Source organism: Cnephaeus nilssonii, assembly GCF_951640355.1.
Source record: "Cnephaeus nilssonii genome assembly, chromosome: X".
NCBI classification, from domain to species: domain Eukaryota; kingdom Metazoa; phylum Chordata; class Mammalia; order Chiroptera; family Vespertilionidae; genus Cnephaeus; species Cnephaeus nilssonii.
The window spans coordinates 124,684,297-124,796,627 of record NC_137071.1 but is presented as its reverse complement, the minus strand read 5'-3'; the positions used below and the strand labels follow the sequence as shown (position 1 = coordinate 124,796,627).

Here is a 112,331-nt window from a genome sequence, read left to right as displayed (position 1 = left end):
GTGCGCATGCGCGTTATGAAGACAGACCGGAAGAGGAGCAGGGGTTGGTGGGCGGTAGGCTGAAACTAACACCCCCTCCTTCGATGACCTCAGCCCTGGAGGGAGCCCCGCCCCAACATTCTATCCTCCTTGGTCTTTACGTGTGAGCCATAGCGAGCGACCTCTTTTGCTAGCCTGCAGTTTGGGGCGAGATGTAAGGAGCTCCCAGCTCTAGGTACTGATACCTAGAGCTTTGAAGGAAGGCAGGCAGGAGGCTGCTCACTCCCCAGGGGTTATGGATTTTTAGAATCCTGGGACCCAATGAAAGGAAGGAAATATTTATTTCATCCAAGGTTATGCATAGAGTCCTCTCTAAGATGGGGCTTCCATTCTTACCACCCCACCCCACCCGGAGTCATTGTCAGCATTTTAATGAACACTTTCCACTGTTCTGTATGCTCTTTTATTGTGTGCACACTTGTGGTATGTACGTCTACAAAATAAGCCTGTTTATATTTTGACTATTGGATATTTAGCAACAGCATATTTATCCCCTATCAGCCCCTCTCATATGAAACACTGTGCATTTGTGAGCCTACAGTGTACTTATCAAACATCTGCGGACATGGATTGTATTTATGGTGTATAGCCCCTGTCATATGCATTTGAGTACCTAGTGTGTGTACATCTACTCCTATTGTGTACATGTTCATTGAGCATTTTCTGAATAGGTTTATTGTAACTACTTCAAATGAGTGCTTTGCCCATATGTTAGGCATCTACTGATCTACTGCATTTGAGGATCATCTTTGTTATCCAACAGTTGTGGGCCTGCTGCATACAGTTTGAACATCTGCTGTGCACATATCAGAGTACTTGTATACATGCTAATTAAGTGCTTATTTTCCCCCCCAATCAGACGCAATTCCTTAAGGCATGGACAATGTTGCCTTATACCTTCTTAACACTTGCCATGGTAAGCAATAAATTAATGTTGAGTAAACGAAAGAAAAATGAATATATATTTTTGAGCAGTCTTATAAACTCTTTGCAAACATTTTGTGTATACTGTATTAAGCATCTGCTATACGGTTGAGTATGTTTGAAGGGGGTGTCATTCCTTCACTAAGTTAATTGTTCATAATCACATACCACGTCCCAGTTATGCACATCATTCTGCCTGCTTCAGGACTGAGCTCAGGGCAGCCTATCTGCAGGAGTAGGGCACACTGGTAAGAGCTCACACTCTGGGGTCAGACAGGGCCAACTTCTAGTCCCACCAGCTCTGCCATTTTCTAATTATGTGACCTCGGGCAAGTCCTAACTTGTGAAACAAATGAGGATTATAATACCTACCTTTCAAAACTACTGTACAGTACCTGGCACATAGAAGGCCCTTGGTATGTGTTAACTTATTTTTATTTCTGAAAGTCAACAAGCAACATGTCAAATCTCATTAAGAATTTCTTTTGTTCCAGGCATTGTGCCTAGTGATTGCATATATTTATCACCTGAATCCTTATATTACCTTGAGTGTTTGGAATCTTTATCCTCACTTGGCTTGTGAAGAAACTTGTCCCAAGTAATACAAATCGTAAGTGACATATTTCTAGTTTTCTAGGTGTCAAGAGGAACCTCAGCCCCTTTCCTCCAGAAACACAGGTGAATGACCCAATTGGACAACTGTCTGGATGAGAAATAGAAAGCTAGGGGAAATTAGGCTAATAACAGCAAAATCACTAGCCTCTCATATGTGTAAGCATTGAACAGCCCACATAGCTCTTTCATACCAATTACTTCCTTTAATCTTTGCAACAGTCTTGGGGAAGATCTAAGTCAATTGATCCATTTTATAGATAAGGAACCATGTTCCAGAAAGATTGACCCATTTGCCCACTGTTAATAGGAAGTTGTCAACCCCTGGTCAAATGCTCTTCCTGTCATTTGCTCTCACTAGAAATAGAACTGGGCAAGAGAAAGGTGAAGAGAATGAAGAAGGTAGGATAATATGCTAAATCCTAGGCTGAAGGAAGTTCAGCCTTTTCATCTGGAGGCAGCTCAGTGAAGGGCAAAGAGCATCCATCAGGAGTTGGGGGACCAGGTTTGATCCAGTTCATTCATTCATAAATATTTATTAAATTCCTACTATGCACCAGGCATTTTTCTGGGCCCTGGAAATATAATGGTGACCAGGACAGTCATGGTCCCTGCTTTCCTGAAGCTGACAATCACCCACTGAGATCTGCCAAGTACCTCACCTGAGCCTTGATTTTCATATTTATCCAACGATGGGCTATAATTCCCTCATCACAGGGTAGTTATGAAGATTAGAGATAACGATGACTGCCATTCATCAAGGGCCAGGTGCTATGAAATAGGTATTGTTATCCATGTTTTACAGATGAGGAGACTGAAGCTCTGGGAAGTATAAACGTACCCAAGTCACATGGCTAGTAAGCGGCAGAGCCAGAATTCAAACCCAAGTCTGTCTAACTGCCATACAATTCTGCCTGTAAAAGTCTCAGATGGTGCCCCCCCCCCCCACCGCCCCGCATCACTCACAGTAAGGTGTTCATGGAATGGGAACTGCAGGGTTAAGAACTGGGAAGCACCAGGGAGCTCACCTTGCAACAGTCTTGGGAAATACATGTCAATTTACCCATTTTGTAGATGAGGAATCATATTCCAGAAAGATTGAACCCCCTATGAGAGAAGGTCTGTGATTAGAAGGATTGGTGGGCTCTTGACCACACTCACTCTATTCATGTTTTCTGAATGAACTGGATGAGTGTGATGTTGTGCCTCACTTTTTTGAGTTGTAAAATAAGGTTGCTTCCAGTTCTGAAGTAGGTGTCAGCTGTGAGTTCTGACTCTAAAAAGAGTTCTGGAATCCATCCCCTACTGCCATGTCATTTTCTAATCATCTACCCCTGTGAGGGCCATTTACTATCTTTAGCCTATATTAAAAGAGCCTCCTCAAGCTTATCAAGGTATCTGTGTGAACTTATATATATATATATATATATATACTCTCTCTCTCTCTCTCTCTATATATATATATATATATATATATATATATATATACAGAGATGTATATTATGTGCTTAATACATACATATAGCAATAGAATATATATTTAAAATGACAATTCTAATTCTAAATGAATTATATTAGTAGTGGGTTATAACTCATTGAATAAAATAAAAATCCATAACTCCACACTGATATAAATAAATAAAATGAGGGAAAAGGGAAAACTCTTTCTTAAAGGCATGATAGAGCCAAAAAATCATCAATAGATGCTCAAACTTTTTCAAAGAAAAAAAAGCAAACTCTTAAAGCGGCTATAATACCTAGTGCCCAAATATTGGTTCCTAAGTGCCATTCTTAATCCAAAGAACCAGGACTTCTTGGAAAAAATGACTGATGCCAGGGTTGGAGCAGGGAAAGTACAAGACGGGCCTGGAACATCTTGTGGTGCCAGAAAACAGCAAGTGTTCGAGGAAAGATGAGGCTCTGCCAAAAGGACACAGGCGCCAGCTTGGAGCACCGCTGGATGGCCAAACCTGGGACATATGAGCATCAAAATAAAGAATGACATTAATGGGTTATATATAACCCATTGAGTAAAATAGGCAACCACGAGTCCATGAGGATATAAATAAATCAATGTCGGAGAGGGGAGAGTTCTGTTACAGTGGAAAGCCAACTAATACAAGTAAAAAGAATGATGGTATTTGAAAATCACTATGTGGCTACCTGGAGAATCGTCCGTGAATGCTAAAACTGGTGGGTGAAAATTTGAGGAGTAATAGGGTATTTACATTGTTTCAATACATCGCTCCACAAGACACTCATCAATTACAAAGGGGAAAATGGTGACTTGGAGACACTATGTGGCCCAATGTATCACCTGGTCTTACTTTAGCTCCTACTGAGGGTCCAGGTGAGAAAACCTGTGGCAACAGAGGAATGAGGATACATGGACTGCCCACCTCTGTGCCTTCACCCCCGAGCTGCCCTCTCCTGTTCCTTTCTCATTATTCCACTGATACATTGCAGATTCCCACACCTCCATGCCTTTTCATATGCTGCTCCCTCTGACAAATGCCCTTCTTTCCCAGGCCAGTTCCTACTCATCCTTCAAAATTCAGTGAAAGGGGCAGTTCCAGAAACACTTCCCTGACCCACCCTACCCCACCCCAAGTTGGGTTTTCCCCTTGTGTGCCCCTGTGCACGCTGTGCTTACGTCTGGGCCCGTATTTATTATATTGTATTGACATAGCCCCACCGGGGTGTCCACTCCTCAAGGTCTTGGCCTGCACTGTCCCCGTATGGTAGACACTACTCACATGTGACTATTTAAATTTAAATGTAAAAATTTGATTCCTCAGTGGTACTAGCCACATTTTAAGTAGCCACATGTGGCTAGGGATTGCTGTATTGGACAGTTAAAGGGCATTTCCACCATCACAGAAAGACCTATTGGACAGCACTGGTCTAGGACAAAGGTAAGAACTCTGTGAGATTCTAGGACCTTTGTCCTTTGTGATGTGTTGTCCCTCCCCATTCACATCCCTAAAGAGACTGGCAGTAGAACCCTTCAGAGGAGGAGCTGAACTACCCCTCCACGCTCTGATTGGTAAGCCTCCATGGGAGAGTGGGAAGGTGGGGCAGGGACAGCCCAATGGTGGGACTGCAATGAGGAGGGGAGGAGGAGAACATCAGAAAGAGCTGAAGGAAACAGGAGGATGTTCCAAAGGGGCCCCAAAGCTTGGGGCACAGGAACATCCATCAATAACTCAACCAAAGACAACTTACTCTAAGATTTAGCATAGAAAGAACTGTTCATTCCAATTAGCCATATTTTAGTGTCATCTGTGCTGTACCAAGCATTTGCTGGGCAATGCTCTGGACAGAGATCATTCAAATCAGTGTCACTCTTGAGCCACTTATAGCTTGGGGGGGTGGGGGTAGATAATGATCTGAGGAATCTCAGATGTGACCAAGGGCACATTCTGTGAGGGATGGGTCCTTTAAGCCCATCTACAGGAGTGAGAAAAACTTCATCAGAGATGTTGGGGAGAGCATGCCTGGCAGGGGGGAAAGGGACAGGTAAAACACAGTTGACCCTTGAACAATGTGAAGGAGAGGGGTAAGGGTGCTGACCCATTGTAGATCAGAAGTCCACATAGAAATGGACCCATGCAGTTCAAACCTGTGTTGTTCAATGGCCAACTGTACTGAGTTTGGAAATCACAGACCTTTTCAGGGAGCAGTGAGTGGATATCCATCCACAATGTGGGCAAGGAATGAGAGTTAGGACTCCAGAGATCGGCTGGGGCCACATGATGGAGAACCTCCAACATCAAGACAAGTTTACACTTCTTTCTGTAGGTGGTCGAAAACAGCTTACTTTGTGTCTGGCAGGAGGTGGGCACTTCACATGCATCTATTAACAATTGCTCTGAAAAATTATTGTCCCTATTTTACAGGGGAAACACCAAGCTTTGAGTGTCTGGGTAGGTGGCTTGCCAAAGGCAACACAGTCAAGCCTGCGACTGAGCCAGGATTTGAGTGCTAAAACTGAGCTTTGGGAAGGCAAAACCAGCACCAAACTGAAGGTAGGAGAAGAGGGGCATGACCAAAGGCAGTGCAGCTTGGTCTACCAGGAAAGAAACAAAAAAGTGCTGGTTGGACTTAATTCCTGACCCTCCGGGTCTAAGCTCTTCAAACACTTAGACTCTCAGGGAAGTATCAAATGCTTAAATGATCCCAGCTGCAGCTTTTGCTTAAATGTGCATATGAGGAAGAAAACATCGATTCAAGATGCTAAAGAGTAGCCCAGCAGGTGTTGTTCAGTGGTTGAGCGTTAACCCATGAACCAGGAGGTCATAGTTGGATTCTTAGTCAGGGCACATTCCCAGGCTGCAGACTTGATCCCCAGTGGGGGGTTGCAGGGGGCAGCTGTTTGATGATTCTCGCGTTGATGTTTCTATCCCTCTCTCCCTCTCCCTGAAACCAATAAAAACATACTCTGAGTGGTCAGATTAGTATGATCTCTGAACACATAATAATCTGGCCACTCAGTGTATATCCTATAAATTAAAGGCTAATATGCAAATTGTCCCCTCAACTAGGAGTTCGACCAGCAGGCAGGCCGGCCAACCGCCCATGTCCCCTCCCCTTGGCCAGGCTGGTCGGACCCCACCCATGCACGAATTCATGCACCTGGCCTCTAATGTATGTGTGTGTGTGTGTGTGTGTGTGTGTGTGTGTGTGTGTGTATTAAAAGATGCTAAAGAGTAGGGCCATCCAAACCAGGCCTTCTTAAAGGCCATTCCAGACTCTAAAAAGGCACCAAAAATATTTCCTGTCTGCTGCTTCCAGGACCCTGCTAACCTCATTCCTCCTGAGCTCTGCTGAGGCCCAGGACATAATCAGTGGTGCTGGAAACTCCATTTCATAGGGAGGCTGTTTGGGGGACTGTTTTATAGCCTTGGGAAATATCCTTTGCTTGCCTGGGCCTGTCTCCTCTTCTGTAAACTAAAGGGAGTCCTGCTATTTGTTATCTAACATCCTAAGTATATACAGAGCTCTTCTAATGTATCTAGCGCCTGGCTTCCTGGCCCAAGTCACCACCCCCCTCCAGAACAGAAATGTAGGCAGCTGTGGGGAGGGGAGAGGATCCAGGGCAAAGCCAAACCAGCCACAGGAAGGGTGAGTACAGATGCCACAAGAGAAGGAAGTACCCAGCCTGGGAACGGAAGAGAGGGGAACTCACTTGCTGAGCTTCTACTCCATGCTTGACATCTGTTACCTCTGTGTGGCAAGGGCTCATCACCCCAAGTTTTCAACTGAGACAACCACTCAAAAAGAGGGTATGTTTCCCAAGAGCATGTACCCAGCAAGGAAACCCCCCAGCATTTGAACTGGATCAACTCCACCGCCCAGAGTCTCGCTACTCTCTCACACAGACTGTTAATAAGATGACAGAGGAAAACCTCCCTCATCCCCACCTCCCACCCAATCGAAGCACCTCACCCAGGCTAAGGCCTCTCTCTCCTGGGCTGCACCGTGGGGGAGGGGGCATAAGGAGGAGGCAGAGGCGGGAGGTGAGCACAAGGTCTTTTATGAGGCATCAAATATACATTCTTATATACAAGGAGGAAAAAAGACAATGCCTAAACCCCAGCTCCTCTCCATACAGCCCCTCCCGCTGCTGCCCTCCCCTGCCCCCAGGCTCCACGGTCCCTGGCCCTTCAGCCAGCCAGGCCCGTCTGTCTACTGTAGCCCATGGTGGGGGGGGGGGAGGGAGGGGCTGTGAAAGGAGCTGGATCTGCAGAGCAAGAAGAGGAGCTGGAGTTTGTAAAAAATATATTTATAATAAATAAACAGGGCTGGGAAGGAAGCGGAGGATTTTGATGGACAGAAGGACTCGGGCATCCTGGCTCCCAGCCCCCACTCTGATGGCTTCCATCTCTGCCTCAGGAGGGACATCTTGGGCTCATGGTGGCCCTCGGGGAGCCTCTCCCCAGGGCTGATGCTGGGCGCTCTGCCCCAGCGAGGTGTGTGTGGGTCATATCTGTAAAGTGCACTGTCTTCAGTTGTAGGTGGGAGAGGTGTGAGGGAATGGGGGGGCATGCAATATGGGTGAGGGAGGGCAGCGCCCTTCTCATCCCAGACCTGAGCCCCCCGCCCAACCTGTCTGGACTTTGATCAGGATAAGAACGTTGCAAGAAGAGGCAAGGTCCTGAAGCTGAGAGTCTGGGCTGGGGCACAGACTGGCTCTGGAGAGGAAGCACTGCCCCGTCGAGGGGGGGCAGCATAAGTGGGGGCCCACCCACCTAATGTGCGGATAGTCCATGTCCTCCAGTAGGGCAGGCGGAGTCACATGGAAATGTGGAGCCAGGCCCTGAGGTCAGAGAGAGGGCCAAGCACTGAGGTTTGGCCACAACTCTACAGAGCTCCCTCCGAGCCCCTGACACCTGGCCCTCCCTACCAGCCAGGAAGCTCACACTGGTGGGGAGGTGTGAGGTCACCCAGCTAGACCTGGGGGAGGAGGGAGGATGAGGAGAGGAAAAGGAGGACGAGGATCTCCAAAAGTTCCTCAACACTCCCCAGAGCTCAAGCCATGTCCAGGCTTCAAGTGGCAAAGATCCTCGCATCTGGAAGGACACTCCATGGCGACCGTTGGGGGTTAGAGGAGGGGTCCCAAGGCAGGGAGGAAGTGGGGAGGAGGACATTTCTGTGTGTGTGTGTATTTTGGAAAAACTGGGGAAGCAGAGAGGGTGCGAGGCCCCTCTCCTGTGGATTCCCCGGCCCTCCCTGGGCCCCAGCTCCCTCTCTCCATGCATCAGACCACGGTGCTGATCCGACTTGGTTTGGCCTTAGGGTTTGCAGAGGGTTGGTTGGCCGTGCCAGGGGGCCCAGAGGCGTGCAGGGGGCCATGGGGTGAGGTGGGCGGCAGGGGTGAGTGCGGGGTGTGGGGGGAAGGTGGGGGCAGGGGTGGGTAGGAGGGGTGAGGTGGGATGGGCGAATGTGGTGACAATGGCGACTGCGGGTGGTGCGGGTGGGAGTAGGAGCCCCCTGGTTGCCGGGATCCTGGGCCCCCAGAGGCCCCTGCTGCTGGCATCATCTGTGGGTGGTGGCTGAAGATGAAGTGCTTAGGGCCCTGCTTGTGAGCTGGAGGGTGCTGGGGGGCAGGACTGTACAGGGGCAATGGGGACGTGGGCTGGTGCAGGGGGTGGCGGCCATGGGGAGCGAACTGAGGGTGTCCTCCAGCGCCCCGCCTGGGAGCTCTGCCTGGCCGGCCCAACGTGTAGTGCTGGGGGCCTGGGACTGGGCCGTGGGCGTGGAAATGGCGATGTGGCCCCACAGGCGGGGCTGAGGCGGGAGGTGGTGGAATGGAGCCCAGTTGAGGCAGGGGTGGGGGCTGCTGAGGAGGAGGGGGCAGAGGGGGCTGCTGGGGTGGAAGGTAGGGCGGCGGGGCGGGGCCTGGTCCTTGGCAATACTGGGCATGCAGGGCCTGGAGCTTGGACTGCCCATCGGGCAGCACCCCCAGGCTCCCGTGGCTGTGACCGTGGTGGTGGTGGTGGTGGTGGTGGTGGGTGGAAGAAGCAGATGAAGAGGAGGCAGAGGCCTGGCCTGTTGGCGGCGGCGGCATCTGGAAGGGCCCCTTGCCCCGCTTGCTTCCAAATAGGGAGCCCAGGAAGGATGAGGAGTTGGAGACGGGTCTCTGGCTCTTGTACTCCTCTGGCGGCGGGGGTGGGGGCGGAGGTGGCATCCTCTGGTGAGGGCGCGGACTGCTAATAACGGACCCCTGGAAGGGGGAGGGGGGCGAGTCAGGCCAGCCTAGATGCCCTCAATCCCCAACCCTGAAGTTCCCCTGGGCCCTGAGGGCTGGAGCTGGGGAGACAGGAAGCCCCGCAGCATCATGGAAAGCGATCACAGAACAGTCCTGTCCTTGTGCCTGCAGCGCCCCCAGCCGGGTGCATCACATCCACTATCTCCTCTGAGCCTCCGCGGGGAGAGGGCGTGAGCGGCCCTCCATCTCCTCCCCCTTTTGCAGGCGGAGACAATGTTAGGCCCAGAGAGACAGTCACTCGCTCAGGCTCCAAGAGCAGGACTTGAGGTAAGAGCTCCTCGAGGCCCAACTCCAAGGGCCTCACTACTTGGAGGCGGCCCAGAGGTTGAGAGGGGGCCCGGGGGAGTGGGAGACAGACTGAGAGACAGGCAGAGTGAGGACAGACAGAGCTGAGGACAGATGGAGAGAGTGGTTGGCTGGGAGAGGCAGCCGCAGGGTTCCCAGCAGGGAAGGGGGAGCAACAGGGCCCCTCCTCCTCCGGGGTGCAGGGGTGCACGCGGGGCAGGGCTCATGCAGAGGACGAGTTGGGCGGGAGCTGGCACTTACTTCGATGGTGCTGTCCAGCGATCCCACGCTGTTACGCCGCCCCCGCTTCCCTGCACCCACAAGCAAGGAGCCCAGCGTCAGAGTGGCAACCCCCCCTCCCCACCCTGCTGGGCTCCTGAGCTGGGCACCAGGCCTGGGCCCCTCCCGGGGACAGACACCCCTATTCCCTGGCCCCTGTTGAAGAGGGGTGGGGTGGGGAAGAGGAGAGGTGGAGAAGGAGGAGCAGAAGGAGGAAGACATGGAGGAGGAGGAGAGGTGGTGCCAGAGAAATAGAAGAGGAAAGAGAGGAGGAGAGGTGGAGCAGCAGAGAGGGGCTAAGACTGTGGCCCCGCTTCACACTCCCTGGCCCAAACCCTGGGCTCCACCTGCTCTGACCTGGCTCCCAGGCCCCCTGCAGCGCAGCACCCAGGGCTCTGGATGAAGGCAGGGGGTGTGCATGTGTGGCGGGTGCAGGGAAGGCTGGCGGTCAGTGAAAGGAGGCAAAGAGGACTCCGGGTCCCACGTCTCCCCAGCCAGGGCAGGGCCCCAGGACACTTGCCTGCATCTGAGAGGTCCCGCAGGGAACTGCTGAGTGCGCCCCGCTTGAGCCCATCGCCTGCGCCATAGGTGTCCTCCAGGCTGCTGCGGGCCAGCGTGCCATTCACGGAGTCCTTGGCCCCGCCGGGCTGTGAAGCATTAGGCCGCATCATACCTTTCTGCTTCTCCAGTTCCGCTGGGTGGCAGGGGGGAGACAGCAATCCAAGGTCAGCCAACAGGAGTGAGAGGCCACCTGACCTCCCCCCAGCCCTGTATGTGCTCCTGCTTTGCCCCTTGGACCTCCATCACGGCCCCACAACCCTCAGCTACATCTCCCAAGCCCCTTGCAGCGCCCAGTCTCCAGTCCTGTCTTGCGCTGTCTCCTCTGGCTTGGTCTTTCCTTCCTCCTTCTCAGCGCCTGCTCCTCCTTCCTCTTGCCCTTTCTGCTTTCCCCCCCCGCCCCTGCCCGATCTCAGTTTGGTCTCCTAAACCGGCCTTGCCCTTCCAAACAGAGCTTCCCAATGGCTGGTTCGCAGGAGGGGCACAAAGGCCCTTCTAGATGTTGGCAAAGGGCAATCGTTCCAGAGTCCACTCAGTTCTCAGATACATTGCTCCAGAACAGAGGGCTCCTGGAAGGACAGGGGCAGGGAATGGACAGGAATCGTGCCCTCTAGTGTGTGCCCACACTATGCTGGGCACCGCATGTCCCTCATCTCATCGCTCTCAATCCTCACAGGAGTCCCAAGGTAAATGTTATCATCCACAGTTTCAGAGGAAGAAACTGAGAATCTGAGACGCCTCAGAGCTTGCCCAGGGTCATAGAGCTGGAAACGGAGGAGCCAACATTCTGGAAGCAGATCTGCGTGAGTCCAGAGCCTGTGCTCTTTGGCCTCCTTATACCCCTGCCCCCTGCGAGGTCATGAAGCCTTCTATCCCCTCACCTCATCTTGGTACAAGTATCCCTCTCCCTGAATGTCTCGGGGTCTCAAGGATCTGGGCACATACCTAGGTTGTGGGTTCTATCCCCAGTCAGGGTGCGTATGGGAGGCAATTAATCAATGTTTCTCTCTCTACATCAATGTTTCTCTCTCTCTCTTTTTCCTTAACACCATGTTACTTAACTGTAACTTAGTCTGGAGGAGAAAAAACTTGGACGGCATTGAGAAGAATGAGATGCAATCACTATTTTCCATTATATACAATCAAAATGATTTGGTGTGGTCGCTGGGGCTTGCGGGGATGGGACACTGGGACTCAGCTGAGGAACTAGCATGTGGGGACAGGAGAGGAAAGGCTGGGAAGGAGACTAACATTGGCTGGTCACTTAGGATGTTCAACACTAGTGTCCTACTAGCGCGGAGGACGCTACGTCGGACTTATCTCATTGAATCTCCCCTACTCTGTGAAGGAGAGTTCATGACCCCAATTCACGTAAGAAGAAAATTGGGACTCAGAGAGTTGAACGACTTGCTCCAGCTTACCCAGATAATAAGTAGCATACCTGGGATCTGAAACTAGTGTCCTGCCTCCAATACCCTGATTCTTCCCCCTGATGCCTTTCATTAGAAAGAAGAGTTGATAATTAGAGCTTGGAATAATAATCAGAGCTTGACAGGTAATGAGCCCCTCGTCACTGAAGGTATCCAAGCAGAGGGTTCCTGGAATGAGGGTAGGGAGGTTGGGCAAGCTAACCCTCAATTCTGAGATTTTTCAGAGGACAGGATGCTTGGTGTCGACAGGGCACCGTATCAGGATGGGAGGTAGGCGACATGGCGGGGCTACTCACACTCCACGCGGTATTTCTCCATCTCCTGCACCTCAGCGATGGACTCGCGCAGGTCAGACGTAAAGCGCAGCCTATCCTGGAGGCTGGGGGCGTTGAAAATGATGAGGACTTTTCGCTCCCCACCAGGTACTGCAGACAGCAACTTGATTCCAAACTGGTAATCTGTGGGGCAAGGGGAAACGGGGCCCCTCTGTCAAGACTGAAGCAAGGTGGCTCATATGCAAAATAATATTTCTAATGTCCAACTCTGGTTGAGCCTCTTCTCTGCTCAAGCACCTTCACTGGCTCCCCTTGGTCCCCAAAGTCCCCAAGAGCCTCCTGGGAGTCACAGCTATGTTACTCCCTCTACTCTGGGATGTAAGGGCAAACTGAACTCTAGCTGCCCTCTAGAACCCTTCCTTCACTCCTCTACCTCTACCTACATTGTTTCTTCTGCCCAGAAGGCCACCTAGCAAAGTTCCTCTGGCTCAGTCCTTCAAAGTGCAGCATTATCACCATCTCCTCAGCCCACCAGAAAACATACGCACTGTGGACCATGAGCTCCCCAGGGCACAGACCCAAGTCATACTCCACCTTGGCCGGCCCTACATCCCAGGACCAAGTAGGGTGACCTCAGCCCAGTTATAAAGGACTCTCCAAACTGGAGGTCGGGATGAATGAAGGATGATCATGGGGGCCATGGCATAGACTCTTGGGATGATGGGATCCAAGGAGGGACTCACATGAATTCTGGAAGAGCTGCATGTGCATTTCCACGAGGGGAAAAGACTGACGGAAGCTGTACGTCACCAAGATCTTCTTCTTCTGGAAAATTTTGGTGACCTTTGGTAGGGATGGGAAAAAGACAAGAGGCAGGGTTTGGGGTGGGGGATTTCCAAATGGCACCTATTTCTCATAACCTCCCTCCCCTCCCACTGCCACTGATAGACATCTACACACAAACACACATGCCCACAAATTGGGGAGAACTGAAGCTTGAGGAGCACAACAGGAGAGACAGGAGAAAATGCAACTTCCTGATGTAATGATGTCGCACAAACAGGTGTTTACAATTTCACAGGAAGTAACTGAATGCTACTCCCCCCCCCCCCCAGGAAGCCTGTCCTAACATTCCACACACATCCACCCCCACCTCCCAGAGTGCTTGATGGTTCAGTGCCTTTCACCATCATCAGGCTTGAGGACAGCACTCTGAGTGTGTGATCGCCCCCTGCTGGACCAGGAGCACCAAGACGGAGGAGTCTGGTTTTCATGTATTTCACCCACCCACAGGCCCCAGCACCCAATGTATACAGTTAACATCTTCCTCTCAACAACCCAAGGTCTTTATCAAGTACTTGGGCACTCTGGCCTCAACTAACATAGGCTGTGAATGCTTCACAGAGTCTCAAGCAGAGCAATCTGCACTTTGTGTTTAGAAGCAAATTATTTGGCTCTGGCCTGGTGGCTCAGTCAGTTGGAGCGTCATCCTGCACACCAAAAGGTTGCAGTTTCAATTCCTGGTCAGAGCACATAACTAGGTTGTGGTTCTATCCCCAGTTGGGGTGCGTATGGGAGGCAACCAATCGATGTTCCTTTCTCTCTCTCTCTCTCTCTCTCTCTCTCTCTCTCTCTCTCTCTCTTCCTCTATCTCTAAAACCAATAAAGACATATCCTCAGGTAAGAATTAAAAATCTTTTAAAGGTAATTATTTGATTTCAGGAGAGTTTCAGTGTACAGTTAGGCAAAATGTTCTTTTAGTCCTTCAGATTGTGAACTCCCTAAGAACAAGGACCGAGTCTCAGTCACCTCTGTGTACCCAGTACCTAGCATGGGGCTGGACACACTCAAGGATCAGTGTGTGATGGATATTGAAACACTTACTCAACCACTGTATGGGCCAGGAGCTCCTCTGGGCTAGGCTATTCCACACCTGACCTCTTATTTCCTCCTTAGGACAACCATGTGAGAGAGGGAGTAGCCCCATTTCACAGAATGGGAAATTAAAGCTCAGAGAGGGCACTGGAGGGGCTTCATCTAAAACAGCGACTCTCAACTGGGAGTGACCCCCCCGCCCCCCGCCCCAGGGGACATGTAACAATGTCTGGAGACATTTTTGGTTGAAGAAATGCGACAGACATCTAGTCGAGAGAGACCAAGTGCTGCTACATATCCTACAATGCACAGAACAGCCCCCACCACAATGAATTATCGGCCCCAAATGTCAATAGAACCAGAGTTGAGAGACCCTGCTCTGAAGGAGAGAGGATCAAGGGGGACAGGTCAGTGTCCTCAAATCCCTGAGCAGAGAGAGACCTTTCCCCTGTGATCCCAAGGGTTGAGTGATAATCGCTGGAGGAAACCCACACAAGCAGGGGGCCATGCAGGAAGCCAGTTCTTGCCGTGCGTGAGAGGCTGGACAGGAGACCCTGAAATTCCCTTCCCACCTGCAGATTCCTCAGAGTCCCAGCTCTGAAACATGCATATGGACACTGGTGATAAGCTTGGTTTTAAAAATCGTAAGCACCCTGGCCACCCAAAGGTTCCAGACAGAACCCAGGGTCACAGGTTCACCTCCCTCTACCTAACCCCCCAGGCTACTGAGGTAGACCAGGACATTTCCTACCACTTCCCAGGCTGTAAGCCTCTCATCTCCAATGTTCGTCACATTTTCTGCCCCCATGTGGCTGTCATTACTTCCAAAAGGATCCAGGAGGTAAAGGAAGGGCAGGGGCGGCCTATACCTGTCCAAGACCGCACAGATCACAGGGCAGAACACCTCACCCACCACATCGCCACCGCTAATGTTAACACGGTTCACAGCACACAGGGGCCCAGCTCACCGCCTCCTCTCCATCGCCTCTCACAGCGCTCTTACCACAAGGAGGTCATTGAAGAGGAAGACCTCCCGCTGATGCAACCCTAGCCTCTGGGGGCGGTTTGGATCTGGCACCTCATAGAGCTGGCAGCAGCAAACCAGTCGACGATGAGGAAGAGACAGTACCTAGATAGGCATGAAAAAATAGATGTCAGGCCCTACCTGGTTTGGCTCAGTGGATAGAACACTGTCCTGTGGACTGAAGGGTCCCGGGTTCGATTCCAGTCAGACGCACATGCCCAGGTTGCAGGCTCCATCCTCAGTGGGGAGGCGTGCAGGGGGCAGCTGACCAATGATTCTCTCTCATCACCGATGTTTCTCTCTCTCTCTCCCTTCCTCTCTGAAATCAATAAAATATGTTTTTTTAAAAAAAGAAATAGGGCCCTAGCTGGTTTGGCTCTGCGGATAGAGCGCTCACCTGCGGACTGAAGGGTCCCAGGTTCGATTTCGGTCAAGGGCTCGTGCCTGGGTTGTGGGCTCGGTCCCCAGTAGGGGGCCTGCAGGAGGCAGCTGATCAATGATTCTCTCATCATTGTTCTTTCTCTCTTTCTCTCCCTCTCCTTTTCTCTCTGAAATTAATAAAAATATATTAAAAAAAAAGAAATAGGTGTCAGCCCAGCCAGTGTTGCTCAGTGGTTGATCATCCACCTATGAACCAGCCGGTCACAGCTGGATTCCTGGTGAGGGCACATGCCTGGGTTGCGGGCTCCATCCCTAATAGGGGGCATGCAGGAGGCAGCCGATCCATGATTCTCTCTCATCGATGTTTCTATCTCTCTATTCCTCCCCGTTCCGCTCTCATAAATCAATAAAAGCATTAAAAAAGAAGAAGAAAGAAAGAAAGAAGTAGGTGTCAGCAAGACCAACACGGCAGCTTCAGGCACCTTAACATTGACCACAAGAGGATGTTTATCTCTGATACTTATCATTGTCACTCAGACACAATGAGCCTAAGAAACTAAGGCCTGGGCTTGTCTGCTGCCTTGCCTTTGTCCTGGTAGCTCCTTGTCTGGAATGCCTTTCCTGCCCAGCTTCATATGGCCACATTCCACTCTTCCAGCGTCCTCTCTTCCAAGAAGCCATTCCTGCTCTCCATGGACTGAAAATGACCTTTCCCTCCTTTGTGTGCCCCTAAACTAACTGTAAGGCAGAAGTATTGTATCTTTGTCTGATACCTCCCCGCCCCGGGCTCTGTAAGAGCCCCCAAGGATAGAGACCACATCTGATTCATATCTGCAACCCTGGTGCCCAGTGAAATGCTGGGCTCAGTGGAAAGCATCCGTCAATGTTTGTTGACTAAAAGACTAGAGTATGTTCTTTTTTTATTTTTTTTAAATATATTTTATTGATTTTTTACAGAGAGGAAGGGAGAGGGATAGAGAGTTAGAAACATTGATGAGAGAGAAACATCAATCAGCTGCCTCCTGCACACCCCTTACTGGGGATGTGCCCGCAACCAAGGTACATGCCCTTGACCGGAATCGAACCTGGGACCTTTCAGTCCACAGGCCGACACTCTATCCACCGAGCCAAACCGGTCAGGGCTAGAGTATGTTCTTGACTTTGGTTATCAGCGATTGGCTTGGCTCCTCACTTGGGATGGACAGGCAAAAAGGTGGGAAGGATGCTAAGATTTATACGCACCCCACTGTGTACCTTGCAGTGTGCTAGATGCATTGCCATAGAGGTCTCCCTCAGTGTGCACCGGGACACCTGAGGAACGCATTCCACCCACTCTATTCAGCAAGTGAGGTGGGCATAGGGCTCAAGAGAGGGACACTGACTTGCCACTTGGTGGCAGAGGCCGACCCAAACCCTGTCCCTTCTGAAGCTTCACAAATCACTTACTGGTTTCTTGCCCACAATCATGCGCTCCACAGCCTGCACTTGGGACACATGGTCATCATTGGTCCGAAGTTCACGCCCCTGGATTCGCTGGTAGATACCCACCAGGAGGTCTCGAGGGATGTCTTCACCATTGTCAACCCCTGGTTGGGGGGGGAATAACAAAGATATATGGCATAAATGTGGGGAGTGGGTGGCAGGGGTTCTCCACAGCACCCCACACACAGGCCTGGGTCATAACAACAGCCAGGTCTAGAAGGAGTGGGAGCCCTCAACCCCCCCCCAGCCCCGTCAGCATCGGCCACAAGAGTCATCCTTCAACCAGATAACCAGTTGCTCCCCGCCCCTGCCAGCATGGGGATTTTATCTAAACTCAGATCATACTGTGATTAAGACAATTAGACACTTTTTTTGCCTTTCTAACTAGCAAAAATAACGTTAAGTAATATCCAGTGTTAGTAAGAGTGCAAAGAAGCGGGCATGTGTATTAACATAACTATTTTAGAAGGTAATTTGGCAAGAGCATAAATATTCAGTGATTCCTCTTGTAGGAATCTGCCCTAAGGAATTACTCAGAAATCTGTACAAGGCATATGTACAAGTGCTACTGAGGGGAAAATTTTTAAATAACCTAAGTTCTAACAATAGAGGAACAGCTAAATAGAGCTGAGTATATCTGTTTAATAAAATAATATATAGCTATTAAAAACTGGATGTTTACAAAAAGCATGAGAAAATTACTGTAGCAAGTTAAGTGAAAAGAGCAGGATACGCTGCATATATGATCTTTACCTTATCAAAAGTTACATAAGCATAGGAAAAAAGACTAGACTACCCTAAAATATCAACCATGGTTGCCTCCAGGGGTCAAAATTTTGGGTGATTAAAAGAAATGTTCTAATTTTCTCTGTTTCCCAAAGTTCTGCAGTGAGCAGGTATTCATTTATTTATTTACTACTTAATAGGTGGAGGGGGAGAACTATACTTCTATATATATATATATATATATATATATATATATATATATATATACACATACACACACACATAAAATACATATAAGCACACACATACACACATATAAACACACACATATGGAGAGAGGGAGGGAGAGAGGGAGGGAGGGAGGAAAGAAGGGAGGGAGGGAGGGAGATAGAGAGAGGAGGCAAATGAATGAAATGAATGAATGAACGAATGACTAATGAAGGCTTCTGGGAGCCAGCTCCAGATGGCCTCTGATCTGTCTTGCTCCTCCTGTTTACCATCCTTCTCCACTCCTGATTGTCTACTGAGCAAACCCACTCACTCTTCTCTCTAAACCTGTTGGAGAAAATGTTTTCTTCCTTTGGAAACACCATGCCTCCTCCTTGGACAGGTGCTAAAGGAACATCCTTCCTCACACTGCCTTTTGACTTCAGCTGTCAGAGTGATTAAGCTCATAGACGGTGCAAACCCCGAAGGTCAGCAAATTTGTCTTGTCTGCTTGGTTTTCCGCAATTCTGTTTCCCTCTTTCGTTTGTGTTTCAATAATCCTAACATATGAGCCGTTTTCAGGAGGCTGCCCTTTGGTGAGAGGCAGGGCCTGACATCAATACAATAAACCAAGACAAAAGGTCAAGATGAAACCTTTAATCTGGCACTCCAGGCCCTTGTATATTGGTTCCAACTGACCTTTCCAACTGGATCATCGATCCCATCTCGATTATTCTCCAGGCAACTTTAGATTTTCCTACTTCTGTGCATTTGTTATTCTTACTGCCAGGTAAGTCAAGGCCTACTTTATCTGTGTCTTCAAGGTCTACCTTAAAATGAATACTCCAGCAAGCGCTCTGGAGGTGAGCTCTCCCTCCTCTGAGCTCTGACTGTCCTTTTGCCCTGCCTGACATCATGGTCTGACATCACCATTCGCTTTCTTCCTTGTGTCGTGTCTCTGGTACTGTAAGTCAGTCTCTCCCACAAACAGGGAGCTCTCTTGGGGCAGGGACTATGGCAGAAGCCCTTGCACTGTCCTTAGCACCCATCATAGCGCCTGGCACACATGAGGCACTTGGTTAGTGTCAACTTACTGGCTGACTGGTTGAGTTAAAAAATAAATGCATAGCCTGGCCAGTGTGGCTCAGCAGTTGAGCGTCGACCTATGAACCAGGAGGTCAGGGTTCGATTCCCAGTCAGGGCACATGCCCGGGTTGCAGGCTCGATCCCCAGTAGGGTGCATGCAGGAGGCAGCCGATCAATGATTCTCTCTCATTATTGATGTTTCTATGTCTCTCTCCCTCTCCCTTTCTCTCTTTGAAATCAATAAAAAAATATATCTATAATAATAAAAGCGTAATATGCTAATTAGACTGGACAGCTGAACGACCTTCCGGACATCCTTCCGGATGAAGCTAGGGTTGTGAGGGCCAAGGCAAGCCACCTCGGCTGTAAGAGCCGAGCCCCTTGCACGAATTTCGTGCATCGGCCTCTAGTTTAAAAAATAAAAGCATTAAAGAAAGGAAAGGGTACTAAAATAAATGAGTATTTATGGGCATAAGTAAAGAAGAGAGAAAAAGATTGAATGATGAGTGAACGGACACATGAATGAATGGGTGAACCAGTATAAGCTCTGTAAGAGTCAGGGCTTTTATCTCTTTTGTTTAGGACCTGCTCAGTCAATATTCAGTGTGGGAATGAGTAGATGGCCAAACGACCGAATGAATTAATAAATGAATGCCCAGGAACATCCAGCCTTAGTAGAATGTGAGAGCATCACAGGTTAATTTCCAAGGAACCTTCCTCACCCCACCCTCCCATCCTGCCCACTTTCCCTTCCCAGGGGAAGGACAGGAAAAGCTGACAGGGAGGTCTGGGGTCACCTCTCAGGTTCTTGATGAAGTCATCTAGTTTCATCTTGCGTTCAGCCTTGACACTGGGACTGTACATGTCAGTATTGAGGAGGATGATGGCAAAAGCGAGGATGAAGATGGTGTCTGGGTTCCGGAACTGGCGCACGAGGGCTGGGTTACACACACAGTACCGCTGGCTGCAGGGCAGGAGGGACCAGGGTCAGGCACCAGTAATCTCCACCTACCCACCATCCTCCCAGCCTGGCACCACCAACCCTCCCCTTTGACAAGTACTCCCAAACCCTTTGGGTGTGTTCTTTTTCTTCAGAGTTTCCCCAAGACTAGCATGTCAAATTCACAATCACTACCTTTTACTGAACTCCACAGATCACCTCTCAGCTTCATACATAAATACTCTACAGAGGGTCTATGTATATGTCTTATGTAGTCCTATCACAGTCCTGCAAGGTAGCTATTAGCAGCCCCATTTTACAGATGAAGTGACTGAGACCCCCAGTGGTAAGGTACCTTGCCCAAAGTAATAGAGCTGATAAATGGGGAAGCCAGGATGAAAATCTAAATCTTTCTGACTGCAAAGAAAACCTTCCCCTTTAAGGGAAACAAGTTCTCAGCAACTCTCGTTCTCCTCTACATACCCCCAAAGTGGTGGGGCTAGGATTTATACCTAGGTCTGCCTGATCCCCGCAGCATTCATAGTAGACGATAAAAGTTAAGGGTCATGCCCTGGCTGGTGTGACTTGGTTGGTTGAAGTGTTGTCCTGTTGTCTCAGGTTCGATTCCCAGTCAGGGCATGTACCCAGGTTGCGGGTTCCATCTCGGTAGGGGAGCATACAGAAGGCAACCGATTGATGCTTCTCATCTCTCTCTCTCTCTCTCTCCCCTCCCCTTCCTCTCTCTAAAATCAATAAAAACATATCCTCGGGTGAGGATTAAAAAAAGAGTTAAGGGACATGGAATCAGACACACTGAAGTTCAAATCCTGGTTCCACTGCATATTCACTGTATGACTCTGGACAAGTTATTTAACCTCTCTAAACTACTAATTTCTCATCTGCAAAACAGAAATAATAATAGAAACACCTACCTTATAGGGTTGTTGTGAGCATTCGGCGAAATAATAATGTATAGTGCCCAGCTCAGCACCTGATACCTGGTAAGAGCTCAACAAACACTAGCTATTGTTGCTGACGTTGTCATCACTTATGGGAGGCCCATGTCCCAGATGCCAAGCTAGATACTTTATGCACATTATCTCTGATCCTCACCACTTAACTGCCTCACAAGATGAAATTTGTAATTGCCATTTTCTGATGAGGAAAGTATGAAGCTGAGAGAGGTGATCTGTAGACACACTATGCGGCCCCCCGAAATAGGGAAAGGTAGCTTTAGTAGTGGGAAGCAGGCGCACCTGAAGGCTTCGATGAGTCGCTCCACTTTCTGGGCCTCGCCCTGAACCCGGATATGGGATTGGAACTTCCGGAGTGCATCATCCAAATCCATGGAGGAGAAGTCCATCTCATCCACCACACAGCTGAGGAGCAAGGAGGGGGTGTGGCACTCTCAATTCCTCTGCACAAAACCTCTGACCCAGCCTGACCTGCTCAAATGGACCAACTCCTCCATTGATAGACGTCCACAAAATATGGACCCATGGCCCAAGAAGTACATATGAGGGCGGAATGTTTGAAATTGAATCCACTCCAGAAAATCAGGTCCAGGCATGACATGTGGCTACTAAGAGTCCTTTCCATTATGCACTCATTTCAGAGATGGGAAAACTGAGGCCCAAAGGCCATAGGAAAAGCGTGCCTTACCTGGGGCCACCCAGAAGCCTTTAGGAATAGGGCCAAGAGAGCTCAGGCCTCTTTGGTGCAGAGGGTTATGGGAGCAGGAAGGCCTATTCATCTCGTTTTGCAAGTTTGAGCAGAAAGGACAGGCTGCCCCCTCCCTCCCTCCAGCCCCCCTTTTCCAGAAATCCCTGGCCCAGCCTGCCCCATGCCAGGGTCCTCACTCCAATACGTCTCTGTTGAACTGCTTCTGCCGGTTCCCTAGGAATTCCCCTATCATCTGCCGGCTGAGGCCTTTCCGTTCCAGGATGAAATGAGCCACTCCCACCGGTGTGTCTGACAGGAAGCCCCGCTCAATCAGATACTGGATGCCCTTCTCTGGCTTCCTGCAGAAAGAAGGGAGGTAGATGAGATGACCGTCCTCCTAGAACTTGGCCCTCTGTCCCATTGCTTGAACTAATTTTGGGCCCAATCACGACCTCGGAGAACCAAGGAAGTCAAATACATAATTTGGTCCAATCCCTTCAGAAAACTGAGGCCACTTTCCCATTTCACAGTTTCAAAATTCCAAGGCATCCTCAACCCAACTTCCTCCTTCACTGGAGCCACACTACAACGGAAAGAAAATTAAGATTTAGTGAGAGCCTGCTCTACACCAGGAGGTTTGCTATTCCCAGCAGGCACTGAGGAGTCCTGGAAGAGGGCCTGAGCTCCAGGCTAAGCCCTCCTTTCCAAGGCCCAGGCCCAGGCCCAGGCCCACCTGTATAGGCATCACCCAGCCTTTGAGCGTTTCCATAGACAAGGTGTTTCCTACTTCCCACTGGGCCAACTCTGGGTCTGAGCTATCCCATATTCAGAATCTCGGAGCCTTAAGACTTCACGAGGCTAAAATTTGGAAGAGACTTTGGCGTGACAGGAGTCTCACACCCATCACTTACCATGCATGACTGGGGACAATTCCCTTTGCTTCTTCAAGCCTCAGTTCCTTCTCTAAAAAATAGGGACACTCCCACCCAGATTGCCGAGTTATTCTGAGAACTAAATATAGGTGGCAGTGTCTAATAGGCTACACATGTAAGGCATTTACTTTCTAACTATTTTCAAATCAAATGTCGCACTCACACCCCACTCCTAAGCACCAGGCCCAGGACCAGGTATCTAGAATGAGCTTGGTCCTGGTTACTGACTAGCCCAGCACTCCACCCTGCCCCCCAGTACCACAAATATACACACCCGGCTAGTCGGTAGATGGAAACACCGAAGCCCAAAGAAGGAACCCACCTGGCCCAGAGCTACACAGGGAGTCTGGCTAAAGTCAGGATAGAGTCCAAGTCTCCTGTTTCTCAGAGCAGGTCTCTTTACATACCACATTGGCTCCCCACCAAATAGGGGAGGCTGGGGACCCCAAGTTCAGAATCCATTCTATAGATAGCCAACTGGGGCCCAGAGAGGGGAACATCTGACCCAAGATCACACAGCAGTGCTAGGACTAGAAGTGCCTCTGATGGGTGTGTTGGGGGACTCTCTCCTCTGCCACCCTGCTGTCAATCCCCTTCACTAAACAGCTGGGGAGGAACGCCATCCACAAAACACGAAGCTGGCAGAAGCAAATGACTGCTTGGAGTTCAGCCCCAGGGACTCAAAGTGCCTCGTGGCAGGGTGGGAAGGGGCAAGGGGGGCAGGAATGAGAAGCACATACTTATTGAAGAGGTTGAGGCCAATTCTGTAATGCCGCCTCTGCACCACGTCATTGTTGAAGGCTGGGGAGTCCCAGCTGTGCCTCGTCTCTCGCTGGTAAGTCTGCTTGCACAGGCTGGTGGCTGGAGGCTCCCTCAGGCTGTCCCTCGAAGAGGAGCCAGAGCTGCAGTTGATGGTCTCATTGGAATTGCTGGAGCTCTCAAGGCTCTCGTTATCGCCACCATCAGAGTTCTCGCCTGCCGCCTCGCACTTCCCCAACCTCCGAGCCCCAGCCACACCACTGGGCCCAGTGCTACTGTTGGGGGCTGGTGGCAGGGGCCCTGGTGGGGCTGGGGCTGGGCCCTCTGGGGCTGGGTAGTGGCGGTGTGGGATTGGGGCCCTGCCTGGTGGCCCTTTGTGCTTTAGGGTCCCATGGGGGCTGCAGCCATCGGCCTCATATACCAGCTGGCGGTGGACAGAGCCGCGATCGGAGCGGTCACTCAGGTCCACAGAGCTGTCACTAGGAGGCTCAATGGTGAGCAGGGGAAGGTGAGCGGCCCGCAGCCGGAAATCCCGACACTCCAAGCACCCAGGCCCCCTTCGAGGGCCTTCCTCACGGCTCCCATCTTCCCGGGTCCCTGGTGGCCCTGGTGGAGGAACTGGCGGGAGAGGGGCTGGTGCCCAGAACTCAGGCCGGCTCTGGGGTGGGGGCTCTGCGCTGGGCAGTCGTTCAGGGGAAGGTGGGGGAATTGGGTCATCCAAGTAGAGGGGAAGGTCACTGAAGGATGTGGCTGAGCTGTCCTCTTGCTGTTCCTTCGACTCTCGCTTCTCCAGCTGGGCTGACCCTGTCTCCTCAGACATGGGCCCCGATGGGTGGCAGTTCAGGGCCTCATCAATGGATTCAGCCAGAGACTTTACCTGTGTTTGGGGGGAAAGGGGAGGAGAGACAGGAAGGGAAGATGAAGGGAAGGTTGGTGGGATGAAAGAAGGGTGGGAATGAGGGAGGAAGGGAAGGGAATAGGGGGAACTTCCTGGTGGGTCAGCCAAGAAAAGGGATTCCCCTGCCCTCCCCCTCCACAGGTTCTCTGCAGTATATGAAACAACTCCCAGGGAGCCATTGTGAGCTCACAGGAGCTGGGACTCACGCCCACAAGCTCCCCTCTCAGATATCCCAATACCTCCTCAATGTCCATGTAGACCCAAGTCAAATGCCACCTACTCCCATTCAATCCACATTTCTGCCTCTGCCATCCCCTGGGTGGACCAAAGCCCCAGCTTCCTCTGGGCTTTCAGAGCCCTCTGTCTCCTTCTACCTTAGGAAATCCACATGATTTAGCCTTGAGAAGCCAGACTGTGGCTGGTAACTCTACCTCCCTGTGGTATTCAGTCTCTCAACTGGCCCGCAATGATTCCTGCCTCCTGGTATTCACACCCTTGTGTACCACACTGTCCTGGGGTTGGTCTGTGGGACTGATAGCATATGGCAGAAGCGATGAGAGTCACTTCTGAGATTAGGTTATGAAAGACTACAGCTTCTGTCCTGAGCATGCTCGCTTGCTGTGCTTTCTCTCCCTCAGACCCTTTGCTCTGCAGGAAGCCACGGGCAGTCCTATGGAGAGGCCCACGTAGTGAGAACCTGAACCCTCCTGCCAACAGCCAAGGGAGTGAGCTTGGAAGCAGACCTCTCAGCCCCAGTCAAGTCTTCTGAGATTTTGACCCTACCCTAAGCTTGATTACAGCCTTATGAGAGACCCTGAGTCATTTGTTATGCAGCAATAGGTAACTAATACACTTCCCCATCAGACTTGGATAACACTGAGAGCTGGGCCTAGGCCTGGTTCTTTGATCTCCCTACCAGACTATGAACCTCTTCCCTCCACTCCCCCTTGAAGGATAGGTCCAGGCCCAGTTTCTGTCTTTCTAACTCAGCTCAACACATTTCTTGACACAGAAGAGATGTTCAATTAATGTTTGTTGTATGAGTGATTTAGATTTTTCTTTAATACTTCTTTCTTTCCCTCTATCCACCGCATCCAACACATCCCCCTTCGCTAGCTCCAGAGAGGCATACCCAGGCTGATGGCAGGGCCACATCACAGAGGTTAGAGCAAAGTGGTTTCTTCTCTTACAAAGCTTCATTCATTCATTAAACAATTTACCTTCTTGGTTTTCAGGAAGGAAACTAACATGGACTTAGTAGCTACCACATACTAGGTGTTTCTGTATACATTACCTAGCTGAACTGAATCTCTGAAACAACTCTAAAAGGAAAGATTTACCTCTATTTTATTTGTCATGTTTCAGTGAAGTTAAACAGTTGGCCCAAAGTCCCACAGCTGGGAAATGGCAGAGCTGGAATGTGCACCTGATCAGCTGTGCTGACGTACCCAAGCCTAGAATGACATCCCACTACCCTCAGTGCCTGCTATATTCCTACCCTTTCAGGCTTTTGCTGATGCAATGCCTATGCAAGCAACATCCTGCCAACTAGCTCTAACTTGCTAAATCTTATTTGTCTGTTTTCTCAAAGAACCTTTCTCTGGTCCCCCCAGAAGGAAGTTTCTTCTCCCTCTTCTGGGTTCCCATGGTACTAGATGGGATCCTTTCTCATGGCTCTGAGCACACTCTATTTCTGAAGACAGTCGTGTGCCCATGTGTCGGCCATTAGATCCTGGAGAGCTAATGGCTGGGAGATCTTTGCGAACAAGGACCCTGGTGGTTCAGCTGTCTCCCTCAGGGCGCCCAGCACAGAGCCTGGAAAAGTCCCTCCACCTCTCAGGGTTCCAGAACCTCAGTCGCCTCCTTTGTCAAGTTGGGGTATCCCGCCCATCTCACAGGTCATTATGAAGGACACACAGTAGGCGCTCATCACCTGTTAGGCCTTAATGAGATAGTGGATCAAGTTCTTATGTGTTCTATGAACCCAGATTTTTAACTTGCTTGTTTTTTACAATATAATTTCTTGTCTTGCCAATTCTTTCTCATTGTTCTCACAGTCCCCAAATTCATGGTAGCTAGTGGTTCTTACATGCTTGTCGGGCCACGTGTTTCAGTTTGTAGTATAGGTAAGAAAGTCGGAGGAGTAGCCAGAGCAAGAGCATAGGGATGGGGAGGAAAGGCCCTTTTCAGGGCTGCTGACCTGTTTGGAGAAGGAGTCCTCCAGCTCTGTGATGTCATTGGAAAACTCTCCCGATGTGGTGACAGAGCTTCCCCCACCATCGATGCCCCCGCCACAGGAGCCTGCATATGGGAGGCCCCGTTCAAGCAGGTGGCTCCGGGCACCAGCCATGGCACCCTCGTCCAGCGAGGCAGGCTTGCCCTCGAAGTACGCAGGGTTCTGGGCCTTCTCGTACTCCTCAAAGGAGAACTGCATCCGCATGTTGGAAAGGATGATCCGTCGGGACATGCGGCTTTCCGAAGCGGAGCTGCGGAGCCGCTCAAAGTTCTTGTTCATGCGGTACTGGCGGAAGGCCGTCTGGATGGTCCTGGCAGCCCTACGGCTCAAGAAGGAGCCCCCGTACTTCCTCTCCAGCATTTCCACCTGGCAGGGGAGGGTCGAGGGGAACAGGGTCAGACTCATAGAAGTCTCATGTCCCTGGACCTCAACCACGCCACCACCGAGACACAGCTAACTGCTTACAGCTGCCTGAAGGCTCCAGGCTGCTTGCTCAAGTACCCTTTCCACTCTAATCTCAGATACTGCTTGTCACATGGGACTGGGTTGTGGTTTTCTTTTATTATTTACAAGAACAAGTCAGTATTCCAAAAAAGTTAGAAGAAAACCAGAGAAGCCAAAAAAGGAAGGAAGGAAGGAAGGAAGGAAGGAAGGAAGGAAGGAAGGAAGGGAGGGAGGGAGGGAGGGGAAGGGAAGCAAGAAAGGAAGAGGAAGGGAAGGGGAAGGAAGGAAGGAAAGGAAAGAGAAGGGAAGAGAAGGGAAGGGAAGGGAAGGGAAGGGAAGGGAAGGGAAGGGAAGGGAAGGGAAAGAAGGGATTAAGCAAAAAGCAAAAACTCATAGACACAGACAACAGCATGGTGATCACCAGAGGGAAAGGGTGGGGGAGATAAAAGAGGGTAAAGGAGGGATAAAGGGAGACCGAAGGACACTTGACTTGGGGTGGTGAACACATAATATAGCACACAGATGATGTATTACAGAATTGTACACTTGAAACCTATATAATTTTATTAACCAGTTTCACCCCAATAAATTCAATAAAAATGAAAGAAAGAAAAAGAAAGAAAGAAAAAGAGAAAGAGAAAGAAAGAAAGAAAGAAAGAAAGAAAGAAAGAAAGAAAGAAAGAAAGAAATTGAGAGCAGGAAGGAGATAAAGGAGGAAGAGAGAGAAAAAGAAGGGAGGAGAGAGAGGATGGACATGGAGGGAGAGAGGGAGGGAAGGAAAAAAGGGAGGGAGGGAGAGAGGGAGGGAGGGAGGGAGGGAGGGAGGGAGGGAGGGAGGGAGGAAGGCAGGAAGGAAGGAAGGAAGGAAGGAAGGAAGGAAGGAAGGAAGGAAGGAAGGAAGGAAGGGAGGGAAGAAAGTTGGCTCACTTAAAGTCCCAACACCTAGGCATAATGACAATTAAAATTTTGGTATATGTCCTTCCAGTTTTTGTTGTTTTTTCTATATGTAGTGTTTTTGTGCCCTTCCCTTTAGCTAAGCAATATCTTGTGTGGTATATGTGATATATTGTAGCATGTTCTCCTGAAATTGTCAACTTAAGTGTGTGCTTCTCCCATCAGACAGAGATTTTTGAGACCCAGATCCAGGTCCCATTCATTTTTACATCTCCAGTGCCCAGCAGGGAGCTGAATCAGTATCTGCTGAGGGAGTGGATACTTGGTGAATAGGTGGTGAATGAGCCCCCAATAGGGTGAAGGGTCCTGGAGCCAGTCTTCTCCCCCTCCAGTCGCACTATCCCTCTATGCATATGGCCCTCAAGTGCCACATCCCAACCCCTCCCTCCCTTGGTTCCCTCGTAGCCTCATTCCTACTCCCATTCCCAAGCAGAGCCATGTCCTCTGTACCTTCTTGTCCTGCAGGTCCGTGGAGAGTTCGTAGCTGTCCGACAGGGCCTTGGAGCGCTTTATCTCCTCCTCCTCCTGCTTCCTCAAGGCCACACTGGCTGGCTGGAGGCGAGCCCGCTGAGCCCAGGGAAGGCCCACCCCAGCAGGGGGACCCCCCATATGGCTGCTGCTGGAGGGCAGCTGGCTCAGCCGGTAGGGGGGTTGGCTCCCAGGACTATCAACCGCTGTGCTCAGGTCACTGCCTGGGGCATCACCCTCCACACTGTGGGGATTAGATAAGATAAGCCAGGATGTGGGAACAAAGGATGCCTGCTGGGCCAGACTGAGCGTGTGGACCAAATCCCTTCCGCAACCCCATCCCCCTCAGTTTCTTCACAGATACAGGGACCCCAACACTTAGAGGCCAGAAAGCAGTCCTACCTGCCCCCAAGCTAGACAGTCCTTCCTGCCCCTCACTGCCCTCTGATCCCTTCCCTTCAGGCCCCCTTGCTATCACAGCCCTGACCTCATGCCACTTCAGCCCCATACGCTCACAGCTCTATCTTCAAGGGCCCTCTCCCCTCACAGGCCCTATCCCTGCTCACAGCTCCATCCTCCGACTCCTTTCCCTTAGGGTGTGGTCTTCTCAGTTTTGTCTGCCACTCACTGCCTGGTCCCCTCATAGCCACGTCCCCCCGCCCCCACAGACTTTTTACCAGACTTGTTTCTTCCTGGTCTTGTCCCCACAAGCCCCCTTTTTTTCTAATAATCCTATCCTAACAGCTCCACCTCCAAATCCACCTTGATGGGCCATTTCCCTTATAGCTCCCCTCCCCCCAGACCTCTTCCCCTCACAGGTCTGTCCCCCACACTGTGTGTGCCAAGGTTTCCCTCCCTGTCTGATCCCCAGCACCACCCCAGATCAGCCCTGTCCCAGCCCCAGGCCCACTCCTGGCATCCGGGTATCCACGCTCTCCACGCTCTCCCCTCCCTGCCCCGCCCCGCCCCGCCCCCTGAAGCCTCACCCCTGCCCTTAGAGGCCTGGACTTGGGCCTGGCCAGTTCCCAGGGTTCCCTGGCTGCCAGGGCACAGGGCTCAGTGACAGTAGGAGTCGCTTCCCATGCAGCATCCTCACAGGTAAAGAGCTGCCCTGCGGGGCAGCTTCCTTTTTCTCCTCATGGCCTTCTCTGCTCAGCTGGGGGAGGGACACAGGGGTCTCAAGGCAGAAGAGTGGCAGGAGCTAGGCACTGGGCCTTGCCTGCCCTGGTTACCCAGAGCTGTTGTTCCACCAGACCTGCTTCCATGGTGCCATGGCAACCAGGCTGCCAGGGAACCCAGGTGGCGACAGAGCCCAGCCGCCCAGAGCCCAGAGGACACGGCAAGGAGCCACAGAGGTTGGCCAACAGGGGAGAGAATTAAGAGCAAGATCTGGTGAGGCCTGGAGAGGGTTGTGGTTGGGGGGAATGGGTGGGGCTGGGCCCAGGTAATGGTCTGATTTGGGCGGGCACAGGGTTCAGAGGGCTCTTGGCTGGCGAAAGGGTTAAGGGGCCACTCCCCAGCCCCTACTTGGCAAAGGCCAGGGTACAGGGCAGAGGAGAGCTGAGGTGGGTGTGGCGGGCTCCCTACCAGTGCAGGAGCTAGAGCTGCAGCAGGCCTGGCAGCCCCGCAGAAGAGCACTTTGGGCTGGGTGCTGGGCTCAGTGGGGAAGCTGCACCCACGAGGCCAGGTCCTGGGCTGCAGGGGTTTAGCTCCCGCCCACGGTTCATCTTCCTCCCTCCCAAGCATCAGTCTGCAGCCTACTAGGAGCCAGGTGGAAACAAACTGGGGGGCTGCCTTTTACCCCAAATTCTCTCTCCTCCTGGACCTCAGGGGCCTGGTAAGTTCCCCTCCAGGAGTCAGACTCCGCCCAACCCCTGGCCCCTACCCCTACCCCAGGCATCTAAGATGCTCCTTCCCTCCCCCTCAGGACTGCAGAATCTTGCGCACCACTTCTCAAACCTCTGTCTCCCAGTACACAACCCCAGCTCAATTCTGATAAACTGTCTCCTTTGTTCATGAACCATCCATAGCTCCCACTGCTCACAAGAGATAGCCCAAGTTCCTTATTGTGGCGTTTGCGTTTTCTCCCAAGGTAACAGCTAATGCTTAGAGAGCTCGGAGCATGTTCAGCCACTGTTCTTACCACTTCACATTTAATAACTTGTTTACTCTTCCAAACAACCCTATGAAATAGGTATTGTTATTTATCTTCATGTTACACATCAAGGAACCGAGGCCCAGAGAGCTTAAGGAACATATCTATGATCACGCGCAGCTATTCATGACAGAGCCAGGATCCAAGTCCAGGCAGTCTGACTCCAGAGCACACTCTTCAACATTAAGCCATGCAGGGTTGGTTGCCAGTCCCCTACCCCAGCCACCCCTCCCTCCAGCCTGGCCCGGATCCTGTTTCTCCCCAATACTCTTCTGCTTTCCACCACCAAAGCTGCGCATACAGTACCTTTCACCTGGAATGCAGTCCCTATCATCTCCGCCATCTGCAATCTGAGAAATCCCCCCACAACCCAGTTCCATCAAGATTCGGGTCATATGCCACCACCAAGAAGCCCTCCCGGAGCCCGCCTCCAGCCAGAAGCCATGCCTGATCCTGTTCTGAGCTCCCCCTTTTTATGGCACAGGTTAGCTTTGGCAAAGCGTGACCGCTACTTGTGGTCATGACTCCCAGAATCCCAGCCCAAGAAGAGAATTTGGTAATCTCCTAAGGAACACAGAGTACAAGGCCTGGAGAGAGTAGGTGCTCAATAAAAACTTCCAGAGTAAGGGAGTCAATGAAGGAGCTCTGGTAGGCTTATTAGCTGAGAGGACAGGTAAGCCCTTTCACCTACATTTTTTGTTTGTTAATCCTCACCCGAGGATATTTTTCCATTGATTTTTAGAGAGAGTGGGAGGGAGGGGGAGAGACAGAAACACCAACGTAAGAGAGACAAATCCATTGGTTGCCTCCCGCATGCGCCCGACCAAGGCTCAAGGGTGGGGGATTGAGCCTGCAACCAGTATGTGCCCTTGACCGGAATCGAACCCAGGACCCTTCAGTCCGTGAGCCAACACTCTATGCACCGAGTCAAACCAGCTAGGGCCTCTCACCTAAATTTTGACCACAGCGTCTAATCCTTTCTCCATCCTGTGGCCAGAGAGAGCTTTCCCAAGTACAAATCTATTTCGCTCTCCCACTAAAACGCTTCTATGGCTCCCCGTGACTCAACCAGCGAACAATGACTGAGCACTCTCTCTGTGCCAGGCACAGTGCTGGGGGCTGCAAATGTAACAGCGAACAAGACACAGATGATCTGTTCCCTCAGGGAGGTGACATTGTAGCGGGAGAAGCAGACTATACATATATACTATCATTTCAGGTAGAGAGGTAAGTGCTAGGAAGGAAGCTGCTGTGGTGGCCAGGGAAGGTCTTTTTGAAGAAACGGCCTATCAGCAGAGCCCTGATGGAAGTGAAAGAGTGAGCTGTGTGGCTATCTGAGGCAAGAGCAGTGCAGACAGAGGGCAGAACCAGTGCAAAGGCCCTGAGGTAGAACTGTGCCTGGCATGATTGATTGAGGAACAGTGTAGCTGGAGCAGAGTGACAGTAAGGAAAGTGACAGGAGATAAGATCAGAGAGGTAACAAGGGGCCAAATCATGAGGGCATTGAGCCCATAACAAAGACTGACTTTTTGTTGCTGTTACTCCTCACCCGGGGATTTTTTTTTTCATTCATTTTTTATTTTTTAAAATATTTTTACTGATTTCAGAGAGGAAGGGAGAGGGAGTGAGATAGAAATATCAATGATGAGAGAGAATCATCAACTGGCTGCCTCTTGCATACCCCACACTGGGGATTGAGCCCACAACCTGGGCATGTGCCCTGACCGGGAAACAAACCATGACCTCCTGGTTCATAGGTCAACGCTCAACATGCCAGCCAGGATCCATTGATTTTTTTTTTTTAGAGTGTATGGAAGGGAGGGGGAGAGACAGACAGACAGACAGACAGAGAGGAAGAGAGAAACATTGGTGTGAGAGACACATCGATCTCCTGCACACATCCCCACCAGGGCCGGGGATCAAACCTGCAACCCAGGTACATGCCCTTGACCGGGAATTGAACCTACAACCCTTCAGTGTGTGGGCTGATGCTCTAACCACTGAGGCAATAAAGATTGGTTTTTGCTCTGATTGAGATGAGTGGAGGAGGGACATTATCTAACAGGTGTTTCAGGAATTATCACCCATGGGACAATCTCCATCTTCTTCACCACGGAATGGCTCTCCTGACCCGATCTCTGTCTCTTATGCCCACTGTCCCCAATACCCCAATCTGGCAACCTTCTGCTCACCCTCCAACATTTAGCTCAGGCCTGCCCTTCCATGCCTGCCCGCCCCCTCCACACAGGTTGGCTTGCAGGCCCCTTCTCTGTGCTGCCATAGGGCTTCTAGTCACCACGATCCTTAAAACAAGGGCATTAGTTAGTTCATTGAAGCCTCACAACTGACTGAGGCAGGCACCATTTTATAGATGAGGACACTGAGGCTCAGAGAGGTGATGTAAACGGGCTCAAGGTCACACAGCTATTAAGCGAGAAAGTCAGGGTGCAAATCTAGGGCCTAGACTGTCTTTTTTTTTTTTTTAATTTCAGAGAGAGGAAGGGAAAGAGGAATAGAAACAACAGTGAGAGAAAATCATCTACCAGCTGCCTCTTGCACGCCCTACAACCTGGGCATGCGCCCTGACTGGGAATCAAATGTGACCTCCCGGTCCATAGATTGACGCTAGACCTCTGAGCCACAACATTTGGGCCCAGGCTGTCTTTTCATGACATCTTGCTGTCTCTCCCCACTTCTAGCTCTGTGCTGCTCTTGACTCTCCACCCTTTGGCAATTACCCCCTTGGGAGCTCCACACCCTCCTTTGGTTGCAAAGAGAATAGTGGCAGGGAGGTCAGGCTGTCAGCTCAGGCTCCCCCTAGAGGGCCTGGCAAAAAGGACGATGCTTGGGGGCATTGCTCTCAGAGCAGTGGTCGGCAAACTGCGGCTCGCGAGCCACATGCGGCTCTTTGGCCCCTTGAGTGTGGCTCTTCCACAAAATACCACGGCCTGGGTGAGTCTATGTTGAAGAAGTGGCGTTAGAAGAAGTTTAAGTTTAAAAAATGTGGCTCTCAAAAGAAATTTCAATCGTTGTCCTGTTGATATCTGGCTCTGTTGACTAATGAGTTTGCCGACCACTGTCTCAGAGACAGCTGATCAGATGGAAAATCTCTCTCTCTCTCTCTCTCTCTCTCTCTCTTTCTCTCTCTCTCTCTCTCTCACACACACACACACACACACACACACACACACACACACACACACACACCTGCGCCCCATGTGCACTCTCTGCTGGGCTATTCTGGGGGGGAACTGAGAGCATCTTCTGCATCAGGGGAAATAAACCACGTTACACAAATAACCACAGTACAAAGCTGAAAGTTCTCAGGGCTGGAGAACAGAGGAAGTGCTGGGGGAGCTCAGGAGAAAGATTCCCCCTGCTTGGGGGTGGCTGAGCAGAATAAAAATAAACTCGCACTTACGGTGCACCTTCCCTGTGTCAGGCATTTTCTGCACATTATTTAATCTGCAAGGCAAACGTGAAGGAAGAATTAGGATCCCTATTCTGAATGTGAGCAAAAAGGCTCCGAACGCGGAAGTGACTGCCAAAGGTCTCAGCAAGTGGCAGAACAGGGACTCCAAGCCCTGTTAGTTCCTCTGCTGCCTGAAGGCCTCCTGTGGGAGGAAGCTATTGAATGGTGCCTTGGCTAAGGAGAGGTGATAGAGATGAGGAGTGAAGGACCTTGTGAGTCAAGGCACTAAGACGGGGAGAAACGGGGCAGGACGTTCTGTATGGATTCATGGTAGACTGCCCATGGCAGAGGTACCAACCCTCCGGGGTTGCTGCTCTGAATGGGAGGTCTCTCTCCCTCCTTCCCTTTATTGGCACTGCCCGGAGCCAGGCAGCCAGCAGGGGATGGGATCAGGATGCAGTTGCCATGGAAATGAATGGGGGCTGTTGCTATAGATACCATAAGATGAGGGCAAGAGGAAGCCAGGGATGCTGAAGAGTATCCCCATGACAACTTGGGCTGGAAGGGGCGGGGGACCGGAAGTGAGAGATGAGAAAACAAGAGGAGGAGGTCAGTGCACCTAGATGAGGCCAGGGGCGCCGGGCTCTGGAGGAAGACTTCTGCAAACTGTTTCTGGGTCCAATCCCAGCAACACAAGAGATCCCAAACCTGAGGCCAGCCTGGCTTGGCCCAGGGGCTGGCAGGGGAGAAGGGAGCCTGGATAGAGAGTGGCGAACACGGGCTGGCAAGCACACAGACCTGGGTTTGAATCCCAGCTCCGCTTCTTTGCAGCCCTAAAAATAATAGGTATCATGTACTGAGTAGCTACTTTTTGCTAGGCCTAGCAACCCTGCAAGGTCTGGGTTGTTCTCCTGATGGGGATAACACAGATGAGGAAACTGAGGTACCGAGAGATGAAGGAGCTTACCCACAGTCTCAAAGCTCAGCCGTGGTGGAGCCAGGAATCATATCAAGGCTCCTGCTCTTACCACCACGCACTGAGTAGCCCCTCCAAGATGGAGTCCTGCATTTTCCAGCTTCCATTGCCTTCCCACAGGGGCATGCGGAGGGCCAGAGGCTGGGAAATACTTGTGGAGTGCATGAGTGAGGAAGCAACCCAGGAGGAACCAGGAAAGCCCGAGGTGAGAAGGCAGAAGTGCCAGCTGCGAGAGCAATGGCTCATGGGTTGGGCTGGCTGAGGGTAGGAGATTCACACTGGAATGGACTTTATGAACCTGACAATCCCACAGATGCAAAACGAGGTCCCAGCATGCAAAGTGACTTGCCCAGGGTCGCACAGGATGAGAATCTAAGTCCCCTATCTGCATGAGGGGAAATAAACCATGTTACACAAATAACCACAAAAAACCAAGTCCCCTTTTTGGCTTTTTAGCTGAATCTGTCCAGCCTCCCCCTCCCCAACCTTTAAGCTCCTAGAGTAGGCAACAGCAGGCTGCTTGCACTTCCTAGGCATCGAGCTGATGGGCACTGCCATGCCTGAGCTCATGCTCTTCCTTGGTTTCTTCCACTGGGGGTGCCCTCCCTCTCCCCTTTACCTGCAGACTCCATTGGTCTGGGGAAGCTCATCTGCATCCTGCAGCACCCTGTGCAGGCGAGCCCTCCTGAGAGGTTGGTTCTGACTCAGTATCTGACAGGGTCAGCTACTCCCCCCTGTATCCAGTGTACTCATGTCACCTGTCACCGTGGTCCTCATCTCCAGCTAACTTGTGGTTATCTATTGAAGTGTCCACCACCCACCCTGCTCCTCTTTCCCAAGGGCACTGGCTTGTGTGAGTCATCTCTGTGGATCCTCCAGGCCCAGGCCCAGCACACAGCAAGCAGCCACCTTGGTACCCTAAGAGCACAGGTGGTAGTCATGTGTGTCCGTGTGACTATCCTGCCTGATGACTATCCCTCTAGAAGCCACAGCCCACTATGCACAAAAGCCACCCACATCCAGTCTTGTGATTCTCTCCACCAGGTACAGAAAGTCGCCACCTCACACAAATGACCTCACACACTCAGAATTCCTCACACCCAGCCTCACACAATCACATTCCCTCAGATATATACCAGTGTACAGTCTCTTGCTCCGGTTAGACCTGCCGCCTCATGCAAAGACATGCACACATATGCACAGGCACACACATTTCCATCACAACTGATAGAATCCTACCCCCTTTCCACAGCACAGGACCTCAGCCAATTCAGTTGCCTACACAGGAGTCTACACCGTACCTCCCACACTGGCCATCTGACCCTGACTTGCCTCTTCTCTTGATTTAGTTGGACCCTTGGCCTCCCTACTTCCTTCTGTCTCCAATCAAATGTTCTCCCACTTCCCAGACGTGGGTCACCTAGACCCACGTGCCCTGGAGAGTCAGTCAAACAGAGCAATATACACACCATTCCCCAACACAACCCTAGAGCTCTCTACCAGGCTTTTGTCCATTCTGTTTCTCTCTCCTGTAATGCCTTCTCACTCTCTACACCTATTCAAACTCTTCCCAACCTTCCACTCTTGTCCATCCTTCTCCAGCAAGCTCTCTTGGACACCACCCCTCAGCCCACCTTAATATTTCTCTTCTCTTGGGGCCAAGAACATATTTAGCTCATTACTGAAGCCAGGTATGCTCAATCATTTCAACCCTTCACAGCCTGCCTATTTTCCCAAAAGATTTCTCATCTCCTCTGGGAGATAGAGAACTTGTGGAGAACACAGCCACTGTCTTTTGATCCCTCTCAGTACATAGCTTGAAGCCTTGCACACAATAGGTAGAAGAATCAATAAGGGAGAGAGGAAGAGAGGGAGGGAAGAAATAAATGAGAGTATGAATGAATAAATGAGTAGATGAGTTGAGTGACTGAGTGAAGCAATGAGTGAGAGAATGAGGTGAGCCTCTGGAAAAACTATGGGATCAATGTGATTGAGATGCTGAAGGGAAGGAGGAAAGAAAGGAGAGGAGGGATTCTCATCTGGGCCTTAATCAAAACAAGAGCCACCAATCACTGCACACTTGCCCAACCATGCACCAGACCCCATGCTGGGCTCCTTGTGTTTTCTTGCTAATCTGCATGACAACCCAGAGAGGTATAGTCTCACTGTACTCAGGAGGAAAATGAAGCACAAGAAGAAAATCCTTGCTCCAGTTTACACAGAGAATAAGCAGCAGAACCAGAGGTAAAAGCAGATTCATCTACTGCTAAAGGCACAGAAAGGGAAAGTCTTGGGGTATGTGCCCACTTGGGAATCTCCTGGATTTGCTCCTAACATAGACACATGATAGAAGATGTGGGTCCTATAGCCCATAAAGGACACCTTTCATCCTCCTGCCGACAGCCTCCAGGGATTCTTAGAACCAGCTTCTGGCAGATGCATAAACATTTAGGATCATTGCATCTGGGGGAAATGGCTTCCCCTCAGATCCAGAGATCCCTACAACTGTAGAATCAAAATCTCGAAAGTACAGAATCAAGGACTCTTAACATCTCAGAATATTTAAATCCCACCATCAGAAATTTTTTGAAATGTCAGAATCATAAAATCTTAAAACCACAGGATATTGGAGAATCCAAAATCACTGTAGAAATAGAAACTACAGGATTGCATGAACTGTATCACTGGATGATCATATCTTTAATTCACACTTTCTTATCACTGATGGAAATTCCTTTGTACACAGCAACACCCACTCTGGCATCTCAGGTTGACAGACTGTCAGAGCTGGAGAACCCTTGGAGATCCTCTGGTCAAACCTCCCTCCTCCTTTTACACATGAGGAAATTAGGTAGCAGAGAGGCCAAGTGACTCGTCCAAGTTGGCCAGCTCACACTTCCTCAGGCTGAGGGCTGGAGAAGGCAACAGGCTTGCATGTGGTGAGAACACCACACCATTCATTCATGATTAGGGTGTTGACAATACCTCAAATTAAACCCTATTCTCTCTCCCAGCCACTGTTCCCAGCCCTGGATAAGAAAGCAGGTAAGGCCCTGGTGAGGACAGGGAGAGGGAAGCAGGGGTGGGGTGGAACATACATCAGACAGAGAGAAGAGATCAGCTTTTATTGATGGAAATTCCTTTGTACACAGCAACACCCACTCTGAAAGGCCTTTTCCTCCTGATCATATTTACAGAGCACTATGGGAGTGGCAGGGGGCATGGGACAAAGCCCTCAAGCAGTGGAAGAGATGGCAGCAATGGCCACAGCAAGGGAGAGCGACGGGGGGAACTCGGCAGGTCGGGGCCCGCCCCCGTCTGGTCCTCTGAGCCCTAGGCACCCTGCATCTCTGTTTGTGCTCACAGAGGACAGAGGTAGGTCCTTGGGATGTCATTTGGAGACCTCTCCAGGAGTGGCAGGCTCCAGGGTGCCTGGGAAGTGGGGTGCAGGTGTGGGAGGGTCCACGTTCCAAGCTCCAAGCTCTGCTGCTCCCACATTTTAGTCAGATCTAAGGCTCCAGCCTTTATAATTTCGGGGGCTGGAGTCCAGGGGAGACAGCAGTGGGGGTAGAAATTCCAAGAAGGAGGTGGGGGAGGGAAGGGGCACTATGCTTGCCCATCTGGTTCTTGAAGCAGGAATGGGGTCCCACGGGGGATGCGGGGAAGGGGGCAGGGGGCTGGTTAAGGCTTTTGCTTCTGCATAGAAAATGGCCCTTGTCCTCTCAGTTACCGAGAGGAGGGACTGCTGCACTCGGAGGCTGGACAGCAGAACTGATGAGCGTCTTCCTCTTCCTCTTCCTCAGTCTCCTCCTCCTCCTCTTCCCTGGGACCAGGAAGGGCAGGGTAGAGGCCACAGGCGGCGGGTGACAGAGAGAGGCAGAGGCATTAGTTTGCAGAGCAGGGGAGATACATGAAGGGCTGGAACCAGGGAGGTGGGGCAATGGTGGAGGTCAGAATGGGGAGGCCAGCCAGATTGTGCTTGGCCACACCCTACTAGGGCTCAGTCTCAGGTTTTAGGAAGAGTATACAAACTCCACAGCAGACCAGACCGGCACCCAACTTTTATTTGAATATAAATAGTAGCAATTTGCCCTCTAGAGCACTTTGCAGTACTTCACCTCATTTAACTCCCTCCCCCCCCCCCCCCAACCTTGCAACATTTGAGAGATAGGGAATGGAAGCTCAGAGAGGGTAGATTAGCTGCCCCAGGCCACATACCTGGATGAGAGTTAGAGTCAGGATGTAAACCTGGAGTTCCAAGCCTCAGACTCATCCCTCTAGGGCCTTTGGTGAATTTGGCACTAGCTCTAGAAATCCACCCTGCCCCGGAAGGACAAAGATTTGTATTTCCTGAAGGCTCGGGCTTGGGAAACTAGGAGATACTTAGAAATGGAGTGTGGGAAAGCTCACAGCTTTGAATGCAAACAGACCTGGGTTCCAATACCAGCTGTACAAGTGCTTCCAGGCTATGTCCCCAAGGCATATTATCACCCCTCTTGGAGCCTCAGTTTTCTCATCTGTAAAAAATGGGGCTCACAGGCCAACCCCACTGGGTTGTTGAAAGGACTGGAACATACGTCAAGTGCCTGGCAAAGAAGAGCAATGGGGATGTGGTGGTGGTGGTGGTGGTTATTCACTGCTCATGAGCTGAATGTAATTCCCAGGGTGGCCATTTGCACCCACACAGAAGTGCCACAGAGGCAGGGAGGAGTCATTGCAGGAATAAACGCCTGTCCTGAGAGCACTGCGGAGTGGTCCCAGGGGCCAGTCTGCATGTGGCAGTCACTGGAGCTGCACTACAGTTTCAAGGGGTGGGTGGACAGACAGTAGGGCTAGGGGTCGGGGCTGTGGGACCCCGTGCCTTGGGAGTGAAAAGCCTGATCTGCAGAGAGCCCATGAAACAGTATCACTCCACTCCTGGACCCCTGGGCTTGGGAGAGGCAGTAGGTATGGAATCCAGGAAATTGGAGGATTGGAAAAAGGTGGGAAGGAAAGAGGATAGGCAAGGGAAGGCACTGCTGTCCATCTCACAGACAGACAAGCATGCGCACGCACACACACGCAGGCACGCTCACACTCACACGCAGCACGCTCACACTCATACATGCGCACGCAGGCACGCTTGCACACACACCCTCCTTGTAGTCAGAATTCCCTCTGACACATTGTTCCACAGAGCCCCTGAGTCAACAGAATCACATGAACCAGGGCTCAAGTCCCGAGCAAGTAGCTCCCCCTTTCTGAGTCTCCCATTCCTCATCTATAAAAGGAGAAGCAGGCTCCACATCTCTCAAGGCTGTCATGAGGAACAAATAATCTTCCAGGCCCTCTGCTCACTTCCCTCCTATCCAGGCCAGGCCCCTGCTACCCTTCACCCTGACACTGCAGCCATTTCCTGATTTCTTCTTCCTGCCCTCCTGGACCACATTAGCCTTCCTGAAGCCCACCTTTGACCATGAATCTCTTCTGCTCAGACACCCACTTTGGCTCCCCACTCCTTGGACTTTAGAGTCAGACTGACCTGAGTTTTCATTACCAGCTCACCACCTTCTAGCTGGATGAACTTGGGTCTATTTCTTCACTTCTCTAGGACTTGTTTTCCTTGTCTGCAAAATGAGGAAATAGCTATTCCTCAGGGCTTGGTGGGATTAAATAAATTCAAGTATGTAAAGCACCTACCACAGGGTAGGTCTGGTGCTTCATACATGGTAACTTATTATTACTTGTCGTTATCAATGACATCAATGTTATCCTGCTCACTCATGCCCAGCCTTCATCAAACTAGCTTGTTCATGATTCCATCAGCATGCCCAGCCTCTTCACGCCTCTATGCCTTTGCTAATTCTATTTCTTCCTTCTGCCCAGATCTTTGCCTATTGAAATCCCATCTGAACTTCATGGCCCAGCTCAAATGCTGCTTCCTACAGGAAGCCCTCCCTGACTCCCAACCAAAAGTATTCTTTGCTTCCTCTTAGCTCCAGCATCCATGCCCTTGGCCAGGAATCCCCATTTATTGCTTTGAACTTTCCTGAAGCATTTCTTTCACCAATTTTCTCAATGCCCTTGTATTCCCCTCGCCCCACTATCACCACCACCTCTGCTTTCCTTTCCCTATGCTATTTAAGGCCAGTCCCTCCACCTGGGCTCTGGAGCCCACCCCTGCTACCTCCTCCACAGCAATCATCCCCTCTCCCTTCTGTATTTCAACCTCTCCCTCTCGGTGCCTCCTTCCTACCAACATTTATAGAAGCTCAAGTCTCTCCCATCTGGGATTAAAAAACCCTCTATCTGCCCCCACATCTCCCTCTAGCACTTACTGCCCCTCTCTCCTCTTCACAGCTAAACTTCTTGAGAAATTCGTCTACACTGGCCATCTCCATTTCAGTACCTCCCACAAGCTCTTCAACCCACTGCAATCTGCCTCATGCGCCCACCACGCCATGGAAACTGCTCTTAGTAAGGTCGCCCAGGACCTCCTAGTGGTTAAAGCCAACAGACTCTCTTCCACCCTCATCTTACTTCCCCAACTGTAACATTTGCCACTCTTAACAAGCCCCTCCAGTGCACAGAGGGCTCTTTCCTTCCTCTGCTTCAGTGAGCCTACTCCCTGCTGGTTTTCCTCCTACTTCTCTGCCCACCCCAGCTCTTCTTCCTCTCCCCATTCCTTATGTGCTAGTACCTCTTACCCAGCTCTGCTCTGATGCTGTTCTCTTCCATTCCACACTCTGTCACTGATCTCATTCCATTGCATAACTTCAGGTATCGCTGAGGACCCCTGCAGCTCTCTCTCTAGCATGGTCTCTCTCCTGGGTCCCAGACCCATCTTGCCTAAGGTTTGCTGGAAGCTCCACCAGGATGGCCCTTAGGGCCTTCAGAGCTCACCTCTAACTCACCATCTTACCACCGCAAACATATCTTCCTGCATTTCCCACCTTACCAAAGGCACCACCATTCATCCAGTTGCCCAAGCCCAGAACACACCTGGGAGTCACCCTAGATTCTTCCTGCTCCCTTAGCAATTCCAGTGATCAAATCCTGTTTATTGTACCTGCTAAATAGATCCCAAAAGCTATAAATACATCACCTGCCCCCTACCACCTCATTTTCTACTCTTCTTGCTCCTTGTTCACTCTGCAATCATACTGGTCTCTCTAATGTCTCTCAAACATAATGAGCGCACTTGCCTCAGGGCTTTTGCACTGATATTCCTCCCCAAGATAGGTGTGGCACCAGACACAGCCTACATATATTTAGTTGTTTACTTATGAATTATCTGTCTCACCCACTGTAAGATCTATCAAGACAGGCATCTGTTTTGTTCAGTGCTATACCGCTAATCCCCAGCACAGTGCCTGGGACTCAATAAATATTTGTCAAATGGATGAATGCATTGCCAGGTCTGAACACTAGCACTTACTGTGAACTCCACCCTCGGTCATCTCCACCTCCCACCCTCACCCATTATCTTTTTAGTCTTTAACTCCGGTCCTCTCTTCTTCCCAATCACCTCTCAAATCTATCTCCTCTGCTCCCTCCCCATTGCCATACCTTAGCTTATCTCTCTCTTGGGTTACTACAACAGCCTCCTCCCTAGTTTCCCTTCATTCTAAAGTGCTCACTTGATATTGTCATTTTCCCTACTCAAGAACTGCTCATGGCTCTCCAGCTGCCTACCACCAAAAAGAAGCCTGGATTCCCCAGACAGCTGTTTGAAGCATGTCTAATCTCGACACACGCCAATGTTTAGTTTCACCATTTCTTACCTCCAGGTCTTTGTTTACACGCTCAGAGCATCCTCTCCCACTTCTACCTCTTACAATCTTTATGAACGTCAAATGACTGGCTCAAACACTACTTTCTTCAGAAAATTCACAAACCAGAAGTAATTCCTCTCCAAAATCCATAGAGAAGTGTCTCCAATGTCCCTCAGGATCTCCAAGTATCAGGAGTAGGATGGAAGGTAGTAATTACGTCTGGGACCAAAGACTTTTGGGGCTGGGTTAGCACTAATAGGGGTTCCCTTTTCCTCCTGCACTATTACCCTGGACTCTGTCCCCCTGGACCTCTGCTAACACCAATTCATCCTTGACTCCTCTCTTTCCCTCAACTTCTATTGGTGCTATTTCATTAATAACTCTCAAAGGATTTAGATTCCATAATTTGAAGTTAAAATGCTTCTATGTGAATGGTGCCCACTGAAGTAGTGCAACAGTAGCCCTGCTCAATCCATTTCTTCTATGCTAACACTCCAGTTTGGGTCTTCCAGCTGGCCTCCATGCACAGAATCCATTTTTCATACTGCAAATGTGATGTTTCTAAATGACAAATGTTACCAAATTCCTCTCCTATTTATAATCCATTCACATGACAGTTCGTCACCAGAAACACTGATTCTTAACCTTTTGGGAGAAACACAAACTCTTTATGTATTTAATGAAAGTCATTAACCATCTCCCTGACAAAAAAATACACATAGGTATACACACACAACATTTTTCATTCAGTTTCAGGAGGCTCATGGGCCACTTGAAGCCCATCTGGGGTCCATACACTCCAGGTTAAGAACCTCTGGCTCTACCCAATAACATCCAGGTTCTTTTGTATATACTGTTCCTTCTGACTGGACTGTTCTTCCACACTTCACCTTTCTGTCCCTAGCTAACTCTTACATATCCTCTAAGGCTTAGCTCTTAGGCTGAGTGGACCTGCATTAGACCTAGCTGGGGCCAGATCCCTTCCTCTGGGTTTCCACAGCCCCCTGTGCTCTCCTCTCTTATAGCCCTTCTCAGTCTCCCCAACTGACTGGGAACTTGTGGAAGGCAAGAACCATTACCCAGCACAGGCTGTAGCCACAGCAGAACTCCATAAGTGTCTACTGAAATGAATACTAACAACTGCTACACTGTTTTGAGTACCCATTGTGTGCCAGGCACTCAGCGAGGTGAGTTCTATTTGTGATCTCATCTACTCTTCAATAAACAAACCCCATGATGTTGGTGGTATTGTGTCCTTTTTAACAGATAAGGAGGTAGGCTAAGAGATGTGGAGTGGTTCAGCTAGTGAGTGACAGAGTTGGGATTGAAATTGAGATGTGTTGGCACCAATGCAAGTATTGGTCCACCATGCCCCCCTGCCCTGGATTGTGAGATTGAGAGATGGCATCAGCAAAGAAAAAACAAAACAAAAAACAACAGCAGCCCAGCTGGCGTGGCTCAGTGGTTGAGCGTCAACCTATGAACCAGGAGGCCACAGTTCCATTCCCAGTTGGGGCACATGCCAGGGTTTTGGGCTGGATCCCCAGTAAGGGGCGTGCAGGAGGCAGCCAATCAATGATTCTCTCTCATCATTGATGTTTCTATCTCTCCCTCTCCTTTCCTCGCTGAAATCAATAAAAATATATTAAAACAACAACAAAACAAACAGGACTAAGACCCAAGGCCAGAATACCCTGCCTGGGCTCCATTTCCCAGAGCCACCTACTTTGACTTTCCCTCCTGTGTCACCTTCATGCAAGGCCAGGGACCTGACAAGGACCTTTCTTCTTTTGGTACCATCCCATGTACTACTTTCAGCCTCATTCCAAAGCTGCAGTATGGCCAGGCCATCCTTTTCTCCAGAACCATCCCCAGGCACATACAGATTTTAGATCCCATCTAATCCAATGCTACACACTCGACCAGGAGGAAAACAAGACACAGATAGTCTCTGCCCTTCAAGAATTGATAGTCACCCAGGAGTTTTACTTTTATCGTCTCCAATCAGCCCTGAGAGATAAGTAGGCATTATCCTCATTACACAGACGAGGAAACAGAGGCTCAGATGTTAAATGTCTTGGCCCAAGTCATAGAGTTGGTAAGTGGCCAAACTTGGACTTGAATAAAGGTACTGACTCAACCATTTTTCCCCCATTAGGTCATCCCACTTGGAAGAGCCAAAAGTGGGCAACTATTTCTGGCAGGGATGGGGGAAGAAGGAAAACTATTACTATTTCAACACTCAATATACATGTCCCCTCCTGTAGGATATAGAAAGGTTAGGTGCTCCTCCTCTGGCAGCCGTCTGAGCCTACTTCTGTCCCATCCCAAACCATACTCCACTGTCATTGTCTATGTGTCTCTCTCCCTTCTAAAAGTTGAACTCCCTAATGGTAGAACTAGATACAGTTCACTCCCATATCCAACCAAGGTTCAGCACAAGGCCTAACCAAGGGCAGGCAGGACAAACATTTGCTAAATGAATGAGGTGGTCTTTCAGCTAGTTATTAAAAAGAGAAGCAAGATCTGAACAGTGGATACAGGAAAAAGATATCGAGGAGAAGGGAAATGAGTTAGTAAAAGCAAGGAAATGGCACCAAAGAAATAGGCCAATGCTTTCAAAATTGTGACAGGGTGCGTATAACATGTTGTCATTGTTGTTATGGGGATTTTGTTTTCCTTACAAGAATGGGAGCATACTATAAGCCCTGTTCTGCAACTTGCTTTTTTCATATAATAATAAAACTTGGAGATCTTTCCATGCCAGTATATTGAGATAAATCTTTTTCTTTTGATCTGCTACAGAGTAATCATGAAGATGGATCATGAAGGAAAAGCTGTTCCTTAGTAATGGACATTCAGGTAGTTTTAATTTTCGCTATTACAAACAATGCTGCAATGAATATCTTTGCATATGTCTGGAAGTAGTTTTGAAGGATAAGTTCTTAAACATTGAATTGCTGGGCCAAAGGAATGAACATTTTGTTTAAAATGTAGATAAAAAGTTATTTCTGTTGCTTTAACACTTTTACAGACTAAATACAAATAGAGTATTCCTGCTAATATAATCCTGTTTTTATCTTGAGAAGCATATGTCATGCAAGCTTTTCATTAAGAGTTGGTTGAGCCCAGCCAGTGTAGTTCAGTGGTTGAGCATTTTCCCATGAACCAAGAGGTCACAGTTCAATTTCTGGTCAGGGCACATGCCTGGGGTTGCAGCACAATCCCCAGTGGCAGTCGGGGGGAGGGGTGTGCTCTCTCATCATTGATGTGTCTTTCTCTCCCTCTCCCTTCCTCTCTCAAAATCAATAGAAAAACATTTAAAAAGAGTTGGTTGAGAATGCTATCCTATAAAGATATATGATAAAGTATGACTTAGATTTGCAGTTGGAATTGAGGTATTTCAGGAAAGCCTCTCTCTGCTAGCCAAATTGGGGTCCATACAGTAGTAAAACCTTAGAGAAATCTAGCTTTAAGACATCGTTCCTAGCTTGGAAGTACTAGTATCTGACATTTAAGATTCTGGTAGCAACTAATAAAATTGTCCCATTAAAACAATGGTACCAATTTGTACTCCAATCAAGGTGAGAGGTTCTGTTCCCTCACAACCCTTTCAATATTTTAAATTTTAGTCCTTCCAAATTGATGCTTCATTGTTGTTTTAGTTACATTTCTTTGGCTTTAGTAAGCTTGAGCATTCTTTCTCATTCATTAGTTAATTGTCTATTTCTTCCCTGAATTTTCAAATCATGTTATTTCTCCATTTTAAATGGGTTCTACACCTTTTTTCTTATTTTTTTTCCTTTTTTCTTATTGATTTCCAGGAGACAATATAGATACAAACAGAGATAGGAACCTTTGCCTGATATCTATGTAACAAATACTTTCTCCTAGCCTGTTGTTTATGTTTCAACTTTGTATATAGCATCCTTCTCCACACAGAAGTTCTTAACCTTAATGTAGTTGAAATTACTGCTCTTCACTTTATGGCTTATGGGTTTTTAAGTCATGCTCAGAAAGGCTTTTCTACCCTAATACTAAATATTCTGATAGATCTCAGAGGGAAATGGGGGGGGGGAGGGCAAGGGAAGAGATTAACCTAAGAATTTATATGCATATTATGCATATATGCATAGCCCAGGGACACAAACAATAGTACAGTGAATGCCTGGGGTGAGGGGGTGGGGTGGGGGCCAGGTAGAGTTAACAATAAAAATAAAAATTTTTTAAAAAGAACACATGGAGGCAAAAAATAAAATCCCTACATTGACAAAATGTGAAAAAAAAAATCTGGATTTTCCTTTGGCAGTTTTACAGCTTTATTTTTTGTATTTGTTTATGTATGAGGTAAGGGTTTTAATTTAATTTTTTTCCAAGTGGTAGCCAATAATCCCATCCCATTTACTGACTCATCCCACTGATTTGAAATGTGTTCTTTATCCTAAATTAAATTCCCATATGAACATTTGGATTTGTTTCTAAACTCTCTATTTTGTTCCATTTATGCATTCTTCTGTTTCTGTGATGATTTCTAATTATTGCAGTTTTATGGTAAATTTTTTGTATCAACTAGGGCAAGTCCCCCCTCATTGTTCTTTTTAAAAACTTTTCTTAGTAATTCATGGGCATTTACTCTTCCAAACGAACTTCAAAATCCAATTGCCCAATTCTCAAAGAAAATATCACTGAAATTTGAATGAGAAATGCATAGAACCTTTTGACCAAATTGGGGGGGGGGGGAGGAGGAGGAAATGTCATTTTTACCTTGTTGAATCTTCCCATCCAGGAATAGGATAGGACTCTTGATTTATTCAAGTTTCCTTACAGCCTTTGATGAAATTGTATAGTTGTGTTTTTTTTTGTGTGTGTGTCTGAACTTTTATAGTTTTCTATAGAAAACTATTTCACATTTCTTGTAAATTCCTAGGGATTTTATAATTTTTTTAGTTATTGTGAATGAAATCTTTTTCTATTATGTCTTCTAATTAGTTATTGCTAGCATTCAGAGAAACTGTTTAGGTGTATGTTTTCCTGTATCTACCCATCTCACCGAATTTTCCTATTAGTTGTAATAATTTTTTGCTTTATCTGTTTATCTAAGTTGACACCCATATGATCTTCAAATCACGCTAACTCTGACTGTTTCTAATATTTATACCACTTATTTATTTTTTTAAATCCCATTGGTTCAACTTCCAGAAAAACAATGGCTAATGACAGTGATAGCAGTCATGCTTATTTTGTTCCTGAATTTAATGGAAATTTACCTAGTACTTCCCTGTTACATTTGATGATTGTCTTTGGTTTCTGACAAAAATTATTTACCAAGTTAAGGAAGTTTTAATTGATTCCTAGCTTACTGTACTAGTTATCTATTACTGTGTAACAAATTACCCCAATGCAGCAAGATAACTAAGACACTAGGAGTTTTTAAATCAAGAATGAATATGTAGGTCAATGGGGGGAAAAGGAGACATGTGTAACACTTTAATCAATAAAGAATGAATGAATAAATAAATAAATAAATAAATAAATATGTAATTTTACCAGATGATTTTCTCCCCCAGCATTTATGGAGATAGTTATATGATCTTTCTCTTGAATCTATTAATGCAATTAATTACAATAACATCTTTCCCAATGTTGAACAATCCCTGCACTACTGGGACAAGCCTTCCTTTGTCATGACACATTCATCTTTTAATAAACTGATGGATTCAGTTTGATAATTAAAATATTTGTTACTCTATTAATATGTGAGATTAGTCTATAGTTTTCCTCTTTTTGTCTAAACCTGTCCAATTATACTAGCTTTCTTTTTTAAAAAAATATATTTTATTGATTTTTTACAGAGAGGAAGGGAGAGGGATAGAGAGTTAGAAACATCGATGAGAGAGAAACCTCGATCAGCTGCCTCCTGCACACTCCCTACTGGGGATGTGCCTGCAACCAAGGTACCCGCCCTTGACTGGAATCAAACCTGGGACCTTTCAGTCTGCAGGCCGACGCTCTATCCACTGAGCCAAACTGGTTCAGGCTATACTAACCTTCTGTTTATTTTTATTCTTTTTATTATTTTTATATGCTATATAATAAAAGCCTAATATGCTGTGTCTGGTCGATCAGTAGGCTGTTCAGCCAATCAAAGCGTAATATGCTAATGATATGCTAAGGCCACTCAACCGCTCACTATGACGTGCACTGACCACTAGGGGGCAGACAGTCAACTGGTTGACCAGTCACTATGACGTGCACTGACCACCAGGGGGCAGACACTCTGACTTGTAGGTTAGCTTGCTGCTGGGGTCCGGCCAATCGGGATTGAGCTAGATGAGCCAGACATGCCCTGGAGCCTTCCTGCGGTCCCTCTCTGGCTGACCAACCTCCCATGTCCCTCCCCGGCCCCGATTGTGCACCTGCACCAGTGGGGTCCCTCGGCCTGGCCTGCACCCTCTCGCAATCCGGGACCCCTTGGGGAATATTGAAGAGCCAGTTTTGGCCTGATCCCGCAGGCCAGGCAGAGGGACCCCACTGGTGCACGAATTCATGCACTGGGCCTCTAGTGTGTGTGTACACACACTAGCCTTCTGGAATGAACTGGGAAGCTGTCAATCTTTTCCTATTATCATTGAATCATTCAAGATTCTATAGAACTTCCGTACCAATTGGGCCTGGTATTATTTCTGAGGAGAAAACTTTTTGGCCATCTTTTAAACTTATTCTATTCTGCTCAGGTTTTCTGCCACTTCTTAAGTCATTTGGTAATTTATATTTTCCTACAATACCACCCATTTCATCTAGATTTTCACATTTACTGGCATAAAATTATACAAAGCATTTTCTTATGACATGTATTGTCTCCTCAGAATCTGTGGTTAAATTGCTTTTATCATAGATTATTTTGTGTTTTCTTGCCTTTTCTCAAACATATCTGCCAGAGGACAATTTGTCCAGTTTACTGGCCTTTTCAAAACCTATCTCTTAGTCAATCAAATCTTTTGTTTTCTATTTCACTAATTTCTGGTTTTTATCTACAGTAATTATTTTATTCTGCTTTCACTTGATGTTCTTTTTCTACATTCTTGAGTGGAATAATGAGTTCATTCAATTTAAACTGTCTTGTTCTCTGGTAAAAGCATTTAAGACCACACATTTTCCTCTGGGAACCCCATAGTCATATTCCATAGGCCTTGATATACAGTATTCTCATTGGCATTTATTCTAAATAGTCCATAAATTCCCCTCTTCTTTCCTCTTTAACATAATTATTTTTAAATTTTCAAATGGGCCTAGCCTTTTTGCCATTGCTATTAATATCTCATTTTATTGCATTATAATTAGAAAATGTAAAATGTGTTTTCCAATTAAGTTGGAAATAATGTTCTCCCAAGGTGTGGGCAGATTGTTCCCTCTGCCTAAATACTCTTCCCTATCTTATCCAAATGGCAAACTCTTACTCATCCTTTGAAAACAGTTCAAATGTTCTATATTCTAGGGCCAAACACTCCTGCTTTTGGTGACAGGTATCTGGAGAAGAATTTTTAAGGCAGGACAAACTATAAACAGGTGCTCAATGTCCTCTTTGGTCTCCTAACCTGGTCCCCCAATCATTCTCCTCACTCACTCTGCCACCCGTGCCACAGTCACTCCAGGGGCTAGAGGGAGATAAGGGGAGGGTGTGGCAATGTTTTTGCCTATTTGTCTGCACCGGTGAAGGATTGGGGGAGGGATGGGTCTAGCTCTTACCTGCTCTCTGCCAGCCTGCCTGAGGGGGTAAGCTTCATGGAGTCAAGGACCTGAGTAGGACAGCAATACTGGTGTAGAGTATGAGACGCTGTGGACCTGAGAGACAGCGAGAGACAGAGAAAGAGAGACAGAGAGAGACAGGGAGGGTGGGGGAGAGGCAGGGTGGGGAATGGGGACAGTGAGGTGAGTGAGTGGGGGAGGGGGAAAGGGAAGATGAGAGGCATGGGTGATGGAGGATAGGGGATGGAAGAGGAAGGGTGTGAGGCAGGGAGGCAAGAAGGAGGAAAGGAGGGAGGAAACGGAGAAAGGGAGGGAAGGAAGGAAGGAAGGAAGGAAGGAAGGAAGGAAGGAAGGAAGGAAGGAAGGAAGGAAGGAAGGAAGGAAGAAAAAAAGAAAAAAACCACAAAGTCAAGAAAGAGAGGACGGCACTCGAACCACAAACAGAACACAACGACAACAGGGGGCAGCAGAGACAAAAGAGCCGGGCTGGGCCTCCCGTGTTCCAGGTGACTCCGTGGGGACCTTGGCCACGGAGACACTGGCACACCACAGCAGGGAAGGGGGAAGGGAGCCCTCCTCACACCAGACGCCACACGAGTAGGGAAGAGGGGGAGGGGGAGGGGGAGGGAGATGAAAGAGAAAGGCAAAATATGTAGGGGTCTCCCCCTTATATCGGGTACTCCTCACAATAAGGGGAGGGATGGAGAGAGGAGCAGCTCTGGGTCCAAAGGGGGAAGAGTCCAGGCCAGGTGGGTGGAGGAAACACTGTAGGAGAGGGAGAGAGACAGCCAGAAACTGAAAGAGACAAGGAAAGGGTGAGACAGAACTGGAGAAAGACAGAGAAAGAGGAAGACAGAGAAGGGGCGAGACAAAGGACACAGAGAGAAGACAGGAAGAGGCAGCGAGTGCCAGAGGAGAGGCGAGGAGAGGGCTGAGGAGAGCTGACAAGGTGTCAGTGGTCTTGGTGACAGGATGGGACTAGGGGGTGAGCGGGCGAGTGGGGCCCAGCTAGCCAGAGGTCAGGCTAGTTCCAAGGAGCAGAAGTCTTAGCTTCCCAGGCCAGTGCTGCACCCCCAGCCCCGGGCTGGGCCCACGCTCCGCCCCCCCAGCACTGTGTCCCCACCCCTACAGCAGGGTCCAAAGGCCCCTCTGCCTCCTGCTTCCCATGATTAAAGTCCAGAGAATGCAAAGGGAGGAGTGGCAGCGGGGTGGTGAGGCTGAGGGGCTGGCCCCGCCCCTACCCAGCACGGGGCAGATGCTGGTAGTGGAGCTGGCCCTTCCTGGTCAGCCAGCCCCTGCCTCCCATAAGCCCCTGGAGGCTGCTTGTGGTCAGGGCCTGGCATTCAAGAGCCCAAATAAAGGCCTGAAAATGTGGCTGCAGGCTAGGTCAGCTGCCCACTATATCACTTGCTGCACACTGGAGGATACCCAAAACTTAGAACCTTTAGAATCTTGGAATCTGAGACTCTTATCAGAGCCTCTGAATCATCGTCAACACCAGAATGACAGTCTCAGCTGCTACCCATGTGCCAGTCACCCGCCCATAGTCCTCGGCCCCTTATCTCCTTAATCCTGAGACTCAGAGACTCTTCAGCTGCTGGAATGTTGGTATCAAGGAATCTCAGCAGCTATCTGGAGCCCTGCAGTGCTGGGCCAGGCTAGCACCCCAGATCAGCTACCAATCACACCCCTCCTGGCCACGGACTGCCCTGCTTGGGCCTCCGGGGTCTTTACGGCGCTGGGCACCCTGATGTCTACGGGCTTCCCCACTGGAGCGGGCTCCCTCCCCCAGGCCAAAGGCCTCCAAGAGTCCAAGAGGGGAGCCAGGAACCAGGAAGCCAGGAGGCTGCTGAATCAGCAGCCCAGGGACCAGGTCCAGGCCTGAGCAGGAAGGGAGGGGGTCAGGCTGCAGGGGTTGCGGGGACCCAGGTTCCTACCTGCTACTCCTCCCGGGGGGCTCCATGGATCCGGACCTGTCCGGAGGGCAGGCCCCCTGGCCCTGGGCGGTGCCTCCACCGTGTCACCAAACCCTCCTCCCCAGCCCTTCCCTAGAAGGAGGAACCAAAGAGGCGGGGCCAGGCCAGCTGGGCTGTAGGCCAGACTGCAACTGGAAACTTTGCTCTTTCCCTTGCTCCCCCAGGAGGTTTGGGAAGTCCTGGTAAGAGGAAGCTGGTTTGTGAGCCCACAGTGGCTCGGATGGGCCAAACCCCAGGCTGGGCTCCCTATGTGCACCTCCACCCAAGCACCCTGTCAAGTACGCGTCAACAGCACTGTTCTCAAGAGAAAATGGAGATGGCAACATGGCACAGGTCACACAGCCAGGAGGTGGCAGATCCCCAAGATCAGGACCTGGTTTGGCCATTTCCAAACCTGGAATCTGTCCCCTCAGCCGTATCGCTGCCTTGTGAACACAGCAACCTTTCCATAGAGGCCCTTTCACACACCCTCATCTTGAGCACGGCTAAAGAGACCATTTGGTTGCTCTGGGAGGCTCCGGATCCCGTAAAATTCAAAGCACTCATTTTGGGAAATCAGACTGGCCCTGGCCAATATTCTTGAGCACTGCAATAAGTCCTCATTCATTCGGTGTTGTTTTCTGCACTGGCTGAGAGAAAAGCTCCCTGCAGAGAAGGACAAAAATCAGAAGAAATGCCCTTCACAATCAAGAGGCTGTTTTGCCAAGGAAGTGGCCCCACCTGGTCTTACAGAAAGGGAAACTGAGGCCTGGGGAGGGGAAGAAAAGAGTCTTCCTCACATTCCCACAGCTGGGCAGACTAGAACCTAGGCCCTGACTCCCCAATTACCTACCACAGAATGGGCGGGGCTGGCCAAAGGAGAGAATGTGGAGGATCTGAAGGATGCGGGCTCCTGAGCAGCACCCCAGATCCAGCTCAGAGCATCCCTGTCCTTTCACTGCCCCAGAGCCCAGGCCCCTGGCTGTTCTGAGCAGAAGGCAGCCCTGGGAGGGTCCAGGGGGCCAGTGATCCAGAAGGAATAGGAGCTGACAGGCAACAGGCCAGCCTTCCTGCTTCCCTGCTGGGGCAGCTGGTTCCTCTCAAGAAAGCCAAAGCTGCGGAGAGAGATAGGCCCTCCAAACCACCACAAAGTTGGCATCTATAGGCCCTTTGTGGCCTCTTCTGCCCACCCCTAAAGATCCTTGGTTCTCTGGACTCTGGACTCAGTGCCTGTTCTTTTCTCTCTCCTTTAGCAACTCTAGTTCCTGACGTAGCTACACCTGGTGCCCATTTGCAGTTACAGTGCTAAGAGCTGCACCTCTGGCCCAACCCACCTCTTGGCCTGGCAGGAGCTGAGAGATGGAAATTCCAGTCCTGGCCCTAAAGCTGATGCTGTGTGACCTTGGGCAAGTCCCTTCCCCTCTCTGGTGAGGCCAAGAGCCTTCATTTTGGTGCCTGGGAGAGCTGAGTACAAGTCCCAGGTCAACCACTTTTCAGCTGGTAACCCCTCTGAGGATCAATTTATCCTATATAATAAAAACCTAATATGCTAAGTGTCCAACAGTTCGTTCGATTGTTCGACCAGTTGCTATGACGTGCACTGACCACCAAGGGGCAGATGCTCCGACCGGTAGGTTAGCTTGCTGCTGGGGTCCGGCTGATCAGGACTGGGCGAGACGGGCCAGACATACCCTGGACAAATCCGTGCACCAGGCTGGTTTCGGCCCAATCCCCACAGGCCAGGCTGAGAGACCCCACCAGTGCACGAATCCGTGCACCAGGCCTCTAGTTCATCTATAAAAGACAAGTGGCTATTCCTGCCTCCCGGGTTCTTGTGAGGATTCAGTGAGATGAATGAGCACATGAGGAAGTATCTCAGCTTGAGCCTAAGTCGGTCCCTTCTCCCAGAGAAGCCAGAGAGACCCATGGGAAGGCTGTTTGTTTCGGGGGTGGGACAATGGCTAGGGAAATCTCTCTTAATCCAGGCCACTCTTGGAATTCAGACTATGTGAACATGTTGGGTAGACTCATGTGATGACCCGCCAGAGACTGAAGGGAAGAAGGAATTACGGGTGAGGACATTGACCTGGCCACAGGGCACTGGCCAGGCCTTCATTCCCTTGTTCACAGAGCCTGCAGACCAGGCGCTGGGCTTGGGGTTAGACAAGCAGTGACTAAGGGTAGTCAATGTCCTGATCTCATGGAGCTTATATTCGAGTGAGAGGAAACAGATGTTCAACAACTAATGGAGTTAAGATGGGCAAAAGCGGAGGTAGCAGGAGAGAATGTTCCAGGCAGAGGAAATAACTTGGGCAAAGGACCTGAGGGGCTATTTCTAGGAACTGCAAAGAGGCCAAAGGGGCTGAATGGAAAAAGCTAAGAGAAGAGAGGTGAGACTAGAGATGTGGGCAGGGGCCTAATCATGCAGGAGGCCACAATAATGTTTTAGTGTGTATGCTAAGAACAGTTTGGCAGCCTGTGGTTCATGGATAGGCATACGGGGTGTCTCAGAAGCCACTGAAGCTGTATGACAAATATTAATGCGTAACAGCATGTTTCCAGGGAGAGTATAACTTTCATCAGATCCCAGATGGGTTTGTGATCCTAAAAGAATAGGGAAGCTCTTTCTATGAGTCCATTCACAAGTGCCTAAGCCGAGCAACTGCAAGGCATTCTAGAACCTTCTGTGAGCTGGCCCCTACCTCTCCCATCTCCAGCTAGTCTCAGCCTTCCCCCATCTTCACCCTGTGCTCCACCCAGACAGGAGTGCTTGCAATTGTCAGTCACTCTGCTGTCAGCCTATCTTTGCCTGTGCCTTCCCTCCACTCAAAAGGCCCTTCCCCACCACCCCGCCCCACTGCCACCACCCTACCTCTTTAGCTCCCCCTTGTTCTCAGAGGTTGTGGTCCTCTGGGAACCTGCTCTGACCCCTCCCCTGTGTCCTTCCCACCCTGTACTTCTCTCGGCACTGTCTGTTGCCTCTTCTGAGCCAGGAGCTCGGTCTTATTCATCTCAGTGTCCCCATTGTTCAACACAGGGCACCCAATCACACAAGTCAGTAAGGTGTTGGTTGGAGACACAATCCACAGAGATGGAGGCTGCAAGATGGGCTTGTGGACACTAGAGGGCACTGTCGCCTCTGGAATCCAGGCCTGATGCTGGCCAGGCGGGCTCCAGGGCCTGGTATGCAAACTTCCTGTCTCCAAGGAACCCTGAAGCATGGAAACTGCTCTTGGGTTCTGGAGCTCCTCAGCTCTGGGCCTCATTGACCAGGGTCCCTGTTCCAGCCCCCAATTCACTTTCTGCCCCCTTTCCACACCACTTGTCAGGACAGGGCCATCCTACTGCACACACAGCCTTCGTAATTCACAAATGCAATGCCAAGTACCCCTCCCACAGCCCTAGCATACATTGTTTTGCTCTGTCTGCAACACTGGCCACTTCACCTCACCCCACCCCCACAGCTCACCTGGCTAACTTCTACTCATCTACCAACTCTCAGCTTAGATGTCAGCTTGGAGAAACCGCCCTGTCCCTCAGGCTGGGTTGGGTATATTTCCGAGGTGCTCCCACAGCATCCTTCACTTCCCTGTAATTGTCTGTAATTGTCTGTTTCCTTCCCTGTTTCCCTACAAGACAGTGAGTTTCCTCAGAGGAGGACTCTGGACTCTGTTATTACTCATCATTGTGACCAACTGCGTTTAATTTAGCACATTAGTGCCTGGCACATCATCCTTAAGTGAATGATTGAATAAATGGATGGATGACCTCTAACAAGTGACTTTACCTCTCTAGTTTTCTTTTGTTTGCAATTTAAAAAGTGGATGCGATCACCACAACTTAGTAGGGCGGCCAGGACGATTGAAGAGAATATGTGTTGAGTGCTAACAGTGCCTGATACATAGTAGACATTTCTGAAATCAAAAAAATTGTTAATATTTGGAATAGTGAAAAAAGGGAGGGAAGGAGACTCTGCCTGGAGCTGGGGATGATCTCACCCACTCGGGTTTACCATTTACATGTGAAAGATGGTTTTAACAATAATAAGAAAAGTATCATTTTTTTAATGTTCTCCGTGTTTTCTTAGTTCATTTGTTTTGTTCTTTATTATTACTATTATTATTCATTTCAGAGAGGAAGGGAGAGAGAAAGAGAGATAGAAACATCAATGATGAGAATCATTGATCGGCTGCCTCCTGCACACCCCACCCTGGGGATCGAGCCCACAACCCGGGTATGTGTTCTGACCGGGAATCAAACTGTGACCTCCTGGTTCATGGGTTGACGCTCAACCAGTGAACCACACCAGCTGGGTGAACAGCATAATTTTTTACTGTTTTATTAGAAATAACAACAGCATCTGCTATGTGACAGACCGGAAACAGGAGGCTCCCAAGGAGGAGGGGCGCAGCCTCTAGCCTCAGCCAGAGAATTCGAGGCCAGGGCTGAGGTCAGAGCTGCAGGCATTGCCCCGGCGTCTGGAGACCAGTCATTACAGGCACCGCTGGTTCCAAACTCTTTACTCATAGGTGAAAACTTGTCTAAGGGGTCATTAATTCCCTCTGTAATTAATGCAAAAACTGCAGGGTTTGTATTCATGGAAAACTAAGCTCAAGCATCAAGCTGATAATATTGATAATGTGCGCTTGTAATTACATACTGCAGGTAACTATAAATTCAGTCACTGCACTAATAAAATGTAAAAATTCCTGAAGCAACCAAGAACTTGGTAGCAGCTGTACCACGGGTAACATTATGCCCATCATTCTGAGGCTATGAAAATCACCACATACTGGGAGCAATGGTAATAAGGGGGGATTTTTTTTTGGTGAAACAGGGTGTTCTGATGCAAAAGCCTGATATTTGAAAGCCTAGTGAGCAAAGATCTATTTGCATTACAGTAGGAACCAAAACCTTGGTGAATGGGCAATCTTATATTGTGGGTGGGTCTCTGAGCTGACTGCTACCCAGGCTCCAATCTCACTGTGGACACATAAAAGCTGTGGTCACTGTAGAAGACCAAGTATCGAGCATTTGATCTCTCTACCCTTACCCACTTCAAAGAGAATTGACTCCCACCTACAGCCCCTTGTCACCTCGTGTGACCATAGGCTAGACAGAAATGCTGTGATCATAGGGGGGTAGACCCTGAAGCTGGAAGGTTGTGTGTGAAAGCAGAGGCAGCCAAGCCAGAGAGAGGAGTCAGTGACAAAGAGATGACAGGGACCAGGCAAGCCATGAGAGGTGAGAGTCAAGACATAGGCCCCAGAAATGGAGAGAGAGAGAGAGAGAGAGAGAGGAAGGGAGAAGGGAGAAGGAAGAAGGGAGAGAGACAGAGACAGAGAAAGAGAGCACGCAATCTTGGTTCTTTGGTCCTTGACTTCTTGGTCCCACTTCCAGCTGGCGTGTGGCCTGGCTATACTTCATATACTGTTCTTAGATTCCATGAGATGTAGCCTTGCAAGAGGTCCCCCTACCCTTTATTCTTGACTGAGTCTGAATATGTACCCGCAACAAAGTGTACCCGGGCTAAAAGAAGGGAAAATTGGGCATATAAGTGCAGAGTTTGCACAGGCAAAAACGATAAAGAACACTTATGGCCCGGTCAGTGTGGCTCAGTGGTAGAGCATTGACCTATGAACCAGGAGGACACAGTTCGATTCCCGGTTAGGACACATGCCCAGGTTCCGGGCTCTATCCCCAGTGTGGGGCATGCAGGAGGCAGCCGATCAATGACTCACTCCCTCTCATCATTGATGTTTCTACCTCTCTTCCTCTCTGAAATCAATAAAAAATATATGTTAAAAAAGAACACTTATGTAGGGAGGGGTGAATGCAATGATAAAGCAGTTGTGTTTGTTCACCCTAATGCTCCCTCATTCCCTGACACTTTCTACCACAGACAAATGCTGAAGCCACACGTGCGCACACATTGACATCCAGTGGCACACAGAAACAAAGGCAGCGACAACCAGATATGCTCCTATCTGGACACCCGGACATGCATGGCCGCGCTAGCATGCAGCACTGCCACTGCGCTCTTCACAGCACACAGACAGGGCCGGCCGGCCAGCAGGGAGCACCCACATGCATGAACGCAGAGGCAGGGAGCACCCACATGCATGAACGCAGAGGCAGGGAGCACCCAGATGCATGAACGTAGGGGCAGGGAGCACCCACATGCATGAACGCGGGGGCAGGGAGCACCCACATGCATGAACGCGGGGGCAGGGAGCATCCACATGCATGAACGCAGAGGCAGGGAGCTCCCACATGCATGAACGCAGGGGCAGGGAGCACCTACATGCATGAACGCAGAGGCAGGGAGCATCCACATGCATGAACGCAGAGGCAGGGAGCTCCCACATGCATGAACGCAGAGGCAGGGAGCACCCACATGCATGAACGCAGAGGCAGGGAGTACCCACATGCATGAACGTAGGGGCAGGGAGCACCCACATGCATGAACGCGGGGGCAGGGAGCATCCACATTCATGAACGCAGAGGCAGGGAGCTCCCACATGCATGAACGCAGGGGCAGGGAGCATGCACATGCATGAACACAGGGGCAGGGAGCTCCCACATGCATGAACGCAGAGGCAGGGAGCATGCACATGCATGAACACAGGGGCAGGGAGCTCCCACATGCGTGAACGCAGTAGCGCTGCCCAAAAGGCTGGGGCCAGGAGTGGAGGTTTGACTGGATGCTGCGCAGCCTCCCTCCCCAACTACCAAGTGACTCATCCCCAGGGCTGCTAATTAAAGCCAGGACAGAGGGGACAGAAGTGAGGGGAGGGGAAGAGAGAGGTTTATTTTGGTGCCAACCAGGCACACAGCCAGTTTAGGGGTCACCCACTTCCTGGAGCTGGGCCAGGCGGGGGCACAGGAATGCAGACAGGAAGGGGGGGGAGGACCCTCTTACCCCTTCTTATCTCTAGTGAGCTTCCTGGAAAGGTACCTTCTTTGGGAAAATTACCCAACTTCCCCCACCTCCCTCCTCCTCTGTCCCACTGTCAGATTCCAACTCTGCCCCCTCCAGACTCTCATCCTTACGACGGGTTCTCCTGGGCACCACACTGCCATTGGGGCTTGTCAGAGCCGGCTCATCTGTGTTTGCACCCCACTCTGGATCTCTCTCTCTCTCTCTCTCTCTCTCTCTCTCTCTCTCTCTCTCGCCCCAAGGATCCCACAACATAGGCCTGGTACATAGGGGATGCTCTGCAATATTCTGGAATATTACTGGGTTAACCCCGCTATAGCACAGTGTGGTCGCTGCAACTCTGGATTCCTATTCTAATTCTGCCACGGGGAGAATCATTTTAGTCCTCTAAGCCTCGGTTTCCTCATTTGTAAAATGACAAGAATATATGCCCTATAGGATTGTTGTGAGGATTCAATGAGAGAATAGATGAAGTACCCAGCACAGCTTTAGCCATCACCTAGAAAGTGCTGTTGCTAACACCCACCTCAGGCCCAGGGGGAGGCCGAACAGGGGTGGGGGATGGGGGTGGGGGCAGCACTTACAGAGCCAAATTCCAGGCCTGGCTCCATCACACAGCACCCAGAGAACCGCAGACAAGTCACAAGCTCTCAGGGCGCTGTCTGTCATGTAAAATGGGATCTGCGATATGACACCATCGATCTACTGTAAAGGCTTTCGCCTGTCAAGTGTCCCGCGTGGAGCCCAGCTCCCAGAAGCGGCTTGATGAGCTGCAGCACTGATTGCTAGGGATAGCAGCAGGAGCTCAGACCTTGGGAGCCGAAGAAGCCCAGGAGGGAGGAGGCGGGCAGGGAGGGCTTCCCAGAATGGGCAGGACTGGAGTTGGGCCCCAGAGCACATTGGGCGGGCGGGGCTGTAAGTGACAAGATTCCAGGCAAAGGAAGTGATGGGAACGGACTGCTGGACGGGGCGGGCACCCAGGCAGCAGCGAACAGCAGGCAGCAGGAGAGGAGGCAGTGCAGCTCTGGGCACGGGCCCTGTCTTGCACTTGTGAATGCGGGAACCACGGAGAGTCGTCTGTGAGGTCTCAGCCACCCCAGATTCCCAGGAGGTCAGCCCAAGGAAGAATTTTAGAGATGATCTAATCCCAAGTCCCGCTGGACAGATGGGGGCACTGAGGCCCAGAGTGGGAGGCCTCCTCTGGGAGCAGAGCCAGCAATGGCTGCTCCTCCCACCTCTCCTCCCTGAGGTTGCAGCGGCTCCTGTTGCCATGGGGACATCCCAGCTCCAAGGGTATCGGCAGCTCCCCTCCCCCTCCCTCCTTCCTTAGCAACAGGCCACCTCCTCCAGCTCTCAATCTTGCGGGCAGCAACCCCAGCCTGGTCCCTGGTCCCCCCACTCACTCCCCAATTCCAGTCTGACCCTAACTGCAGAGGCAGTGCCTCCAGGCCTGGGACCCCCTCCTCCCTGCCCCTCTGTTTCAAGTTCTACACTTCACCTTTTTCCTTATTGAGCACTGACAGTGGATTAGGTTAGGACAGTGGTCTGCAAACCGCGGCTCGAGAGCCACATGCGGTTCTTTGGCCCCTTGAGGGTGGCTCTTCCACAAAATACCACGGCCTGGGCGAGTCTATGTTGAAGAAGTGGCGTTAGAAGAAGTTTAAGTTTAAAAAATGTGGCTCTCCAAAGACATTTCAATCGTTGTACTGTTGCTATTTGGCTCTGTTGACTAATGCGTTTGCCGACCACTGGGCTAGGAGAAGGCAGAGGGCTCTCCAATGTGTTAGCCACTGATTGGTGCTGAGCATCGATTTACTGTAAGTTCTCTCATCAACCCAAGGAAGTCAGAATCATTATCCTCATTTCACCGATGAGGAAACAAATAAGGATCAGAGAAGTGAAGTGGCTTCACCAAGAACACACAGCAAGGAAGCAGGCTCTGCTGAGAGCTAGCTTCGGGAACTTGAGCCATTGCCAGTCCCTCTCTGGACCTTGGCTTAAGGTGCCAGCAGGTCTGACAACTTCTCACTGATCTGCAGGAAGTCCAGGCACCTTCTACCAGCTGTTCAGCTCTAATTAGATAGACTCCACACTTCCTCTGGCATTCCGTGCTTGGAAGCCCTCAGGCCTGGGCCTTGCCAAGGGGGTAGGGGGGGTGGGGGGGGGTGTTTTCAATCCACCAATGATGCTCATTCCTTGCTGTTCTACTTCCAACACAGCCTCGGCCTAATCCCTCTCCTTGGTGTTCCTGCTACCCTCCTAACCTTTCCCCTTCACACGCACACGCTGTTCATTAGAGGAGGGCACTGGGGCTCCAAGGGATGAACAGAGTTGTCCAAAGTCACATATCTAGCCCTGGCACATTTGCTCAGTGGTTACAGCGTCAGCCTGCAGACCAAAGGGTCGCCGGTTTGATTCCTGATCAAGGGCACATACCTCGGTCGCAGGCTTGATCCCAGGACCCAGTGTGTGGGGAGGGCACATGTGGGAGGCAACCAATCGATGTGTCTCTCTCACATCGGTGTTTCTCTCTCCCCCTTCCTCCCTCCCCTCCCCCCTCTCTCAAAACAAGCCAACAAAACAAAATCAATGGAAAAAATAGCCTTGGGTGCAGATTAAAAAAACAAAAAATGAAGTCACATATTTAGAAAGTGACCTAACCATAAATGGAGCCCTTTGCTTCCCTTGCTTTTCTGGGGAGCCCAGACTGTCCTCCAAACTTCCCCGGCTCCTCCCTGGCGACAGAAGGCGTCTGGGACCCAGCCCTGCCCAGCGTTCTGATCTTGAACATTTGAGCCTTCCCTGCCCAGATCTGTTTTAGCCCAACTGACTGCCACCATCTGTAAGTCCACCCTCACTTCCTGGGCATGCTGGTTCCAGTGCCAGCAATGCCCTCCGTATGCAGAATCTGCGTGTCCATCCTCCACAGCCCAGCTTAGATGCCACCTTCTCCCGGAAGCCATCCCTGACCCATAACTGGAGTTCAAGAATTTACATGCAGGCCAAGCCAGTGTGGCTCAGTGGTTGAGTGTCAACATATGAACCAGGAGGTCTCGGTTCAGTTCCCAGTCAGGGCACATGCCCAGGGTGTGGGTGGGCTCCATCCCCAGTGAGGGGCGTGCAGGAGGCAGCCAATCAATGATTCTCTCTCATCATTGATCTCTCTCTCTCTCTCTCTCTCTCTCTCTCTCTCTCTCTCTTCCCCTCTCTAAAATCAACAAACATGTATTTTTTTAAAATTGACATGCAGGTACTGAGAGCATCCTCAGACAGCCCACCTAGCCCTGGCTCCCACTGTGTTTGCATCATCTTGCCCCACAAATGCTATGTCTCAGGTCCCTTCGACAACCTAGGTTTGACCCTTGCTTCTCCAATTGCTGAGTTCTCAAGGGCCCTGTAGCTTCTCGACTGTGGGCCCAAATGCAGACACTGGCTTTGGAACCAGACAGCCCAGGGTGTGAGTCAGAATGATGCCTTTCAGCCCCACTGCTCTTCTTTCCATGGGCATCACTGACCCTCTCGGGAACCTCATCTGTAAATCAGGGATCCTAATCCATGTCTAATAGGGCTGCTGTGAGCATGAAATAAGAACATGTTCAGATTTCTTAGCATGCGAGGAGCAAATGATAACTGCTATTATTCCTAATATTAGGAGGAGGCTGAGGAGGATTACTATGATCTGCAAGGCTTCCCACAGCTCCCGCAGGGACGACGTGGGCCGGGCTCTGGGCTGTGTGCCAGGCAGACCTGGGTTTGAATCCAGGCTCAGCCAAATATTAGTGGCGTGTCTTTGGGCAAACCAGGCTGAGCCACAGTTGCCTCAACTGTAAAACAGTGATGATAAGGCCAGCCCAGGTTCCGCCTACAGTGTCACTGGGAGGATCAAACAAAGGAAAGTCGTTGACAACTTCAGTAAGCTGTAAAGACCCAACTTATATCACCATATGACTTATGATTATGATAATTACTAAATACCCTGAGCTCCAGGTCACGGGAACTCCCCTGCTGGGAAGAGCACAGAGGGAGAGACACTGTCAATCTGTCCCTCAACAAGTAGCAGGCACATCAACAGGAAGGAAGCCCAAACTGCCTTTCTCTAAGCCCACAGTGGGACAGTGGGATCCCGGTCCTTTTTGAGACCAGTGCCTTCCTAAATGCTAGGACAGCCTGGCTGGTGTGGCTCAGTGGTTGAGCGTCGACCTATGAACCAGGAGCTCACGGTTCGATTCCCGGTCAGGGCACATGCCCAGGTTGTGGGCTCAATCCCCAGTGTGGGGCCTGCAGGAGGCAGCTGATCGATGATTCTCTCTCATCATGGATGTTTCTATCCCTCTCTCCCACTCCCTTCCTCTCTGAAACCAATAAAAATATATTTAAAAAATAATAACAAATGCTAGGATTGGCTGTGCCCATGCCATATCTTTTGCTGCGTGCACTGCAGGGACTGTGTCTTGTCATATTCACTGGGCCGGACATCTCATTCCCCTTGATTTCCTGATGGCCCAAGTGTTGTCCCATTCCACAGCCCCGGCCTTGGCCTTGGGCATCAGTGTGCTCCCCCCCCCCCCCACCGCTCTGCCTGGGATGCTAAGGCACAGTATGTCTTTCTGCACCTCTGTCTGTATGCTAGGCTCCTCTGCCCTCTCCCGCATCCACTGCCTGGATGCCAGGGCCTGGGCTGCTGCATATGGTTGGACAAGCTGTGCCCTGCACAAGGGTTCACAGCCAAGAGGGCATGAGTGGGGGCTGAATCCAACCTGTGCTCTGCTCACTGAGCCGGAAACCCTGGTGATGGGCTGAAGGAGCCCCGTGGAAAGAGAACATTCCTCCAACTGACCCACTCAGTGGATTCTACTCTTCCCAAAGGTTCTGTATATGCCGGTCACAGCCTTGACTGGGATCTAGCGTGCCCATCCCATGCCTCTGTCATCTGGGCCCATCTCATCTCAGAGGCCCACCCCATCACTCCCTACCTGAATGCTAAGACTAATGGGCCCTCCTCTGAAACCCCCATCATTCCCACTTAGCCCCTTCACTTAACACTTGTCTTCATGAAGCTTCTGATGGTTTAAGGCCTGGGAAATGCACAAATAGCCCTTGTCTCTAACCCAGTTTTACTCCCACCTACTGAAGTGGCAGATTTATCACACCCTGAAAACTTACTGAAACTTGCAAACCTTTTTAGCAAGCACACACACACACACAAAAATGTGCGCTTGTCACCATAATGTATATTTCTAATATGTAGAATGCGTCACATCAAAAGTCCATCCAAATCCCACTAACTCAGGGCTAGAGTTGTTCAGGGTGGGGCATGAGAGCCAGACCAGGGAAGCCTCACATTTACCGTGCCCTCTTCTCCGGGGAGGAGAAGGTTGAAAAGGTCCCAGGGCCAGAGCTGAACTCTCTGCGGGTCAACTTTCCCATCTGGGCAGCTCCCAGGAACCCCTTGGGGGTTCAGCCCAGCCCCGAATCAGCTAGGGTTAGAAAGACTGAGGAACAGTTTCAACCCCCTCCCCATACCTGCCAGCCCCCCACCCCACTCCACAGCGCCCCTAATACCAACGGGACAAAACCCTTGGAGTTGGCCCCCACTTCTGCCCATGGATCCCGAAGTAACAAACCAAAGGCCCCCACCCCAGTCCCTGTCCCATCTCCCAATCACTATTAAAGAAAGGAGGTACTGACCTGACTGTTCTGGAATTCTCACCATCCGATCTAAAAGAGAAACAGAGAAAGAAAAATGACAGTCAGCATATGCTCTCACCTCTTCTCCCTCTGCCCTATGCAGTGTCCTTGAAGGCTAACATGCATCATGAAAATGAGGAGTAAGGTATTTCAGGGAGAGCAAAGAGCTGGTGCAAAGAGCTTGAGATGGCAAAGGGCCTGGCCAGTTTGGGACAGGGAGGAGGACAGTGTGGCTGGGGTGGAGTGAGTGAGGGAAAGAGTGGTTGGAGGTGAGGTCAAAGAGACGCCAGGAACCACCCAGCTGGCATGGCTCAGTGGTTGAGCATCAACCTATGAACCAGATCATGGTTTCTTTTTTGTTTTGTTTTTTAAATATATTTTTATTGATTTCAGAGAGGAAGGGAGAGGGAGAGAGATAGAAACATTAGAAACATCAATGATGAGAGAGAATCACTGATCTGCTGCTTCCTGCATGCCCCCCACTGGGGATTGAGCCCGCAACCCAGGTACATGCCCTTGACCAGAACCGAACCCGGGACCCTTCAGTCCGCAGGCTGACACTCTATCCACTGAGCCAAACCAGGTAGGGCAGATCATGGTTTGATTCCCAGTCAGGGCATAGGCCCTGGTTGTGGGCTCTATCCCCAGTGGGGGTGTGTGCAGGAGGCAGCCACTCAATGATTCTCTCTCATCATTGATGTTTCTATTTCTCTCTCCCTCTCCTTTCCTCTCTGAAATCAATAAAAACATATATTTTAAAAAAAGAGATGTCATGAACCAACCATGTGTGCCTGGTGAGTCACGGTGAGGAGTGAGGCCTTCCTCAGAGTAGCTGAGTGGCAGCTGCAGCTGTGGGCAGGGGCAAAGTCCAAGCTTTGAACAACAGACTGAGCCTCAGATATCAGCTCTGCCACTTACCAGTCCTTCCCCTCTCGGAATCTGAGCCTCAGTCTCCCCACTTGTAACATGAGGCCAAGTCTCACAGGGCTGTTGGGATGATTAAGCCCTTTAGAACCCAGCAGACAAATGCCAGGTATTATTAACAACATAGAAAAGGCTTTGCCAATTGCTTGGTCCAACCTGCTTATTTTCCAGAGGAAGAGAACAAGGCTGAGAGGGTGAGTCAGCTGCTGAGCTCCTTTCTACTACATTGGTCTGCCTTCTTCATTGTGAGGCCCCCTCAGAGGCAACGGAAGGGCGACAAAAGAGAATGGAGTGGGGACAGCTTTGAGGGAAATGAGGGGATGAGTGAAATCTGAGCCACACCCTTCCGCTGCTCCTCCTCGCCTGTGTGCAGGGGAAGGGGGTTAGGAAGGAACATAGTGCGTTGATGTTGATGCGTTGGGGGTGGGGAAGGGCAGGAAGAAGGACCAGGGAACTTGGAAAAAGTGGGACAGTGTGGGAAGTGCCTTCTTCATCCCCTATTGTCTTCTTTCTCCTTCTTTTCCTCCTCCCCCAACCATGACACACTGCAGAAGGGACAGAGATGAACACATTGCAGGCTCTGTCCTCAGGTGAGAGAACCATGATGCAATCTTAAGTGAGGGGAGCGTCAGCTATGCTGAGTATAAAATGAGAGAGCCTGGCCAGCATGGCTCCATGGTTGAGCGTTGACCTATGAACCAGGAGGTCATGATTTGATTCTGGTCAAGGGCACATGCTCGGGTTGTGGGTTTGATCCTCAGGAAGGGGCTTGCAGGAGGCAGCCAATCGATGATTCTCTCTCATCATGGATGTTTCTATCTATCTATCTATCTATCTATCTATCTATCTATCTATCTATCTATCATCTATCTATCTATCTATCTTCCCCTTCCTCTCTGAAATAAATAAAAATACATATTAAAAAATAAATAAAATGAGAAAGGGACCCACAGGAAGCAGGGAGACCTCAGAAGAGAACATTTGTTGGGGGAGTGAAAGGCACACCACCCAGCGAGGTGAGGCAGGCAAGCATCAGGGCGCCGGAGCTCAGAGAGTGGGTGAGTTCAGTACTTCATTCCGCTACTTACTAGTACTAGCTACATAATCCTGGGGAAGGCATTCCCTCTGTCCAGCCTCAGCCTTTTCACTTGTGAAATGGGGGTGGGATGATAAGAATCCCGCCCCTTGTGGATGGAGCAGTGAGGCTTGGCCTAGCACAGTGCCAGGTACAGGGTGCATGACCATGGGTCAAACCTTTACCTTTTGCTGCCTCCTAAAGGGATGAAGGGCCAGGACCACAGAGCACCTTTTCACGCTAAAACTTTCCATCTGACTCGGCAGCAACAAGATTGCTTCTGAGCCCTGGTCCAATTATTTGCATGTATAAGGTGAGCATCACTTCAGTGACTCCCCAACTACCAACAGAATGGAAGCCAAGCCCCTCAGCCTCTGTCCCTAACATTAAACCTCTGCTCCAGGCAGGCCAGTCTCCTCGCTATCCCACCCCAACCCCAAACCCCAACACATACTTATGCAGCCCACTGTAACTAGGTCCTGACCCGGGAATACAAACCCTCAAGGAGCTCACAGACTGGGCCCCTGCCCCAATCTATTTGAGAGCGATGTAGGTACTCATCTCCACTCTCGTGGGAACAATCACTCAGCACCTACTGCATACCAGGCAGGGTGTCTGTCTCTTTTTGTACATTATTTCCTTTGATCCTGCAAAACGGGAGTTACCCATCCAATTCTAAGATGATGAAACTGAGACTAAGAGAAGTTGAAATGATTCACCCCACGTTGCACAAGTAAGGGGAACTTGGTCTGAACCCCAAAGCTTGTGTTCCTACCACCAGGCTCCACTGTACCAGTGGCTCAGGGTTGGGCAATTGCGTGCAGTTAGGTTGGCTTTCTTTATCCTGGTTCCCCAAAGTAACAGACCCTTCCTCTCCAGGGCCCTTTCTTCTGAGAGATGTTAGTCCTCAACATGGCAGCTAGGGGGAGCAAAAGATCTCCGTTCCAGCAGTGACGCAGAGTGAATTAGTCAGTTCTCTTCACTGTGGACTGATTTTTACTAGTTTGGGGGTATATGGCGTGATATGACCCTCAATGTGGGGTACTTCCACACCAGGGGAACATCGATGTGAGAGAAACACATCGATTGGTTGCCTCTTGCACGAGCCCGACCAGGGCCTGGGCTGGGGAGGAGTCTGCAACCAAGGTACATGCCCTTGACCAGAATCAAACCCGAGACCCATCAGTCCGCAGGCCAACACTCTATCCACTGAGCCAAACTGGCTAGGGCTGGCCTGCCATTCTTTTCGGGGGCAACACAGACTCAGAAAGAATGCTGGGTTCTATTATGGCTCCTTCCCTAACTGGCAGCCTATGTAGACTTGGACAAGTCACCTGCTCTCTGGACCTTGGTTCCTCATCTACAAAACAATGGGGCTGTGTTAGTTGAGTTCTGAACAATTTTCAGGACCTAAAACATTCAGAATCCCAAAGTTCTCTCTTTTATCAACCATGGTCAGCTGTGTACATAAAGAAGCAAAGACCCAGGTAGCAAGCCTCCCTTTTCAATCCACATCAGGAGAAATGGATTTCTCCTGCTAGTCCCACAGTCTTCTCTAATGAAAGGCCACTTAGGACCCCAGCCTTCTCAAAGGCTAAGCTATGCGAATTCTCATCCTCAGGAGTGATGCTCACTAAACCAACATATTGAAGCCTATGAGTATAGTGACCGTATTATCTGAACCAAAAACTCAGGCATGTAACCTGACCAAGGATTTTGATATTGCTGCTTCCAGGGACAAGGGACAATCTGGAAGATGGAAGAATAAGTGGCAAAATATAGAAAGTTCCCGAACTTTTGGGAACTTATGGGATGACAAGGGCAGAATGTAGGCCCTCAATATTCATATTGGGGTTCCTGTCCTCACCTCCTGACTGGATTCCCTGTCTCTGGTTTTTTATCCTCTAAGCAATTTATCAACAGCACCTGGGGAAACTATAAGGCTCTCTGGAATTAGATAAATAAGGTTGTCCTCTGGGAACTAAACTATTTATTTAAAAAAACACATAAAATGCATCAGAAACAAGATATTCAAAGTTACCTGAAACAAACAGACTGGCCTGGCCAGTGTGTCTCAGTGGTTGAGTGTCAACCTATGAACCAGGAGGTCACAGTTCCATTCCCAGTCAGGACACATGCCCAGGTTGCAGGCTCAGTCCCCAGTGTGGGGCGTGCAGGAGGCAGCTGACCAATGATTCTCTCTCATCTTTGATGTTTCTCTCTCTCTCTCTCTCTCTCTCTCTCTCTCTCTCTCTCTCTCTCTCTCTCCTTCATCTCTGAAGTCAATAAAAACATATATTTTTTTAAAAAAGAAACAGACTGGAGACTGGTCCTCAAGCCAGGATTCGAGTAACATGTCTAAAAAAACATGAAAGGAAATTGGAGACCAATGATAGATTTTTTTTAAAGGAGACCTAAAAGGCAACTGTGAACAGGGCTCCTCCCAGAAGCGTCCTGAGGAGAAAGACTGACCCAGGAATCATGTAAGTCTCTCCAAAAGCTGAGATCCAGTGCTGGGGACAGCCAGGCACCTCCTCTCCCAAACATCACTTTATCTAACCGCAAGTCTCTTCAATGGACGACTCCCTTCTCTAAAGCGCAAACCAGTTGATAGGGTTCTTCTGCTTCTGTCATTCAGTAATTTTCCCATCAACATTACTGCTGGTCAAGCCCAGGCTCTCCAAAGCTCTAAATCTCCCTCTGCCCTTCCATCTGCTTTTAAAAATACGTGTTTTTATTGATTTCAGAGAGGAAGGGAGAGGGAGAGAGAGATAGAAACATCAATGATGAGAGAGAATCACTGACTGCCTCCTGCACACCCCACACTGGAGATCACGCCCACAACCCAGGCACGTGCTCTGACAGGGAATCGAACCGTGACCTCCTGGTTCATAGGTCGATGCTCAACCACTGAGTCACACAGGACGGGCTACTTTTTTTAAAGCACATTTGGTACTTGCTACTTGGAACACTCTTGGCCCTCTCTATGATCTTCAAAATTATTTTTAATTTTATTAAAGTGACATGTGAAATAGCTTGAAAAGTCAAATTGTAAAAGGATCTTAACAAAAATAATGGCCTTTTTGTCAACTGTTTTAGTTATTTTTTTCTGATTTTGTGTTCATATTTCTAAAGTAGATGCTCATATTGCTAATCTGTGTTTGATTTTTTTGTCCTTTTAAATTTTTATTTTTACCCAAGTAATACATGTATATAGATTTCCCCATCACACTGTATTGCAAGGATTATAACAAAAAAACACAAATTCCCCACTCTACCCGTCCTCCCCCAACTCCCACTCTCAGAGACAGTTTTCAAGTCTTTTAACTGCTTTTTGGCTATTTACCTCCTCATTTCTAAAGAACACACGCATACTTCAATTTCCTGATTTAGTTTTTAGTTTTATGTATTATGTATGGAATTCCTACTATTCAGGGAGAGGATACAGCTCTCTTATACACACTTCCACCTCCAGCCCCCAGTTTTCATGTAGGCGTACACATCCCCTTCTCTCATTCTACCACTATAGTCATATCACAAAGTTTTGGTTAAATCAATATTAGTGGTTTCCATTATTATGACTGCCTTGATACTAACAGTGGATAAATCATATCATATACTATAATTACATTTCCTTTGCCATATAACTTTTTCTTTTCCCTAGTGTTGATTACTATTCTTATTATCGTTGTTATTATTATTGCTTGCATAGTTTTCCTCATATATATGATCAATTATTGAGTGTAATTCTCCTCTCAATATGTTTTGACACAGGTAATCCATCAGATATTCCCCCCACCCCCGCCTTTGGAGACATCATTCCCACAGCAATCCAGACTGGTTCCTCTCTAGGCCTGAACAAGGTTGCCCTAAGATCTTCTCCCTTCCACACAGCCCTGAGGTTCTGTGTTGGATTAACTGTTTCCTAGATTCCTTGGCCTTTTTTTTTTTTTTTCTTCTGAATTCGTATTTGTATTTCACTGGAGCATTTTCTCTACTGCTTCCTGAGAAAGGAGGCAGGGGCCATAAACTCTTTTGATCTTCCATGTCTGAGAATGTCTTTATTACACCCTCACCTTTGATTGATATCAACTGAGTATAGACTTCTAAGTTGGAAGTAATGTCCCCTCAGAATTTTGAGAACACTGCTCCATTGTCTCCTAGCTTCCAGTTTGCTGTTGAGAAGTCCAATGTTATTCTTTTTCTTGATCCTTTGTATATCACATGATTTTTCTCTGGAAGCTTTTAGTATCTTCCATTTATCCCTGCTATTTCACAGGTGCATACCTTGGTATGGATCATTTTATCAGTTATTTTGAGTGGGATTTTCATTCCTTTGGTTCTGGACATGTTCTTGTATTAGGTCTTTGATCATTTCTTTCCTGCTGTCTCCTCCATATTCTCTATTTCTGGAACTCCTATTGTTGGATGTTGACATTCCTCAATTGATCCTCCAATTTTCTTATCTTTTCTCTTCTGTTGTCCATCTCTTCGTCTTGTTATTCTGCTTCCTAGGACATTTCACCTTTTATTTTCTAGTCCTTCTGTTGAAATATTTATTTTGGCTTTCACTATCTTTTATTTCCCAGATTTCTTCTCCTCCTTTCATTACCTCTGTTCCTTCCAAGCTCTTTTGTTATGTTTGCTTGCTTGCTTTTTTGGTCATTCTTGCAGGTTGACTATCTTCCTCAAATAGCCTGTACTAGCTGATCATCTGGCTACGTAATGTCTGGGTTTTTAAAAAATTTGTTTTACTGAGGTTTAATTTACATGAAATGAAGTAAACCTATTTTAAGGGTCCTTGGCTGGTGATCCTTGGTGTTAAGTTCCCATGACACTAACAAGCTGATGGGAATTTCTGTATGTAGATGGCGCTTGCCAGGTGATAGGCTTCACTACAGTGTTACTGAGCTGCGAACCTGTTCTTTTGTTGGAAGACGGCAAAATGTCTTCTTTTGGAGGCCTTTTTCTGGGGCCTGTCAGTTTCCCTAGAGAAGCCTCCTTTGTCCTTTTGTGTGGTCCTGACTTTGTTGTCCTGGAAGTGGAGAAGGAAGTTGGGGACCCACTGTTTTAGGATGCAGATCCCTTTGCTTGCAGCCCTGTTTCACCCCATCCTCCATTGTGCCTGGTGACCCCAAGCCCAGAGCCTCTTACTAGTAGCTTCAATTTCTTCAAAGAATCAACCTCTGGCTACAGAATAGGGGGTGCATCCCTGACTAAATAGGGTTGGGGAAGGGATGATCAAACCCCAAACCTTAGGTAGCCAGATGATCAGCTAAGACCAAGAGAGTCTGTTAACAGATTTTCAATATTCTTGTTTTCAGTTCCACACTTCACCCTGCCTTGTGGTTCATAACATCTCTGAATCCTGAGCATTTATTGGGCTTTCTGGATGGAATAGTTTACTTCTGATCAGCATTTCCAAACTTATGTGTTTCTACCTTTTTTATTCCTTTACTCATATTTCAGTAGGATTTGGGGAAGCAACAGAGATAAATTTATTCAATTTGTTGTGTTTAACAGGAAGTTCCCCTTCTTCTTTTTTTTTTTTTTAAATTTCTTTATTGATTAAGGTATCACATATTTGTCCTCATGCCCCCATTCCCATCCCACCCCCCTCCCCACACATGCCCCCACCCCCCTGTTGTCCCCAACCGCTGGTTAGGCGCATATGCTTGCACACAAGTCCTTTGGTTGATCTCTCCCCTTTACCCCCACCCTCCCCTACCCTCCCTCTGAGAGCTAGAAACATCGATGAGAGAGAGAGACATCGACCAGCTGCCTCCTGCACACCCCCCACTGGGTATGTGCCCGCAACCAAGGTACATGCCCTTGACCGGAATTGAACCTGGGACCCTCCAGTCCGCAGACCGACGCTCTATCCACTGAGCCAAACCGGCTTCGGCGGAAGTTCCCCTTCTTATTCCAGCCAACTGCTACTCTTCCTCCAGGGACTTATTTGGACCTCCTCCAGGGAGCTTGTCTTAATGTCCCTAGGCTGGACGAGGAGACCTTCCTCTGTTCTCCCATGGGATCCTTTGCTTGACTCTATCACAGCTCTGATCAAACTATTCTGAAAGTGTCCATTTCCATGCCTGACTCTCCCTGCAGACTCTTCCTGCTGGCCTGGGGCTGTGTCTTAGTCATGTCCATATCCCCAGTTCCCAGCATCTGGTCCACAGTGGTACAGAGCAAATACGAGGTGATGGGATTAATGAATAAATGAACGACTATAAGAATGAATCAGAACAGCCAGAGGGACTATCTAGAAAGGGAAATAAGCTGAATGCAATTGTTCCTATATAAGGCCAGTTCCCTAAAAGTTGTAAGTCCCGGAAAATCTGTATGTGCAAAGATGCCCACTGTAGCCTGGTTTAAATTAGTAGAAAAAAAAAAGATATATATATATATATATATGCTCAGCTTCTACAGTCTATATTCAGAGGATGGTTAAGTACATATGGTATATCCTTGCCATTAAAAATGATGTCATTAAAAACAATTGCTTATGAAGAATATGCAGTGACAAAGAGAAATGCTCAAACAAAAAAGCAAGAATCATTTTTTTTTCCTTGAATGCTGAATCATTTCAACTGTATGAAAAGAATGCAGAGAACAAGGGAAATGTTCAGAGTGGCTGCCTTTGTGTGTTGTAATGATGGGTAATGGTTTTCTCCTCTACTTTCCCAAGATTTTAAAATTTTCTAATGGAAGAATACATTAAATTATAATTTTGAAAAGCTCTTAAAAAAAAAAGGAAGATAACTATCCTGAGAGTGCTATGAACAAAAATTACTGTGAAGGGGACCTAAGGGTATGTGTACACATTTAGCAGTGCTTGCTGGGAAGGCGCAGTTCTTCACTGGCCAGAGACCCTGAAGGCCCGGGCCCATGGAACACCACCCCATCCTCACTGCAAAGCAGGACCCAGCGCAGGAAGCTAAAAGGGGCTCATGGAGCCCAGCCTAGGGCAAGTCACACTGTCATAGGCTGTACTGGGAAACAGAGGTCCCTACACTGGACCCCACACTTTAGAGGCCCTCCTCCATGAGGTAAAGGGTCTGTGGGGCAAAGGGAATATGTCCATCAGGACCTTTGGCCCTCTCTCTTCCAGACTGCACTCCAGGTACCCAGGACCCCAGAATTGCCTGTCTATAGTTCTTCATCTTACTTGTAGGAATTTTATGGTCTTACTATCCAGGTCCATATGCTAGACCTAATGGGTGGCCAAGTGGAAGGAGAAATAGATGGGGCTTGGATGTGGCCTAGGGTGTCCATACACATTTCAAAGTTCCATTTAAACCACAGGTGGGAAGAGAAGGGTGAAGGACCAAGGGCTTCAACTGTACCTTGCCTGGTACCCAGAAATACAGAGGCAGGCAAGTCCATGGATCCCTCCTAAGCCTCAGGGTTTGTAGAAGGGCCTAGCCTTGAGTGGTGGACCGATGTGGGTTCAAATCAATTTGTTTGCTGTGCAACTGTGGATGAGTCCCTTCCCCTCTCTGAACCTCAGTGTCCCCAACTATAACATAGGTATAATAATTCCAACTTCACAGAGTTGTTGTGAGGCTTGCTGGGGGGCACAATGGTTTAGTGGTTGTGAGTACAGGCGTTGGGTCAGACAGGCTGGGTTTAAATCCCAGCTCAGCCCCTCCTAACGATGTGCCTTACATCTCTAAGGCACAGTTTGTTCATCAATATAATAGAGGTAATAAAACCACTAATCCGATAAAGTTGTTGAAAGGATTATGGTTGTAATGAATATGTAATAACATTGGAAAATGCTTAAATGAGAAAAGGCTGCTTAATAATGGTCTGGTGAATACTGACTATGGTGGAGTTGACTGGGCTTCTGCACTCCCCACCCACCCTACCCAGCCTTATTTGTCTCCATAGCGCTTACCACTATTTGACATATTTTGTATCTTCTTGTTTGTTTCTTGTCTGTCCCTGCCCCCTGCATTCACACACTAGAATGTCTGCTCCTCAGGGCAGAGGTTTTGTTGGTTTTGTTCACTGTATCCCAGTGCCTGGAACAGTGTGAAGATGTTCTTCAGCAATGGAGCAGCTATCTGCCATGTAGATAGGGGCACAAAGGCATTCTTGGCTAGGAGAACAGCTGGGACATAGGCATGAAAGCATAAAGGAGTCCACTATGATTAGGGAACCCTAGACAGATCAGTACAACTGGAGTGCAAGGTCATGAAGGGAACAGAGTGGCTAGAAAGGTGTGTGGGGCTGTGGTCTGACCCGAAGGTACACACAAGAGCTCTTTCCTGGACCATAAGTGGTGTGGAGACCTACTTGTGGTGGCCAGGAAGTGGGAAAGCACTAGGGGAGAAGCAAAGCTGCCTCCCAAGTTCAAGTGCCACCTAAATCACAACCATGTGGAAGGTGAAAGTAAAAACCTTTCTAAGGGGCCCATCTGAATCAGGAATTAGACCTAGAAATGACAAGTAGGCAGGTAGTGAAGTCAGGTGGATGACGTAATGGTGACATGCAAGAAAATCTTATAAAGATTTATTAAAAGGAAAGAATAACTAGATGAACCACAGGACAAATCAAAAAGCTTATTGGATAATGTAACTGCTTTCAGCAATGGATCCACACATCAAGGCCAAGATGGTGGTGGGGATGCAAAACGAAGGCCACGGTTGTTTCTGCAACTAGTTAGCTTTTTGCTTCCTTTTTCTTTTCTTTCTATTTTTTTTTTTTTTTTGCAATTTAAAACTTTTAATTCTTGATTATCCATATACCAAAAGAAGAAACCAACATCTATGGAAAATCTAATATGTATTAAGCACTTTGTGTCTATAATCTCCTCTTATTTTTGTCAACCAAAATACATAGGTATATTCATCTCCATTTTATGGATAAGGGAACCATTTTTCTCAGGATGTCAATCAGAATATAATGGAATCGTGATTATGACTCAAAAGCTTTTTGCTTCTGATTACTCTTCCTATAGTACTTGTTACCACGACTCATTGGACAATTTCAGGGATGGAAAGGATGGTGATGATGATGATGACAATGATTGCTTCATACTTCAAAGGACAGATCTTTCTATCACTTTAAAAATTTCTCTTTCAGGAAATAAAGAGGCAAGTATCACTTCAAATTTTCCTTTTAAAGAGAAGAAAGACAGGCAGACACTACAACGAAGAGAGCCTTCAACACCAGGCAAGAGTGTGAACTACATTGTGTACTAGTAATTGCTGGGGAGCCTCTGGGGGGCTCGGCCCAAGGGGTGATAAGGCCAAATGCTGTCTTCTTTAACCCCAACTCCTTTCAATCACTAAAGCAGGCTTTATTTGGTCCTTAGCGTATTCTGCCTTCTAATAACCCAAAAGAATTAAGTGACTATTTATTAAGCACCCACAATGGTCCTAGGCTTGTTTTATCTTCAAAATAGCTGTGCAAGGTAGTAATTTTTTTTAAAAAAAATGTATTTTTATTGATTTCAGAGAGGAAGGGAGAGGTAGAAACATCAATGATGAGAGAGAATCATGGATCGGCTGCCTCCTGCACACCCCACACTGGGGGATCAAGCCTGCAACCCAGGCATGTGCCCTGATGGGGAATTGAACCACGACCTCCTGATTCATACATAGGTCGACGCTCAACCACTGAGCCACACTGGCTGGGCTGTGCAAGGTAGTTATTCTTCTTCACACTGTATAACTGTGAAAATTGAGGCTCAGAATAGCAATGTGATCTACCTAGAGTCACACAGCTAATAAGTTGTGCAGCTGCGATTCAAATCTGGGTTTCTGTCTGACTCCAAAACCAATGCTTTTAACCACCACAGCTGCGGCTTCCTTCTGCCATGCCAGAGCTAAACGGCACTTCATCTCCCATATCAGCCCGTAAGCTTGGCCTCTTTCCCTCCCCTCCCCCTTCCACACAGTGCAACCCAAGGAACCCCCCGCCCCCCCCCCCCCCGCGTGCCATGAGCATTCAGGGAGTGCTTCTGGAAGAGATAATCACTCAGGATGGAAGAGGAGAGCACGAGAAGGACAAGGTGGAGTTAGGCACAGGTACTGCAGCGCAGCGCAGCACGGTGACAGAGAGAGAACAGGAGGATGGAACTGGCTTTCCAGCCATCCCTTCTTGCCTCCCTCTGCTGGAGGAAGAGGGATGGAGGCTCAGCCATGATGGGAAGAGAGTGGGCGGAAGGGGGAGCAGCTAGAGCAGCCTGCTGCTGCAGAAGCCTCAGCTCAGCCTCAAATCCCCCTCCTCTGCACTTGGGGCCCATCTCTGGCCCACCTGCTCCCCACTGCCTGAGGAAGGAGGCTGGGCTGCTCTCCAAGCACCCACCCGAATCCTGCCAAAGCACAGCTCACAGCCGACCCATCACAGCAAGGGCATCCTGAGAGGTGGAGTGGCTGAGCCAGGGGAGGCAGCGGGAGGCAGTGGCAAGGCAGGGGTCAGAATGCGGATCTCCAGTCCCTCAGTTGAGGAATATATATATATGTATATATTTACTTATTGATATCAGAGAGGAAGGGAGAGAGAAACATCAATGATGAGAGAGAATCACTGATCAGCTGCCTCCTGCATGCCCCACACTGGGGACCAAGCCCACAGCCCTGGCATGTGCCCTGACTGGGAATCGAACCGTGAGCTCCTGGCTCATGGGTTCATGCTCAACCACTGAGCCACACTGGCTGGGCAGTTGAAGACTCTCTTGACTGCATGGTCTAGACAGCTGGAGCCAGGGGCAACACATGCCAAAATGAGGCCATCCAGAGTTGGGTATTTTGGGGAGGGGGGATTACTAATAATTTCCATTCACAATCTGGTTTGAGGAAACCAACTATTTTCAAAAGTAGTGCCCTAGCCAGTTTTGCTCAGTAGTTAGAGCGTTGGTCTAAGCACTGAAGAGTTGTGGGCTTGATTTCTGGTCAAGGGCATGTACCTGGGTTTCAGGTTCTATCTCCAGCCACGGTCAGAGTACATGCAGGAGGCAACCAAGCAATGTCGCTCTCACAGCGATGTTTCTCTCTGTGTGTCTCTCCCCGTCCCTTCCATGCTCTCTAAAGTCAATGGAGAAAATATCCTTGGGTGAGGATTAACCACCCAAAAAAAGTAGCTTTAGCTTGGTTTGGACCTCAAGAGCATACATGTTTATATCTCCCCTCTTTCCCAGGATCTCTAGCATGAAAGTGAAGGAATAAAGGAACAAAATAAGGTACAAACTCATAACAGTGAAGCAGATGTAAGAGAAAGGGTGATGACAATGGGTGAGAAATTTCTGGAAGCAAAAAACAACAGGAAGTGTTCACAGTGGCAGGAGAGCCAGGGACACCACTCAGGGAGCGGCAGCCAGGGAGGGAGCCAGTCGGGTCACCAGAGGCCCAGAGATGGAGATGGGAAGTATGAGGGAAGGGCTGAAAATGGGGATAATCTGAAGGTAAATACATGAAATTGCCCCCACCCCACTCCCCAAGACCCCCCACCTGCCCAGAGCAGAGACTGTCTGGCACTCACCCTTAGGCAAAATATCAGAGGGCTTTTGGCTAAAGAAATTAAACTATCCCACCTCCCCCAAATAAAGTGCTTTTTATTCTGCCCTTTGGGGGACACCCATTCTAACAGCCAGCTCCCTGGTGGTTCACCTAAAACAAAGCCAGTGCCCAGCCAGCGTGGCTCAGTGATTGAGCATGGTTTGATTCCTGGTCAGGGCACATACCCGGGTTGTGGGCTTGATCCCCAGTAGGGGGCGTGCAGGAGGCAGCCGATCGATGATTCTCTCTCATCATTGATGTTTCTATCTCCCTCTCCCTTCCTCTCTGAAATCAATAAACAATATATTTCTAAAATAAAGCCAGTGAGTGAACACACCAGCCTTGGAGAGACAGACATCTCGTTCAGACCGTCTATGAACTCATTCATAAACTATCAAATGGAAAAGATGAGAGAAAAGATGAGTGGCCTGGAGGATCCATCCAGGAAGCTCAACATCCAACTAACAGGCATTCCAGAAAGAGAAAGAGAAAACGAGGGGGAGGAAACTATTCAAGAAATTATGTAAGAAAAAAAGAGTGCATCAAATGGCAAGGGCTTGCTGAGTACCAGGTGGGGTGAATGACAAACAGACCTTGAGCTGAGTGCTGGTTACATAAGGAATGTTTGGCTTGTAAAAGCTGACCAAACTATTCATTTGTGATCTGAGCGCTTTTCTATATGCATATTTCATTATGAAGTTACCAAAAAACCCTCTCCTAAAAATCTCCAAGTAAAATGTCCCCAGAAGATGTGTTATGATCATCTTATGGGTTCAAGAACTCCACACAACAGTAAACAACCAAGCAAATAGATAAGAAGGAAGGAAGGAAGGGAGGGAAGGAGGGAGGCAGAAAGAAAGTTCTGGTCCAAATAGGGGGAAAAAAAAAGAAAAAGTGGCATGATTGTGAGCAATTCATAGAGCATAAAAAAGGAAAATTCATTTGCTCTTGAAGCTAGAAACATTTTCCCGGGAGTACAGAGGTTGTGACAGGGATCTGTGGGAAGTGATGTGCAATTACTGTACACTATTTGGTCCTGCAATGAGTACTATTGACATAGTCATCATCACATAAACACAGTGTGTCGGTGGTCAGCTTTTAAAGCCAATTTGTCTCGATAAAGCACTGGAAACCTAATTATTGTTACAGAATGGAATGCGAATGGAATGCAAATATAACCAGCCTCACTGGATGCAAAACTACTGAACATAGGCCTGGCTGGTTTTGCTAAGTGGTTAGAGCGTCAGCTAGGTCAAACCTGAAGGGTGGCAGGTTTGATTCCGGTCAAGGGCATGTACCTAGGTTGCAGGCTTGATCCCCGGCCCTGGTCAGGGCCTCTGCATGAGGCAACCAATCGATGTGTTTCTCTCACATTGATGTTTCTTTCTCTGTCCCTGTCTCTCCCCCTCCCTTCCCCTCTCTCTAGAAATCAATGGGGGAAAAAATAATATCCTCGGGTGAGGATTAACAAAACACAATGACTGAACACAGAAAAGTGGGAGGAAAAGGGCAGAGAAGAGATGGAAGGAAGGATGGGGCAGTAGTAACCATGTCTTACCAACGGAGTGGTCAAGATACACTGGAAAATTGATGGAATAAGAAATCACATTTTAAAATAGTATCAATAAAGTTATAAAGGTAACTAACCAGAGGAACTGAAATAGTAATATTATCACAATTTAGGAGGGGGACGAGAAAGAGCCAAGTGTTACAAATAAGTTAAATTCTCATTTGTCATACTAGGATGAAGTCAATAGATCATGTTTAAAGTTGATGAATGAAGAAATAACCATCGGGGCATGTTATTTAGAGATATGAAGTTACCACCAGAAATCCTAAATGGTAAAAGTGCTCCTGCTGGGGCTGAGACGTGGAGGCATGAGACACTGGCTTTTTACTATATATGTCCTTGTGAACTATTTGCCTTTTAAAATTGTGTAAATGTACTGCTTTGACTTAATTTTGTTTACTTATTTATTTTTAAAATGTATTTTTATTGATTTCAGAGAGGAAGGGAGAGGGAAAGAGAGACAGAAACATCAATGATGAGAGGGAATCATTGATCAGCTGCCTCCTGCACGCCCCCCACTAGGGCTCGAGCCCACAACCTGGGCATGTGCCTTTGACTGGAATCGAACCTGGGACACTTCAGGCCACAGGCTGATGCTCTATCCACTGAGCCAAACTGGCTAGGGCTATTTATTTTTTTAAGAAATACATATTTTTAAAATATATTTTTATTGATTTCAGAGAGGAAGGGAGAGGGAGAGATAGAAACATCAATGATGAGAGAAAATCATTGATTGTCTGCCTCCTGCACGCCCCACACTGGGGATTGAGCCCGCAACCCGGGCATGTGGTCTGACTGGGAATTGAACGGTGACTTCCTGGTTCCTGGGTGGACGCTCAACCACTGAGCCACACCGGCCGGGCTAATTTAAAAAAAAAAAAAAACAAGTCCCTCCTCTTTCTTTGGACCTCAGTCTTCCACATGGTACATATTTAAGTGGGAGGTTGATGATTCCGGGGAGAGGTGACATGAGAACCTGTTCTCCAATCCATGCTTCTTTTGAGAGCAGTAAAAAGGCAGGCGAGTGAAGGACTGATTCCTCCCTAACTAACCCTTCACCTCCTCACAGGACCATAGTCATCCATGCAGATGCAGCCTCTCAGCTGCCCCAGCCTGCACCACCCTCTGGTCCTCTTCCAACCCTACCATGGCCAGTCCAGCCTCTCCTGCCTTCCATTCATTCAACTATTTACACCCATTAGTTATTTATACCCGCCTGAGTCACAAAGGATTTGAGGTGGCTTACTCCAATAACACAGATAAGAAAAGGATAAAAATTGAACTAGAAAATAAGAACGTAGAAAAGGAGATCAACAAACACCCTAGAGTTGTTCTTCAAATTAACCAGCAGCTGATGCAGAAAGCAAGATACAGTGAGCCATGACAGCCTCATATTAGGAAGGGAGGAAATATACCAGTTTTCAGGAGAAGCAAATCTTTGCTGAGCACTGAATTCTTCAATTCGTTGTCCATGGGAGATTTCATGAAGGAGCAGGAAATGACTGTTTTGTTTTGTTTTGTTTCAACTTTGTCTCATCTATTTAAATATTTGGATGAGTTATCTCCTATAAAAAATGAAGAATCCGCCCTGGCCGGATAGCTCAGTTGGTTGGAGCATCATCCCATACACCAAAAAGTTGTGGGTTCAAGCCCTGGTCAGGACACATACCTAGGTTTCAGGTTCAATCCTTGGTTGGGGTGTATACGGGAGGACATGGATCAATTACTCTCTCTCACATTTATGTTTCTCTCTCTCTCTCCCCCTTCCTCTCTCTTTAAAATCAATAAAGATATATCCTCAGGTGAGGATTAAAAAAAATAAAACTGAAGAATCCCTGGCAATATCATGATTACGAAATGAGGTATAAGAGCATACGCTTTGGCACAATCAAGGATTATTTCACTGGTTTTCTTCCCCCAGAAATGATTCTTTATTGAGCATCCGAAGTACCAGGGAGTACCCTTCAAGGATCTTGGGTAATCCTGAGAATTGGGCATTGCTGTCCCATTTTACAAATGAGGAAACTAAGGCTCAGAAAAGGCACAATGACCTAGCTGAGGTCATCCAGTGGATCTGGGCAGGGCCTAGATTCAAACTTAGGTCTGTCTGTCTCCAAAGCTCATTCTGTACGTATCATACCATGGGGCCCCAAGCAGGATGACAGGCCTGGCTGTCGGGCCAGAAACTGCTTCTGAGCGGCCTCCATTACATTAAGTGAGGACCTCTCCGGCAGAGAGCAGCAGAAAGAAGGCCGGGCCTGAGTTGAAGAAATAAGACCATAGTTTCCTCATGAATCCAGCAGATCTGATGTCTGAGGGCTGAACCCGACCAGAGAGCTTTGTCTGCCGTGGAAGCAAGAGAGCCTTTATTTCGGTGATGCCTCCTCTTCATCGCTTCCTCCCCCACAAGTCACCCAGCCGCCTTGAGCCCCGGATTTCTCATCTGTACAACACAAAGGTAATGATCCCTGCAACCTCCATAAGATTTCAAGGCATAAAAGCGTTCGTTTAAGGAACGATGCTTTGATCACTGGCATTCATGTGAGAGTGGCTCTTCTAATCAGAGCTCCTCTGCCTACACGTTGAGTGGCCCTTTACAAGTCTGTTCTCTCTCTGGGCCTCAGTCTTCTCTATAAACTGAACAGTCTAGACTGGATGATTTTTAAGGGCCCTCCCAGCTCCAAGTTTCTAGACTCTTACGCTGGTATTATTTATTTTTATTTTTTTAAATGTATTGATTTCAGAGAGGAAGGGAGAGGGAGAGAGAGATAGAAACATCCATGATGAGAGAGAATTATTGATCAGCTGCCTCCTGCACCCCCCCCCCACACTGGGGGATCAAGCCCACAACCTGGGCAGATGCCCTCGCCGGGAATCGAACTGTGATCTGGTTCATACCACTGAGCCACACCAACCGGGCTTATGCTGGTATTATAAAAACCCTTCTGGGCATGAACGGCTGCTGCTCCTCTGAGCTCCCGCAGTAGGCTGTATTCCCCTCTGTCACAGCACTTGTCATTGTGTTGTCACTACCTATTCCCCCCAATAGATGACCTCTACTCTCACTGCCCAAGCTCAGACCTTATCATCTCTCACCTAGACCAGGTGTCCTCAAACTATGGCCTGCGGGCCACATGCGGGTGTTTTTGCCATTTTGTTTTTTTACTTCAAAATAAGATATGTGCAGTGTGCATAGGAATTTGTTCATAGTTTTTTTAAAAAAACTATAGTCCGGCCCTCCAACGGTCTGAGGGACAGTGAACTGGCCCCCTGTTTAAAAAGTTTGAGGACCCCTGACCTAGACTGTCACATGAGCCTCCTCACTGGATGCCTCCAAACTATCTTCCAAACTGCCCTCTAGTGGGATCTCTCCAAAACATGCTCTCAACAGGTCACCCATACTCTACAATGCACACCTCTTCCCTCAGCTTAAAACCCTACGTTGGTTCTCAATTTTCAATATGATAAAACTCCTGACCCTGCTATTCAAGTGTCCCCATGATCTAGGCTGGCTGACTCTTCAGAGTCTTCTCCAGATGCTCCCTGCCTCCCTGTTTGTGCTCCAGTTTGTACTAACTTGATAAAACTACTTTTCCCACCATGACTAGGTTGCTCAGTGGGTTAGAGCACTGACCCGTGGACCAAAAGGTTGTGGGTTTGATTCCCAGTCAAGGACACGTACCTCAATTGCAGGTTTGATCCCAGGTCCCGGTTGGGGTGCTTGCGGGAGGCAACCAGATGATGTGTCTGTGTCTCTCTCACATCGATGTTTCTCTCTCTCTCTCCCCCTCCTCTATCCCTTCCACTCTCTCTCAAAAAGATCAATGGAAAAAATATCATCGGATAAGGATTTTTTTAAAAAGGACCTATCCCCTCCCTATACCCTGCTGCTTCTCTACTTTCGCTCATGCTGTTTCCTCTGCCTTAACCTCCCTTTTGCCAATTCCCACCAACCCACATGCCATCCTTCTTCACCTAGCTAACTCCTACTCATCCTCTGAGCCTCAGTACAGACATCACCTCCTCTGGGAAACCCTCCCTGACAGTCAGGATAGATGTTCCTCCTTTGGATACCCATGCCCTCCAGCTCCCCTGTGGCATAGCACACAGAACACCCCATTGCAATCATGTTTCCATGGCCATCCTCTCCATCCAACTGTGAGCACCCTGAAGCCAGGAACTGTATAATGTTCATCACAGGACATCCCTCGAGGGGTCCCAGACTGGAGAGGGTGCAAGCTGGGCTGAGGGAGACACCCACCCTGTGCACGAATTTTGTGCACCGGGCCTCTAGTTAATAATAAACATGCCCAGACCTCCCTTTTGCAAACACATAGTATGTGTTTGCAGAGAGTAAACGCGCACTATGTGCTGAACACTTCATAAGCGTCATCCTATTTAATTCTCACAACAAACACCATAAGATGGGCTATTTATGAGTTGGCTCGCCTATCAGATGTGTACAGTTGTGTGAGATGCCTTTCAGTTTTATAAGAAAATTTGGGGGGAGGGAGAAATTAGATGCTTTTTATTACTGACATAATGACAACAATTCTAATGTGGTTATATAGAGAAAAATACTGGTTTCATTCAAGTGAAGGCAGTTCGCTGCATTCTGGAATCCTGTAGGAAATCACAAGGCCTAGAGATGCAATGATATTATCTCTGGGGGGGAAAAAAGGCAGAAAAATCACATAGCTACAAATAAGTGCATTTGAAATGGCACATATCTGGTGGTAAGTGTGATAGATTTCCTCCTAAAATGTCAGAGGAATCACCCTGTCAGCAGCGTACCTCCGGCTTGTCATCTTTGTTTTGAAAAGGCTGTAATGCGACGTCGATCTTGGCTAGGTTGTTTTGATTGCTACGCTCCACCTCTAGGGGGCAGGGCAACCTCACATATTATCTTCCATCCTTGTTCCTCAGCTTTCTATCCTGATCAGGAGCTTGCTGGGTGTGCTAGACAGCCAGGACATTTTCAGATACATTTTTTTGTAGGGGGTAACATTAACCTTACATGTCAAAAACACAGTTTTATCCCTGCTTCCTACTTGAGAAAACAGAGGCCCTGAAAGTGATGTGAAGTGCCTAGAATCACACAAAGTCCTCCTTCCCAGCACCACACTTGATCCGAATGCTAAGTTGCCAGACAGTTTCAGTTCCTAAGTGCGTGAGAATGGGCTTTTCACATGGGTGCTTGGAGAGAGACCTAAGGCCACTATGAAGTGAGAGTGACTAGCAAATGATCATATCTCAAAAGAAGAAATAAGTCATTTATTCATCATTTCTCCCCTGTGACCAGTATTTATTCTTCTTCCAGGAAATGAGCCAGAGGGGCTGAGTCTTATTCTGACTCCAAGACACTGTGCCTGGCCCAGGATCTGAGCCCAATAAAAATTTTATGGAGGACTGCACATGGGGTCCTATGAAGCTTCTTTGGTCCTTTCAGAACAGAATACCTTGGATTGAGGGTCAAGACCATGGCATGACATGGCCATAGCATGTGATGAAGAGGTAACCATGGGCAGATGTGCCCAAACGTCTCCAAAGTCCTGCCTGATTCTGTTACCCTGACATTCTATGAACTGGGAGACTGGTGAGTATGAGGGGGACAGAGATCAGAGGTCAAACAGCTTCAGGAAGCATGAGGAAAAAGCCACCCAGAAGCCAAGAGAATTCTGAATTGAGTCATCTTTTTCTATAGAAGTCCTGGGATGAAGAAAAACATAGGCACCTGTGGCCATTAGTGCACCAAGACTTAATCTGCCATTCATTTGTTTACTCAACATTTATTGAGCAGCTACTATGTGCTGTGCTATCTGTTCCCAGGCCTCTAGCTCCTTCACTCATGCCCAGAGCACCTCACTTAGATACAACATGCACTCAATAAATGTCAGTTAAATCACAATCTGCAGGGACTCTCAATCTAGTAGAGAGGACACAAGATGTAAACAAATAACTATCAACGTATAAAATGGGGCAAAGTGCTCATGTCAAGGGTCACGGATAGACCAAACACCGGGAGGGACCAGTGAACAAACATGGGAGAGATGACAGCAGAACCGAGCCTGGGAACTGGATGGAGCAGCCCAGGAGAAGGGAACAGCATGAGCCAAGACCCAGGGGCTAGCGGTTGGCCGAGTGGGGGCTCACAAAGGGGCACACGGGCCTGTCTGGCTGGAGTGCGGTCTGTGCGAAGGGCACTGTAAAAAGATGAGAAGAGAGTTGCAGGCACATCCAAAGAGGACCGTGTGCGGCCGACAGAAGAGTTTGAACATTCCCCTGCAGGCAGAAGAGAAAGTGAAACCGCTGGAGCCCTGTAGAAAGGTTGGCCTGGCTGCACTTCATCAGAGGCTTGGCGAAGCAAGAGCAGGAGGGGTATCTGTTAGGAGACTATGGCAAAAAGCACGAGGCTATCCAGGAGAGGGAGCCTGACTGGGGCAGTGGTCCCAGGAGCCGCAGCTAGTGTGATGGCTTTACACCCCGCCCGCCTGCAGGAGGCAAAGATGTTCCACAGGCTCAGGGGTCAGACGGTTCCGGGCTTCATGCAGTTGTGTAACCTCCATGCAGGCATGGAACCACACCTCTCTGATCCTTGATACCTTGTCTGAAAAAGGAGGATAATACTAACACCCACCCGGCAGGGACTCCCTCTGTGCAAATGAGAGAAGAGGCAGTACTGCCTGATGGGTAAGAACACCGTCGATGAACTCTGGAGCCCGACCACCAAGGCTCCTTCTAGTTCCTTCTCAGTTCTTTCCCTTACTCACTGAGTGACCCTGCGTAAGTTACCCAACTTTTCTGGGCCTTGGTTTCCTCATCTGTAAAATGGATTCAATAACAATGTCCACATCAAAGGATTCGGTTGAAGACTGAATGAATTCATACATGCAAAGGGCTGAGAACAAATACTTCTTGGCACACACAGTACATGCAGGAAGAAGATGATAGCTCTTATTACATAAAGCCACATAGGGTGCTGCCTGGCATGCAGAAGGCTGAGACTCACTCAGCACACGCATGGCCCCTTCTCTGTGCTACAGGCCTTTACTACGCTCCCGGCAAATTCAGAAGCCACAGCAGGCAGGGGTGGGACAGATCAAAGGGCAGGGGAGGGCAAGCTTGCACCTGGTCTTCTTCCCACCCCCCTCAGGAGACACCCCTCTCTTCAAAGCTCCCCCGCCCTCCACTCCTCACCTTCCTTGCTATGCGTATTTGTTCTGGGCACCACTGTGATGGGGGGCCTGCCCGGAACCCTGTGTGTCTGGCTGGCTGGGGGTGGGGGAGGGGGCTCTCAAGCGCAGAGATCCCGGTGTTGGCTCAGCCTGGGGGCCCCTCCTGCTGTGTGCACGCAGCTAAGAAATGTTTGTGGATGACAACAACCCCATTCTTGTCCCAGATCTAGACAGAGAAGGAAGATTCCTCTAATTCTCATTCAGCTTGACAATATCATTTCCTCCCACACGAGTATAATGCTCTCAACACAGTAGGGGGAAGATAAATGGTTTTCCCTCCCGAGAAAAAGGAAAGACCCCCCCTGGGAAAAGCACCGGGAGACCCCACAGGAGACAGGCTTCCCTGGGGCCTCTCCCTGGGCTCGCTCCTGCCCTCCCAAGTGCCCTCAGCCCCTGTGGGCAGCACGGGGAGCGCACTGACACCCCAGGGCCTGTGGGAGACAGCTGCGTGGTAGACCAGATGTTGCTCGGGCTGTCGAGAACACCAGGCCAGCCGTCTGGCTGCTGTCCCTAGTGTGGGCCAGCTTGTGGGTGGGCAGGGGGTGGGGGCAGAGGATGAAGAGTTCCCCCACACCAGCTTCAGCCCGCCACCACCTACCGCAAAAGCCGGAGCTGGGCCCCTGCACACAGCATCGGGAACACAGCTGGCTTCAGCCTGGGGCAGCTCAGCAGTGGCCCCCTGCCCAGCGTGTCTGTAAATCATCCAGGTGCCTGACCTGCAAGGGGGAGCCAGGCCAAGATCAACAAAGAAAGCAGGGAGCTCCTCTAGTCATCTGGAGGGGGGGTGGGGGGGTGGAGGACAATTTCAAGGAAAACGATCTGAGCATTGGTAGCACCCCAGCAGCTACTAAAAGACAAACAAACAATCAAAGCCCTCCCGTCCAGAGGACCGGTGGCCAGAAGGAGGTCGGGTCTCATGTCGCTCCCTGCTGTACTAGAAAGGCCACACCCAGAGCACAGCAGAAGGCATACTGGCATCCGGGAACTTGTCCAGAAGAGACAGTGCGGGAGGATGTGGGAATCCTGGGGGGATGACATGGGTGGGGGTGGACAGGACAGCTGCTATCAACTGCGGTAGAGGGAAAGTTCACAGGATCGGGGAGTCTGTCCTATGGGTAGTGTGACTTCTGCTGTGTCACTTTCACTTCTCGGAGCCCCCAGGTGCTTCAGCTACAAAATGCGCACTGTACACACGGACGCACAGGGTGGCCGGGAGGACTCAGTAAGTCCCTTGGCGGAGGGGGGGGGCCTCAACAAGCCCAAGCTGGGCCCGGGCCCCTCTCTCCCCTCTTCCTCCACCAGAGGGAGCCTGGGGACCAGGAGCGCCCAGCCTGTACCAGCATCTACCTATCCTCCCCCAATGCTGCAGCCTCTGCTGCTAAACTCCCACCCTGCCTGCCCCAGCTTCCAGCGGCAGCCTTCTCACCCACTCTGCAAACCCAGAACAGGCCTGGCAGGGGAGTCGCTTGCAGCAGCTGTGGTGGCGGCATTGGCTACTGCATCAACAGGCCCTCCCGACGCCTGGCCAGCAGGCAGAGTGGAAAGGAGAGAGGCACAGCCTTCTTCCCTCTCCTGTCAACTCCCTCACTCATCCCACTCAAATCCTCTAGATACCTAAGGGTCTCCTGGCCTCTCCCAGCTCCTAACCCAGCCACGTCCGGAGGCCAAGAGATTCCTGTGGTTTGGGGAGTGGAAGAATAACAGGCGTCCAAGACAGGTGGACTTGGGTTCTAGTCCCGGCTCCATTAGGAACTAGCAGCATAACCTTGAGCAAGGTCTCTTCATCTTGGAGCCTCGGTTTCCTCATCTCTAAAATGGAGTGAGTAATGCTCACTGCCTGTTGTGAGGAGCCGAAGAGGAAATCATGGAGGGGCCGCTATTTAATATGCGGTTAGGAGAAATGCAAGGAACTCTCCAAGCCCCTTTATGAATCCAGTAGGAAATGCGAAGCCAGGAAATCCAACGAGAACTGGGAGGGATCAAGAGGTTGGCTGGCGTGGCCGGCAGAAGCACCGAGCTCAAGAGCAAATGGGCTGCCAGCCAGCCAAGAGCTTCAAACCCACGTCTGCAGGATGGAGACTCTGAACGTCAGAGAATCCTGGAACTGGGGGAGGCTCGGGTCCTTTCATTGGGCTGTACACCTGATTCAGGAATTGTGCTTTCTCCAGCTCTCCTCGACCCCCCTTCGCCCACCCCCCCTTTCGCCCCCCTAGAGGCAGCCTACTGCATCACCAGCCAGCCAGGTGGAGAAGTTCTTCCTGATTTATCCCCAATGTTCCCACTGCTCCTGTTTCTGCTCCCTGGAGCCACACATAATGAGGCTGCCCCCTCTGTCACGGGCCTGATCACTCTAGAAAAGTCCGCAGCCAGGCTTGAGGAACACAGTGCCTGCCCAGGGTACCCCTGCAGTCACCCTACCCTGGCCCTGTCCTGAAAGAAGACCAAGACCGTGCTTGGTGGATCTAGACCCTTCCTCCCCCGCACGCATGCAGCCAGTCCTCCAGGAGTGGCCTCCCAGCAGCCCTGCCTGGGCAGGAGAGCTCCTGTCCCTCGCCCCCACTCTGCTCTGGGACAGTTCACACCAAAACCGAGCCTGAGGGTGCACTGCAGTGAAGCCCAGCCGGGAGCTCTGAGCTGCAGCTGCTGCTCCTGGGGCCCAGCCATCTCAACCCAGCACCCCAGTCTGCTGCCTCACCACGGGGGAGTTGCAGAGAGCTGTCTCCCGGCAGATTTCCTGAGGCAGAAGGCTTCCCCACCCCCAGCCCAGCCTCCGAGAGACACTCCACTGGTTGTGGCACATGGTAGGACCAGCTGAGCGGTGAGAGGAGGGGGGAAGGCTGTCCATTTGCTAGAGGACTTCAGACTTGCTCTGTAGTGTGGCTGCATTAGTCATAGAACCATCACATTGAAGCTGGAGTGGCCCTTAAAGAGCATTCAAGGCAGACCTGGCCTTTGAACAAGGTATAAAGGACCCGAGGGGCAGAGAGAGGAAGGTACCCAGTCAAGGTCACAAAGCCAATCTGCAGCAGCGCTGGAGGGGGAACCCGGGTCTCCAAACTCCCAGCTCAGTGTTCTTTCCCATCGAGCAGAAGAGAAGGCAAGCCCTCATGCCCTTGACTCGCAGCCTGACATTTAGCCTGACCAGCTTACCGTGGTCTCTGCGTGGAAGAAGGAGGCCCAGCCCACGTCCCACCAAACCCAACAGATCACGCCAAGGTGTCCCAGATAGGCAGGCACGCAGACCCCAGCACAGAAGCTGGCACTGATCCAGCCCGAGGGAAGCTCTGGAGACTCGTCTTCCCGGTGTGTGCTCTTTAACTGGGTGGTGTTTTGCTTGGCGGTGGAGAAGGGGTGGTCTCGGAGGAACTAGCCAGCGGCCAGGCCTCCATCTTTGCTCCCCAGGCCAGGCTGTGCGGCAGGTCCCCTCGCATGGATGTCTCAGCCTCCAGCAGCCATTCTGCTCCCCACCTGCCTCCCTGGGAAAGGATGGGGCCCCCGAGGCTGCCAGAGGAGCGGGGGGCAGCAGGCCTGCACGGCAGGACCTGGACGGGAGACCCCAACAGGCAAAACAACAACATCGGCAGAAAAAAAAAAAGAAGAAAAAAAAAAAAAAGAAAGAAAAAAGGAGGGGGGTTTTCTTTTCCTTGGGGCTCTGAGTGGGCACCTTCCCAGACAATAAACACGTCCAAAATAAATAAATAAGTGGAGGGCCATCCTCTCGCCAGGCTCCGGGCGGGGAGTGAAAAAGTGGAGGGGAGATGACTGCTGGAGCCGCCCGCGCTCACCCCGGGGCCGGGTGGCTAGACAAGGGGCGTCTGCGGCGGGAGGAGGGGGTGGGGGGGGGACCCGGCTTCTCCTAACAGGTTGGGGCAGGGGAGGGGGACCCTGGAATCGGACACGGGGTTCTTCCTTTAGCGGCTGGCCAAGTTGGAGAGGGAACTAGAGGGGAAGAGCCAGAGGGTACAAACACGCATTCCTTACTTTCTCTGGAGGGTTGTGGCCGGGCTGGTGCTGGTACTGGTGCTGTGGCCGCCGCCGGTGCCGGGACTGGAGCTCCTGGAGGCGCCACGGCTCAGCTGGCCCCGCTCCCGAGGGGGCCGGGGCCCCACGCCCACCGCCGCCGCCGAATAGCCGCTTTCCTTGTCGCGGCCCGGGTGCGCCGGCCCGGCATCCCGCCCGCCCCGCTCGCGACCCAGGGCCGGGTTGTCGTGGTGCAGGTGGCACTGGACCGCGTCGCGCTCTCGGGCTGAGTAACCAGTAGTGTCCTGGAGCGGGTAGGAGGCGTCCCGCTCCTTGTCCCGATACACCGCCTCCCGGTTCTGGTAGGCGCCTTCGCGGTTCGGGTACCCCACGTCCCGGGCCGCCTGGTGGAACTGGCTCTCCCGCAGCTCGCGGTGGTGGAACTGGGTGTCTCGCAGGTTCTGGTACTGGCTCTCGCGGCCGGGGCTGTCCCGCGCGCCGTGGGGGTCCCGGTGCAGCTCCCCGCGGTGCAGCTGGCTCTCCTCCCGCAGGTCGCGGTTCTCCTGGGTGAGCTGGTCCAGCTGGCCCTCCAGCTCCTCGATGCGCCGTCTCTGGGTCTCCAGCAGCTGCTGCTGGCTCTCGATGATGTTGTTCAGCTCCAGCAGGTACTCCACCGCCCGATTGGGGCTCTCGGATCCCGGGCCGCCCGGGGGCCCCGACCCCGCCTCCATCCTAGCGGCCCAGGGGCAGGGGAAGGGGCAGGAGAGCCCGGTCCCTGCTCGCTCACGGCGCCACCCTCCCCCGGGCCCAGCCGGGGGAGGGGGCCGGCGGGACGCGAGGGCGCGCACCGGGCTCGAGGGCCCGGGGGCCCGGGGGGGCCCGGGAGACAGCGCTGGGTGGTCCGACGGCACGGGGAGCAGGAGCTGAGGCTGCCGCCACCGCCACCGCCACGGCTCAGGAGGACGCGGCCCACGGCGCTCCGCCCGCTGCGGAGTCACTGCGCAGCGCGGCCGCGCGGGACCGCCCCGGCCGCCGGCCCGCCCCCCGCCCCTGCCCCCACTCTCCCGCCCGGCCCGCCCCCGCGCGCCCCACCTGCTACAGCCAGCAGCGTCCGAAGCGAGACCCGCCCCAGGCACCCGGGCCAGCCCCATCGCAGGCTGCCGGAAACCGCTCCCCTCCACCGTCCACGGTCCGGTGTCCTCACCTAAAGCAGTCTAAGGAAGCCCTCCATCCCAGTCCCTTCCAATGCATCCCGGTCCGCCAGGCCCCAGATCCTCATCTAAGACTCCCCAAGAACCCCCATCCCAGGCATCCCACGGACTCCCCATCCCCTTGGGATCTTCCAATCGCAAGTGTCAGATACCCTCCAGCTTAGCTAGTCCTCCAACCCAACCAAGGCAGTCCCAGGATCTCCATCTTAACAAGCCATCGCAGAGTTAGGATCAAAGCTCCGTATATGCCCTCAACCCTCATTTTCTGCTCTTCTTTGGAAATGCTCTCTTCTATTCAGCCCATCATATCTATGCAGGGAAACTGTGCCCATCTTTCAAGATTCAAATGCCACCTTCCTGAATGATTTCCCAAGCCAGGGCGCTCACTTTTTCTCCCCTCTTGACCTCCCACTGCACTTGGTCTACACTTCCCTCTTGGCATTTGTGCGCCAAGTGGAACTCTGCTTTAGAGTGCGTTCGTTTGTGTTCTTGTTTTAAGACCTCTGCCAGCCTGAACTCCTCAAAGCCAGAAACACGTCTTCATTCATCTTTGTGAGCAGGTTGGGGCAGAGGAGAGAGCATGAGTTTTACAGTCAGGCAAAAACTGGATTGAAATTCCATCTTCTCCTCTCTGAACTTGCATTTCCCTATCGATAACACCTACCTCCCCGGGGGTGGTCTTGGAAGAAGGCACGCAAAAACATTTGGCACAGAAAAGACAGCCCACAGAATGGGAGAAAATCTGTGTAAGTGATATATCTGATAAGGGCTTTGTGTCCAGATTATGTAAAGAACTCTTACATGCCAACAACAAAAAACAACCCATTTGCTTTAAATGGACAAAGGATTTGAATACACGTTTCTCCAAAGAAGATGTACACATGACCAGGAAGCAGATGAAAAGATGCTTCTCACCATTAGCCATCAGGGAAACGCAGCTCAAAATCGCAATGAGCTTTCCCTGCTACCCACAAGGTGTTTTTCTGGGTTCCTGTTGTAACTGAAAGGGAAACTTTCACAATGTCCGGAGCCCTTGCTGTTCTGCAGATGAAGGAGGAGGTTGTCCTTAAATTCCTTGCAGCAGGAACCCACTTAGGTGGCCCCAATGCTGGCTTCCAAATGGAAGAGCTCATCTACAAAATAAAAAGTGATGGCGTCTGCCTCAGAACTCTGAAACGAACATGCGGGAATCTTCTGCTGGTGGCTCGTGCGTGCCCTTGTTGCCCCCTGAAAACCCTGCTGTCAGTGTCAGATTGTCCAGGAAGACGGACCAATAAGCTGTGCTGAAGTTTGCTGCTGCCACCAGGGAGACTCCTATTGCTGGCTGCCTCATACCTGGGACCTCCACTAATCAGATCCAGGCATCCTTCTGGGAGTTGAGACTTCCGGTGGTTAGTGATCCCAGGGCTGACCACCAGCCTGTCACAGGGGCATCTTATGTTAACCTGTCTACCATCCCTCTGTGTCACACAGACGCCCCCTCTGTGCCATGTGAACATTGCCATCCCATCCAACAACAAGGGGGCTGGCTCAGTGGGTCTGATATCGCAGATGCTGGTACAGGAAGTTCTATGCATGTGCGGGACCATCTACCATGAGCATCCGTGGGAGGTCATGCCTGCTCTCCCACTACACTTGGAGACCCTGAAGAGGCTGGGAAAGAAGAGCAGGCGGCTGCTGAAAAGGCTGTGACCCAGGAGGCATTTCAGGGTGAATGGACTGCTCAGCTCCCGAGTTCTCTGCTGCCCAGCCTGAGGTCACTGAAGGGTAGGAACAACCACCGGGTGGTCTTAAGCTGTTCTTCCGCAGGCTCTTAAACGGAAAATGGAAATAAGGTTGTTGAAACATAAACATCAGTTTCTTAAAACAAACACATACACATACACACACTGAGATGCCACTTCACACCCACTATGGTAGCTAAAATAAAAAGAACACACCAGGAGAAGTATTGGCCAGCATGTGAAGAACTGGAAGCCTCATTCTTGGCTGGTGGGAATGTAAAATGGTGTGGTCAACTTGGAAAACAATTTGTAAGTGTCTCAAAATGTTAAACACAGAGTTACCATATGATCAAGGGATTCTACTCCTAGGCATATACCCAAGAGACATTAAAACATGTCCACACAAAAACTTGTATATGAGTGTTCATAGCGGCATTATTCATAATAGTCACAATGTGAAAACAATCAAATGTTCATGTATTGATGAATGGGTAAATAAGGGGTGGCATATCCACACAGTGGAACATTATTCAGCCATAAAAAGGAATGAAGTACTGATGCATGCTAAAACATGGATGAACCTTGAAAACATATTGCTAAAAGAGACCCAAAAGGACACAGATTATATGATTCCCTTTATATACAATTCCAGAATAGGCAAATCCACAGAGACAAAAAGTAAAGTAGTGATTTCCAGGGGCTGGAGCATGGGTTGGGGAAAGAGGACTGACTGCTAACGGGTATGGTGTGTTGTTGTTGTTTTTTTTTTTTTGTATTTTTTTGGAAGGAGAATGAAAATATTCTAAAATTAGATTGTGGTGATGATTGTACAGCCCCGTTAATTAAAAACCACTGAGCTGGAATATCACATGATCTCATTTATATGGAGAATCTAATGAACAAAATAAACTGATGAACAAAATAGGTCCAGAGCCACGGATACATGGAACAGACTGACAGATCTCAGAGGGGAGGAGAGTGTGGGGGGGGGGGGGAAAGAGACTGACCAAAGAACTTATATGCATATATGCATAACCCATGGACACAATAGTGTAGGGAAGGCTTGGGTCAGGGCAGAAGCTGGGTGGAGGGGGGTAGAGGGGAGAAAATGGGGGACATCTGTAATACTGTCAACAATTAAAAAACCCCTGAGTTGTATATTTTTCAAAGGGAAAATTTTATGGTATGTGAATTATATCTTGATAAAGCTGGCTTTTTTAAAAGTCTTGCACAGACAGAGTCTAGCACATAACAGCAACCACAATAATAATAACTAACACATCTATAGTACTTACCATGTGACAGCCTAAGTCTTTACATGTTCAAACTCACAAAATCCTCAGGACAAACCAATGAGATAGCTACTGTTATTACCTCCACCTTACAGATGAGAAAGTAAACCCGGAGGTTGAATTACTTGCCCAAGGTCACACCAAGGCATAGCCAGGATGCTCAGATGTTTCCTTATCATTTCTTTATACCTTTCTTCATACTTTGTATAAAATTGGTGCTCCATAAGTGTCAAATTACTATATCCATCAAACTTCTATTCATCCAGTGACCATTTCCTGAGCATTTATTATGTTCTAGGCAATACTTGCATTGTACCTTACCCCTGCTTCTCTCATTCAGATTCACTGTGGGGTAGAGGGCAGATGGGTACAAAGTTTCATTCACAAAATATTGACTGAGTATCTATTATGTGTCAAGCACTGTTCTAGACTCTAAGAATATAGCAATGAATAAAATAGACAACAATCCCTAACCTCATAGAGTTCACAGGGAGGAGAGAAACAATAAACAGACTATAGAGAGCATGTTGGATGTTGTACTGGGTTGAGTAATATCCCCCAAAACTTGATGTCCACATGTAAATGTAATCTTATTTGGAAATAAAGGTCTTTGCAGGTGTAATCAAGTTAAGGTGAGATCATATTCTATTGGCATGGGTCCTGATTCAATGACTGGTATCCTTATAAGAAAAGGGAAATTTGGACACACACACACACACACACACACACACACAGAGAGAGAGAGAGAGAGAGAGAGAGAGAGAGAGAGAGAGAGAGAGAGAGAGAGAACACCATGTGAAGATGGAAGCAGAGATTGGAGTCTATAAGCCAAGGAAAGAACACCAAGGATTGCCAGCAACCACCTGAAGCTGAAAGAGGCAATGAAGGATTATTCCCTAGAGTCTTGAGAGAGAGAGAGAGAGAGAGAGAGAGAGAGAGAGAGAGAGAGAGAGAGAGAATGGCCCTGTCGACACCTTGATTTCAGACTTCTAGCCTCCAGAACTGAGAGAGAATACATATCTGCTGTTGTTTTAAGCCACTCAGTTTGTTGTACTTTGTTACGGCAGCCCTAGGAAACTAACACAGATGGAGAAAAGCAGAACAGGGAGGGATGATGGAGAGCTCTGGTGAATGAGACATAGCCTGTGCCCTCAGGGAGCTCCCAATCTAGTCAGACAGCTACAACCATGAGTCGCAAATAGGACCAACAAGACAGAATGTGCAAGGCAGGCGCTAGAGTGGAGGCACTGGGTGCTGGAATGTTTTTATGAATGTGAAGGTATTTGAGCTGAGCTTAAGCTTTCTGTAGGTGGAAATGGCAGAGCTGTGAAATACCTGTTGAAGGGAGCCATGTCCAGTAGGAAGAAAGGAACAGCCAAGAAAACAGAGCGTGTGTATTTAGGGAACCACATATAGTTCAGTTGAAGAGGGCACAAGAGCTGTGTGTGTGAGTGTGTGTGTGTGTGTGTGTGTGTGTGTGTGTGTGTGTGTGTGTGTAAGGGATAGGAGGAGATGGGAAGACATGGCTTGATTCAGTTTGGAGGAGACTCATTGCCAAACTGAAGCATCTGGACCAGGGGTCCTCAAACTTTTTAAACAGGGGGCCAGTTCACTGTCCCTCAGACCGTTGGAGGGCCGGACTATAGTTAAAAAAAAAAAACTAGGAACAAATTCCTATGCACACTGCACAGATCTTATTTTGAAGTAAAAAAACAAAACGGCAAAAACACCCACATGTGGCCCGCGGGCCGTAGTTTGAGGACGCCTGATCTGGACCTTCTCTTACAGACCATGAAAAGTCATGGGAGGTTTTTGAGCAAGAGAGTAACATGGTAGGAGGGGAGGGGGGTCCACGTGGATATTGCACATACTGAATAGTACGCGCTCCCAGGTGAGTCTTGTACTGGTTCCTTGTTCAGCAGAGACTGGCACTACCTTCTTTTCCTGCCTACTGCCTCCCAGGGGCATTTCCCAGGAGCTTCGGCCCCTGGTGTGATTGCTCCAATCCCCCTTACCCTAGAGCCCCGAAAACCGCATCTCAGCCCCGCCAGTATCCAGTCAACAAGAACTTGTCATGATAATGAGAGCCATGAAATATCTTCCTCAGAGGCAAAGGTGGCATCTGTTCAAATTGGTTTTTCCTTTGGATTCTCACAGCTCTTCTCATAAGCAGATCTTCTGTACCTGTTAGCTGCCAGACACGAGATGGGAAAATCAAATTTAAAAAAGGAAATCATTGCCCTGGTGGGTGTAGCTCAGTTGGTGGAGCGTCATCCCATGCACCAAAAGATTGCCGGTTCGATTCCCAGTCAGGGCACATGCCCAGGTTGCAGGTTTGTTCCTCTCTCTTTAAAATCAATAAAATCGAAAAAAAAAATAAAATCAATAAAATCGTATTAAATAAAAGAAATTATTGGTCTTTCCCTCAAAGAGTTTACAGTCCAGACTATCAGAGCTGAAGTGTCCTTAGAGACAAACTTGTTTTCCTTTTTTATTTTCTTTTTTAAAGAATATATTTTTATTGATTTCAGAGAAGAAGGAAGAGGGAGAGTGATGAGAATCAGTGATGAGAGAGAACCATTGATTGGCTGCCTCCTGCAGGCCCCCCACTAGGGATGGAGCCCACAACCAGGGCATGTGCCCTGTCTGGGATGATTCCTGTGACCTCCTGGTTCAGAGGTCAATGCTCAACCACTGAGCCACACTGGCCGGGCAGACTCATTTTTTCAAATGAGGAGATTGAAGACCGGAGAGAAATGATTTGCACAGAATTGCTGTGTGACCACTAGGCTATAATTTTTTACTTGGGTTATTCTCTGGGGTCTGGTGTTCTAAAGAGTCTTAGGATGTAGACTTTAAAGAGCAGACTGGTAGGAAACTGACCATCTGTGAGAAACATAGAAGGAAGGGAAAAGGAAGACTCATCTCTGTGGGGATCCCTAAGGGGATAGCAGTGCTTAAAACTGAGACAGCATTTGTCTAATTAATTAATTATCCTTCCAGCCCTCTTCCCTCTCCTGGGGAAGGGCCAAGACGTAGCCAAAGTGCCTGTCAGTCTTGAAGAGTCTCACAGAAAGCCAGCCGAATAAGCTAGTCTGCAGTTTCGTTTTAGAAAAAAATTTTCTCTCTGAAGATGATTTGTAAGCTTGATCCTGTCAGAACATAAAACCACATAACCCAATGTGTTTCCAATTTTGTCCTAGCTGCCATAAAACTTCGAGCCAAATTCAGAGTCCAATTATAATCCAGTTCATTTTAGGTACCTGGCAACATCTATTCATGCTTCCTTTACATGGTCTCTGCTCTGTTTTCTTCCACATTTTCATCCCTAATTGTCTTTCTTTCATGCTGCAACTGATGAGCTGCCTAATATCCTTCTTAAAGTAGGCAGAATATAAATCTTACATAAACTAAACTATATTTACAAATGTTAAGGGGATATGACCAATAAAGAACATCAGAAGGAACAGATGATATTTGGCCTAGAGGAGGGCAGGCTTATGAAGACATGATTATTGGCTTCAAATATCCAATAGGCTGTCAGGGGGTGGGGGCAATGTAGTGGAATTATTCTGCTTAGTTCCAGAGGGTGCAGCCAGAAGCAATGGGTGAAAATCACAGGGAGACAGATTCTCAAAGAGAAGAAACCTCTCACAGGCAAAGCTTAGTGAAGATGGTGAGTTCCCCATCACTGGAGGTCTTCAAATAGTGGCTGGACAGCCTCATTTGGAGGGTCTGCTGCACAGGGAATGTAAAACTGAATGTAAGGGTTAGATAAGATGATTTTAAGGACTCTCCCTGATATATGCAAAACAGTTCTAGATGTAGAAAAGAAGGTTGGGGGTGGAGTGGGAAGAGAGGACAGGAAAGAAACAAAGGTTCATGGAATGCCGGAACATTCTAACCCAAAGCAGTGAACCCTGGCTGCTCCTGAGACTCTCATAAAGGACAAGTGGTCCATAAGCAGAATCCAAGCCTGCATTTCCCCAGTCCTAGTCCATGTGACTCCTCCAGAACAGCACAAATGAAGAATCAGCTCCATTGTTCCCATTGCCATCTAACTGGCTGCTATTCAAGGAAGAGCAGGTCCAGACTGTTAGAGATGGAAGGGGCCTTAGAGATCCTATAATCCTAACCCCTCGTTTTAGAACTGGAGAGAAAGAGGCCCAGAGAGTAGAAGGAGCCTGTGTACTTGTCTACCTGTCAGCCACTTCACTGGACCACGTGCTGCTGGAGAACAGTTTTACTTACCTTTCACTCCCCCAGCCAGGCCTGGCTCCAGGCCCTTGCACATGGTAGGTGCCCAGTAAGCAGTTGGAAAATTGGACTGAATTGCCCGGAAAGGCTGGAGCTAGAAGCTAGGCTTTTTGACCCATAGCCTGTGAAGCTTTCCATGATAGAAATGCATCCAATTCCATTTATTTGGCATTTCTGTGTGCCAAGCCTGGAGCTACAGCAAGAGAGGAACAAGAGGCAGGCTGTGCCCTCAAGGAGGAAACAGCTCCTCCTGGGAACTGGGCTCTTCCCATCTCGGCCCTGTGCACCTGCTGTTCTTTTGGCGTGGAAAGCTCTTTTCGCTGCCTACTTACTGCCTATTCATCCTTCAGTTCTCAGTTCAAATGTCACTTCATCAGTGGCACCTTCTTTCACTCCCAGATGAGGCAGATCCCTCTGATACAGGCTCTCAGTGAGTCCTTCTTCTTCCTTGAATTTAGCAAGTGTGTAATTATATATTGATTTGTGCAGGTCTTTGTTTGCTTCCCTCCTGCCTCCTTCACTAGACTGTTAGCTCTACAAGGGCAGATACGCTGTCTCTTGCTCCCCAGTGTAGCGAGAGTCTGGTAAAAGCCTGGGACATGGTAAGTAAGCAGTAAATTATTCATGTTTGTTGAATACCGAAATCAACATTCTTTTTTAAAGTTTTTTTTATTGATTTCAGAGAGGGAGGGAGGGGGGAAGAGAGAGAGAGAGCGAGAGAGAGAGAGAGAAAGAGAGAGAGAGAGAGAGAAAGAGTAACATCAATGATGAGAGAGGATCATTGATCAGCTGCCTCCTGTACACCCCCCCACCCCCGGGGATCGAACCCACAACTCAGGCATGTGCCCTGACCAGGAATCTGAACCGTGACCTCTCGGTTCATAGGTGGACACTCAAACAAACACTGAGCCACACCAGCCAGGCGAAATCAACATTCTAATGGGTTATCTAGATAGATACATTACAACTACAATTCAATGTGATCAGGGGTATCAGATGATAGAGAAATCAGTTCTCTAGGAAGGAGGAAGCCACTCCTTTATCAATGGAGCTGGTCCTGCAGAATGTGTACACAGCCAGACAATCACAAGGCCGAAGAGCACAGCCTTATGAAAGTGCCTGTTGTGTTCAGACAAACCAAAGCCACGTGTCAGCATCTTTCTATGTCCCCAGCTCCCTGAGGAGCAGGTCAGTTCTACCACTGTGGGACAGACTGGGCACATGAGTGCCAATTGGGGTTCTGGCACAACTGGCAAAATCAGACCACATGGGGCTGGCAAAGCCAAAAGGAAACTCCTGATATTTGAGATCCACAGATTGCTTTGCTCTTTAGTGTTTTCTATAAGAGAAAGACTGAAGGGATTGTTTGGTGCTGGAATGAAGGGACAGTTCTGTATCCTTTGGGTGGGGTTAGACCTACTCCCAGGCATAAGAGATTATTGCCCTCTAGTGGTAATAATAATAATAATGATGATGATAATGATAATGATAGGTAGTGGATGTGGTCCTTGTTAGGGTGACCAACTATCCCATTCTGGCCAGGACTGTTTCAGCACTGAAGTTCTGCTTCCCAGGGGGCCTCTACAGGCAAACTGGGACAGTTCGTCATCCTATCCCTTGATGGTATTCAACCTCACTCTACATAAACACGATCTTATTAGATGGCTCATAACCCCCAAGGCCAGGAATCAGATCTCAGGCTCCACAGATCTGTAGAGCTTTAGAGATCCAGCCATGTTCCAGATGAGGAAAGAAAACCCAAGAGAAGTGAAGGAACTTACTTGTTCAACATCACATTGTAGCCTGGCTGGTGTGGTTCAATGGTTGAGTGTCTACCTATGAACCAGGAGGTCACGGTTTGACTCCTGGTCGGGGCACATGCCCAGGTTGTGGCCTCAATCCCCAGTGTGGGGCATGCAGGAGGCAGCCGATCAATGATTCTCTCTCATCATTGATTCTATCTCTCTCCTCCTCTCCCTTCCTCTCTGAAATCAATACAAATATATATATATATATTTAAAAACATCACATTGTAAATTGATGGCAGAACTGGAATCTAGGTGTCCTGATCTACAGTCGGTGCTCTTGGCCTCTGCCTGGTGTGCCCTCCCCTACTCCATCATTTTGTCTAGGTCCCACATCCTCCAAGAATCTTGCCCAAACTACCCACCCCTTAACCCTTTCAGAAAGCTTCCCCCACTGAAAGCCTGAAACATTCATTTGGTTCTTAGCATGTGCTATAGGTACTGAGTGTTTTTTTTAAAAAAATCCTTTAAATGTATAACTAGGAAATAAAGGAAAGCTCCTCAGCCCCCGACCTCAAACCTCCCCACCCCCAGAGATCCTGTGGAGGAGAACAGCCTCTTGAAGAGTCTCAAGTGTGCCCATAGTTTGTCCAGGGCCCCGAGGAAAGGGCATTTGGCATCACAGAGCAAGGAAAGAAGCAAAGGAGAGGCTTTTGCAATCACCAGGTGGGATTGATTTGAGAGCCAAGAGCTGAGCAGAGGCGAGAAGGCATCCCTGCAGCCTCGAGAGGAGAGCGAGTGAGAGCCTTCCTCGTCCCAGTGATACCATCAGGGGAAGGATCTTAGTTTTCTTGCTACCAGAATTGCAGTGTCCCTCCCTGCTCCCCTGGTCCCTGACGAGGACCCCCCAAATCAGCTCTTGCCGCTCCCCTCCACTGAGACAAATTTGCAAACTCCCACATCTCTGTGGAAACGGCAGAGAGCAGGAGAGAAGAAAAAAGGAGAAAAATCCACCCACATGCCAACAAACTGGAAAAAAAATAACCCAGGCCTTGTCTCACTCAGCTGTTGGCTTGCTGCTCCCTCCCACTGTGGCGGCTGCTCCTGCCTCCTGGACAGGGACCTAGCTCTGTGCAGCTTCCCTTCCCATCCTGAGTTGGCTTATGTCAATACCCCTCCCCGCAGCCCAACTACAGGAGGGAGGGTCCTGGAGCCCAGAAGTAGGAAAACTGTAAGGAAGGACTGACAGAGCCACTAAATGTTTGTGGCCACCACAAACTCAGTTTCCATCACTGTCCCCAAAACCTTGCAGGGGACAAACTCCCCTCCCATCCCAGGAAAATAAGCCAAGGATCTTTCTCCTGCCAGGCAACTCTTCCCTCAGATGCTGTCCCCTGCCTGCCCAGCCCATTCTCTCTGCTGCCTCTCTACCATTTCATTTTTAGGCTATATTTTCAGTCTAACTCGCTCTACTTAAAACAAAACAAAACAAAACACTTTATTGATTTTTTAGAGAGAAGGAGAGAAGGGGAGAGAGAGAGAGAGAGAGAGAGAGAGAGAGAGAGAGAGAGAGAGAAACATGGATGTGAGAGCACATCAACCAGCTGCCTCCTGCATGCCCCCCACCGGGAATTGAGCCCTCAACTGGGCAAGTGCCCTGACCCGGATGCACAGGACGATGCCCAACCAACTGAGCCACACCAGCCAGGGCACTCCCTCTACTTTTTGTGCCCTATTTTTTCTTCAACTTCTGCCCTGGTGTGGGGAACCATATATTTTTTAAAAATAAAATAGGGCCGAAACCGGTTTGGCTCAGTGGATAGAGCGTCGGCCTGCGGACTGAAGGGTCCCAGGTTCGATTCCGGTCAAGGGCATGTACCTTGGTTGCGGGCACAGCCCCAGTGGGGGTTGTGCAAGAGACAGCTGATCGATGTTTCTCTATCATCGATGTTTCTAGCTCTCTATCCCTCTCTCTTCCTCTCTGTGAAAAATCAATAAAAATATATTTTAAAAAAATTAAAATAAAATAAAATAAAATAGGGTGTGTTGATAGGAAAGGAGGGCTCTGGAAATCATCACTGTTAGAAACTGTTAAGGAAAGTTGAGATGTTTAGGCTGTGAGACAAAGGATATGGACTCAGAGGATCTTGGGAGGATGGAACTACAAAGAGCTTTTAGAGTAACCGGGCCCAACCCTTCATTTCACAGATGAGATGAGTGAAGTCCAGAGAGGGATGAACACCTGGGCTGTCACACAGAAGAGGGGACAGCTTTGGTCTGGGGGCCTCCAGGAAATAGGAGGAGGACCAGTGAGTGAAAGATATGAGAAAGTAGATTTAAGGCAGTTTTGTCTCTTCCTTCCAAATCCTTATTCCTGGGTGTGTGTTGTTTTTTTCTTCTCTTACTGTGCAGGATCTCCAGTTCAGTGCTGAAAAAAAGGGGCGTTAAAGGGCAAACCTGTCTTGTTACTCATCTTAAAGGGAAAAGGTTCAATGTTTCACCATTATATATGTTTGCTGTAGGATTTTGGAGGATGGTTTTTATCCTTTTAAGAAAGTACCCTCTTATTTCTAGTGTGCTAAGAGCTTTTTCTTTTTTTAATCACAAACAGGGGTTACATTTTAAATGCTTCCTCAGCATCTTTTGTAATGATCATAAGTTTTTTTTCTCTTCTAGTCTGTTTATATGGTCAAGAATGCAGTATTTAGCTCAAGAAAAAGATGACATTTCTAACATTTAAAAAAAATCCAAAGAGGCATTGGCCACCTTGTGGATCAAAGTAGGCAGCTCCAAGTCACTGGAAATGTTCACGCACAAGTGCAGCCATTCAGTAAATATGTATGTGCCAGGCTCTGTTCTAGGTGCTGAAGATTCAGCGGCAAAGAAGGTCCCTGCTCTCCTGAAGCTCACATTTTAGAGAAAGGATGACAGACACAAACAACCAACAAATACATGAACAAGATTACTTCAAAAAATCAAAAGTGCTTTGAGTCTGGCCAGCGTGGCTCAGTGGTTTTAGGTTAGCCTATGAACCAGGAGGTCACGGTTTGATTCCTGGTGAGGGCACATGCCTGGGTTGTGGGCTCGATCCCCAGTAGGGCGCGTGCAGGAGGCAGCCAATCAATGATTCTCTCTCATCATTGATGTTTCTCTTTCTCTCTTCCTTCTCTGAAATCAATAAAAAAATATATTTTTTTAAAAGTGCTTTGAAAATAAATGAAAGAAGACATGCAAAGGTATTATGATTGGGTGGGGATGGGGATTAAGATTAAATAGAGTAGTTAAGGAAGGTCTCTCCAGGGAATGACAGTTGAGGCCAATTGAATGACAAGAAAAAGCAGTCATTTTAGGAAGATCTAGAGTCATGTCATCTCAGACAGCAGGCCCTAGGGTGGGAATGAGCTTGGTTTATTCAAAGGGCTTCAGGAAGAAGTCTGACTGAACTGAGCAAGAGTTACTGTTATTAGATGAGGTAGGAAAGAAGTTCTGAAGCAAGACTGTGCAGGGCCATGTCAGCCCTGGGAAGATGTTTAGATTTTTTAAAAAAATATTTTTACTTTTATTGATTTCAGAGAGGAAGGGAGAGGGAGAGAGATAGAAACATCAATGATGAGATTGGCTCCCTCCTGCATGTCCCCTACTGGGGATCAAGCCCACAACCCAAGCATGTGCCCTTGACCGGAATCGATCCCGGGACCCTTCAGTCCGGAGGCCAATGATCTATCCACTGAGCCAAACCAGCTAGAGCAGATGTTTAGATTTTATTCAAGGTACAATTAAAAGCCATTGGGAGGTCTTGAGTTGGGAGTGACATTATCTATGATTGCTCTGTTTGATGTGTGAACAATGGATTATAGTGGGGGCAAAACTGGAAATAGGTTCACCAGTTAGGAGGTCCAGGCGAGAGACCATGATAGCTTGGGCTAAGATAGTGATGATGGAGAAAGATAAGTAGACAGATTTGGGATATATTTTTATCTGAACATTATCAATCAATTTGATCTTATTGGCATTTATAGACTACTAGGAGCCCAGCGTGTGATTCAAAATCGCGAGGTGCCGCCCACCCTCGAGTTGCTGGTCCGGCCCTGCCTCCCTCTCCAGCCCTTGAAGCAGCCGCGGCCCCTGCTGATCAGGTCCTCCCCCAGCGCAGGCGCGTGGAGGCCCCTGCTGCCCCCGTTGCTGCCCGCACAACCTCCTCCTGTCCAGTCGACCCATTATGGCATCCCAGTTAATTAGCATATTTCTCTATTATATATATAGATACCATCCAACAACAGCAGAAAGCACATTCCTCTCAAGCTTACAGTGTACACTCACCAAAATAGACCATATTCTGGACCACAAAACACATCTTAGCAAACTTAAAAGAACAGATATCATACAAAGTGTGCTCTCAGAACACAATGTAATTAAACTAAAAATCAGTAAAAGATAATTTGCTGGGAAATCCCAAATGTTTAGAAACTGAACAACACATTTCTAAATAACATATGGGTCAAATAAGAAGTTTCAAGAGAAAATTTTAAAGATTTTAAGTGAAATAGAAATGAAAATATGATTAATCAAAATTGGTGGGTTTGTATAAAATCTTAATCTATAAAAAAAGGCCTCCTGTAACTAACAAGAATATATATAGCAAGATTGCAGAATACAAGGTCAATACAGAAAAATCAATTGCTTTCCTATATAGCAGCAATGAATAATTAAAATTTGAATTTTCAGAAAGCAGTACTACTTACAATAATTGCAATGAAATACTTAGGTATAAATATAATAAAATATGTATAGGATCTAAATGTGAAAAACTATAAACCATGAATGAAATATCAAAGAAGTTCTAAATAAATGGAGAGATAGCCCATGTTCATGGATAGGAAGACTCACTATAAGGTGTGGCAAAAATAGGTCTACGGTTGTGAGTATGCAAAATAGTTTATTCTTGTGTTATTTATTAATTATTGTATTAGTTTCTATATGAACAACTATAAACCTACTTTTGCCACACTCTATATCATAAAAATGTCAGTTCTTCCCAACCTGATGTATAGATTCAATGTAATATCAGTCAAAATCCCACCAAGCTGTTTTGTAGATATAGACAAAGCAATTCTAAAGTTTATGTGCCAATATGTTTAAATACAGTGTATTTATTTTCCAGCTTCCTATCTTCACACAAAAATAAAGTATTGACACTCACTAAAAAAAGTTTATGTGGAGTAGCAAAAGACCTCACACAACCAAAATGATACTAAAGAAAAAGAACAAAGTTGTAGGATTTCCACTACCTGATTTCAAGACAACCTTGGTACTATAAAGCTACAGTACACAAGAGAGTGGTATTGAAGAAAGAATAGATTCTGAGATCAATGGAACAGAATAGAATATATTTTGCGGTAGAGCCAACAGAACTTATTGATGGATGTACAGGATGAGAAAAAGAAAGGAATCAAAAAAGACCATCTGTATGAAATAGAGGAAGATTAGGTTAGATGCCTTTTGAAATTTCTTCCCAACTGTAAGTTTTAATACAAAATTTGTAAAGTCTATGATTCCTTGACATGACCCACGTATTTCTTCTGATCCACAACAGCTGTACTTGGGGCTGGGGTCTCCCTACTTAATGACCCCACACCTCTAAGCTCAGGCCCCCCACTTCTCCTTCCTTTTCTGTAGAGGGGTGTTGGGGATTCTCTGCAAGTGAGAGCCAATGAGCTGGGTGAATGCTGCCTCCAGTCTTGATTTTAAGAGGCTTCAAGCTATGTGTGTCAAAGATCTGATTACCCTATAATTAGTGTGTTAATGAAGCATGAGAGAGAAGCTGGGGCAGAGAAAGAAGAAGGGAAGGAGAATGAAGAAAAGATAAAAGAAGATGAAGAAGGAGATATGGAGGAGGGGAGAAAAAGAATAATAATAACTGATCTATTGGCAGAAAGAGGGGAGAGGAGCAGGCCACAATGGCACACAGGAGTCCCCTGGGGCAGAATATATCCACCCTCAGCTAATGTCCTCAGCAAGATCCCTCCTTATTTTCAGCCCTAAGAGAGCAGAGAAACTGTTACATGGAGAGATAGTCCTCTGTAGTCACTACATCTGGTCAGAGTGGGAGGATAGATAAAGAGAAATTAATGTAGTTAGAACAACGGCGCTTAACTTTTTGTTGAGTCACAGACCTATCTGAGAATGTGATAAAGCTTTGGCCTACATACTTTCCCAAGAAAAATGCTATTATACACAATTATACAAAATTTTGCCTACAACTTAGCATGTTCATGGATTCTCTGAAACCCTCCAGGGTCCAAGAACCCCTGTGCAGAATCTCTGAATAAGAGAATATTCAGGAAGTAAAAATCAACATGATTACTCAATACATTGTATGTGGTTAAGAGAGTGAGCAAAGAGGAAACCGGTATATTCTTCGCCCTTTTGTGGTAAATTAATTGACCTTATATGCATGCTGGCCTCTCTATTCTTTTCCATTGATCAATGTGTCTGTATTTATGCCAAAACCATACTGGTTTTCCTAATTTTATGGAGATATAATTGACATGCAGCACTGTATACCGTAAGTTCAAGGTGTACAGCATAATGGCTTCACATACATGTATTGCAAAAGGATTACTACAATAAGTTTAGTTAATATCCATCAGCTCATATAGTTACAAAAATTTGTTTTTTTCCTTGTGATAAGAACTTTTATGATATAATACCATACTGTTTTAATTATGACAGGTTTGTAATATAGTTTGAAATCAAGAAGTGTGACTCTTCCAGCTTTGTTCTTTCTCAAGATTGCTTTGGCAATTTAGGGTCTTTTATGGTCCCAACAAATTTTAAGATTGTTTGCTCTATTTCTGTAAAAAATGCCATTGAAATTTTATAGCAATTGCATTGAATCTGTAGATTGCTTTGGGTAGTATGGACATTTTAATAATATTAATTCTTTCAATCCATGAACACAGAATATCTTTCCATTTATTTGTGTATTTATAAATTTCTTTCATCAATGTCTTATCATTTTCATTGTACAGATCTTTAATTTCCTTGGTTAAATTTATTCCTCAGTATTTTATTCTTTTTGATGTAATTGTAAATGGAATTGTTTTCTTAATTTCTATTTCTAATAGTTCATTGTTAGTGTATAGAAATGCAAGTGATTTTTGTATATTGATTTTGTATCCTGCAACTGTACAGAATTTCTTGATGAGTTCTAACAGTTTTTTGGTGGATTCCTTGGGAATCGCTATATATAATATCATGTCATCTGCAAATAGAGACAGACTTACTTCTTCCTTTACAATATGGATACCTTTGATTTCTTTTTCTTGCCTAATTGCTCCAGCTAGGACTTTTAGTACTATTTTGAATAAAAGTGGCAAGAGTGGGCATTCTTGTCTTGATCCTGATTTTAGAGGAAAAGCTTTCATCTTTTCACCATTGAGTATGATGTTAGCTGTGAGCTTGTCATATATTGCCTTTATTATGTTGAGGTACATTCCCTTTACACCCAGTTTGTTTTTATTTATGAATAAAATAGGTATTGTATTTTGTCAAATTCTTTTTCTGCATCTATTAGGATGATCTTCATTTTGTTAATGTAGTGTATCACATTGATTGGTTTGTGGATGTTGAACCATCTTTACATTCCTGGAATAAATCCCGCTTGATCATGTTGTATGATCCTTTTAATACTGGTATATTGTTGAATTCAGGATATTGACCTATAATTATTTTCTTTCTTAGAGTGTTCTTACCTGGTTTTGACATCAGGGTAATGCTGGCCTAAGATTGGAAGTTTTACCCCTCTTCTATTTTTTAGAAGAGTTTGAGAAGGAATGGTATTTATTATTTAAATATTTGGTAGAATTCTCCAGTGAAGCCTTCTGGTCCGAAACTCGTCTTTGTTGAGGGGTTTTTGATTACTAATTCAATTGTCTTATTGGTAATTGGTCTACTCTGTTTTTCTAGTTTTTCATGATTCAATCTTGGTAGGTTGTATGTTTTTAGGAACTTATCTATTTCTTGTAGGTTGTTCAATTTCTTGGCGTAGAATTGTTCATAGTAGTCTCATGATCCTTTGTATTTCTGTGGTATCAATTGTGATGACTCCTCTTTCATTTCTGATTTTATTTGGATCCTCTCTTTTTCTTGGTAAGTGTAGCTTTTATTTATCTCTTCTAATATCCTTTTTAGTCTCTACTTTACTTACTTCCACTCTGATGTTTGCTATTTTCTTCTTTCTACTAACTTTGGGCTTAGCTTGGTCTTCTTTTTCTAGTTTCTTGGGATGCAAAGTTTGGTTGTTTTATTTTAGATCTTTCTTTTTTCTTAATGTAGGTGTTTATTGCTATGAATTTCCTTCTTAGAAGTGCTTTTGCTACATCCTATAAGTTTTAGTGTGTTGTACTTCCACTTTCATTTGTCTCAAGATTTTTAAAATTTGTTTTGATTTTTTTCTTTGACCCATTGGTCTTTCAATAGCATGTTGTTTAATCTCCACACATTTGTGAATTTTACAGTTTTCTTCTTTCAATTGCTTTCTACTTTCATGACATTGTGGTTGGAAAAGATGCTTCATATGATTTCAATCTTTTTACATTTATTAAAACTTGTTTTGTGGCCTAACATATGATCTATCCTAAGAATATTCTGTGTTGTTATTCTTTTTTAAAAAGCCAGCTTTATTGAAGTATAATTACATAGCATAAAATTCACCTGCTTTAAGTATACAACTAAATTAATTTTAACATATTTATAGAACTGTAAAACTATATTATTTTATATGATTATTTATAGTGTCATTCACTAAAATGAAGTTAAATTTTCATACAGTTAAATTCATCCTTACATTGTTACTTGGGGGAAAAGCAAGGGGCAGAAAAGTATATATAGTATATTACTCTTTGTATAAGAAAGGAGGGAATAGGAATAAATATTTATACTTGCTCATACTGGTACAAAGAAAGATTGGATGAACAAAATGTTAATAATACTGGTTACCTATAGGGCTCAAGGGAGAACAGGTAGACAGGGACAGGGTGTAAATATCTCAGTGTACACCTATTTAGACAGTTTTTATTTTTGTAATTATACGAATTAGATTTTCTATTGCTGTCATAAAATATAACCACCAACTTAGTGGCTTAAAACAACACGAATTTATTATCTTATACTTCTGGAAGTCAGAAGTCCGAAATGAGGCTTAAGAGGCTAAAATCAAAGACTGTGTTCCTTCTGGAGATTTTAGGGGAAAATTCAATTCCTTGCCTTTTTTAGCTTTGAGAAGCCACCTGCATTACTTAGCTCATGCTCCCTTCTCTATCTACAAGGCCAGTAGCAAAGCATCTTTAAATCTCTCTCTCTCTCTCTCTCTCTCTCTCTCTCTCTCTCTCTCTCTCTCATCTCTGTGTGTGGTCACATCTCCCTCTCTGATTCTGATCACCTTCCTCCCTTGCAATTACATTGATCCTATCCAAATAACCAGGATAATCTCTTCACATCAAGTTTTTAGTTCATTTCTTCTTAGAACCTCTGACTGTACCATTTATTGATGGGTATTTGAGTTGTTTCCAGCTTTTCTGTGATTATGAATAAATTATGAGTATTTTTTGAGCATTAATATTTTCATACATCTAGAATTTATTTGGGTGTAAGGAATAAGATAGAGATCCAACTTCATTTTTTTTGCCAAGTCACAAGCCAATTATCTCAACAGCATCAATTGCATAATACATCTACCACCAAGGAATTAAAATATCATCTTTCAAGGCCCTGGCCTGGTATCTCAGTTGGTTAAAGCATCGTCCTGATATACCAAGATTATGGATTTGATCGCTGGACAGGACACATACAAGAATCAACCAATAAATGCATAAATAAAGCAGAACAACAAATTGATATTTCTCTTCTCTTTCTACCTCCCTCTCTCTCTTTAAAAAATAAATAAAAATTTAAAGAAAAAAATGTCTTTCAATATGTTAAATTCTCCATAGACTGTTTTTTTCTGAACTCTCTATAGTGTTCCATTGATCTAGTTGCCAGTTTTGAACCAGTAGTACTGTATTTTAATTCCTATAACCACACAATGTGTTTCAATAAGTGATGTACCAGTTGGTACTCATCACTCTTCTTTTTCAGAATTGTCCTAGTTATTTCTGGATGCTTATTTATCTATATACTTTCTATGCTAATAGTTACATTCTGGATGCTTATTTATCTATATACTTTCTATGCTAATAGTTAAAAAGGAATATAATTTAGAAATTTAATGTGAATTAAAATTTATTTTTGTTGCATTAACAAATTAATTTGAAACTGCCCATCCAGGAACCAAATATGTCTCTTTATTTATTAAAATATTTTATATTCCATAGGGGAACTTGTTAACTATAGAATGAGATTTTCAGAGGGTACAGTGGACAGGTTATGGAGGAAGAGAGGCAGGCTAAGGTCGGCTCAAGGTAGGAAAAGCAGAGTTGTATGAAATATAAGAGAGAATAGAGGATTAGAAGAGCCTATGTAAAAGGTGGGTATTGTACTAGTTATCTATTGCTGAGTAAAAGCTAAAACCACACTTAGTGCCCTAAAATATTTATTCATCTCATGTTTTTCCATGGGCTTAGCTGGGTGCAGATCCTCTGCTGGATCCTCTGTTTCAGGGTCTCTGACAAAGGCTGCAATCAAGGGGTTAGCTAGGGCTGGGTCTCATCTGAGGGTTTGATAGAGGAAGGGTTCACTTCCAAGATCAACTGGTTGCTGACAGATTTTCAGTTCCTCAAGGACTGTTGCACTGAGAGACTCAGTTACTGGCTTGATGCTGGCCTTCACTTACTTGACACAAGGACTTCCCTAACTAGGCAACTTACTTCATCAAAGCCAGCAAGAGAGAAAATCTAGCAATATGGAAGTCACAGTTTTATGTAGCCAAGTCCCTAAGTGACATCTTATCACCTTTT

At 48.3% G+C, this 112,331-nt stretch overlaps 1 protein-coding gene and 1 pseudogene across 9 annotated transcripts; one reads left to right on the top strand and one right to left on the bottom strand.

Annotated features, from left to right (window-relative positions):
• Positions 1 to 7,106: 7,106 nt before the first annotated feature.
• IQSEC2 (IQ motif and Sec7 domain ArfGEF 2) lies at positions 7,107 to 92,086 on the bottom strand. 8 transcript variants are annotated; one of them, XM_079764835.1, is made up of 16 exons: positions 91,169 to 92,086; positions 64,874 to 64,903; positions 50,291 to 50,386; positions 28,230 to 28,491; positions 26,346 to 26,747; positions 23,229 to 24,124; positions 21,754 to 21,915; positions 21,151 to 21,273; positions 19,752 to 19,918; positions 16,900 to 17,039; positions 15,052 to 15,177; positions 12,917 to 13,016; positions 12,195 to 12,356; positions 10,431 to 10,604; positions 9,893 to 9,942; positions 7,107 to 9,301 (listed from the first exon to the last, which is right to left on the bottom strand). In XM_079764835.1, the coding sequence occupies exons 1-16, from the start codon at positions 91,876 to 91,878 to the stop codon at positions 8,336 to 8,338; spliced, it is 4,566 nt and encodes a 1,521-aa protein (XP_079620961.1). In that variant the 5' UTR covers positions 91,879 to 92,086; the 3' UTR covers positions 7,107 to 8,335. The 8 variants fall into 8 exon arrangements, with proteins under 8 accessions (XP_079620961.1, XP_079620955.1, XP_079620956.1 ...); XM_079764829.1 differs by lacking the exon at positions 50,291 to 50,386; XM_079764830.1 differs by lacking the exons at positions 64,874 to 64,903; positions 91,169 to 92,086 and adding an exon at positions 52,228 to 52,333.
• A 1,292-nt stretch (positions 92,087 to 93,378) lies between these two features.
• On the top strand, positions 93,379 to 94,129 carry LOC307095451 (small ribosomal subunit protein uS2B-like; annotated as a pseudogene). The gene has a single exon. The product of its transcript is annotated as a small ribosomal subunit protein uS2B-like (transcript).
• The last annotated feature ends 18,202 nt before the right edge of the window (positions 94,130 to 112,331 follow it).

What these genes read in the sequence shown, in the direction of transcription:
- IQSEC2 (XM_079764835.1), bottom strand. Translation starts at nt 91,878, where the DNA reads ATGGAGGCGGGGTCGGGGCCCCCGGGCGGCCCGGGATCCGAGAGCCCC. An exon ending in GCGGGACCTCTCAGATGCAG is followed by an intron (nt 9,943 to 10,430) that starts GCAAGTGTCCTG and finishes TTGTGGGTGCAG; the next exon opens with GGAAGCGGGGGCGGCGTAAC. An exon ending in CGCTGGACAGCACCATCGAA is followed by an intron (nt 9,302 to 9,892) that starts GTAAGTGCCAGC and finishes TCCCCCTTCCAG; the next exon opens with GGGTCCGTTATTAGCAGTCC.